The sequence below is a fragment of the Rhinolophus sinicus genome, chromosome 6, assembly GCF_057876585.1.
Source record: "Rhinolophus sinicus isolate RSI-liver-muscle chromosome 6, RSI-T2T, whole genome shotgun sequence".
Taxonomy (NCBI): Eukaryota; Metazoa; Chordata; class Mammalia; order Chiroptera; family Rhinolophidae; genus Rhinolophus; species Rhinolophus sinicus.
In genome coordinates this window covers 15045795-15189973 of record NC_142506.1, presented here as the reverse complement: position 1 = coordinate 15189973, position 144179 = coordinate 15045795, and the positions used below count along the sequence as shown (strand labels likewise).

General features: G+C 40.0%; 1 protein-coding gene across 15 annotated transcripts; it reads right to left on the bottom strand.

Moving 5' to 3' along the window:
• Positions 1 to 43183: 43183 nt before the first annotated feature.
• ENPP2 (ectonucleotide pyrophosphatase/phosphodiesterase 2) lies at positions 43184 to 142389 on the bottom strand. Of its 15 annotated transcripts, none has more exons than XM_088798967.1 (27): positions 142270 to 142389; positions 115929 to 116031; positions 106075 to 106230; positions 101948 to 102073; positions 99503 to 99563; positions 97508 to 97605; positions 97206 to 97285; positions 96310 to 96429; positions 89060 to 89115; positions 84139 to 84204; positions 83367 to 83439; positions 78568 to 78723; positions 76451 to 76559; positions 73433 to 73558; positions 69975 to 70006; positions 69158 to 69285; positions 67092 to 67179; positions 66846 to 66933; positions 65568 to 65740; positions 62975 to 63026; positions 56438 to 56512; positions 54981 to 55117; positions 53853 to 53988; positions 52905 to 52982; positions 49597 to 49729; positions 48300 to 48456; positions 43371 to 43784 (listed from the first exon to the last, which is right to left on the bottom strand). In XM_088798967.1, exons 1-27 carry the CDS (start codon positions 142333 to 142335, stop codon positions 43614 to 43616), a joined length of 2844 nt encoding a protein of 947 aa, XP_088655093.1. In that variant the 5' UTR covers positions 142336 to 142389; the 3' UTR covers positions 43371 to 43613. The 15 variants fall into 15 exon arrangements, with proteins under 15 accessions (XP_088655096.1, XP_088655097.1, XP_019570915.1 ...); XM_088798966.1 differs by having other exon boundaries at positions 65556 to 65740; positions 142270 to 142388; XM_088798969.1 differs by lacking the exon at positions 142270 to 142389 and adding an exon at positions 140721 to 140875 and having other exon boundaries at positions 65556 to 65740.
• Positions 142390 to 144179: the final 1790 nt, after the last annotated feature.

The window sequence follows — 144179 nt, the reverse complement described above, 5'->3', positions numbered from 1 at the left end:
GAAACATCTAGCTGAGAAAAAAAAAAAAAAATGGAGAGAAGATGTGGAAAAAGTTAACAGACACTTTTCTTGGGCCATTAGCATCAGAGGAGTAGAATCAGAATCATCTCTTTCTTAAGAGATGATTCTGACAAGGAGAAAGAAGCGTAAGTTTGAAATCTGAAAAAGGCATTGCTGGGAAACGTATTTAAACCACCTGGGATTTAGTTTCCTCATCTGAAAAACCGAGCGTATTTGTCATAAAGTGAACCTATGTTATATTAGTAACCCTTCCTGGAGGTCTGTGATGCTTCTAAGCAGAAGGCTAGGACTCTCATGCCTCCTAATCCAGTGGTTGGATTTAGTTAAGTTTGCATATCTATCTCAGATTGACAACTTCCTTTTTTCGTTTGCACTTATGGATCCCGTCATTTCTCAGAGCACCCCACCTTGCTTGCATCAAACTTTCCCAGGAATTTATTAAAATAGACAATGCTTAGAAATCCCCACAGTCTCCCTGAAGAATCAATGAGGGTGACACAGATAAATGTTCTTTTAAAAAATATATTGCTTTAACAACAATGAGATACCACTACCCATCCATTGGAATGGGCAAAATCCAGAACACTGAAAACACCAAATGCTGGCAAGCATGTGGCATAACCAGAATTCCCATTCATTGTGGGTAGGAATGCAAAATGGTACAATCACTTTGGAAGACAGTTTGGTGATTTCTTACAAAACTAAAAATGCCCTTACCATATCTTACCATACAATCCATCAATTGTGGTCATTGGTATTTACCCAAAGAGTTTACAACTTTTATCCACACAAAAATGTGCACATGGATGCTTATAGCAGCTTTGTTAATAATTGCCAAAACGTGGAAGCTACCAAGATGTCCTTCAGTGGGTGAATGGATAAAATGTGGTCCATCCAGACAATGGAACATTACTGGCATTTTATTCAGCACTAAAAATAAAATACTTAAATAAAATAAAATAAATAAAATAAAAAATAAAATTTAGTTAAGTAAATTGATTAAATGAGTTATCAAACCATGAAGAAACATGGAGGAAACTTAAATGCATATTACCAATTGAAAGAATCCAGTCTGAAAAGGTAAAAAGATCAGTGGTTGCCAGCAGTTGAAAGGGGGAGAGGGATGAATAGGCAGAGCAGAGAATGTTTAGGGCAGCGACGATACTCTCTGTAGGATACCATAATGATGGATATGTGTTATCATCCATTTACCCAAACCCATAGAATGTACAACACCAAGAGTGAACCATAATGTAGAGTATGGACCTTGGGTGATTGTAATGTGTCAATGTAAGTTCATCTATTATAACAAACATACCACTCTGGTGGGGAATACGGATAATAGAGGAAACTGTATATGTGGAGGAAGTGGGTAAACAGAAAAACTCTGGACCTTCCCCTCAATTTTACTGTGAACTTCAAACTGCTCCCAAAATTGCCTTAATAAATGTATATATATAGTTTTTATTTTGGAATAATTACGCACTTATAGAAAAGTAGCAAATACAGTACAAAGAACTGTTTTCATGAACTATTTAAGATTCCGTTGCAAGAATGGGGCTCCAACCTCCCAAGTGTGTATGTCTACAAACAGGAATATCTCCTGTAGAACCACAACACAACCATCAAACTCAGGAAGGTAACACAGACACATTCCACCATCAATCTTCAGGCCTCATTTAAGTTTCACCAGTTGTCCCACTAGTATCCTCTATCCTGAACGGAATCACATGTTGCATTTAGTTATCAAGTCTCTTGAGACTCCTTCTTAACAGTTTCTCTGCCTTTTTCTTGGCTTTTACAATCTGCATGCTTCTGAAGATTATGGGTAAGTTATTTTGTAGAATATCCCTCAGTCTGGGTCAGTCCAGTAATGCATCGTCCTAATTAGATTCCAGTTATCCACCTTGGGCAAAGATAACAAGAGATGCGCTGCTGAGATTTTTTGCATTGCATCTTCTCAAGTACTGGATGATTTTGATTTGTCCCATTACTCATCATATTCACTTTGTCACTTATTTGTGGTGGTGTCTTCCAGGCTTCTCCACTGTTAAGTAATTCTTTTTTCTTTGAAATTAATAAATATTTGGGCGGGAAGTAGTTTGAAATTATGTAAATATTGCATTCTTCTCCAAACTTCCAATTTATTCATGTATTTATTTATATCTAGTTTTTTTAAATTTTACTCACTTTTATACATTATCACCTATTTATACACATGTACACATTGCCACCTATTACTGGCATCCCCATTTCCCTGTAGGAAGTGCTTCTACCTGGCTCTTTGTCTCTTTGACAAGTCCCCACCCTTGTTTAAGCACTCCCTTGCGTCCTTGCAGACAATGTCTAGGTTCGTGTTCCATTTTTCCTGCTCCAGACTTGGAATAAGCCATTTCTTCGAGGAGATCTAGTTCTTTTTAGTGCAGAGCAATATTTAGAAGCCAAGTTTTGGGTACTAGGCATGCTTCCTACTACAGGGATGTCCCTGTTCCCAGGCCTTTTTAGCGGACAGAGATGGGGAAAGTCTATGTCTATACACATAAACATGTACAACCATTTTGCTTCTATACACATATATATATGGAAAACCATGAGTTCATAGTTGTACTTTCAATTCCAATTTAACATCATCAAGTTAATTTGAGTATTCTTCCTTTCCGTATTTGTAACTTCATTTTCTGACCATGAGAAATCTTGTTCCCATTATCTTTAATCTATTTACTGACATGATCAATCCCCGTTTATGTAACAAATCTCCCTTCTTCTCGGCCACCCTCTATCCCATTTAGATGCCCTCCTGCCAACTCAGACATAGACGTGACCCCAGGCTACATCCCCATTCAGACACCCTCCTCATTCCCTTTGGGTTCTGACTTCCAACACCAGGCTTCCCTCATCTAAGTGGATGCCCTCGTCACCTGGAGCCACCCTAGGTCAACCAACTTTGGGATGCCCTCCTTTCTGCTCCATTTGTAGGCACCTTCCTTGACCCACTCAGCCTCCAACATTCTACTTCTCTGCATGGATATCATTCTTCCATCTTGCTTGGCCCATGAAGACCACACTTTGATAAAAACTTCCTTAAGATTTCAGTATCTAGCCTCAGTTAGGCTAGGGGTGAGGTGGGGGTAAAAGTAAGAGGGGTTTTGGCATTTGCAGCAGTTGAAACTTTTTATCATGAAATCAGCCCAAACAAAGCTCCTGGGCTATGTGAATGCCAGCTGTAATAAGTCATGATGGAGGTTGATGAATCAGTTCTCAATCTCTGACCAAGTCCTGAGCTTCTCCACTTTCTCCTTCCTTTAGAGAACCCTGGTCACTTAGACAAATGGGATGTAAAATTGCATTTCAATTTGGAATTTAATTAAAATAATAATGGCAGGCAAGGGCACATTTACTGCTACGGTTGCCAGGTTGTCAGTGGCCTGGGACGAAGCTTCCCGCTGCACTTATTGATATTATGCCTTTAGGAAAAATAGAAAATTTGTAGTATTCTTGTATTAAAGCGTGTAAAAATCAACTTTGCATAGGTCCTGTTTGTTCCTGGTCCATAAGTAGTAACCCTATGTATGGAACGATAAGAGGAGTCTCTACCTGCCTCTGGTCCTTGTAAGCCACTCCTAGACAACACCACAAGCAGAGAAATTATCTAACAATACCAGCAAACAGGTCATAAGAATAAAAGAGAGCAAGAAGCAAGATCTGAGAGAAAAGCACAAGCAAGATGATCAAAGCACTAGGGGGACAATAGACTATAGATGAAACATGTAACGGCCATCTGGTCACCCATCTTGGGCTACTCACTGTACCAGTCATCCTCTATTTAGCAACTGAGACACCCCATTCATAATAGCCCTTCTGTGTCAATACACAGTATTTCTAAGCCTCTTCCAGTTCAAAAAATCCCCCTTTTTACCATTATAGCCGTTTTATTATCATCCTTTATCTCTCACCCACTTTACAGCCTAACTACTTTCAAAAGGGTATTCAATAGTCACTGTTTCCACTTTCTCACCTCCATTCACTTTTCTTAATGTTCAGCCAGCTTCTTCCCCCACCATTCCTAAAGTTGCCATTGCCAAGATCAACCACGACCATCCTGTTGCTAAATCCAATAGACAAATATTTATCAATCTCTACATATTAGCCTTTTCAACAGCATTTGGCTCTGTATACCACTGCCTTCTTTCTAAGTCTCTCTGCAATTGGTTAGCGAGCATCACTCCCTCCTGGCTTTCCTGCTACCTCTATAGCTGCTCCTTTTTAGTTGCCTCTGCTTTTACTTCCCATTCCCAGTTGGGTTCAACGTCACAAGGGTTCAGTCCTCTATCCTCTGGGTGACCACAAGCACTCACTCCCCTGTCTTTATTAACAAATGCATCCAAAGAACCCAAATCTACGTCACATTCCTGGAGACCAACATCTCACTCCTGAAACCTGATTCTCTAGATAAAACTGTTAGTGTTAGATAAAACCATCTCTACCATTCATCTCAAACTCATCATGTTCCAAACTAAACTCCTTAGCTTCGAACAAAACATACTCCTACTGCACACTTTCCCTTTTTGGGGGGTACCATCAACTCAGTCCCCCAGGTCAGAAATCTGGATTCATCACTCATCACTCTCCCTTACCCTTCTCATCAAGCCCAATTGAAGCTACCTCCTAAATATGACTTTAATGTCTCTTCTGTATTTCTGCTGCCACTAGTATAATTCAAATACTCATCATCTCTCACTCAAGTCACTGAAAGAGCCTCTAAACTAACACCAAACTTGCCCTGTTTTTGGCCGTTTCCTCAGCATGAGCTTTCTAAACCTCAAATCTGACTACGGGAATTCTCTTCTTACTAGAAAATATCTTAATGCCTGAAGAATGAAAAGCAATATCCTTAACGAGATGATCAAGGCCCTTTGTGATCTGGCATCAACTTAATTCTCAAGCTTTATTCCTCAAGACTCCCTAACTCATATGCAAGTGACTTTCCTGATACCCAGACCTCCCCTATCATAACATCCGTCAAAATGCTTTACGATCTCTGTTCTTATCGGTCTCCCCTAGAAGATCACAAAATGATTTTTCCAGAGACTGTAATCCAACTCTTACATGTCTTCTATTTTTACCAAAGCAATGCTTGAAAATGAGATTTTATACAAATTGGTACTTACAAAATTGTCAGGGGAATGTAAAGTATAGCATAAAGAAATATGGTCAATAATATTGTAATAACTGTGTATGGTGACAGATGGGTACTAGATTTATCGGGGTGATCACTTCATAAGTTATATAAATCACTATGTGGTACCCCTGACACTAATATAATATTGTGTGCCAACTCTGATTGAAAAATAAATAAATAAAACGACATTTCAAATTAGCTGTCAACATTTAAAATCTGGATATTTTCCTTAATAAAAAAGAGTTCTGGATATCTAATATCTCTTGAAACATCAGGCTGCACTGTTCCACCCTCCTGAATAGCAAGAATTTTTCTGGAGTTGAGTTGCAGGTGCCCCTTTACCTAGAGGAATTGCTCTCCAAAATACCACAGTTCTCACATGATCTGTACTGACCTTCCCTGCCTAGTCCCCATGTAGGCATCTAACTTTGTAATCTCCCCAACAAACTGTGTGCTCCCTAAGAACAGGGGGTGGTGTTTTATTCATTTTTCTATCTTTAGTCGAGCTTCATAATCTCACTTTGTTTTCTCCCGCTTGCCATGGTGAGCCCAGCAGAGAACTCTGCATTGGATGGGTCCTAACTAAACAAATGCTATTGATCCCTTCAACCATTCCGTGAAAGTGACCCAGGTGACTGGGCCTGGGCCCCTGCACAGGCTTGCCAAATGGGAACCAGGGTGGAGCTGGGGACATATTAGAGAACTATAAAGAAAGGTGACAAGTTAATGCATTCCTGCTACTGTGGCTCTGGGAGTCCTTAACATTGGGTATTTGGTGAATGAAAGGCTGGCCCACAATTTCTAAACACAATCTAGTGAAGTAAAATATGTATAACATTCCCCATTCCAAGGAGATGACTTTTTCTCTTTCTCTTTGGAGAACAGAGCAAGTTTGAAGATCAGTTTCCTCAAAGACCTGAAGGTTTTTATAACTGTTTCATACTGAATCTGGAACTGTGGTCTGCCTTATTCCATTGCCAAGTTAGTCTCTATTATTGAAAAATAATACTCAGTGTGTGGCTTTCCACATGGGGGGCGGGGGAGAGATCTCCTAAGAATAACAGAATAACAGTCAAAGAGGAACAAATGTTATATTTCAAAGGTGTTCCACATCACTGACCATACAACCCAGGTGAGTACATGTTTCTCTGGACCAACTCTGGCATTAACAAGCCAGCATCTCCCATATTTGTCTAAGGGGAGGTTCTTTAAACCTTGAGCTACAGCTGCAATGAAGCCTTGATTCAAAAATGAGTCTGAGGACTGTTTCTTGTCCATTTTTCTTTGGTCAAATGGTCCAGGCAGAACTTATTTTTATACTTGTTATTATTTACCACACCCGACACACACACAAAAACACACATTTTCTTTCTTTCCCTAGCTGGGGACATTGACAGTCTTAGATGTATGCCCTATCCTTACAGAGTTACCGTTCATTCTTTATTCTCCTATGGTTCAGAGATGGAGATTTTGGATAACTATAGTAGTTATTTCCGTTGCTAGGCAATATTGTATTAATGACATATGCTTTGAGGTCAAAGAGAATTGTGTTCATATCCTACTTCCAACATTTCCTGGGTGACTAAAGTCAAATTACTTACCTTCACATCCTACATGACTTGTGATACATCAGTTTGATAGAATATTAAGCATTAGACAGAATTACTATGAAATTATGAAATGGGAAAAAGTATGTGTAATGCTATATAAACATACAACTTCTTTATCAATAAAAGTAGCATTCACAGAATGGTTTTCAGTTTACCAAGTCCATTACACAGATATTATTTAAATAAGATAATAAATAATACCTCATAATGACCTTGCTAGGGTGATACTATCATGTCTTATTTTACAGATCATGAACCCCAGATTGCCAACATTTAGGTAACTTGCCGAGGGTCATACACTTGGTAAATAACAAAATTAAGACTTAACTTCTGGAACCCATGTGATAGCTTTCATTTAAAAAATAGTTTTAAATGTCAAAAAATAATATAACATCACTACAGAAAGTTTAGAAGATTCAGAGAAATTATCTCAAGCTCTGCGCTGTTAAAAATATAAGTATCTCATGAAATGGAAAACAATTCTTCTGCTATTCTCCCACCATTGGTAAATTCATGCCATCTTCCCAAATCATTCTCTTCCTTTTGGTCATCAATAGGACCTCAGGATTTTATCTTATTTTTACTAAGGAATAAATATTTACTTGAGTAAATGATGATCATATGATAAGAGGTAGATAAATGCTAAGTCTGGCTCCTGATTTCTTCATTATCCCTTAATTGAAGATATCACCTTCTACACATCTGCCGGCTTGACAATTGTTCAGTTTTTCTAACTTTAGTGAGCTGCTTGTTACTCATTGTAGTCACACAGTTCTCATTTGGAACTGTTCCATTTTTAGGTGGCAGAGAACTTGGAGCCTATAGAATTTAACAAACCTGAGTTCAACCCTTGAGTCCATCACTTATTGATATTGTGACATGGGCAAACAAATCAGTTCATAGTTGCAATCCTCAGTTTGCATATGCACATTGAAAGATTATAATTAATATTTGATCCTCAATGGATCAATTAGAAGTTATATTCAACAGTAGAACTTCTGTACCTTGAATAAATCTCAAAGTTTAACGTCCCAGTCTCAACTAAATGAGTTCAGTTATAAAAATCATTACTAAAATAATTCAATGTATTAATTTATTTTCATCTCTTAGAGAAAATTTAGTCAGTAATACAAGGCAAAACTTCTTAAAATCCCCTTTCTTTTTTTATACTATCCTATAGTTCTTCCAAAAGTTCACTCAATCTGCTTTTCTCTCTCTCTCTCTCTCTCTCTCTCTCTCTCTCTCTCTCTGCCATTTTGCTACATTTTTTTCTTCATGTGTGTCTCCCTCAGCTCTTTAATATATAGGTTGGTCTAACTTCACTGATATTTTCTTTTGAGTTTCATTTTCTGCCTAACCTATTCCTCAGAATCTCTACAACAAAGCAGAGAGCCTGAAGACTGATTCTTTTCCATTTCCTCACACCCATCCAGTCCTATCTCCCTCTCTTCTTATTTTCCTAATTATGCTTTAAAAAATAATACAGATTGACTAGGATGGAGTGTAATCCCTACAGGGCATAGGAGGGGTCAAAATTCATGAGGGAGTACAAAATTCTGTGTCTCTGGGGCAGAGGGAGAAAGAGTTTGAGAAGATACATATACCAAAATGGGGAACTTCTTCACCTTTAATTATCCATATTCACGGTAGCAAATTGTGAACTCACTCTCTCTGTTTCTAACTCCCCATCTTAGCTCCTCTCCCTGCTCTGTGTTTGGTGTTGCCCCCAGCCCTCAGCTTCTTCCATTGTTCCCATATTTAACCTTCTCCTAGCTTCACTGTTCTCCTGACCCAGCTTCTCCCTAGAATCCCTCATCCCTCAATTTCTTATTTCTCTTTCTTGTTAACTCCAAGGCCAAGATGCTCCTGGGTTTTTTTATTTTATTTGTTTCTTGTTTTCTTTTTCTATGGTTATGGAAACATGTAACATGAGATCTACCCTCTTAAGACAATTTTAATTGTACAGTGCAGTATTGTTATCCACACGCACAATTTTGGACAGCAGATCTCTAGCACTTACTCATCTTGCATAACTGAAACTCTATTCCCTGTTGAACAACAACTCCCCATTCCCCCCTACCCCTAACCCCTAGCAACCACATTCTCCTTTCTGCTTCTGAGTAGCAAAGGAGACTCTTTTTTGATACTGCCTGTAATTAGCAACAACCTAAATGTACATTGACAAATGAATGGGTAAAGATAACGTGTACATACATACAATGGATTATTATTTGGCCACAAAAAAAGAAGGGAGTCCTGCTAAATGCAACAACATGGTTGAACATCGAGGACATTATGCTAAGTGAAATAAACCTGGTTCCATTCTTACAGCTGACCTTTGTGTGTAGGAACCTCCCTGAATGGTTTTAGTCATCTTTGTGCACCCAATGCATACAAGGCAGTTAATATTGTTGAATGTATATGTGATAGAATGAATGCATTTGGCTCTACTAAAATTTCTGCCACCAGGTCTCTGCTAGATGCTGCCTACTGGTTAACAATCCCTGTATCTACCCACAGCCAATTCCTTATTAAATTTCCACAACAACTGTTTTCAAATCTTTGTACACCTCTCATGCCCTATGCCATCTTCCCACCATCATCACTCCTCTTTCAGTCAACCTGTTGGCTGCTCTGAAGCCAGAGAACCAACCCGTTGCACAACCTATGCACATAATCATTTAAAGTTATCCCTCACAATCCCCAACTGCTCCTTGGAGTTTTCTGCCAATAGGAACCTTTCCCGAACCCCACTGTTACAATGAAGTCCACACTTTTTCCTACTGGATATAAAACATATTTCAACCACATGGAACACTTTTTAAACCCAATGTTTTCTCACAGAAGTCTTTATTCCTCTTTCATGTTATCAGCCTCCAGAACTTCCTTTATGAGAACCACGTTCCCCCCCAAAAAAGAAAAATCTGTGCAAATTTATGAATCAATTTTAGTCTGAAAACACTTGCTGCTAGACGCCTATCAATTTCAAAGCCAGGCTATTCCACATCAAGAAATTTCATGCATTCTTTCCAGGCTCTAGATAATCTCCATTTTCCTAACAAATTGTAGAAAGGTAGAGGTAAGATGACATTCACAGAGGGGCACAGACGTCAGTCTTTTAAACCAATATGAGACTGACTTTTTGGGGGAGGTTCAAGGTGGTTTATAATCGAGCACATTTCCTGGGACCATGTCAAAATGGAGGAGTTTGGAGTTGACTCAAGACAGAAAAAAGCATTTAGCCGTTTTCTGTAGGAATTGTTGTCAAAAGACTTGGAGGAGAGTTATTTTAGCTTGGGCCCCTTTTTAAGTATCCGAGGTCTGGTTCTCTAGAAGCCAGAATTGGGGTGGCCAATAAATGTGATTTACTGAAGGAGCACTGACTGGTCAGGAAGAACCTGTAAGGAAGCAAGGGAAGAAGAAGAAAAGGGGCAAGAAAGAACACTGAAGTAAGGTCTAGTCTTGGCCTAACCCACAGGGCGCTGTGGAACATCAAAGTGGTTTCACGTTAAAGCCAAGGTCAGTCTTTTGTTCTCTCATATCTATCAGTCATCAGCTCCAGTGGTGTGTACCCTCCGGGGATAGGAGGCTTTCCTTCACGGAGAGGGGGGCAAGCAGCTGGGAGCTATTCACAGAGAAAACTCACAGCAACTGGGGATGGTAGATGCACAGGAGCACAGAACTTAGTGTATATCGACCGCCTTTTAACAACGACTACACTCGATGCATGTGGTCTTGTGTAATCTTCCTAAATCTTTTATATCCCCCTTCTATAAACAAATGAACTGGGCCTCAGAAGGGTTATGCAAATAGTCTAAGGTAATTTAAGTAGCAGAGATAGCTGAGCTAACCTTTTGGAGAATCAATCTCTTCTCTAGATTTTTAGCTCCCAACCCACTCATTGGCAACTTCCTGAGTAGGCAAACATAAAACAATCCCTTAGGAACCAATTTTATCCTGTCTCAGAGGTAACTGAAACTTCTTGCATTCAAGAGATGGGAGTTCCACAGTCCCCACAACAGGTGGGGACTCTCCTGAATGAGTATTTTGAGGTTGACACTGTTTGAACTAGAAGTTTATCAAATTAGCCTGACGCCCCCAAGATGAACACTGACTTAATGCCCATCAACCATAATTATATTGTTGCTATCAATTGGTATCTATAGGGCTGCTATAACACTGAGTGGCTTAAACACAACAGAAATGTTATTTCTCACAGTTCTGGAGGTTGGGAAGTCCAAGACGAAGACGTCAGCAGATTCAATGTCTGGTGAGAGCCACCGCCTGGTTCATAGACAGCTGTCTCTTCACTGTGTCCTTGTATGGGACAAGGCAAAAGAGCTCTCTGGTTTCTCTTCTATAGGGGCACTAATCTCATTCACAAAGGCTCCACCCTCATGACGCAATCACCTCCCTCAGGTTCCACCTCCAGATACCTCTATCACATTGGGAATTTGATTTCAACATACAAATTGGGGGTGGGGGGCACAAACATTCAGTGCATAGCGATTGGCAAATCTTTATTGAATGATTTCTATCAGCCAAGCACTGTGCTAAGTCCCCACATACAATGTTTCAGGAATTCTCACAGTCATCCTGTAAAGTAGGTGCTGACATTATCCCAACTTTACCAGTGAAGAAATTCAAGCCCAGAGAGTTTACCCGTGGTCCAAAGTCACGTAACAAAAATAATGGAAATGTCAATTAGCAACAGGAGAAACAAATCCATTGAAATTGCAACTACCTGAGAACTTCTTTGATTGTCTGCCTAGCTCAAGGTCTGAGCAGAAAGGTAGGCTTCATTTGCATTTTCTGTTAAGTATTTAGGAACTAGCACTTTTCTTTGCTACTCCAACTATATTCTTTGGGGCAAAGTCTGAATTTGACTTTTAGATTTCAAAATAGATAACTGAGGCCATCACTTTAAACAAAATTATGAGAGAAAAAAGGACAAAAAGACTGACCCTTTTCCAGGATGATTTGTTTTCTTGCCCATCTGGATATAAATGATGCTAATGAGAAAAAAATTCCTGAAGCAGATTAGTCGGCCCTGTGCTAGCCACCGCAACGCAGACACGACCCTGTACGGAAATGCGTGTCCTCTTTTTATTCATTCTTATTACAAATGTTGAGGGTAAGAGTAACAAGATAAGACAGTGGTGCAGGTGGTGGAAGTCAGTTTTGCCAACTGGTCTAGTCCCATGTGTCTAAAATCATACCTGAAGTACTACTCATATTTTTCACTCAGAATTCCTGAACTCTAAGAGGTGGAGATGTGTTAGAGCAATGTGCTAAGTATTCTCCACTGTCTTGTTTTTTCCGTCCTGTTCAGGGACCAAACAGAGTCCCCCTTCACTCCAGTTAGTTTTGGCCAATGGAAAGCAACAGCAGGAAATGAAAGGACAGGAGAAGATGGAGGTTGGGGCCTTTATCTTTCCAGAATCCCCTTGGCAGGCCATGGGTAGGTAGGGGCTGGGTTCCTCTATTGAAGTTACTTCACTGTTTGAGGCAAGTAGTCTTCTCCCCCAGGGACAGTTTCTTCTTGGATTCCAGTGTTGAATTCCATGCCTTCTACTTTAGGCCTGTGTCATGCAGGGTATTGTGCAGGGTCTCAGCTCCCGCTCCCCACGTAAGAACGCAGGACATCGTGAGGCCAAAAAGGAACACCCACGGAGCCATAGATAGGGGAGTCAGACCACTATAGTCTCACTGGCGGCTGGGTTGGACACAGGAATCAGGAGCCCCACGATCCGCAATCCGCTAGCCGCTTCTCTGCCAAACAACCAAACCCACTTGTTAACTGCAATCCACAATCCACAATCTGCTCTTGCAGGCTCAGCCACCATCTTCTTGCTAGCCCCCATTTTCTGCTAGTGTAGTCACAGCAGTTATATTAGTGGCCAGTGGCTCACTGGTTACAGCTGATGGCCATCCAATCACAGCTGATGGCCATTTACTACCCGAGCCAGCACCTTTCCACGTGAGGGCGAGAGCCTGGAAACTGCACTCCTGGCTCTGTCCCCACAGTCTGCGATAAGAGCAAGGCTCCTGCTAGTTCTGGGCAACTTCACTATTCCGTGTGGGTTTCCCTTAAATCAGCTCTTACCCTCTTAATTAGTCCGTTCATTAAATTCACCTCAATCACCTTGTTTGAGTCTATTTCCAGTCAGAACCTGACCACAAAGGTAATATTAAAAATTTGAAGATTTGGAAATGCCTTGGAAGGTACCCCTTGTGAATTACTCACCACTTTGGTTATTGTACTAAATTCATGTTACAAAGAGAAATTAATTCTCTTTGTAACTAAATAAACAAATATTTATTTAGTTGACACTATGTGCCAAGCATGGGAACAAGCTCTGAAGCTTCATTGATAAGATTACACACACACACACACACACACACATTTTATAACAACTTTATTGAAATATAGTCCACATACCAATTCACCCATTTAAAGTGTACAATTCAATGGCTAAAACAAAACAAAAAGAAGAAATACACCAGAGTGTAATCTAGTGAAAAAAAGGCTATTTTGCTGAGTTAAATAAAGAGAAAAGCATTGTTTTCTGTGGGGGAAAAAAAAAAAAGCAACTAACTTGAATGTCTATCAATAATAGAGTAGAATAATACAATAGTTGGAAAAATTTTGTAGTACATCCATAATTGGGATCTATTGAAAAATAAGTTATATCTACAGCTATTGATATGGAAGTATGTCAGTGAGGTTCTGTTAGGTACTCTATTTTGTAGAGTAACGTGCATGATATAATCTCATTATTTTAATAAAAAGACATAGCCAAAACAACTCTATACATGTGTTTGTACCTTTTGTCTATAAACATGAAAAAAAAAGTGTGGAAAACATATATTAAAGTGTTAACATTAATTATCTCTGGGGTCGTTGGGATGGAGAAGAAACGTATTGTTATTTACTTTCCATAACTTTGCATTTATGCAGTGAAAGTGGTATGAATATTTTTGTAGGTTTTTTTTTTTGTGTGTGTGTGTGTATGTGTAACTTTACAGAGAAATTTAGTAAGGAAAATTTGTAGGAAAAACAAGATCCATCCCCAAACCTAGAGCTGCTCCTGAAATCTTTTGACCAGAAATAGTGACTTTGGCAGCTTATATTATTACCTCAATACTGTATGGAACATGAACTACAAAGAAATTCCAATCTATTTTGGTATGTAGAGGCAGAATCAGAGTGCAGTAGGATTAGATTTATTTAAAATACTGTAAGTAATTTTCTCACGTATATACATTTTTCTCAGTGACCAAAATATCAAAGAGTGCTGACTAGATGGCTGTATTTTGGTCTTGCCTCTTGACGAGGACAGTGCGGCTGCAGGCCCAGCATCCACTGGTCCTGCCCCCATCCACCAAGAAACAACCACTATTGCCGAAGAATGCCATCTCCAGCTTGGATGAGACACCAGCTACAAGTCCAATCCTGAACCAATTACTCTAGGAAGGGAGGTGAATGTACAGTGACGGCTGTAAGCCACTCCGGACCCACTGGTGAGGTCTTTGTCTCCTAATTCATATGGCAACAATGGTTGATGCGTGGATGTGCTCATGTCTAAGCTGATCATAGTTTGGCAAAGGACTTCAGTGTGATCGTGGAGAGGAGACTCCATCTATCTCTCCCGGATGTAAACAAGATGTTTGGCCTGAATTGCTGCTAGCAGCCATGTTAACCCATGAATGGACTTTGTAGTATTGCTACTAAGCCCTTGGAATAAAAAGACATGGATGCTTTGGGCCCACCATTGAGCCGCAGGATCAAACCGAGATTGAACTGCACACGAACACTGAACTTTACAGCTCTGTAAATCAACGTTTTCTTGATTGATTACCCCCGTTGGAGCTTATTTTTCTGCTACATGCACAGCACAAACATCCTGTAAGCACCCCTCCCCCAACACTATCTGAATGGACTAGGTCTTTAAAAAAATGTCCATATTTCCCTGTAAATGTTTTGTTGCTGAGAAAACTCTGGCATTTTCTAAAATACATTCATGAAAGTGCCCCATTCAGGAGAAGCAAAAAAGATCCAAAACCTGGACTATGGAACGACCACAGGGGTTTTTCTTGGTGATGACACCCGCAGAGGGCATGAGACAAGCTGGGATGTGATCAAGACCAGATTTGATGTTTTATCACTCAAATCCTGTGGCCTGGCATTTGCTTTTCTCTGAAGTAGGAAAGGCCACAGACGCAGTTCTTTGTATGTTATAAAACTCTTCAGCAGAGCAGATCTTTGTCTCCACTGCTAATAAACATAGCAGCCTGTAGCCAGCAACACCATGCTGAGGGAGGGAACGTCTGTGTTTGCTAAACTCATCTTCTCGTCGGCTGCCCAGTTCACTAAAGTTCACCCCTCGTTGGATCTGAAAAGCACACAGACACCGAGCGAGCTCTCCTGAAAGGCATGGGGGCCATGGCTGGAGGGCTGCAACCTAGAGACAGTTTGGTAAGTTATCTTCGGCAAGTAAGCCCCTTCAGCAGCATCTAGGTGGAGGCAGTTTGGTTTCCTGGTGATCAGTGAAATCTCTGGAGTTGGACACTCCTGGGTGAGAATCCAGCCTTTGCTCCCTACTTGTTCTGGGACACTGGGCAAGCTTCTTAACCCACAATACTTCAGCATCCTTCTGTAAAATGGAGGTCATAATTAACACACACCTCTTAGGGCTGTAAAGCTTTGGCAAAGAGACCTCCATAAATCACTTAACACAGAGGCAGGTAGTGAGCACTCAGGAGATATAACCCATAAAGATGTAGGGGAAATGGAAGCCATAATAACAACCTGGGCAGCTCCACTGAGGTTAAAAATTTGGGTAAGGGCAATTTTCATATGATAAACGAGGAAATAGGGAACACAGGTATTTTAGAAGTAGTATCCAGACTGCCTCATAAGGAGTCAATACTGACTATTGCTTTCTCTTGCCTAATACGTTGCCAGTTTTTCCACATTATCAATAATGAGTTTGCCTATCACATCTGTGAGCAATCAGACCAAGGCAAAACCTTTCAGGCATTTTCCTCCCCCATCAATAAGTTAAAATTGCTTTTCCAGTCCCTAAATACCCACCCCCCACACACATGCATTCAGCAACTTATTCAGGTGTATTTTGTGCAGGACAGTGGGCAAAACAAAACAAAGAAACTATTGCTTAAGATCAAACATTGTTTTCAAGTCTAGGTTAGCATTCCTGGGAAATCCATCCACAATATTTTTCAGGCAGGTTAAGATCTCTGAGCTGTGATCCAACACTGTGCCCAGAACATGGTTAGACAGAGAGGCTTGGAAAACTGGAAAGGAAGATTTATTTCCAAATGGAAAGGAGAGCGTAGTCACAGCTGGCATTCCAGTCTGAGAGCTCTCTGGTAAAGACCACGCTCTGGAGAGAAATAAATTGGTTTTGACCATGGGGCTAGATCACTATCGGGGTGTGACTTGGTTTTTCTCTCTAGAAGGACTCATTCTTCACTCCTTCCTCCATTTTAAAGAAACAGCTTCCTGATGACACTTTTGCACCCAGACAGGTTGGATAAAATTTTCAAATTTGAATCAGTAAATGTCGCATATCTATGTCCTGTGTTAACTGGTTTTCTATCTTAGTTGGTACTTTGACTGCTATGACAAAAGTCCCTAAAGCCTATGGATTGTATGTACCCTCCATGTGAAGATCAGTTTCTATTTCATCCAACCAAGAGTCCTTTTGGAAGCGGCTAGACAGCTAGACAGTGGAACTGGGGAGCCTTTCTCTTCCAAGAGCCATCACAGAAAAGAACTAGGTTTCAGATTTGGTAAATAGGGCAGGTCTTACTGCATGGCATAAGCTAGAATCTGACCAATCCCCTCCAACCTGGCAAGCCAATGATGCCTAAATTCCAGGTTTTAGCTTTCATAACATGATATTTTAAAATAGAGTATGCAATTTAGAATTAAGCAGACAAGAATTTGATTCCTGATCTTCCACTGACTAGCTGTGTAATTTGGGGTGAGGTTACATTCTCTGAGTTTCAGTTTCATCAACTATAAAATAGAAATAGTCAGTATGGCCTCATAGCATTGTAAAGATCAAATGAGAGGGTATAAGTAGCTTGCTTTTGCAGAGCCAAACAAAACAAGCATGGTTAATATTAAAATAGTTATGATTATTTATCACACCTCTAATTTGCATTACTGGTATGTGTTACAACAGTTTTTCCCTTGGAGAATCGTTTTTTAGCTACACCAATGTTTTTTGCACTTTCATGTGAATGAAGAATAAAAGTAAGGCAGGAAGAGATGACTGAGGAAGGGCTCTAAGAAGCAAAAACGTTAGGCTGTATGAAGAAAGCAAAACACAGATCACTTAGGAGGTTTAACATAAACTTTCTCCTCTCAGAACTTCTCCCATGCTGCAACTAGCTTAGCTTTCTTTTCCCCAACAGAGAGACGCAGAGGATATGGACTTTCAGCCAATAAATTATTTATTGAATGACTACTAAGTGCCAAACACTGGGATCGGTGTTGGTAATATAACAAAAAAACGGACTTGTCAACGGCCCTTTGGAGCCAACAATCCACGTTGATGGCTGACACCACCTAAAGAAGAAGATCTGAAACCAAGCCTTGAAATTCTCTTCTATTCAAGAACTGAGGATATGTAAGAAACTTGAGGAAGAGCGTGGAGAGAAGTCTGCAGAGAAGCAAGAGGAGGTGAGAAGAGGTAGGACCCAGTGCAGAAGTGAAGATCAGTCTTAGGCAAGAGAAGGGTGACGTTTCAATCTATAAAAGGAATCACTCAGTTACTCAGCAAATACATATTTCTACTTACTCTTTTTGGAAACTTTTCTAGTTCCTGACAATTCAGTTATGAAAAAGACTGTGATAGATTGTTTCCCAGGAAGCTGACCGAGACAGAGATCAGCATACAGGAAGTTTTTAACAAAGTTTATTAAGATCAACAGCTAAGAGAATAGAGAGTCCAGAAGTAAACCCACACCTATATGGTCATTGAATCTCTGACAAAGGAGACAAGAATATATAGTAGGGTAAAGACAGTCTATTTAATAAACGGTACTGGGAAAACTGGACAGATACATACAGATTTAAAAAAAAAAGAAAGAAACTGGACCAGCTTCTTACACCATATACAAGAATAAAGGAATAAAGACTTAAATGTGAGACCTGAAACCTTAAAACTAGAAGTAAACATAGGAAATAAATTCTCTGACATTGCTCTTAGTAATATTTTTTCTGATCTATATCTTTGGGCAAGGGAAACAAAAAGAAAAATAAACAAATGGGAGTACATTAAACTGAAAACTTTTTGCACAGCAAAGGAAACCACCAACAAAACAAAAATACAACCTACTGAATGGGAGAAGATATTCACCAATGATACGTCTGATAAGGGGTTAATATCCAAAATTTATTTTAAAAACTCATACAATTCAATACCAAAAAAACAAACAATTTGATTGAAAAAGGGGCAGAGGACCTGAATAGACATTTCTGCAAAGAGGACGTACAGATGGCCAACAGACATACGAAAAGATGCTCAATATCATTCATCATCAGAGAAATGCAAATAAAATTACTTCACACCTGTCAGAATGGCTATCATCAGTACTTCAACAAGCAACTGCTGGTGAGGAAGTGGAGAAAAGGGAACCTTTGTGCACTGTTGGTGGGATCGCAAACTGGTGCAGGCACTATGGAAAATGATTTGGAGGTTCCTCAAAAAATTAAAAATAGAACTACCTTATGACCCAGCAATTTTACTTCTGGGTATTTAGCCAATGAAATCCAAAACACTAATTTGAAAAGACAGATGTACCCCTATGTTCATTGCAGCTTAATTACAATAGCCAAGATATGGAAGCAACCTAAGTGCCCATCAATGGATGACTGGATAAAGAAATTGTGGTACATTTATACGATGGAATATTATTCAGCCATAAAAAAATAATGAAATCTTACCATTTGTGACAACATGGATGGACCTAGAGGGTATTGTGCTAAGTGAAATAAATCAGACTGAGAAAAACAAATACCATATAATCTCACTTACATGTGGACTCTAAAGAACAAAAATAAATGAACAAACAAAACAGAAACAGACTGATACAGAGAAAACACTGGTTGTTGCCACATGTGAGAGGGGTTGGGAGATTGGGTGAAAAAGATGAAGGATTAGGAAATACAAATTGGTAATTACAAAATAGTCATTGTGATGTAAATTATACCTCAGAGAATATAGTCAATAATGTTGCAACAACGATGCATAGTTCCAGGTGGGTACTAGACTAATTGGGGGAATCACTAAATAAATTATCGAAATGTCTAACCACTATACTGTACACCTGAAACTAATATAAAATAATATTGAATGTCAACTGTAACTGGATAAAAAAAAAGGATCAACACCTGAGGAAGGGAGAAGACGGATGCAGGGTTGGGCATAGGGAGGGCACAGGATTGGGCAATGCAAGTCCAGGGGCAGCCTCAGTAACCCTCACAGGGAGCGCTGGAGCTAGAATGGCCCTTGACAGTTGTCCCCTGTTGGACTGAGATGGCCACATATACCAGTCATTGATCTGAACCACGCTGACATGTGGCCTTGGGTAAAGTGGCACTCTGCTAATGAGGCGATTCCTGAAGGTCCTGGTAGCTGCAGGTCATCTCCCAATGACACTCCCAGCATCTGGAGAAACAAGTCCTTCATTGACGAGAGATTTAGGGGAAACATACAGTGCTCACCCCAAAGAACAACAGCGTTTCTTCTGCTCCCTGAAGGTCATGGTCTCACGCGAGGTACAGACATGAAACAACTAGTCCAGCAGGTGGCAGCATTACAATTCAGGTTGGTTGGCCTGGATTAAAGTTGTTGAGTCAGGGTTCTTAGACAGGAACACAACGGAAAACAAACTCCAGTTACCTAAAGCATACAATAATTCATGGAAGGGCATGAATTAGCTCAGGAAAATCATGGAAAGGCCCACAAAACAAGTTCCAAAATGGGCAGGAAGAGCAGAGAGAGGGAATCTGAACCTCCATAGGAGCAGCCTGGATTGGGTGCCTCTTCTGATGCCAGTGTACAATGGGTGTCACCACCTCTGCCTCTGGCATGAATTCTGACATGTGCCCTGCTACTCGGAATCACTGGTTCCAAATTCAGAGACCCAGGCAGCAGCATCTGTTTGGCCAAGTGTAGGCAGGGGCCCAGATTCTAGCTATGAGGGCAGACGGCCAGGAAGCTTCTGGTCTTTCAGGCATACTTAGCAGGAGGATCTGCTCCCACCTCAACTCATGAAAAGAAGTGTCCTCAAACATCAGAAGGGGTTCAGACACTGAACTGATCTTTGAAAATACACACACACACAAATATATAAAGAGCAAAAAAAGACCTGAGCATCAACTTGGCTCTGCACTCATGAGAAGGGATAAGTGAGAATTACAGAAGCATCAAGACATATGAACGGGGGGCAGACAGTGGACTGAGAAAACAAAACAGACCAATAAACACGGAAGACCAGACCATCACTTGGGCTCAGCAGAGGTGAGAAGCGGTTAATGAGAGTTGTGCACATGCTGGGTCCAGCTGGGTAGATGTGCTGTTGACAGAAGACTCCAGTCTCAGCAAAGCAACAGAGATGCACTCAGGAAACCAAGGCCTAGTCCCAGTCAGAAGATGAAGATGGGAGAGAACTGAAGCTCAGAGAGTGGGCAGATACCCTTGGCCCACTCCCAGCACAACATTGGCAACAAGACTAGTTCCAGGTTCTTTCCAAGGGTTAGGGGAGGACCCTTAAAATACAGCCATGTTTGGCCAGGACTGGCTCAGGCATCAAGTAGGGGCAGAGTCTGACTTGCAAGTTTTCCATTCCAGCAAATGAGTGGGACTGGAGAGAGGAACGTTAGGAAGATAAATGACCCAGATAGAGCCTTGAAAAGCTTTCTTCTCTTTATCTCCTCCCTCAGAGCCCTCACCAAAATAAAGGAAAGGCAAGTAATGTTTGTTTCCCGCCAACTATACTAAACCAGTGCTAAGTGTTTTCACAAAAACTCTCTCTTTAAAACCTCACAAAGAAGTTTCTTAACCTCATTTTTCCCAATGCAGAAGCTGAATGTCCTAGACGTTCAATAATTTGCCCTGACTCTCACACATTCAGGATTCAAACTCTAGTCCATCCGGAAACAAGGCACAACCATTTTCTCTTACTTACACTCTCTCTCTCATCTCTGACCCTAGTCTAGAGTCTTCATTCTCACCTTACTCCAATAGACACTTTACTTCTTAGAGTCATGCTTCTCAGACTGGCATTTAGATTGTCATTATAATATGTCTGGAGGCATTTGAGGTCACAGACTTAGCACAAAGCACATTCCTACAATGACAATTTTACTGGAGGATTTTGTAGGGCTGGCCTTGCAGGGTGGGGGAGGTTGGAGGGTTGAATATTTTAATTGGTTACTGTTTAATACATTTTCTCATTGAAACAAACAGATGTTTGTTTGTTTTTTTTTTTAGATATGAATACTTAAGACAAAATAGATGATATCAATGAAATTTCAAGTCACTTTGAGCTACCTGCAGGTTCCTCTGAGATTTGTATGTGTTCATTCTTCTCTGCCATTAAGGATATATGAATAGCAACTTTTAGAAATACTAGTTATGAGGAGAAGACCTGGGGAAAACTCAGTTAAGCTCATCACCACCACCCAAGCCCACGCTGTGTGCCAGTCTCTGGGTTTCGTCCTGGAGGTCCCCCATCTTGGAAGAAGGTGAAGCACTGATGAGAATTCAGAGACGCTAAGGCACTGGGGAAACTCCTCGAGACTGCCAGCCTTTGAAAAGAGTAAAAACTTCTAGAGACAAAAACTCCAAGTATATAAAGGAGGAATAATGAGATAAAATGGAGCAAAGGAAAACTTTGGCTTCAGTTTGGGAAAATCTCCAAACAGAAAGAACTGTTCAGGGGCCGACTCATGAGGAGTCTTCCAAAGCTTAGCTCATCAAACCCGAGAGGACTAAGGCAGCCTGGTCTACCGGGAACCCTCTGCAGTGACTTCAAAAGGGCAAGATGGCCAAGCAGGTCATTTTCATCTCCTATTTCTGTTACTCTATGGAACAGGAGTGATTCAAACCGTATGTCTTTAAAACCACTCTTTCTTTCAGTGGTTTGTTTGGGTTCTTTTAAAGTACCACGTGACAAAGGCCCTTATGACAAAACAAAGCGCTCTCACAAACAAAGTTTGTTTCAAACCTCACCCCCTTATCTTCTCTTCCCCATGCATGTAAAGTAATGTGCTTTCTTTTAGAACTCATTCCAGGGTAAACTGGATTGATGTTGTGCTTTCTGTAAACCGTGAGGCCAAAGAACAGAGGAATATGAAAGATCCCACACTGGGTAGGATCAAATTTCAGGGCAGCCTGGGGTTCTGAATCTGCTAGTGGTACCCAAGGACATGTGGGGGGAAAAAAGAACACTGGTTGTTGTTAATCTCAAAAGGATAGACATGAGCCCCGAGCAGACAAATATGCCTATCTTATGGGCAGATGTTTTATGGATGTTTTGCTCCATCTCTAGTAAAAACAGCCTGCGCTTCAGAATCAGACAAAATTGGGGCTGACTTATTCTGTTACACAGAACAAGAGACTTTGACGAGTGACTTTACCTTTTCTGAGCCTCACCTGTAAAATGGACACAATAAAACCTACCACAGAGCATGGGTGAGAGAATGAAATGAGAGAATACCTGTGCAGCACTGAGCACAGTGGAGGGCATGTAGCAGGTGCTCAGGAAATTTGAACAAGTAATATGAGGGAGGGTCTGCCTAAAACTCTCTTAACACGTTGCGTATGGTGGGGTTTAAATCCCTCATACCCCTCTGTTCCGGCAGGTTTTTAAAAGAAACTACTTTAAAATGCACTCTTCTCTTTAAAGCGTAAATGCTTCTATGTCATTTATTATTTTTCTATGGAATTTTTTAGGATTTACTCACCTATGATGTTAGTAATCCCTCCTGGTGTGATACTGCAGAAAGCAGCTTCCTTTGTTATTAACGAAACACAAATAATTCAATAAAATGTGCAAAGTAAAAAGAGTCAGCTGTAAAAACGAGAATTCTCGTTATCCGTCCTTAAAGCATGGCTCAGAAAAAAAACGAAGATTCTTATGATCCGTACTCAACGTGTTAAGACTACGTGTTTTCTCAATTCCTGATGCAGTGGTACTATAGTTCAGTTGTAGATGAGATCCAAGCCATTATTATAATTTCATGCTTCTAATGAATGATTTCCCACCTCACCAGGAGATACCTGCTACATTCTTAGGGGAAGCTGTCTTACTCTTAGTCTGCTCAGCCTACTATCACACTAGGTGGCTTAATCAATAAGCATTTATTTCTTACAGCTCCAGAGGTTGGGAAATCCAAGATCAAGGTGCCGGCCAATTTGATTACTGGTGACAGCCACTTTCCCTGGTTTGCAGATGACCATCTTCTGGCTATGTCCTTACATAGTGGAGAGAGAATGAGCTCTCTCACGTATCTTCTTGAAAGGTCACTAATCTCATTCATGAGGGCTCCACCCTCATGACCTAATTACCTCCCAAGTGTCCCACTTCTGAGTACCATCACATTGGGCCTTAGGGCTTCAATATATAAATTTGGGGGTGGAATCGGGGGGCACAAACATTCAGTCCACAGCAAAAGGGAATTTGGGTATCTTGTTAACAGTGCCCCAAGTTCAGACTACAAGGGCAGCTCTGTTCTGTTCATTCTCAGTCCCTACTGTGGTCTTTGGAACTCAGACTCCCTTTCTCAACCCCTTCCAGGCTCCTAAGGGATTAACCTACTCCCTATCTTCCAGATGCTATAAGTTAACTTTCGCCTTTTATGCGTTTACCTAAACAAACATAACACTCTCTAGCACCTGCCATTGAAATAAAGGAGATTTATTACTTACTTGTTGCAATGAGAATGACATAAGAGTCAAGAAGAAATGTGTAGCAGCTTGTGGTTGCCTTGGCAGCCTGTAGGAGTTTGCCCAGCAACCTCTTTTTTCACCATCGCTACGGTACTCACAAATCTGGCATAGAGCTTTGAGAATGCACCTAAGTGAATGAATTAGGGACTGTTCTGATGGGGAGAAAGTCTACGGCTCTAAATTTCCCGACTAGAGGCTACAACACACGTCTTTGTTTCTTCCAGCTTTATAACTGCTGCAGAACTGGAAAGGGGGTTGTTCATGATGGCCCTGGGCCCCTTACTCAGTGATCACTACAAGTCTATGACACAGCTGTTTCTTGATTCCCTGGGAATCACTCAGAATTAAAATCGGGTTTCTGTTCATTTCTAGGCAGTGGGGGTATCGGGAGGTATGGAGGCATTCTTGCCAACACAAAATATCCTGGTGTCATAGATAAACATGGAAAACAGAATAAAGACTACGAGGAACAGATCAGGGCCACAGAAGAACAGTAGGTCCCTATTGTTTATATGTGTTGCTTATATTGTGACTCTGGTGCCACTACAGAGTCATTTCCCTCACTGCAAAGATCCAGACTTCTCACGGCAAAAAAACAGGGACGTTATTTCATCCAAGAGTTGCAGAGGTGGAGAGGTGCTCATTCTCCTCTATCTCCAGTCATCTTGCATTAAGGTGCTCTGAAGTTCAAGTGCCTGAACTTCTCAACCCCATTAGGTAACTGCACTCCTAGAATTAATGAGTGTTCTGGGGTATTTGTAATATTAGTTAGGGCTTGGGATGCAAATGACAGAGACAGATTCTGAGTAACGCAAACAGAAAAAGAATTGACTGCACAGGCTTTGGATACCTTACAGAATTGGCAAGAAGATGAGACAGCCAGGTGTGGCAGGAACCAAGGGAGACCTATCCCAGGTCCTGCGCAGAGATAGTGTGCCTAGGATGTCACCATTCTAGATGGACTGTTCCTTGAGCCACAAATCCATGTTATAATGACAATGGACTTATGAATCTGCCACAGTCTTTTAACTGACCATCCTACTTGTGTCATTTCCTCAACATTCAATGTTTGATACTGGAGAATCTCATTGGCTATACATGGGTCACCTGAAAATGTTCTAGTGACTAGGTGGCAGAGCTAAGGCGAGACTGGCCCACCTCTTTCAGTTCTGTGGAGAGAGTTACCTCCCACCTCTCTTAGGGCTTTCCCCAAAATACACAGGACATTTTAGATTCAGGGCAACCAAAATGACTAACGTCCATCATAGTCCTCCACTCTGGCTAACATCTTCCCAGATTCTTTTTCCCTCATTAACATTTCCCAAAAAAGTTGTTCCTGCCTAACACAATGAAACTAACTAGGACAACTAAACTCGCGCTATCCCATGACGGGAGGCAAAACTATACCTTATTTGGTACTGTAGCCAGCTCCAGGTCCCAGATCTGGAAATGATGTCCATTCTCCATCCTGCTATTCTGCCACTTTGAGTAAAGTAAAAGTCAGCCTTCAATAATATACTATATTTACATACATATAAAAATGGAATCGAGCAAGAGGAAAAGGAAGAAAAGTACACACACACACACACACACACACACACACACACACACACACACACCAAGGAAAGGAATATGGGTTGAGGTTATATGTCTCGGTTTTGTAACTAAGATCAGTCTATAACTGGTATTACTGGCTAGGTTCTTTAGAAAGTAGACTCTGAGATGGCATTTCATTTTCAGAATATTTATTTAGGAAAGCTCTTGGGATCAACACCTGTGGAAAAGTGGGGAAAGAAGCAGAGTAGACAAAGGGAAGAGTCAAGTTGCAATATGGGCCTTTCAGAAGAGCAGGGTTAGGCAATAAGTGGCTGAGTCATACATAATTAATCCCTTTAGACCTTCCTATCTCTAAAATTCTTTGGATTCCATCTCTACAATGAAACTGGCATCTTTTTCATGTAGGTCCAGAATTCAGTCAACCAAGTGAACAAACAATTAGAACCACACCCAGCTGTTCCATCTTGTACACTGAACCCAAAATAATCAGAAAATGGACCAATATCAATAAATTCTGCCTGAAATAAAACTAGCTTCTTCCATCCTTAATCTAACTCCCTCAAAATATATTGTTGCACGCACATCTTAGCTTTGTGTCCACAGAAACTAGTAAAAGCTTGTAATACATTGGAGTTATAAGATTTCTTCTCCAAGATTTACTTTATTTTAATGTCTCCATACCAGGTATTCTAGGAGTAAACATTATTTATAGACCAAGGGTCAGTGAGATTAGTGGAGAGAGGATAAACGTAGAATTGGCTTTCGCCTGCATGAGTTAGGGAGTTACACAGCCTTCCAGCTAGGTTAGAAAGAGAGCTGTTCCAAGTGGCCATGGAGGTTCACAGGGGTTATGAGTTTAGGCACTAAATCTCCCACGTATCCCCATTCTAATCCATGGGTCTCATTATCGTTCACTGTCCCAACTTTAGAAGAAGTCTGATGAGACTTCGAATTGAACTGATATTGTAATTTGTCAAAGCACAGAACAACTATTTATTTGGTTTTTGGCTATCCTAGGCCTGAGCCTCCTAGAGATAAGATATTCTTTTTCCATAATCATAGAAAAATACTTCTCTTTCAGGCTATTCCTTGAGCCAAGAATGTAGGAATTTAAATTGGTCAATCTCTTTAAAGTTATCTAGTGCCATTAGAAATAACCTCCCTATGATGGATAGTTTCCATTTGCCCAACCTGATCTATACTCCATTCTTTTCCACCTTGCTCTTTGTTCCAGAAGGGAGACCTCCGTTTACTACATCAATCAGGTGACCTTAACTTTCCATCTTTAGGTTGGATGCACCCAACTGGATGCATGAGAGGGAGAATCAAGTGGACAAAGGAGGAATCTATTTCCTGGCCCCAACCTGCTAGGACATGAGTTAGCAGTGACTGAATTCTATCACCAAAGTAGTTTCTATTGGAAAACCTTCTTCTAAAGCTACAGTTGCAACCACAGCTCTCTCTAGGTTCTTGTGATTGCTCCCTCTCCTCACTCTTTTAAGCATAGTGGGCAGTGAGGGATCTTGTAGTTCAAATCCTTAAGATATTTCACCACCCCTTATTGATTTCCCTCAGCCCTACCTACAATGTTGTAAATAAGTCCTTTGTTGAACACTTCAAATACCCTATTTGAGTATGCCATCTCTTTACTGATGAGACCCCACATAATATACACCTTAACACATAGTTTCAAATCCCTAGGGGTCTTAATTCAATTCTAGGACATTAACCTACTCAGTACACCAAAACCTTGCTTTTAATGTGCATGTCATTCCAGATTCCCCAGGGTGATAGCTCAACGATGTGCCATCAGCTTCCAGATCCTCACCTCTGATTTTGAGCTGAACTTCCATTGGTTTTACGTCTAATTGATTCAGATAGCCTCATGTTTCTCATATTTTCCTGAGTAGACCTGCATGTACTCCTGGTACCAACATGTGCACTAGTCAGGCTTCCTGTTTACAAAAGACAGAAAGTAACACTGAATAACTTAAGCAAAAAAAGTAATGTATTGGAAGAAAATTGGTGGCTCACAGAACTGACAGGCAAGCTGGAAATTGACAGCCAACCCCAGAAGGAATAAAAGAAGACAAAGCACAATCAGAACACCACCAGAGCTACCACTGATGTCATTGCCATAGAATACTCACTGCCATTATTGATGGCACCAACATCACCGGAGTTGAACCCCTCTGCCACAGGCTGCTCAACTCCACTGCAGTTCTCCAATAACCTCTAACGTCATGGCACTTTCTTCTCTAGTCCACTGAGCTCAACATTTTCACATCAGGCATAGATCAACCCTGAAATTAATGTCAACATACAGTTCAGGCTTCTTATTCTTCTTGGACGCAGAGCTCTGTTGCCCTTCTTATCACCTTGTTATTTATTGTCCATTGCTCCCTGTTTTAGGCATTCTAATATATATATATATATATATATATATATAACATATTGTATATATATATATAATTTTCTCAAATATATATATATATATATATATAATATGCTCTAATATATATTATGCTCTAATATATCTTATGAGTGAAATATAGCTTGAGTAAGAGTCTACAAGTCAGATATTCATAACTTCATCATTCCTATATAATTTTTTAGACTTCTTTCTTAGATCGTTCAGTATTCACATGTCAGAACAATGGTCTGTTCCCATGCAGAATAATTACCCAAATATTTGTGTCACACTAAGGCTTTCAAATTTTTCAGTAGTCTGGGACACTTACATCAAGTTACCTTGATAGGCAAACAGTAATTTGTTCCTGGTTTTGTTATGTAAAAGGTGTGGAGGACATACCTTCTTGACTTCTTGGTTCCAGGAGGAATCATTTAAAATGCGTCTCTCAGATATGTAAAGATAAGGCAAGTGACCATTAATTGCCATGATTTGGGGGTACCTACAAATCCCTCCCCATCCTGATACTCTTTGTTGTGCCAAAGGCTTTACTGTGATTCAAGGGGAAAGTTTGTGTCCAAGTTAAGGAGCTTTGGATACCGAGATGGTAGAGGTTTCAACAACTTCCATTGTGATGTTCAACATTAAATCCTTTTTGATAGAATGGGATGATCTCAACTTAAGTCCATCAAAGGCCTTCAAAAGGGGGACCCACAATGATGAAATATGGAGCCTGAACCTAAGATGTAGGTTCAAAGTCAAGGTCTACTGCCATTGAAAGAGGACTGATTCCTGCTAGGCATGCAGCTGATTTGAAGTTCTTCCTGATCCAACAGCCATTGTGAGCCCTTTGAGAATAATAGCTTTCTGCATGAGAATAAACCAAAGAGTTATAAAATGGCAAACCTTTGGCAGCAGATAACAATGGGGGCACCAGATTATTCTCCCCTGAAGAATCACTCTGGCAGGTACATTCTGCTAAATGTACATCCAGCTGGCAGGTGCATCTAGCACTGTCATTCTGCTAAAGGAATTTGAGATGCAATTAATTTGAATATCAAAAAAAGATAATGAAGGAGCCTCATTTGTACCATTAAGCTGGTGAAGCAGAACATCTCAGTTGGAACTTTTACCCATAAAATATTTCCATAATTGTCAGTCCCTATTCTTTACAGAGCCCTCTATATATATCTTGGGAGGGGATTCTTGGTATATGCCTTGATGAGGTGACACATATTTGGACTAATAGATCAGTAAGGCCACCATTGTGTTGACAGGAAGATGTACCTAAGTTCAAGCCTTATAGAGGAAAACCATTGTCTTTAGTACCGTTTCTATGCTCATTATGTCTTTCTGCCTAAAGCTGTGGTATGGACATTATCTGTTGCAAAGGCAGAATTGTCGTTCATTCAATGAATATATTTAAAATTTTTACCATGATTAAGACTTCATGATTAAGTATAATGAGCACTAGACTGGGAATCAGTAGACCAAGTTGATTCCAAGACCTCATAAACATTTAACTCTCTGTGCAAATATGAACAAATAAGTTACTCTCTTTAAACCTAGTTCTCGTCTGTAGAATCCGTAAAGTGGACAAAGCAAGGATATTCTTGACTACAACCCAGGGTTACTATGAAGACCAAAAGGGACAATGCATGTAACATTGCATCACAAATTGGGTTAAATAATTCACCTTCACATTCTAACTGGTAAACTTGGAATTGGCAAGTATTCATTTGAAATAACATTTCTCAGTGTTGTTCAGGGCTTTCGATCATCAGTTCCCCCAGGCTTTTAAAGAGAGTCACAAGGCTCAACCTCCACTGCCACATTCAGAGTATGAAAAGCCCATTTAGTTGTCATCCCCTGCTCTTGGCAGACTCTCAGGGAATGCCAGCAAATGTCTGAAATTGGAACAGCAACCCACCAAGTACATCCAAATCTTTCATCAAACGGTGCCTAGTTTAGAAGCAATATTATGTTAACATTACCCCACGGTGGGTTATTTCTAATGAAACCAATCTGCCAAGGTGAAATGAGAACATAATTGGATTGCCCTGAAAAGTAAGTTTACAAGTAAATATCCTTTCAATTAAAGATGAGCAAAAAGATTCCAGAAAATATCAAGACTCCTTTAAATCTGTGGCTTGTCCCTTGGACCAAAATATAATAAAATTTTTCAAAGTTTCTGAAAGTAATTAGAATCAAAATTTGTAATTCTGCTTATTGATGCTCCTGATGGCTAAACTCTCCTAATTGCAGGTTAGCAAACTTCAAAGGCAGGATCAGCTCCTTCAAGCTTGCAGGATCCCATTCAGGATGTGGAAGGTAGCCAAGCAGCCTGTAAGTTCAACCTCAACATTGTCACCATTTCCTTCCTGTCGTTCATTGCTTCATCATTTCCTATCCTTCTTTATTTCCACCTTCCCTTAGACCCTGACATTTTGTGGTCCTTCTGTTGTCTGGACACCATAATGGGCTCTAGAAATACTCAGAGATGAGTAAGACATGGGTTCTGGCACTCAATACTCTTGCAGCCCAATCATTTGTTCATTCTTTCAGTCTCAAATCAAATACCTCGCCTATGATGCTTACTCACCCAGAAAGACTTAAAGGTTCCTTCTTTGTGATTTAACTGTTTCTTGAACATAGGGCCATTCTAATACTTATGTGGTATTTATTATAATTATTCATTTATATAGTTCCTTGAAATCAGTGATCGAGTCTTTTCATCTTTGTACCCCAGTATTCTGCATAATATCTGGGTGTTTACACTATTTGTTGAATAAATGATGCCCCAATCCATTCATTCCCCAGCCAAACACTTCATTTCTATTCCCATAATTGTTCTCCACTCCAAGTCCCTTTTCTGTACTACTTTTACTGCCCATCCTTGGCCCTCCATCACCTTTTACTGTATCTGTTTCCAATAAATTTATACACTATTCTCACACATCTCAGACCCATTTCTGTTCCTACCAGAGTTATATAAAGTACATGTCCAAGCATCTTACTCCATTTGTCAAATATTTTCTTTTTTATTGTCTAATTAGGCAGAAAAAAAATCTGATCAAATTTACCTTCTTATGCCCGTTTCTGTCCCCCTCCACCCAGCTCCCAGTGCTCCTAAATCATTGTTGCACTTTTGACATATCTCTCTGTTGCCCAGCTCATGTGTTCCTTAAGCTTAGAGGGCCCTTTGACTCATGTCTGCCTATTGAAAAATCTATCTATCTTTAATGTGTTAGTTTAAAGATCTCACAAAAATCACAAAAGCACTGACTAATGAGAACCCAGAACGATGCTGCAAAGAGAAAGAAGCCTCCGCCAAAGATAGAGGAGGCAATCCAAGCAAGTGTGGCATCTTGGAGTGTTCATGAAGAAGGCAGGCATCAGAGGTGTCAAATACTGCTGAGAGGTCAAGAACATGTGAACTGAAAGGTAGCCATTGGCTCAAGTGGCATGAGGTCGTTTGTGATCTTAGCAAGTTGGAGGAGTGAGAGAGCAGGAGCCACGTGGCAGTAGAGAGGAAATGGAGGCCCCAAGGGTAGATAGCTTGAGAAGTTTGGCTTGTAAGTTGGAAAGGATTAGAAGAACATTGGAAGAAGAACAGTTAGAAGAAGCTAGAAGAGGAGAAAGGTATAATATAAAAGGATTTTTTTTTTAGATTAAAGAGAACTAAACGAGTTTAACTATTCATGGAGCGCTCCAGCTGAGGGCACTCACTGATAGTGCAGAGTCCCCATGAAGACAGAAGAATGTAGAGTCTAAAGCACAAGGGGGAGGGCTTGACCTTAGGAGCAGGAGCACCCCAATAATGAAACAGGAGGTAAAGATGGGTTTTGCTATAGAGACAAATAGAGACTTCCAAGTTTGAAGAAGTTCTGGTCTGATGGCTTCAACTTCCTCTGACAGTAAGAGAAGATGTCAGAAGCTCAGAGAAAAGGGGCATAAAACATGGTCAGATTGGGACAGAGTGATGGTGCTCATTGTGGAGGGTGGATGAGAGCTGATGAGCCACATGGAGGGCCCATAAGAGGGTGTGATCATGAATTTTTGTGATACCACTATGTCCCATTGTGTGGCTTTCTCCAACTATAGATCTAAGGTTAGAAGTTTTGCCCTATCGATGTGAGAAAAAGAAAGGCAAACAAACAGTAGCAATGAGAGAAGAGTGAATCTGAGGACAGCCATTAAAGTTCTCTCTTTATAGGTAGGTTTCACCAGCTACTGAGTGGCCCTTTTCCTGGCATACCACAATTACAAGGAAGGCCAACAGCCAAGGACCAAGTTGCCATGTACAAGTCACATTCTAAAGGGAGCTTCCAATGCTGCCAACTATTGAGGTCCCTGCCCCTCTCTTTTTTCACTACTTCTACCACCAGAACTTACTAAGAAGACATGAAACAGGACCATGACCATAGGACTTAATTCCAAACCCCCCCATTGCCCACCAAACACGCACAAGTGTCTACACACACCTCATTCTCATTTAAAAAAGAAACAACAACAACAAAAGACTGAACAGGAGAGGCATAATATTTCTAGAGAATGCAAAAGTGGTCAGAAAGTTATGGTCTTTGCTCAAGACCAAAAGGAAAGGAAAGGAAAACAGGGAAAGAATCATAGCATGTGTTTCTATCTCAGTGTGTTATCTCCACCTCAACACATCGATTTTATTAGCCACACATGTGACCTGTAACACGTAGGTAACATGAGTTTACATGAAGTAAGTGTTACATAAGGAACTGTGTTTTTTGCTAAAAAGCCCTGGCCATTGTTGTTTTTCTCTCACTTGTGCTCATGCCCTTCTCTCATGTTTCTGAATCAATAATTGTGCTTTCTCAATTCCCCAACTCAGCAAGTGGAGCAGAGATAAGGGCCTAGGGTAGAAAAGTCTGGCAAGATTCTCTCCTACAGCTGCTTTTCTTGTACAGCGCATGTTGGCCCAGAGCTCTGCCCACCTCACCTCTGCCAACACCAGGGAACAGAAGGCGAGCATTGTCCCCTCTCTGTCTTAAGAAAATTGAGGCTTCACTTCACAGTCACAGCTCCTTGGTCCTTGGAGACACAGGAAGTGTTACCATTGGAAGGCTCAGGCTAAATGTTTTCTGACTGCAAGTGCGTCACCCTACTCCTGGGATCTGGGGGATATGGCACCTCTCCCAGGCTCAGAAAAAAGCAAGGGATTCCTGCCAACATTTTAGTCCCACCGGTGCGATGAGATCTTACCTTCATGCACGTCCATCACTGCGCTCCAAAGCAGTGACTTCCTCTCCCTTTTCCAAAACCAACACTTGACTATTTGATGAGTCATTGGTTCCCTGACATTTGTAAAATACGCTTGAAACGCTCCCCGAGGTGGAAAATTATACTGTAATCAAACCACACATACTCTGTCTCCTTTGCCTCCTCCTTCTTCTCCAGCCTCTACAAGAAACCTACAAGCTTAACAGTGGGGGGCCTTTGGAGCTATGCCCTTTTCACATCTAATTCAGCTGAATGAGCTGGTTCATGGGTTTTCAAAAACGAAATGAACTGGATTTCCCCCCAGCCTCACACAGCACCAACATTTGAGTTTAACCTTGTAACTGAGAAAGCTCAGAGGAATGAGATAGGACCAGTGGCTAGGTTAGTATTGGTTATGTATTTGTTCATTACAGCACTTTAGGGTGCTGGTGGTCGGGTTAAAGTCAGCCAAGGATCCATGGGTATTACTAATGGAGTCAGGCACTGAAAGGAAACTAGTGAGGAGAGCACAGGGTCCAGGTGGGCAGGTAGATTTGTGGTCAGGTAGCAGATAGAGGAGATGAATTAGTGGAGGTGGTCATGTGGCCAAAGGTTAGAAGTTGAAGCAAGAGCTGTGAAAGAAGTGAGGAATTTGCCTTAACCCTTCCAAATTGTGCCTTTCTTTTCCTCTCTTCCACCATCCCCTTTGCGTGTACCTTCTGTTTCTGACCACTTCAAACCAATAACAGACATGAGCAATCTCCACCTCCTCCCCAGGGAGAAATCCCCAAAGAAGACAACAAGAAAAAGAAAACCATGCAGACCTGGAGATGACCATCTTTTTGAGGTCATCCATTTCAAGGTCGAAAATTGTTTATTTTGACATGTGGAACATGGCGACTACCACAGCTAAGGTATTAGAAAATGAAAACTGTCCTGAGTCTTCCTCATAATTCCTGACTACCAAGACCTTACTAGCCCAAACCATCAGCATCTAGTCGCCCCAAGTAGAAATCCAACTTGGGCGAGAGGGTAAGAAGTATTATTGCCCCATAATTTGTGGAAGCCAAGACCTTTAATAAACTAAACTGAATCAAGTCCAGAAGCTCAGCTTGTGGAAGGGAGGAGTAGTTAGAATAGGAACAAATGTTTTCCTGTCAGAACATTCTCTTAAAAGGTAGTGTATTAATGTGATAACATACTGATGATGTCCACCGGCAGAAGATAACTTCAGAAAATCCACCAAAAGAATGGTTTATTCTGGAAAAGAAAAAAGAAACAAAGCCACCAAGGAGTGGGTATATGCACACTCACCCACTGGTGTGCCAAGCGGCCACCTACGTGGAAAAAAAAGGGGTCAAGACCAACATGGCTTCCCCCTTTATTCACATCCCTTCCCCGGAAGTTACCACAAAGTTCAACAGGAAGTCAAGACTAGAGACTTAACAAGCAGCCCAGCTCCACCTATAGTCCTCCCAGCTCCATAGTTAAGCATCTTAAGATGCCAGTTCACTTTTATCAAAGTGAAAACAAGACTTGGAGATACATATATATAAAATATAATGGAAGGGGACATTTTTAATGGAAGAGTTCACTCAATACCAAAGCATATGCCACTGTCCCTCCCCTTGCCAGGCACCCTCAGGCTCCAGTCCCCAGATGGCTTTGCTTCTTGGGGCCTGGAAGGAAAGGCCAAAAAGATACCAGTTGTTTCCTGCTCCTCAGGGTACTGCAAGTGTTTGGAGTTCTCCCTGAAGTCACTCTTGTTTGGTCTGTCTTGGGTACAACACACAAACAAAAGGCACATTTTCATTAGGAAATCCCAAGTATTACCCACTGAACATCCCCATTCCTGGGCCTGTAAAAGCCACCTTTTAATATTATTATCGTTAATAAATATTGTTCAGGAACCAAATATGGTTGGATTCAGTTCAATTCATTTTGCCTTCAAATACTTGGACTTTCATCATATGAGGCTGGGTTATATGTACACGCATTGTCAAACTGACACTTTTATATTCGGATCTGATAAAACTGTGTACCTCTCCTTGGATAAAAGAAAGTGATGCTTTACCCAGATTCAGAGTAACAGAACTCTTTATTATGTCACCAGAGGTACAGTAAGTTCTCACTTAATGTCGTCGTTAAGTCCTGTGACTTTAAGCGAAACGATGTATCACGAAGCCAATTTTACCAAAGGCTCATTGATACGTACAATATAAACAAGAGACAAGAGTGAAGTTCCTATGGAATCTCGTTAACCTTATAAAGAAACAATGTCGAACAAAAGGACATTATCTGAGGAACTGCTGTGTGTGATGTGTGCTTGTACCAGCCGCAGAAAGCTGTTTACTACCATGCTTCCCTGAAAATAAGTCCTAGCTGGACAATCATCTCTAATGCGTCTTTTGGTGCAACAATTAATATAAGACCCCATTTTATTTTACTATAATATAAGACCGAGTCTTATCTAACATAATATAAGACCAGGTCTTATATTAATTGTTGCTCCAAAAGACGCATTGGAGCTGATTGTCCAGCTAGGTCTTATTTTCAGGGAAACATGGCAGGACCTTGACAGGACAGAGATTATCCTGAGCTTTTACTGAGCATAAAAAAGGAAAGAGATCAAGTCCACCTCCACTCTCACTCTTAACCACCTTCCCCACCCACCCCCCGTTAGAAATGCTTTCCCATTAGGAAAAAATATATATATATCTTCCTTCTGATGTGAAAGGATGGAATTTAAACCACCCTCTCTCTACTCCACCCCACCCCCCAAAAAACTCAAGCTACTGTGAAACTGCTCAACCAAGTTCCTACTGGGAATTGACAGCTCATCTCTCCCACATCCAGTATAGCTAGAGGAGAGGAGAAGGAATACTGGCTCAAGATCGAGAGCTCTGGATCTGACCTTGAACCCATGTGACCTGGGATTCCAGCTCTGCCACAGATACATGACGTTGGGCAAGACTTAACCTCTGTAAACTTTAGCTTCCTCATCTATAAAATGGGCACACTCACACATGTAACTTATGGGCTTTCAGGTGACCCAATTTGTCCCACAGGGACTGTCCCAGTGTTAGAACTGGAAGTCTTACATCCCAGGAATTTCCCTCATTCCCAGGACAGTGGGCCATGCTATATTTTGTGAGTATTTAATATGATAATGCCTATGGAGTGTTCATCATGTGAAACACAATAAGCTCTCAAAATATCGATATGATTAGTATATATCCCCATTGCCAGAGCCCTGGTTTTTGTTTTTTTGTTTTTGTTTTTGTTTTCCCATGGAGATAGCAAATATTCATTGAGCCAGTCACACAATACTAGTTGCTGTACATTCATTATCTCTAATTTTCACAAATACCCAACGAGGTGCATGTGGCCATCCCTATTTTACCAATGAGCTGGCCACAAGGTAAAAAACAGTTCCAAGAACTTGCCCCTGGCAGAGCCCAGACTTGAACCACATCTGATTTCAAAGCCCCAGGGTCTTTCCTCATGTTGCAGATTCAAGCTGTTTAAGTGAAAGGGGATAGTGCAGAGACTGAACTCATTTGACCAACTGGGCAACTGAGTTTTAGCAAAGTAAGGGAATGGGACAAAAAAACTTCAGGTCTCTGGCTGGGGTGTTTTCATGGCCCGGAATGGATGTCATCAGCACACAGAAGAAACACAGTTTTCATTTCACAGAGTCAGAAGTTGTAAGATGTGGGCCTCTGAATTAGCATTTTATCTTCATCTCAGCCTAGTGTTTTTCACCTATAATGACATTGACTATCTCATAGGGTGAAGCGAGAGTATAGTTCATCAGCCACTCACCTATCACATGATGATAATCAAATCTGTGCAAGGCACTACGCAAAGTTCTCTGAAAATAATGAAGAACAAGACCAGATCCCCCAGTTTTGAGATGGGGGAGGTAATACATTGAAGTATAACCCTGGCTTCAGTTATTACTCAGTTGGCAAACAAAGCCCTAAGAAAGGAAAGAAATGAAAGATTGTTAAAGATTATTAAATGAGGTAATTAAAATGGCAATGTTCTTTTGATGGCAAAGTACTAGTAGAAATGAATAACAATGCAGGCATAAGGTTATCAAGACTAACTGATCATGGTTTGCCCAAGATTTTCCCAGTTTTACCACTGCAAGTCTTTTTAGTCTCTAAGGCATCTGATCTTCCTACATGGAGACAAGTCAAATGCCTAAAGGCCAGCAAAGCAGATTATTGTAGTAGGTAGGGTCAGTGTGAGCAAAACAAAAGCACACACATGATAAAAAAAAAAAGGACAATTTGTCCTCCACCTGGAGTAGGAAGAACAATGGGACAGGTGGCAATCTACAGCAGCAGTCACAAATAAAGAGTCAAACCCAGCCAGACAGCTGTTTCAGTCTGGCCAACAGCTAAGAACACTTAAAAATTTTAATGGCTGGAAAATATATATATAAAGAACAATACTTCTAAAAGCTTGAAAATCATATGAAATTCACATTTCAGTGTCCACCAATAAAGTTTAGTTTGAACAAAGCAAAGCCCATTCATTTAAGGTAGTGTTTATGGTTGCATTTGCTCTACAAGGGCAGAATTGAGTAACGACTGTATGACAAAGCCTTTTACAGAAAACATGTTCTAGAGAATGCAGCCAAATAGGCTTCTACTAATTGTTGATAGGAACAATAGCCTACAAACAATGACAAAGTAAAAATTTGTTTTAACGTTTTTAAGAGAGGCCAAAAGTATGGATTTTTATGGGAAGTTTGTTGATTTTTAAATTTTGGCATCTAATTCTTTTTTTTCTTTTTTCTTTTTTAATATCATGTGGGCAAACAAAGCCATCTGTGGTCTGTATCCAGCCTGCAGGCCATGATTTTGCAAAGTGTGATACATATAATATGTTCTTGACTAAAGCTTATCCTAAGAGGTAATTTTATTAGTTCCTTAATTTGAAGGCAAATCTATTACAGCTGACTCTTTATTCATCAATTGCTTTCAATTTCAAATTTGTTTACAATTCAATTGCTTTAGCCATTAGTGCCTTTCCAGGATCCGCAATTCTTCTCAACAGCCTATAAAAGCTTTTCCCCATCCTAAGTAGAATAATATCCTCCCTTCCTTTACCACCCTGCTGCAGTTATTGTCTATTTCTCTTATTTCCTATTTCTTCATAGGGCAGTTTCCACTCACTGCCTCCAGTGTGGTCTCCCATCCTCTCCTCAATCCAGAACAGCTTGGCTGCTTTTCAGACCACTTCATTAAATATGCTTCCAGGAAGGTCAGAGATGACCACCTTATTGCAAAATTCAATGGATGCTCTCAAATTTTCATCTTAATCCCTGTGGCATTTGACATCACTGACCACTTCCTCCATTTTGAAAGTGTCTTTATCCTTGGGTTTCACAATACCCTCTCTTTCCAGGTTCACTCCTTACCTCTCGGGCTGCTCCTTCCATTATTTTTTTTTCTTTTTTCCCGGCTTGATTTCATTTCACTTATATTTCTTGAACACCTGGCATGTACCAAGCACGATGCTAAGCATTTTCCAAATGTAGCTAGTATACGTCTCACACCACAAGAAATAAAACTTTATTTCCTTACAACAAACGTCATTTTTAACCTAAGCTTCCAGCTTATATGGCCTACATGATGTTTTAATTCAGTCTTTATTGAGGCTCCCATCTTTCCCCCAGGGTCACACTAGATTCAGGTAAATGAAAAATGATGGGAGAAGTGCAACAGGTATGCGTGGCTTCAATATCCTCCCAGTCCCTACAGGTTTGCCAATCTCCTGTTTCCAAGCTGTGGCCAGGACCCCCAGGGCCTAAGGGTCTACTTCCTTAACAGGATTAGACATCTCATCCTGGAGTATAACCACCTGCTCTGATCCACAGGCTTCTCTCCGCTTTGGATCCCAGGAAAGGCCCCTTTCTCCCTTGGCACTCTAAAAGTTATTTATTTTCACCTCTCCAGTGGGTTTAGGTTTTCACAAAAGACAGGAAATCCTTTAATTTCAAATTGCTTCTGCTCTCCACATGTACTCTTAGAAAAGCCCCAAAGCCAAGAAAACACTTAACAAGGGTACCTTTCTTGGTGGGAATTGGAGATAAAAATGAAGGGAAAATGTTCCCAACTTATGTTTCAGTGAGGTGTCCTGCCATAATTCTTATGCCAACTGAGAAGTGGGTATCATTATCGTTATTTTACAGATGAGAAAATTTAGACTTAAGAGTTTAAGTTGCCCAAGGCTGTGTAACTGCAAATCTGCAGCTTTTAACCATTACCTTATAAGGCCTGTCTCATTGCCTCTGTCCTGAAATGCTCCTGGTCTTCCTCTTGCAGCATGTCGCTGGGGGGTCTCCAGTGTTCAGCTGAACACTAACCAGCACCTCGGGCTGTGTGTGAAGAAACTACCTAAAGAACTACCTGAAGAACAGTGCCCAGAGCCCATGCAGGGATTGAAGTTCTGCCTATTCCCAACAGCCAGAGTGCAAAATTTCCTAGGGCGGGGGCATCATATTCGCTTTGACATTCCAGACAAAACTGAACATCCCCGCCAAGAGGGGTCAAGGTCATCCACTGATAAAATTGTGATAGAGACTTTAAACTAGGCATAATCAATGGGAGGGTCTTTGGGAGAAGCTAGGTGTCACGCGGGGACTCAGGCGGGGTCTCAGCTCCCGCTCCCCACATAAGAACGCAGGACACGGTGAGGCCAAAAAGGAACACCCACGGAGCCATATGTAGGAGAGTCATACCACTATATTCTCGCTGGTGGCTGGGTTGGAGACACACGAAGCAGGAGCCACACTGTTCGCAACCCTCAATGCGCTGCTTGCAGGCTCAGCCACCATCTTCTTGCTAGCCCCCGTTTTCGCTGCTAGCATAGCCATGGCAGTTATATTAGTGGCCAATGGCTCACTGGTTACAGCTGACAGCCAACTAGCCACAGCTGATGGCCATCCAATCACAGTTGATGGCCATTTACTACTGAGCCAACACCTTTCCACGTGAGGCCGAGAGCCTGGAAACTGCACTCCTGGCTCTGTCCTCACACTAGGGCTTGTGGGAGAAGTTTCACGCTCTGTGTCCTAGAAGAGCCTTACAGGAACAACTCTATGTTCAAAATAGAGCTCTACGGTTGTAAAAGTCCCTCCCCTTCACTTCCTCTTCTTCTCTGTAAGTTCGTCCTCCATCTTTGTCCTGTGCAGTGTGTGTAGGTGATTCACCATATCAACACTCACTGGATTGCAGTCTTTTCTTTCTTTTTCTTAATAAATCCTTTTGGTGATGGAATACCTAGTTAAGTCTGCTTTATGGTCGACAGACCTACCCTGTTTCCCCCAAAATAAGACCTAGCCAGACAATCAGACCGAGTCTTATATTAATTTTTGCTCCAAAAGATGCATTAGATCTGTCTGTCAGCTAGGTCTTATTTTCGGGGAAACACGATACCTAGAAATGCAGCTCCCCCCATCTCAGAAAAGAAAAGAAATGCAGCCAAACAGGAAGTTTGGCTTCAGAACACTCAGTTGGGCCTTCAGCAGTTCTCTCCTTACCCCAGCCTGCAAACTCAAACATCAAACCTTGTTCCTCATTGTCTCTTCCAGTCCCTCTGCTCAAACCCATGGGAGAACTTCTAGTGCTGTTACCACTTCCCACCCACAAGAGAGTCCGGTCCTGACTCAGCAAAGAGGTAGTGAGAGACAGATGAAGTAAGAGGAATACAAACAGGAGGAATCATCTGGACTTCATTCACAGCCATCCTCTTCCCACCACCACAAGGAATAATGGGAACTGGAATTTGGGGTCTAAGGCTCTTGGGGAATTTTGCAAACCCAATGGGCACCAAGCATTACTTTTCTTCAGAGATTAAAAAAAAAAAAAGCCAACTCTCCTCAAAACCATTCAGAATGTTTTTGCCCTTGGGAAGCCATGTGGCTGCTTTCCTGGTTTACACTATTTACAGTGAGCTCATTTTAGAGTGGCAGTTTCTGACTCCATGCACTAGAACAGGACCACCATGCTAGCAAGCCATTGGCAACTTGCTCAATGAAAGCATGAATGGACCAAGGTCTCAATATAAAAAACAAGAAACAAATACCCCAACTTAAAATAGTCTTCCAGACCTCATTTTAATAGAGTCCCTGTCCATTCAGAGACTTTCATAAATAACCCCACAATTAATGACATGTGTTTATCTGCAAAGCCACTCACCTGAAATACACAGTGGTTGATGTTCTCTCTGGGTATGGAGTTTATTTATGAGAAAGACTTGACCTAAGGATAAAAATAGAGTAGCAGTACTCAACTAAATTTGCAACTGCTCTCCCCAAAAGCCTTGGGTGTAACCTATTTTGAAAAGAGTTCAATCTGAGGTGATATAGAAATATAGCTAAACAAGGAGCTTGCAACTATTAAGAAAAATGGAATTGACCCTTCTCCCTTGTAATTCTGCTGTGGGGAAACAGAACTACAGTACCTAGTAGGTGGACCCTCTCATATTGAATGAACTTTTACATAGAATTTATGTAGACCATACTATGTAATTATTGCATATTGAAATTACCGTACTGAAATCTTAGATCCTGTCACACCTCCATTGCATTCAGAGTAGAATTCAAATGCCTCAATGGCGCTTACAAGGATCTACCTACTTGGTACCTACCGGTCTTGCCACTGTATTCAAGCATAGCTGTTTTCTTTCAGATCCTCACACATCACAAGACCTTTCCTACCCCCAGTCCTTGTCTACGCTTTTCCTTCTTGTCCCTTTTCTTCTTGAGGACAGCTCTTCTTATCCTCCAAGTCTTGGCTGTAATGTCATCTACAAGGATCTTTTCTTTCCACCCCCTTGCCATTCTGTGTCCATTTAATTCTTCGAAAGCACATATTGCAACTAAACTGTGAGGACTTTTAAAGGGGGTCTCCTTCTGCCATTAAAGTACAAGCTATATGGCATCAGGAACCATGTTTACCTTATTCACTAGTTTATCCCCAAGGGCAAATATAGGTTCTGGCGTCTAGAGATGCTCAATAAAACATTGACCGTTAAATGAAGAACGAGTCATATTCCAATTTGTTTCTACCCTATTTCCACCCTACTCCAAACTACAAAGCCCAATTCAAGCATTTTTCTCCATTCCCATCTTTGTTCTTCCCCTTCCATGAAATCTTCCCTGAGCTTCTTACTTCTCACTGTTTAGAGACAAGGCATGTGAAGTGCCAGAAGTGTTCCTGGAACATAGTGGCTGCTTGACAGTATTACCAAATTCACTTCTCCCGATGTATTCCTGCAGCCTTTTCCAAACATCACTTGCTCTCTTTCCACCTTCATGATTTCTCCCATATCTCAGTACCATGTGTTCTACATTTGTTGTAGTTTTTATTTGACACAATGTCTTCCTTCTTAAATTTATTCTTAAAGAAAAATTTATAGAAATGTAAAGCTCATTTCACTGACCATAAAAGGGGCAACTGTGAAAACTAACACAATAAAAATGAAACAATTTAGCAGCTGTTATAGATATGATAACACTAAGGTGAGTCTTTTTCCATGACACAATCCAGGAGGACTGAGAATGCTTGAATGACTTCCTTATCCCCCTGTGATTCATTACTATTTAAAGCCATAATTGTGTCCATCTAAAATCATCCGACCTACCATTCGGACCTTTCTGTCATTTTGTATTATCACTAGACCATTCTCCAAATGGTCACCTTGGTACTTATTATTTACCTTGATTGATTGTTTATACTTTTACATCTATATCTCATCCCACTGTCTTAGTTCTCTTTATTATCCTCCATGTTTCTTAGGTTGATACTCTATACAGAATATATGCTCAACACATTCTCAGTTGAGTCTAATACTTAGAGCTTTGAACCAACTTGATCAAAAGAATCTATTCTGCCAAAGTTCAAAATACTTTTAAAAGAGATAGGATATTCAGGAGTTCTGGTCTCCATTTCCCTCTGTCCTTTTGATTTTCCAAGGATGTGTACCTAAAGTATCTCATCCAGGCCACAGAAGTAGTTGAATATGATGGATGCCCCTTTGAATGTGCACTATTTTCAACTAGGAAGAGGGCCCAATACAGGAAATCTATACCTTTCATGCATGAATATACCAAATGCAAACACTCTAATTCATAGGTGAAATAATGGCCAAATAGAACCAGAAAAAAACTGAATGTGTGATTTATTATATTTAAGATTGGTCTATAAGGCTTAAATATGTCTGTCATAATTAACAGTAAATGAATGCAACTTTACAAAATTAGTATTTCAATACAGTACAGGACTAAATGTGGCAACTGTGCATTGGAAAATTAACATTTCCTCAATGCAAATATCAAACGTGCAGCACACTTTAGAAGCTTCCACTAAAAACGCAAGCTGCAGTATTTATTACAAGCTCTACGCAGAACACAAGACTACCTAAATCAAGCATTAGAGAAAAACAGTAGAGTCATTTGGGCGTAATGTGTCAGATTTGGTACAGGATTAAAATACTAACATTTTTTTTAATGGCCTGGTTTCAAATTAATAAATACAAAAACAATATAAAAATATACACCAGTTGATAAGACTGCACTGCAGAGGATCAGAAAGTTAAATCTCGCTCTCATATGTATGCAGGTATGTCTTTAGTGTCAGAATTTCAGAATAGCTGCGGCTGGTCTTTCGGAAGAAATCCAGACTAGTGAGATGTTCAATGTCCCGCACCCGAGCTGTGTGCATCTTCATGAGATCTTCTACCCATTTTGACTCATCCTCTGAGTTCTGCAATGTAAACAGAATACAATAAGAGTCAGAATTTTCCAGAGTTCTCCAAACAGTCAACTTGCGCCAAGTCCACAAATGACCTCTGCACACTCCTGCACCCAGAGCCTATGAGTGTTATTTCTTCCTGGCCTCCCTGCCACTCAACCACATGCCTGTCAGTAACATGCCACACATACCTGCCCGTGGCTGTCAACATTTTCAACAGCAATTAGCTGTACCAAATAAACGAGACATGTGGTATGAAAGGGCACTTGACTCAATCGGTTCTCAGAACGTAAATCACATTTAGGAAAACCAAAGGTCATGGAGAATTCAGTAATGTGTTGCTCTTCCCCTGCTGTCAAATTGCAATGCGGAGCACAGAGCACAAATAAGTTGGAATGCTCTTCTGCCTCCCCAGGAAAGTGACAGCTTGTGCCCGAAGCCCAGCATCATGTGTGTGCATGCCTAATCTTCCAGAAGAACCTGCTACGTCAACAACATCATCTCTTAGATTGCAAGGGATTGACATTAGAATAATGAGTTTGACTTGAAACAGCTCAGTTGATATACCCAGCCGGCACTTTGGGGCCCAAGAGGCCTCGTTTGGAACTCTGGCTCTACCACGTCCCAGCTTTGAGACTTTGGTCAAGCTACTGGACCTTCCTATGCCTCAGTTTCTCCATTGATTCAAAAGGATAATAATGCTTCCTTCAACAGCTCCCTGGAGGGAGAAAGGAGAGGATGGAAGAAGGGGGGGAGGGAAGGTAAAGTAAGGAAACATCATGGAAAAAAGGAAAAAACAAATCTCCTTCTGTCTTAGCTCCTTGCCAAGAACTGCCTCATTGGCACACATTCCAGACAAAGGACATTCAGATGTCCCACACCAAACAATCTATTTCATGTCTGAGCTGAAACTAAAAAGCAATTCAGGCGAAGCAGTTCTTTACATTTTAAAAAGATCTTCTTTCACTTTTGAGGGAAGTTGAAAGAAAGAATGACATCTGTGAGGCCTGAGGTTCATGGGGAAATGCCTATCTTCATTAGTAGACATGAAGCAGAGGAGCCTCTGCAAATAATTTCACTCTCAAATGCCCCTCAAAGTGCAACAGCTCCCAGAAGGCTTTCTCTAAGTTGAAGGGTTGTTGCACGTCCCAGGGCTGAGAATGTTCAAACATGCCCTCACCCAACTCTTTTCCTGCTGGTGGTCTCAATGAGTGACCCACCAAAGCCCAAGAACCTGCAATGGGTTTTGTCGGAGAGCTCCAACCCACACAGACCTGGACAGGGAGCTACAGCAGCTTGTGCCAGTGCTAAATATGTACCACGAGGGTGTTGGTTCAGGAAAGTGATGCCTGGCCATCCCAGGCAAAAGGAAGAAACAGGAAGAAATTTCTTTGCAGGCTGGGGAAGTAAGGATTTTAACCCTCCATGCCCCACCCTCCTAACCCAAGCTAACCAAGATCTCCACGATTCACAGGAAAGGAAAGACCTAAATATAACTCTACCCACAACGGTACTGACCAATCCTCGGTGTGACCATATAATTAACGAAGTAGGAGGTCTCCAAAGCCCTTAGGACCCCCTCAGAGTTAGCAGAGTAAGCATGAAGCTATATTTTGGGAGAATTTTCATATTCAACTCATTTATTTAATTTTCAATGGTCAGTAAGTCATTTGAATGTGTGGGCAAGGGGTGACAAGGTTTTTTTCTAGCTTAAATAATGGCCAGCTGGGATTATAAGAATTCAGGGGAAAATCTGTGTTTTGCTATTTCTTCCCTTGGGAAGTGATTTGCTAAATTCATTGGAGGGACATCCTTTGCTGGTTCTCATGTGCTAAAATTGAGCATCCCATTAGTCACTAGAAAATACTGCCAATGCTTCACATGAAAACAATGTCTTCTGCCTGATGTTGGCTGGCAATCGACAGAAGTATATGCGGAAGAAGACCCTGGTGTGAAATGCAAAACTGATAAAATTCAAATAAAAGTCCATGTGCACCAAGGGAGGAAGGAAAGGAGAAACTTCAAGAATATACAACTCAGAATATTGACGCAAACCAAGGCACAACCCAGGAATTTGCCTATTGTCTTTCTTCCTCTGAAAATTTACTGTTCTCCTGACTTTCTTCCAGTTGAGTTTGGGAATTCAAGCCCCGGCAGTTTTAAGGTGAACTTCCAAGCAAGGTGGTTCTTCAATAAGAAGCATACTGGCCCTGGACTGTCTAAGAACTATACCTCTGAGCTGTACTCAGACTCAGGAACCAGGAAGGAGAGGAAAACACATTAGTGGATTTAATGTGTCTTCTGTTTGCCAAGTGAAAATTTTGCGGTAACTAAAGAACGGTTCTGACCTGAACTTGGACCGTTTTCAAACCCTCCCCTCACCAAGTTCCCCTAACAACAGAGACATTTGACTATGTATTTCCTAAGGATCTAGGTATACCTTCAACGGCCTATTATGAATCAAATGTTCTTTGCAGTCTCTGCTTTACCTCAAAAAATGCATGGCAATTTTGAATTTCACTCCATAACATGTGTTTATTTATTTTTTTGCCAAAATTTCACCTTCCCACAAAAAAATTTTAGGAAAACTGAAGTTCAAAGAAAGTATATTATGTAGCAATACAGAGGCATTATATCCCCCTGTACACCATTAACGACTCTTAATGGTTTACGAACAATCAAAATGGAGAAGGTCAAGCCAATATGTTGATGACAACTCATCTCTCTTACAATTCCCTTGCTTCTCCACCTCTCATTCAATTCTTTATAAGATCTTACTGATCCCTCTGGTAAAATATTGCTGCTTTCCACCCTTCTTCTTAAATTTCCAAGATCACAACCCCAGTTCAAGTTGTTACTTCAATCCTGTGAACCTTACCAAAGTTCCCTTTGAGCACCATGTTTGATCCCCTCCAATTCAAATTTATTTCCCTAAAGTACAACCTAAAATGTTGCTCTTAAGCTCAAACATTTTCCATGGCTTTCTAATGCCTGTACAATAAGAAAAATTCCTCAGGTCCCAAGGTTCCACTATGGAAACCTGGTAAATGTGAAAGAGGATGGGTTTTTGGAGTCGGAAACCTTGAATCTAAAGTTCTGCAATCCTACTAACTAACCAGGTAACCATGTAACATACTTCCCCTTTATTCGCTATAGGTTTCTCCATCATTAACATGTATCCTCTGCCTCATAGAGTAATTACATGATCAGAAATAATATATGCAGAGGACCTGGATAGTACTTGGATGACAGCATGTACTCAATCAATAGTCACAACTACTACTATTGCTATTGTGAATATTATTACTACTTCTTGTATTTTAAATTTGATTTCAAAAAACGTCTAAAATCATGTCTCCCACTGTTACCCTCACTTCCAGTATTCTGGCCAAACTTAAATAGCTTTTTTGGGCCATGTTTCAAATTTGTTTTCTTTTTTTTCTGTATTCCTTATTTTCTTTGGATAGTCACAGCCTCGATCTTCACCTACAATTGAAACCATAGCCCCAAAGCTACCTTGCCCAAGAAGCTGATAATTTCTGTGGAAACTATTCTTACAGCACTTTGCCTCTTAGTGTAGCAATTCCTGCACCTGTTTCATTTGCTCTCCCCCACTGAAGGCTGACTAGAGTAGTGACTATATTTCACATGCTATTGTTTCTCCCAGTACCTTACACAATGTGGGAGTCTGAGTACTGCTTGTTGACTAAAAATCCTCTCCTGTAGATTTTATCCCTGCTCCTTCTATTAAATGAAACAAAAGCATAAGACTATTACTTCTAAAATCAGCTTTGGAGCACAGATTTTTCCATCACATTAAAGAGACCTGGAGTAATTATGTGATTTATACCTGAGAGAAGAATTACTTCAGGGCCAGGAGCACACAGAATGACTCCTGTTTACCTGTCTGGGGTGTTTTCATCATGCCATCCTGTCTCCACATAGGGATGAGTGAATCAGGAGTCATCTTGATATTTGAGAATGGGGTGACCTGTTCTATCTGCCCTCATAACTAGTAGCAAAGGAAAATCTGATTTGTGAACTATCTCTGTGTGTGTGTGTGTGTGTGTGTGTGTCTTTTTAAATGTTTTTGTTACAGACATTTTCAAACATCCACAAAAGTAGAGAGATTAATATAATGAGCCCCCATGAACTCTTATCTAGTTTCAACAATTATTAAAATTTTGCTACTTTTCTCTTTCTGTTTATAAAATCTATATGTCTTTTGCAAAACTGAAAACATTTGGGCACTTTCATCATTTGTCAAAATCTAAGACATAAATAGAACTACATTAAATGCTCATTCACACCCCCACACAGACTCTTACATCGAAAAATAAAAAGCCATGAGAACACACAATCCCTAAGTGTTGAGTAAAGTTTTGTTTGAGTCCTCTCTTCTTTCCACTCGGCTGTATAATCCAAATGTTTCATAATAACTGTGTTCTAGTTCAACCGTGGGAATACAAATTGAGAAATAAAGATGAATTATGTAAGCAAATCCTAAAGGACTCTCTTTGAACTCACATTGCAGCTCTCCTCGTTGTCAGGTCTGTGAGGAAGGATGAATGAGGAGACGGAGAGGGGGCCGTCACACTTGTCCGCAGGCTGAGTGAAATCCAGGCAGCTGGTGATGATGCTATAGTAGTGGGTCGGAACGGGAATGGAACTGCCTTCCACGTACCTGAAACAGGAAGGTAAAATAAACTTACAGCTGGTATAGGAGCTTTCATTTTCAGGTGGTGACCAATGACTATTGCCTAGGTCACTACAATTCCCACTCAATAGAATCAGTTTTCTCTTCTAAGCACTAGCCCACTTCTCTATCTTTGAACATGTTTTTGCTGCCTGAAATCACCCTCACTCTCAACCTGGCAGAGCAAAAAAGATATTCTAGGCAAAGAAAACAGTTTGAATCAAGACTTGGACGCTGGACATGAAGAATAGATCAATGTAGCGGAACTGTAAGGCTGGAAGAGTCAATAAAAGCCAAATTATGGAGGGTTCTAAGTGCCGAGCTGTGGCGTTTGGTCATTATTATTTAGATAGTAACGCTCCACTGAAGATTTCTGTGTAAGGAAATGTCACTCTGAGAGCCATGTTTCAGGGAAATAACTTTCATAAAGTTGTATAAAATGGACCAGAGACAGGAAACACTGAAGCTAAGGGAATAACAGCCCTTTTAAGCCACAATGAGATTCTGAACTGCGTACAAAGAACTCACTTACTAAAGGAAATACTAAGAACTGAGTGTTAGTGATGAGCCTGGGGGGATAGAACATTAAATGATGGCATTATGAATTTGTCATACTTTTATTTTCCTGCCTTCTCCACTATACTGTAAGTTCGTGGAAACAGAATATTCTTATTCTATTATCTTCCCAATAGCACCACAGAGAGGGATAGAAACTAGATTTGACCAAAGTCTATATGCAATTTCCTATTGATATGTACTAACTCTGAAAATCTAAAGGATTCTAAAAGTCTCCCCCCACCTCAATAATGAAGATAAGTGAAAATCATCATCTTCCCACAGAACAGTTGTTGAAGAATAAATGACAAAAATTGTTTTAAAAACTTTTGATACATTTTCTTTTCTGGGACGCAAAAGTGCATTTATTTTCCACAAAACCCAATTCCATTCCAACCACCAATGCCACGCTTAATCAAAGATCCAAAAGAACTGAAAAAATCATAAAGAGATTCAAAGAGCTAAAGATTGAAGGGGTATCAGTTTTTCTCCAGTACGTGAATATTTGAAGAAATAGTCTTGAGTGAGATCTTGGAATTTAAAATGCACAATAAGTGGAAATTAAAAGCTTACTGTTTGATTTTGTCCTGTGTGTCATGTAAGCCATCGAAGTCATAGTCAAAAATTGGTCCACTTATCACATTAACACCATTCCTTTCTGAAGCATATTTCTTCACCAATACCCTTTGGAAATAATTCCAGACTCCTGTGCAAAGATAAAATCAATTGTTCATGAACAAAACTCCTTGCTTTGGCCAAATTCTCTCTAGGATGCATTCTACAAGCCAAATCTCTCAACCCAAGAGTCAAGCGTGCTATTGTGATTCTTGAGTAGAATGCATCCTAAAGCAGTAGCTGTGTGTGTGTGTGTGTGTGTGTGTGTGTGTGTGTGTGTGTGTGTGTGATTTATGGATCAACAAAGAGAATGACATGGGGACATTGGTAAGAGAGTTTACCCTAGCCCAATAAGTCAGGGAAGGATTTTGCAGATGAAGTGGTTACTGAGCTGAGATCTGAAGGATAAGTGGGTGTTTCGTAAGCAAAGAAGTGGAGATAGGACATTCTGGGCAGAGAGAACAGGAAGTATGGTATTTGTGAGAAATAAGAAAAAGGCTTTAATCTACTTTTTCTTTCTTCATGATCTTATAGATATGCTAGTTCCCCAGTTGATGTCTCTAGCCCTGACGGAGCTCCAGGCATGCCATCCAACCATACATCTCACAATCCACTTGAATATCTAATCATGTAGAGCAAAAAATTATACAAACAGAATTCTTGATTTTCCTTCCCAATCTTGCTCCAACTCTTGGCTTTCCCATCATAGTTAGTGGCACTTGCACTTAACCAGATGTTCAGGTCAAAATCCTCAGTCATCCCTGACTTCTCTCCTTACTTCATACACATGTGACTAAGTCCTGTCAGTGGCACCTCCAAAATACATCCCCGCCATCCAATCTGACCACTTCTCACCATTTTCACTGCGTCCACCCTGGTCTAAGTTACCATCTTTTCTGCAATGAACTACTGCAAAAGACTACTTGCTAGGCTCCCTGTAAGAAACTCTTGCTTCCCTGTACCTGTTTTCTATACAGTAGCAAGATGGATCCTTTACACCACAAATCAGACTGTATCACACTTCCCTCAACACCCATTTCTAAGACTCCAGATGATTTCTCATTGTACGTAATTAGAATAAAATCCCAACTTTGCACCTTGCCCCTGCCTACCTCCATGGCTTTACTTCCTACCCATTTCCCCTCAGGTACGTGGCTTTCTTCCTGTCCCCAACCTTGCCAACTTGTTTCCAAGCAAGCTTTTACATTTGCTCTTTCTTTTTGCCTGGAAAACTCATTCCCTGATCTGTGCATGGCAGGTTTCTCCTCCAGTATTCTTTGCTCAGTTTCAAGGTCACCCCCTGGAGAGGACTCAATTGTCCACTCTAGCTCCAGTTTACATTAGTACCAACCAATCAGAGGGGCAGGCGAGGAGCAGAATGGAAAAGAGAAAGGCAAAGGAAGGAAATAGCAAGAGAACAGGAAAGGCAAACGATGAGTTGGTTCTGAAATGTATTAAGATTCAACTTACTATGTTCCATTCTACACGGGGGTTATAAAGTTCAGGCTGTTATTACTTCTTACCTCCTCCTATTTAAAAGTACTTGGCCAGTTTTCTCATAGTATTTCAACTGCTTATACCTTCTGATACTCGAAGTGAGAAAGAACAGGCCACCAAAGCCAAAATACTGTAGATAATTATTTGCAACAAAGAAAGGAGGACAGTGGAAGAGAAGTTCAAATGTTATGCATAAAAACTAGGGAGGCAAAGAGGGAAAAAAATAACAATAAGAACAGTCTAAAGGCCAAACCCACATGTGGCATGTGAAAAAACCATTCCCTGGTGAAGAACAGTGAGCCCTCTGTGAAAGGACTTCTGCCATGCCAGCCTCAGGGTGGTACCGAGTGTTTCCTTTATTACTGCTTGGTCAAAAGGCATCAGTAAAGAATAGAGAAATCCAGGAAACCCTGATGTGTGGAAATTAAAGGAAGCTGTATTTCATGTAATATTGTGAGAAATGTGTCTCTGTAGGTTTCTGAGACATTTCTCAATTGTGCCTGAGAACAAACCAGGAAACCTTCTTTTAAGAGTATACTTTACTTTTTCACTCATAAGCAATGGATTCTTATTTTGAATAGACTTTCATTTATTAAACTAGGACATCAAATAAACTTTTTATTTCTCTAAACCATGTTGGACATTTCACCAATGTCAAAAGTTGGGGAGGCTTGCCACTCTAGATGATACTCTACAATCATTCATTCCGATGAGTCCGATTTTGAAACTTTATTTTGACCCTGAAAGTCCTGTAACATAAACTAATGTTCTTTACCAGGTAGGCAGAGGTGTCTCCCTTTCCTACCTTTCCTATAAGCATATTAGGTCTGCTCATTGTAAATGAACTAAAGGGAAGTAAAAGCTACTCCATAATGCTTTCTCTATGTATGACTACACGGATGGATGGATGGATGGATGGATGGATGGATGGATGGATGGATGGATGGATGGGCAAATGAATGAATTCTTTGTTATGAGAAATAGAAAACATTGTTTTGGCCATTGGACAATTAAGTCATAGATCTGCATAAAAACCAGTGAGGTCATGCAATCAAACCTCTCAATTTTACAAAGGAGAGGTTACGTGACATTTCTATGATCGCGTCGCGAGAGGTCACTCTCCTGAGACTAAAACTCAGTTTTTGGCCCAGGGCTCATTGTCCCTATATTATTCATAGCATCATTATCATCCACAAATATTTATGTCACGTACAAAAACCTTAGAAGTGTTTAGCGAAACTAAGATACTTTTCACGGCTCTAAAACCAATGTAACATTCTAATGATTCAGAAGACAATTACGTCCTTGCTAAATTTCAGGATCAATCAGAATACATCATCACCATCACCCTACAGGAGACAGGGGCTAGTAGCTTTTACTGTAACATCCAGTAAATAAATATAGATGTTGTTAAATGTCAAGTGGCCTCCAGAATACAGAGAAGATCCTTTTTAAAGAGCTTTGTAGTGAACATTGAAATAGAAAGAACACCAGATTAGAAGGAAAACACAAGCTTGGTTTCATTCAGCTTATACTATTCATAATCTGGGTCACTTCCTATGATTTGATTTCTTAATTATAAACCATGAATAAAGAATCTGCCAATCTCCCTCACAGATTTATATGTTGGATTAACAATAGAGAATTTATATGAAAGTTCTTCAAAAATCGTAAAGACGAGACACAAAAAGTAGTACAGAGGTAGAAAAGGTAAGTAAAAAAATACTTTTTTCATAAATCATAGTTTACTAGGTAAATATTGGACTTACGTTTGAAAGCAGGATACATTGGAACCATATTTGTTACAAGGAATGCATCATATTTAGCTTCTGGTGAAGAGCTCAGATCTAAACATTAGGAAAACAAACTGTCATTTTTTTACCAAAACCTTTATCAATTTAAAAAAAATCAATCTTCTAAAATGGTCCAAACAGCATAAAGTAGATGGATCTACTCTCTTATTCCCACGCAATCCTTCATTTATAGAGAATTTCCTACGTCCCCTCCCATTCAATCTTTCTTTTACTCAATAGTGGTCCCTCAAAATATTTTTACAATGCTTCTTCTTCCTAACTCGTCTTTGGTCTATGAAATAGTATGTAAAGAAGTCCTTGATGTCACTAGTGTAATTTGGACTTTAAAAAAATGTCATCAAGGTAATGAGAGATAATTAAAGGGTTTCACATATTCTCAAGAGATCACCATGATGGTATTATTTAAATAATTAATACCTCTTTTCTTTTTAAAGGATGAACTTTTTTTTAAATAAATTTTATTGGGGAGCAGTGTGTTTCTCCAGGGCCCATCAGCTCCAAGTAGTTGTCCTTTAATCTAGTTGTGGAGGGTGCAGCTCACTGGCCCATGTGGGAATCGAACTGGCAACCTGTTGTTCAGAGCTCACCCTCTAACCAACCGAACCATCCAGCCGCCCCAATTAATGTCTTAATGGTTTACTACTTCACTTTCAGATTCTCATTTCACGATGGAAAGGGCACATAGAATATTCCCTTGCACTTTAAAATTCCTCTGGAGAATACGACGTGTGCAAGCTGGTCTCTTTCCTGGCCAATTTTAGAAGGATCCCTCTTCAATCTCTGCAACACCAGCTTGAAGAAATGCTGCAAACCACTGAAGTCCTACATACCAAGTTGCACACTCCAGACTCCACAAAATTACATCCCTCTAGAATGGTCTGATCCTGATACTCTACAACTTACAAGGGGGGAAGAGGAATCCGTAGGACATCTGTTTATCATTTTTGTAGGCCAAACAGCTCTGACTGAAACTCGGAGAAACACGGACATCAGGTCGGACGCAATTGGTTAAGTGCTCGGGGATGCCAGAGACCTCCGCCTGCGTGGTGAGTCAGAGGTATTCAGTAATGTCATTGCAAAGACAACATCAAACCAACAGTGCAAGACTGAAACCAGATTGCTGTGCTATAGACAGCCAGAATCAAAACCCCGCTAGCTTTTACTGTGGCTCCTATTTTCATAATCTGACTCCTTAAAATATAAACAAAAAACCTCAGTTTGAAATTTTCAAACTTTTTTTAGCGGAAGTCTCTTGATAAAGCTTAAGGAAAACAATGTATAACACAGAATATAAAGCAGAAATCCCCCTGTTGAAATAATGAATAGGATTCTACAGAAGACACTTAATAAATAACGCTCTGAGCAATTATATAGACATATCTCCTATAAAGAGAAAGACTGCATATATATTGCATGCGCCAGAGCATACACTCATGCACCCAACAGACATTAACAAGAAGCTACATTTGGGGTAATGGAAGTACTCATTTGTATTCAATAATTAAAAAACATATTTTCAACTGCCAAATAATATTTTCTAATTCCCGCTATAAATTTACCTATCTCTTCTTCATCAAAACTGAAACACCAACATAAAACTTTTATTAGAATACAAACAGGATGCTGATGGTGGGGGAAGCTGTATGTGCGTGGGGCGCATATGGGATCTGTGCCCTTCCCACTCCATTTTTCTATGAAGCTAAACTGCTCTACAAATAAAGTCTATTCAAACCAACACACTAACCTAGGTGGCTTCTGTAACTATTGGACTATAACAAGCAGAGCAAAAGACACTAAAAGAGTGACTATATACTCCCTTCAATATGTAACACATTACCATGAAGTTATTAGAACACTGAATAAAGTCTAGTTCAAAATATCTTGCAATAGATCCACCCTTGGATGTATTTTTCATCAGGAGAAATTTAAATTTTTTTCTAAGACAACATTCTGTTGAGCCAGCAATTATTCGATCAATGCAAAGAAAGTAATCACATGAAGAATTTTATCCAACCCAATTTTCTCAATGACCTGTTTGGAAACAGTGTATGATGTCCAGAGTGACATTAGGAATATTTCACTATAACCACTTTCAAAGTCAGTATGATATAAGATATTATATCTGGTCCGATAGAGCACTGCGGGCCGTCCATAGAGAAGGTGTCTCTCTAGGGAAGAAAAAAATAAACTGTGTTAAAACATAAATTAAACTTTACATCAAATGTTAAATATTGGAAGAGAGTCCAGTTGTCCAAAATTTGCTCGCTTACTTATTAATAACATAGAGTTCCTTCTCCTTAATTTAATCAAGTTAGTTTTCCTAACACTTTCTGTGGTTTATCTGATCCCCTAAGTAAGGGTCAAGGCTTACAGTTATCAAAACTATAACGTACATGCCTTACTTATGTGAATGCTTTTTTTCAGTAGTAAAAATTTGAGTCTGTATAGGAAGGAAACATGATTAGTAAATTTTGAAAGGATTCAGCAGAATGAGAAGTCCACATGATTGATTTTTGCAGAATCAATTCCTTTGACCCCCTGAAAAGGCTCATCAAATTAACCGATGATTTAATTAAGAGGAAGGCACCCTTCGATCATTAGTTGCAAACGGCAACTCAAATATGCATTACTTCAGCATAAACAGTGAGCAGTAATGAGCATTTAACGTAAGCAGCTTTGCCACGAGGAGGAAAACTCTTTAGGTAAGAACTTAAAGGAACATGTATAGATAAAATAAGTCATTATTCAAGAGCACTGTTTAAATACAGAAGAGAGGAGATCATCGGTTACCAAAGAACTCAGTTAAGACCCCAGAATGTAGATTCAGACCTCCAAGAGAAAGCTCTCCTCTTAGGAAAAATAAAAGGTCTGAAACCTTACTCTTTTAGGAAGAAGAGATGGGAGTTTAGTGTGCAAACTTTCATTCCACACCCGCAAGAAATGGCTGGAGCTTGATCTGCCCATTTTGGATAAGTTAAAGTCAGAACTTCCATAGATTCTTGGAAATTCGGGGTCCTATAGATGAAAATATTTAGAGATTGAGGTATTGAGTTTTAAGCAATGCACAATTCCCTAAGTGATAATCAAAAAAATATTTATGATTATTTTTATTAGAGAAAATCAGTTCTGGCAATCACTTATTAAATTATTTATACATGTTGCTTTAATTAAAGTATTACCATTCTATGCAAGTAACAGAGGAAACTCTTCGTAGACCCTCCCCAAGTAGAACTGCTGATTTGAGGCAAAGCAGTACACACTGTTACAGCACGAGCCTGTTCTGGGTAGTTTGGCTTCAGCACTGCAGTATATATAGAAGCCTTGGTCTAGCTGCCAAATTTGGGGGCCCACCCCTAAGAATTAGAATATAATGTGATAACATTATACAAATGAAATATACTGAACAAATAAAAAGCCAGCAAATCATAACAGTAGTACTTGGGGGCAGTAAACCAAGTCAGGCTTTCCCTTCAAAACTCAAACCAAACCTTTTCTAGGTTCAAAATTTCCATTAACGTTTTCCTTGTTTTCATTTTTGTTGCCTCTGAATTTCCTGGTTTCAGCTGGAAGCAGAAGTATCAAAATCCTTTGAGAAGCTATTCTCTTTTTATCATTCAAGTTTTAATGCTTACCAAACACATTCTTCCAAAATCAAATGCAAACCTAGCATCCAATCTATTCCATGAAGGGACAACAAACCAGCAGCCCGGTTTAACCATGCAACAACACCCCTCCTTAGAGCAGCCAGCAAACAATAATCTTGGATAATCTATAGATTCCACCACCTCTTGCTCCCCGTCCAGTCCTCCTCATTTATTGGCATTTCTCAACATAACACCCTGTTCCACGAAGGCTGATTTAGTTGCAACACTGCTCATGACCATTAGCAACTCTATGTTTCTAGACACGTGACTCCCTTTCTCTCTACCGGGAATAACTTTTCTACCAGTCATGTCACTGATTCCCTTCAACTTTTTCATTAATGTGTTCCTCCTCATCAAACATTTACTGAGCACTTTCTCTGTGACAGGGCTTAGGCTATAGAATAGAGATACTGGGCAAAGATCATTAAGATACAGCTGTTACCCTCAAAAAGCTCACAGCTCAAGGAGAGAGACCAACATGGCACAAACAACTGAAATGCAATATGGAGTGCACTATATCTGAGATACCTACGGAGTGGAAAGGGAACAGAGCACGATGAATGCTGCAAATGGGGGTGAGGTGGCACCAGTACAGTCCCCACAGAACATACGAAGCTAAGCCAGGTTGACCCCACACCTGGTTTATGTCTGTAGCCTTGGCATAATTGTTAACAGTGCCTCTTTTCATACTCAAAAATGATGACAAATAATATGATCACAGTTCAGCCCTCATGGAAGAGACATGAGGAGGAGGAGGAGAGAGAGAGCAAAAGGGGAAGAGAAATCTTAAGCTTCACTTTCTCCTGAAAGATTTCCCCAGTTAAGCTTCTCCACTTCTATTCATTCTTCCGCTTTGCATGTATAGACTCAGTTTTATTCAGACATGTGCACTTCATTACTTCCAACTGCGATTTTTGGCACATGGCTGCAACACAAATATATCATCATGTGACTAACTTTCTCTTACTTGTTAACTGGGCAAATACAGCATGAAGAAAAACCTATGCAATAGATTCGACAGTGTCCTGAAATTCATCAACCAAGCTCCTCAACCCAAAGAATCTACTTGGGTCTTCCTGAAGCATAATAGTGTCATCTAAGAAAGAGGTGAAATAATCTTTGCAGTAAGAAACACAAACTTCAAAATCCAGAATAAAAATTTAGACTTTCCTTTCTCATTTTATCAGAGTATCAAAGAACCACAGATACTCAAAGAGTCACAGCCTGACTCTGCTACACTTTATGACATCTGGGGCAAGCCACACATTGCATTTACATTTCATAAGTGTCCCTAGTTGAACCGTAAGAGTGTACCTGAATCTCAGTCTTTGAACCCATAAGCTCTTCATTTCCAGACAAGACTGGGAGCCTCTGCTTTGAAAATATGTTTGTCCTGACTTCCTGATATGGAACCAGCACAGTCCATGTCTTCCCAGATTAGGTTCCTACTCCATGGAATTCCAGACAGAGCCTGCATCCTACACCCCAGGTCCCTGTTTACAATAGTCGCTGGCATTTTGGGTACATGCCAAGGTTCTCCTCCAGATACCACATTTGGCAAAACACTGTGAGGCAAATCTTTTTAAGTGGTGTGGACTTCCACAGGACTCATTCTTTTCGTCTTCCAAAATTTGGTCATCCAGACTTGAGTTTGTGTTTCTTTTCCCTCCTCAGCTTCCTGATTCATACTCCCACAGATTAGCTGGCTGACTTGAGAGCCACATGAAAATCTCCCCTCTTTGTTTTGTTAAAAATGTTCATTCCCACAATAAAATGCCCCTACATTTTACCACAAAATCTCTACCCAAGGTCTTTCTTTTGCCTACATCCTTTCTTCTCCTTTGCCTACTGTCATTTACTGCCATGGCAACCTCCTCTGGGATTCTATTAGTGTTCTGTGCTTTCTCACCTCAACCCTTAAAACACTATGTGGGAATTCATCAACTGGCTAAATCTCACAATAAAATAATAAGAACAGGGATTTTACTTGTTTTGTTCACCACCGTATCTCTAGCTGCAACAATGCCACGCACATATCTACTTGGTAAATACTTGTTGAATGCTTGTTTTTATTTTTCTAAAATACCATGTTTTATGACTCTAAAGAATTTGCTTTTTAATGTGATGTGCCTTATATAACCCCAAGAGATAGACTAAGCAAATCAATATCATCTCCACTTTACTAAGAAGGAATTGGAGGTTTGTGATTTGTATACGATAATTCAGCTACATAGCAACACCGAGAATCTAGGCCTCCATTCTCCTGGTCCATTAATCTTCTCCTAGTGTTTTGAAAGCAGTCTGACTGCTGGGTTATTCCAATGGAGGGTGAATCGTAATGACGGACCAGCCACTCCTGGGCATGAGCTCTGCCTGCGTCATGCCTGTTGAGAAGCAAATGAGGACTGAAATTTGCATTAAAGCATTTAGAACTTCAGAAACAACTTCCAAACCCTGGAATGTACCAAGATTCTCTCCTGACATATTCTCTTTTTTCCAACCCTTAGAATAAGAAACACTTCCACAGGAAAGCACAGGAACTTTAGTGTCATATAGAACCAGAGTCAAATCTCATCTCAGCTCGTTATAGCTCTGTGATTCTGTACCTAAATCCCAAAGCCTCCTATTTCACTGGGATGTTGCACTGTTTAGAGGCGAAATATGTAAAGCCAGTCTTGACCCAAAGTAGTTGTAGTTATAGCTGCAGTGGTTTAGTAAAGGGTTTACGCTCTACTTCAATGTCAGCAAGGAATATTGGTCGGTAAAGTTATTAAAATTCAGTATCTCATCCATCCAATTCATTGCGAATCTTACTATAAATCATAAACAATTATACCATGCATTGATTCCTTCCCGAAAACACATACAAAGATGCACATACACAGAAACCCTATAGAACAACTAACATCTTCAGCACAACATCTTCAGAAATAACAAAAATGCGAAACATTTCAGAATTGAAAAAAACTACAGAGGCGATTCCCTCTCTAGCAATAATCAAGACTCTGCCTTAAAGTTCACAAGAATTCCTAGTGTTAATTTAAGTCATTTTTCTTATCCAAACAAAATTTCTATTGTGTGTGACAAAGAGCCAAACATATATAGGTGTTAAAATGATTTTTTAATTCCTTTTTTCACATAGATAATAGTGTATGTCAACCTAAGAAAATATGAAACATTTTTATAGCAACATAAATAGAGAAAGACTAAGGTGAAAATGAATAGTGCAGTTATTCTTACAGTGAAAATTATACCCGACTGTAGTGCCAGAATTGCTTGCTATGAGAGACTTAAAACTTCCATTTTGTTCATTCATTCGTCCACTGATTCAGTGTCTCAAAGAAATGAGTTTTCATTGCACAGTAAATTTGCCAAGACATTAAGCACACATCATTCAGAAACAATGGTCATATAATGAAGATGCAGAATTCACCACACAGCTAGAAATATGATGTCTTTAGCAAGCAGTCTAGACCACTATTTTTGAAGAGTATATACTTTTTCCTCTTCATTTTAGTGAGGGACTTGATTCTATAACAGTTGAGATAGCTATAGAAAAATATTGCCTGAGATTAATTGAATATACCTCTCTTTTGTTACCTCCCACATTCCCCTGGGTTGTTTCCCTACTGTTATGCCCAGTTTTTCCAAATGTGTTTTGTATAGATGCATGAGTACTTTTATGGCATACGACATTAAAATAGCCACATATGAATGTCACAAACAGAATGTACATAGCACGTGGTTTATTCTAAAAAATAATAATAATAATCAGCTACCTACAGGTGTGTTTAAAAAAATTCAGAATAAAAATAATACAACTTACATTTGTGTAGCACTTTAGGGAAGCAATTACTCTTAGCATAATACACATGTGCACTCACACCCACGTGACTCAACTCAAGAGGTTCTACTCTGGTGGAGCAGACGTTGGGTATTTCAGGTGGGAGGCTCGATTTATGACCCAGGAAACACCATAAAGGCCTGAACGAGCTCTGACCAAGAAAATGTCACTTTGTAGCTAAAGAAATGACTGAGATAGGATCCTTAGACAGACAAAGACCAAAGCGGCCAAGAGACAGAAAGAGACAAATGAGAGAATGCTGAGGCTTATACATATTCCAGAATCCAAATAAGGAAATGCTTTACACAAATAAGACAATGATATATAATTGTTTTTATTTCATGTAATAGTTTTAAAGTCTCCCTTGGATCATTAAAGGCTATCCCAATAGGCCTTGAACAGACCAAGGAGATGTGCTGCGATGATTCTCCCCTAATATTTTATGTTACCAATGTGAAGTCGTATCTAGGAAACTATCAGTGACACAGCTGACAGAACCAGATGTTTCAGGGAAATCTGGATGTTTCTGGGAAAGCTCCCAGTCCAGGGTAGATGCTCAACAAATGCCCATGAGAGTCCATTTCCATGAAAGTATGTCAGCTTTAAGTTTTGGTGATGTAAAATCATCTTGAAATAAGACACTTATGTTCACTTTCTAAGCAGAGCAATGGATGGATGGCGTTACTAACTATGGCTCCTTCCAGCTCTAAAAGGCAGTGACTCACCTAGAAGATGCCTCTTATTTTCATGTTCAGAAGTTTGAGGCTACTGTTTACGCTGAGTTCTGGGACTGGTTTTGTCAGATGAACACACTGCCATCAGCAAACTAAATGTAGAATTTTTTTTCCCCAGACAGAAATGTTTTAGTACCAGGAAGGGCCAGAGCTTGAATCGTGAAAACAAGCTGGGAGTCAATATTAAATTATCATAATTACCTATTTCATTAGAAGAGAAACATCTCAGTATTATTTCTCTGCCTTGGTGATTGCATATATGAAAAACTCATATCATGAGACTCCGTAGCCCCTGTCCCTGGCAACATTCCAATTTTTCTCATTATGATGACATTGTAGTCCACTAGAGGTCAGATGTCAAACATTTCAAATGACTCCTAGAGTTTGTGAAGGACTTGTGTACCTTCCATCAACTAAATCCTATCTTCAAAGCTGTGTTCATCCAATTACATGCCAGAGAGTCTGTGTGTTCTCTGATCAAAGAGAGAAAAGGAGTGGTGGTAATGCAGAAAGGAAAAAAGAAAGATGAAGATCTTTATAAAGAGGGAAAATAAGTAAATAAAATCTACTGGTTTCCTCAACCTTTATTTAATCAGATTGGAAACGGCACATATGATAAACAGAACCATATGCAAGCTAATAACTCAAGTATTGCTCTCAGGAGAATTTGACTATGTGCATCTCTAGTGCAGGACTGGGGCTGCTGTGCTTTCAGTTCTATTTACTTTTTAATATACTTTCAGTCATTCCTTTGCTGTTATAAGATGCTATCCCATCTACTGCAGTGACCTGCATAGGAGCCTTTCCTGTCTCTTCTAATTTCTTCTAATTCTCTAGAATTTCAAAACCAGGAAAAAGAGCTTGTGGGATAGATTGTATTGTTGTTCTTATAATTATTGGCAGCCCTTTTGTGAAGGATTATATACTTCCACCCATTGCCATGCGACTTACAGGAGCGTCCCTGTTGAAAGACTATGCTTCTCTACTCCATTGTTTTCATGTACCCTGCTTTTGCCAGTGAACTGTGAAGGGAAGTGACAAATGCCTCATAAAAGCAGAAGTGTTGCGACCCATGGCATGGTTCTGCCATTCGTCTTTTCTCTCTGCCGTGAAGAGGGCATGTCCCAGGTAGGGGCTGCTCTTTCTGCCTGGATTCCAGAATAATGAGCATTCATGGGGCAGTGCCATGCTTAGCCTACTCGGCATATTGAAAGATGAGCAAGAAATGCAGCTTTCTTGGTACAAATCACTGAGAACTCTTTTTCATCGCAAGCTTGCAAAAGTTGACTAACCATGCATGTAGTCATTGTACGTAAAATGAGAGATTGAGTTAGGACTCAAGATGATCCTTAGGTAAATAGGGAGTTCTGATTTGGTTCCTTCTGTGTTTCTCTCCCCACTACAACATATATACACTGACTCTCCATGTAGGTGAGCTACGGTATACCAGCTGCTACTATTTATCATTGTGACTTCTAATCCCTTCATAGAAGCTCCCATCAGCACCTTAGCTTATGACCCATCTGATAGAAAATGGTATGTTTGTTTTTCAAAGGGCTTAAAAGCTATTGGGAAAAAAAAAAAAAAAGGTAATGGAATATTTCTGAGTATTACACAGCTGACATCTGTGTACATAGCATAAACCCATGCCCTTTGCCAGATGGATATTAACATCACTTTGCAATCCAAACTTTAATTTTAAAAAATATTGTGCTTATGCTATGAAGTAAATAAGCAGACTCTTCAGTTTTTGAAAACTCAAGAACAAAACTTATCTGATTGCTTTTTCCATCAACTCCTTACCTTCCGTGGACCCTTTGATATGAAGACGTTTGTTGAGTTCATCCAGTTTGTTCTTCATGTGTGAAAACCAGAAAAGAGAGAAAAGAAAGCAAATCAGAAATGTTCTTTTCTGTACATTTGTCTCTACTTAGTAGCCTGCTAAATTCAAAACAAGATCCTAAACGCTATCAATATTACAAGCTCTGTGGTGGAAGTACAAATTCATCTCAAATTGACATTCTAGGTTCCACTTCCTAGTAGCTCAATGGTCACCTTCTTTAATCTCTCCATGACTTTGTTTCCTTTTCTTCAAACTGCGGATTCATGGTTCCAACCTCCCATGCTGGTAATGATGATTATGTGGGCACATATATGCAATTTAATCAGAATAGCACCTCAATATTTCAGATTAATCTCTAGTGACATTAAAATGATTCCCAAACTAATTTATGAAATTGCTTTTTCCAAAGCTGAAAAGTGATGGCTCAGCAACTCTACCCTTCTCAATCTGAGAGCCATATCTGGCATATATGTACAAGGAGACTCTTGCAATAATGTCTATTGCAGCACTGTTGGGAGAAGCTAACAATTAGAAATTACTAGTAAATATTTTCATATAGGAAAATGAATAAAATCACTATGGTATATTTTTTCAATGAAATATTAACTGTTAACAGTAAAAATGAGTGAGCTAAAACTTCATGCTTTATTGTGCATATACCTCAAAAACATGATGAACAAAATAATTACAGGACATACCTAGCCTAATAACATTGACATAAAAATTATATTATGTATAACTATACTATAGGTTATTTTAGGGAACTATACTAAAAATTAATTAATATGTCATTTAAGAGTTACATGTATAGGGAGTAGAAGTATAGAGACCTGTATGACAATTATACATACCATATCCAGGATACTAGTTCCCTTTGGGGTAGGAAGGAAATTGGATTGGGAAGAGAGAGGGTACACATGAAACTTCCACTGAATCTGTAATGTTTTCTTTCTTGTGATGTGCGTATTGAGGTCATCATTTTATTAGTCTCTATACCTTTTTAGTGTATCTGTATTTTTTTTTTTAAGAATAGGAAAGTAGTCTTTTGGAGAAACCCACAGACAAAATAAAGATAATCCATAATTCCTCCAATATGGCTGAAGATACCATATCTAAAATAGTTCTTGTTGTCTGAAAGAAAGGTAATTCCAAAAACAAGATACAACTAATGGACTCCTCTAATGTTATAGTTGGAATCCACTTCAAAGACCACTTCCTGTTGACTTTGGCAATGCAACATCTTGAGCTGAGGTCTGAGGATTACCTGTGTTAGAATAATTACCCTCATTTTTTTTTTTTTTTTTTTTTTTTTTTTTTTTTTTTTTTTGTCAGGAGCAAAACTAGAAAGGAGAAAAACTAGAGGTGGGGAAAGAAGAGCAAACTGGATTCTTCCAGTGATAAGCTTCCAAAACGGTGACTTCCAATTTCCTTAGGAATTCTGGAAGGTAGCAAACGGTAGGGGATGGGGACGGGGCACTAGGAGAACTAGTTTCCATTTCTCTGAGGTCTAATAGAAAGAGCACAGATGTACCCATTATAAAACCACACATGTAAAAATAACTGATTTCTTTGCTTTGGGTTGGAATCACATCAACTCAGTTTGGTAACACTGATCATTTCTTGCTCTCAGAAGCACTGATTGGCAGCTATAAAGGTCTTTGATCGATATAGAACTCAATAAACAAATTATTGCTTAACACTTGTAGTTTGTTTGGTATTCAAAAATTGTCCAAACACAATGTGCTGGTTAGTCTCTATTTGCACCACCACCCCTACCCATGTTGCACCCTTCCCTACGCTGCGCTGTGTCCTGAGAGACTGACTTCCTGTTGGGCTCCATCCGTGGGAGGCTCCCGCAGGAGATTGAGGAGACAAAGACAACAGGGGTGTTGATTCCCCCAGCTTCCTCCCTATTAGGTTGTGGTATATTAGCACCCATCTACCAAATTCCATCGTTCCTTCCTACATGGCTCTCTCTCCATGTTCTGGCCACTGCTCCCCCCTTTATTGTTCAGGCCTAGGATTGGTACCCTGCTAGTGCCAGGGCACTTCACCATCTCTCAGTGACATCCCTCTACTCTACTCAGCCTTTGTTAATAGTCCTCTCCTGAAACACATTTGAAACGACCCCTGTAAGCGCTCTTTAAAAACCTCCTCTGTGTGGGCCACCTGTTTCCTATTGGGACCATGACTGATGGACACCTGATCCAGATTAAAAAGAGAAAAAGAAAAAAAGTCTTCGGTGGGGAATTCTGACTCCACAAAATAGCATGATGAATTCTCCTTTTTGCCCTTCGTTTTCTATAACCTGTGCTGTCCAATATGTAGCCACAAGCCACATAGGGTTCTTTGAAAATAAAGTAATTAAATGAAACAAAATTAAAAATTTAGTTCCCAGTGTTCAAAAGCCGTATCTGGCCAGGAGCTAGCATTTTGGACAGCACAGATATAGTCCATTCACATAGCACAGAGAGTTCTATTGGCAAGTTCTGCTCTACACCCAGCCATCTCCTCCATGATAAACATAAAGGTTATTTCTACCTTTGGCTCTACCTTATCATCACAGGTGCAGCCCAGGTCAAAATCAGACTGAAGGTACATAATCCCTGGATAATTGGGTCTGGTGACTTCCTCTGGTATGGAGGGCCTGAAGGTGTTGGTACGCAGAAGATGATTCAAACTTCCATGGGTCCCATTATTGGGAGCGGGCTTCAATCCCAGGAGATCTAATGAGAAGAACAAAAAGAAGCCAGGTGCTTTGTAAATATCTTTGGATGAGATATGGCGAGAGTCAAAACCCTTCACCTTCCAAGGGTCTGAAAACTCTGAACTCAAATCAGATTTGGATAAAACCAAATTTAGATAGTAGGCACTCCCTTCTTACTCCCTGAACCATTCTAGCCTGACCATGGCTGGCCGCAGCTTTCTGAAACAGCATGTGCACTGCTTGAACACAGAGACACGTTCCCCCCCAAAAAAGAGTGAAGGACTAGGGCCTTACCTAATTATTGCCAATATCTATGATAGTCACAACCCAAAGACTATCAGTGTCTTGCTTGCCTGCCTCTCCATGAAACTTGTTATCCCAAATTTTGAAATGAGACTTATAATCAATAAACAACCACTAGCCTGCCCTCTAATGCACTCCACAGAAGTCCGGGGACAAGTGGAGGCTTTGGCTCTGTGCCTTGAAGTGCCACTGTGAAATGAACAGGCTGATTTCATAGCAAGTGAATGGTTGCCAAGCAGGCACACAGTGACTTGCCTAAGCTGAGAGGCAGGACAGAGGAGAGCTCGCAGCCAAGATGGGAAAAGAACCCAGGAGACCCGACTTTCAGACTCCCCCTCTAACCACCAGACTGGCACTCCCTTACTAAATAGGAAAAGTTGTCCTCATTCAGCAACTAGAAGTTCAAGGAAGAAAAATAATTAGGAGCACATAAATAGCTGGCCAGGATGCAAGCTGGCAAAATTTTAACTGAGCTGCAATGCGAGAGATGGAGGTGGGAGAAAGCTCTGTACGCAACTCTTGCTTCACCAGGTCTCTCTGACCAGTGGTGTCAGACTGTAATGCTATGTTAGATCAGCCAAAGGCTGCCAACAGCAACACTATGAAAACTCCTCATTAGTCAACGGGTGAAGGAAGACAAAGAAGCCATAGAAGGGAATGATGTGCTGTCCTTCAAACCAATGGGCACATTACAACAGAATTTCTGCAAGGAGATGAGGTGGTCCCAGAAAAAAGACACCTCATTTCTTTCTCTGACATTGAGGAAGTTCGTATGGTAACTCAAGAGTGTTTCAGGGGTTGTTATTAAATATGTGACTTACCACACATAACATTGTAAAGTTCAATGTTTTCAAAGGGAGGCACTTTCGTCTTGTACTTAAATGTTGGGCCATAACCTACAAAAACAGTCTTCCAAAAGATAAGCAAACAGAAACAATTAGACATTGCTAAGGTCCGGTAGGAACCCTTCCAGTTTAGGAGTACTGTGTGTCTTCACTCATACCACCGCCCCCAGCCCTCCTGAGATCACTAAGATGCAATTTCAATCCCCAGTCCTGTGATCAGACCTGCATACTGTTGACTTTGTTATCAAATCCATGGTCTCCCTGGAAAAAACATTTTCCTGATGGCTTCTTATAAACATCCAAAGGTTTCCTACATCAAAACAATAGTATAATCAGTCAGGATTTCCAGGAAATCACTGATAAAAAGCTCATTTCAGTGCACAAAATATCACTAAGAAGTGGGTTTTACACGCATATTTATCTCTATTTTAATTGCATTATTCCTGTGGTGATGCAAAGATGACGCTGTTCATTTCTCCCAAGTGTCTTTGCTTTGACAATCAGCCCAGGACCAATGTGGAGCTCTGAACAGAAGTCACTGTGCCTTCTTTGTCCCTTGCACTTGCACGGATGAAGGACGTATCACAGGTAATGTTGTCTGCCTCTGTGCTTCAGCTCCACGATTATAAGATTCTCCACAGTAGGACCATGGTTTGTCCATTCACTTCTATATGCCCCTCTCTAGGCTCCATGTCAAACACATAGTAGGTACTTTTAAAATATGTCATGTTTAATCGATGAATGGAGATCTGTATTCTACAAAAATGTTTGCATACAAATTTACCTATGGTATAATACAACTAGAGAGTATAACGGAGTGGTAAACTTAGTAATTGTGACATATCGAACAAAAGCCTAAATAATATCTCAATACAAAAATAGGAAAAGAAAACACAGCTCTCTATATATCAAAACTATTTGAACTTCCTTGTGACAAGAAGATGCCTTTTGCTTAAGTGTCATGGAGCACTTTTCCAAAGATCTTTCATGTTTATTAATACAAATATTCCCTAAGTACCTACAGGGTATGCCGCACTGCAGTGAAGTGCTTGGAGGACAATAATTAAACATTTGGGTCCCCACCCCTAGGAAAAGTACTTTCAGCTTGGGATAATAAGAAAAACACATATAATAACCCAACCATACAAGAGTTGAAGAGAGTTACTGCTAATTAAAATGTCTTGCTTTGATCTACGCTAATTTGCTCAACTGTCATCATCCTTCATTTAACTTCTACTCAACAACCAGGTTTACTTCATACAAACTTATCAACTGCACCAAATTTGTTCTCTTCTAAGCTGCCCCATATATAAATGTTCCTGCAGAGGACAGTCAGCCAAGACATTGGGTCATATCTTTGTAACTTTTCCACGAAGACTCCCCATGCCTGTTCTAAATGATTTCAATAATTTCTGGGCTTCATTCATCTCTCTTCATAATCCTACATATTTAACTCTATGTATCCCCCCCACCCCCGAGAATTACAGCAGGATATTTAGGTATTTGTCATGTATCTCTCCAGGTGTCCCATGTTGATATAAGTTCCGAGACAATGAACATTTTCTCATTGTCGTCTCTCCCTTGTAAACTCATTGAAGTCCCCAGCTAGAGTGTATATAGGAGTTGTTCAGTTACTACTACAGACTAATTCTCAACACTTTTTTAAAGGAGAAAGTCAGAACAAGAGTAAGGGGGAAAGGGCTGCTGCCGAGTTTGTGTGGAAATGGATAAACTTTTAATGATTAACTCTTTGGAAGTGGTTAGTGCTTCCAGAGGACACATTCTACAAAAGACTCTTCAATATTAGAATATTTTGTAGTTTAAAAGAAAGCAAACACCTGAAATATTTAAGTCCAAATAAAACATGTCCACAGTAACAGAGGTTTTAAGATTAACATTTTCTGAACTCCTCTATAAATGTTCCTACAAGCTAAGTCCTGTCAACTGAGACCAACTCAGTTCAGTGCTATAAAGCAGTGTCCCAGGGACACTTTTGATTTCCTCAGGAATCAGAATAGAGGCTAGAATGTAAATTCAAAAAACTGAAAGAGAGAGAAACACACGGAGACGTACTGAGAGGCCACAGAAAGCCTCGGAGATGCTGAAACCCAGAAACTAGAGACGTATTGTCTCAGCACTAGTTGTTTTGCCAGTATACAGAATCGTTGGAAGCAGTGAGATTTCCAACAGAGATTTCTCTTTACGATGGCTGAGGACTTCCTAGCACTCCAGTTGCCAAAGAGGTGGTTATGAAGATGAGAAACAGGGACAGCCAACTCCCAAGCTACCTTGCGACATGCCATCTGCGGTCCACCAATAAATGGATGTCCTCAATTCTTCTGTTGTTGGCATAGTGCAAACGTTTGGGGAGGTGTTGCTTCATGTATGGCTTAAAGTGCTGATCTGGTTTTTTACACTGAAATATAAATGGAAGTTGATCTTTAGATGGATTGTCTTCTATAGAAAGGTTTAGGTTGTCTCCCTCTAGAAAATGGAAGGAGGTTTTAAGCCACACAAAAGGTCGGTTAGTGAATCAGTGGAATTTGTTACACCCTATCAAAGAATATAAACTGAAAACAAATAGGTTAAAGAGGATTAGATAATGCTGGAGACGCAAGGTTATCAGAGAGGAGTGAGATCCATTCCTGACTCACGAGAGTATCGCTAAGAACAACTCAGGCTCCAGGGCCTTTCCCAACAGTTTCAAGTCACGGGATAGGAGCTAGGAGGGGAAGGGAGAAGGCAGCACAGCCAGGCCTATGTGATTACATCCTCGTGGGCTTTTAGAAAAGGTCTTTATCCTGGATGGGGGAGTGATGGGTGGGTGGTGGGCCGACCTGCTTCAGAGAGAGTAAGGATTTGTTTAATCATGAGTGAATGCTTTTCACTACTAATGGAAAGATCAAATATTGTCAGTTTGTATCGCTGCCAAGACCATTAGGGAGCCTGCAGCTGTCCACAGGCCAGGAGTTTTGAAAGCTCTGAGGGGAACAGATATACAGGTCGGCAGGGCAATGAGGGAAATGTTCCTCCTGCCCCGCCCCACGGGGGAGCGAACCCAGGAGATTCGCACGTGAAGCTGCTCCCAGGGAGGGCTGTACTTACCGTGAGATTAGCGATAATGGCTTTAGGGTCATCTGTTCAAAGAGAGAAGGAGAACAATTTCAAAAGAGATGACAGTGATCACTGAGAGAAATCATTTTTGCGGCCAGATGCTCAATTTTCTTCCCCCCCTCCCCTAAAAGGGCTATCACTTTAATGTTTTGTTTAAAATATAGTTAAATTGTGTGGGGGTGTTTAATATTTCAGTCAGTGAAAAGCAGTTCAATAAGTGGAACAATTCCTATAGTAAATTTCCCTGCTGGGTCTGCGTATCTTCTTCCGGAAGGGAATTCCTCCTTCCAAGAGCACCAGGATACGGCTAGGTCAGTTGCTTCTTTAAAATCCCCCAAATGGTCCAAAACAGTGTCTCTGGAGCCTGGATTCAGTTTATTTGCATTGAACATCAGGAACTAAACTGGGCATTTGGGGCTTTTAGTGTAACTTCCTATTTATCTGCAGATCTCTGAAACAAGTTATCATCCACTTTAAGATGAATCTCTAATCCACCTAGTTCTGTCTTCTAAAGGGAGTCTTGTTACCTCAGTAAGATCATAGGTCTTAATTACGTAGGTAGCTGCCCCTTCCAGCCGCAGACACACACATGTATGCACCTCCTTTATTTTCACTACCAGCAAACAAAGGATATTTTAGTCAATACCCTGACCTAGCTAAAAGCAAAACTATGTAAATAATGGTTGTGTATAAACTGTGGATGGGATTATGTTATCTGAAGGTCCCCTTTCGGGGGGTGTGGGGAGAAAGAGGAGATTGTAGGTTGGTTGGATTTTGTTTTGTTTTTCCAAAAATTTGCTTTAGTATGTTATTATAGAATCAGCAGAAAAGGAAAGCAGAGTTCAGAAGAGATACCAACTGTGGAGATGCAGCCCTCCCTGGAATATAAACATCGGTGAAGCCGGTCATGTCTGTGTCCTTTCCTGCCATATCCCCAGGGCCTGTGCATAGTAGGCACTCAATAAACGTTTGTTGATAAATATAAATTTGTTGAAAATGCACGAATAAGTTTGCCTTCCAGTATAAATGTGCACAATTTGAAGACGATTTTCAGGCTCTTAGTTCTAAAGCTATGCCACCCAATGCTAAAACGTGGGTTTCATTCTACTTAAGTTGGGGTTAAATGTCAATTGCATATTTTCATGGAAAGAAAATAAGTACAACTGGGCCGCGTAATGATGTTTCAGCCAATGACGGGCCGCCTATATGACGGAGGTAGACCATACAGCCCAGCTATGTACTAGGCTACACCCTCTAGGCTTATGTAAGTGCACCCTGTGATGGTCACACAAGGACAAAATCGCCTAATGACACATTTCTAAGAACCTATCCCCATCATTAAGCAGTGTGTGACTGTAATAATGGTAGCAATAATGGTTAACCCAAATTGTGTCCACACACGTGTATGGTCTATCGGTAAGAGCTTTCCAGGCACTTTCTCTCTGGTCATTCACAACAACTCTGGGAAGTAGGTGCTAGAATCTTCCCCAAGCCTATGGGCATTTAAAAGTCCGGAGTGCTGACACCCCAGGACCCCAGCACTCTGAGCAAGCCATGCTTTGAACTTCTATACTCTGTGGCCTCACACACCACAGTCTCCAAAAGGACCAAAGAGAGTAATGTCATGGTCTTCAATAATGAATAGTAATAAAGAGCATGGGGCAATCTCGTGCTCAGACCAATCCCAGAGAACTACTAGGAAGTAACCAAGGCCTGGGTCCATGTGTGGGACACCCCTCCATCAGTTCTGAAGTGCTTGGTCCTCTCATGCTAATAGCTCCCATAACGCATGAGAGTAAGAGGTCCCCAGCACAAGCGTAGTGGTTAAGAATCAGAGAATCTGGGCTTAAATCTTAGCTCTGCCACTTACTTACTAGTTGTCATACTCTGAGCTAGTTCCTTCACCTCTCTCTTTAGCCTTGATCTCTTCTGTTTCTAAGAGGGGATAATAACACGTATCACACAGGGCTTTTGGGAGGATTAAATAGGATGGTGTATATACCTAGCTGAAATAGCGATGGAACCAAGACATCATCACCATAAGTAAGTTTATCTAGCTTTGACTATGTGTAAACATGAATCAAAGTGGTATGCAATGCCCCATTTACTCTTCCCCACTATCCTTACTTTCTGGATGAGGAAACTGAGGCCCAGAGTGTTGAACAGCTCCCCCAAAGTCCCAGCGAGCACCTGGCTGAGCCGGGGTTTGAACCCGGACATCCTGCACCACTGTCTGTGCTCTTCACCACCCGATCTAAGGTCTTTCACAAAATGAAATCACATACACAAAGTGTTTTATAAAGTACGAAATATTTCATTATTTGGTAGTTATTATTTCATTGGCCCAAGGGAAGTGTTTCTTCCCCCCAAAATAAACTCCCCATTACATTTCCTGATGTCTGACATACCTTTCAAAATAGACAAACGCTTTCTCGCAGAAGCCCTAAAATGCAAAAGTAAATCAAGACGTGCCATAGGGACTAGCAGTCTGTCTCTGGCAAGGGAGGTGTCCATCTCGAGTGGGCAGAGAAGGAAGGGCATGGAGGACAGAAGGGACATCAAACAGACAAGGCAGAAACACTGATGTTTTGTTTACTTTGCAGCGTTGCCTGGAGCTGACCTTGGAACATTTCCCATTTGTGTTGACTCAGGAACGAAGTTGGGGAAAAACTTAATTTTCCAAAGCTTTACGCTTGGTGCCAATGGTTTCTTATTCCCAAGGCTAAAAACTCTAAAGCATTTCCCCCCCAAAATGCAGCACGTCTCCAATAGTTTTATATGGACCTCTCTCAAAAGCTAGGTGGGCAGCCCCTGAAGCATAAATTCAAGTTCTTGTCAGCGGGATCTTGTAACCTGAGTGTGTAAAACGTAAGTGATAAAATTATTCCTGTTTATTTCTACTCGTTCAAAACACTGCCATTTCACAAGGGCTTAATAGTTTCTCCTCCTGGGTTCTGTCAATCACTTTTATAAAGGTAAAGCGTCCCCTTCAACTGGACACCTAAAAACATTCAGGGTCTGAGTGTGGCTCTGCCAGCCCTGTCATGGACTCCCTAGCTTCAGCTAAAGAGCTAGCCGGAACATCTTGTTGAAAAGTTCTTCTCATATAAACAAGAGTTTATGGTTATACACATGTCTCAAATTAAGTGTGTTTTCTACATGATAAAAACAACAGCAAATATTTATACAGTGCTACCATGTGCCAGGAATCACTCTACGTGGTATAAATTCATGTTCACAACCCTACGGGATAGCTGCTCTTATCATTCCCATTTTTCAGATGCAAAACTGAGACTTAGAGTTTAAATGACTTCTTCAAGGTCACTTAGCTAAGAAGTTGCAGAGCTAGGATTTTTACCCAGGTATTCAGGGAAGCTTCAGAGAACAAGACCTTACCTATTCCAGTGTATTACCACTCTAACCACTTAGTATTTTAAGAATCGACTTACATTTAGCATTATTGCTAAATTTGGATCGAATTCTTCCTAGAGTTCCAGGCACTAAAGTAATGTCATCCACATTAGTCAGATAATTGCTTAAGAACTCAGTTCTATCACATGTGACATCTTCCATTCCTATGAGGAAGGGGAAAAAAAGAAAAAAGGATTTTCAGGCAATCTTAGAATTAAACTCTTAACACAGACACTAAAGATAATATCCAGGCATCTCTTTAATTCGTTTTTAACAGCTTCATGCAAGGAGCTCTCTAAGTTTTTAACTTGATTTTCAACGTTTAAATGCTTCTTTATATCATCTTTTCACCAGACTTTGATTTAGTCATATTATCTTGCAGCACTAGAAGGTTGAAAATGCATCATTGCAATTATCAGCTTAAGTCATTCAGCAAGAACAGCAAGACAAAGGAAGTAACCATAATCTTAAAAAAAAAAAAAAAAATCTATTTACACAGTCATTATGAAAAAGATCTATTCTTTGGAAAAAAAAAAAATCCTAGATTGCTTCAAACCCTTCCCAGCTGGGGGTGGTGTAAATAACTGGAATATATAGTTCCATGTCTCTTTTACAAAATGTCATTTTCCAACTCTCTCTCTCTAATATATCTCCTGACTTGAGTACATAATCACCAGTCCTCACTCTGTCTCCACTGGTGGCCTTGGATGTTACTGACAAAACAGTACTGGCAACAAGAGATGAGAAAGAAAAATGTCAGCGCCAATGACCACCCAAACCGAAAAACAAAATAAAGCTGAAAACAAGTTGTAAACAATGTAATCAGTCAAAACTGAATGCTAGCAACTAGAACACAAAAAGGGTCTAGCTAGGTAGGGAATTTTTTTAACCAATAAATATCCCTCCCCCACCCAAGATTTGTTTCCTGCCCCCATCAAGGAAAATTTCTTGATCAATGTTTAAAATAAATACATAAAAACAAAAATTCAAGTGTTAGAATCCCAGACTATGGAGGCTGATAGTGACCTTTACTGTCATTTCAGAATTTATGAGATGACTTGGGAACTACGAAATTTTAATATATTGCATTGCACAATCCAGTATGTGAAAATTCAAGAGAGGGAAAATAAGTGATTCTGTAAAGGATGTCCTAAGATTTTGGAATAAAGAATTATAACCCAGAGTGGCCTGAATCCAGTAAAATTCAAATTATCACCTTCTGGGAGCCCAGATTCAGAGCCCCACCTTTCTTTTTTCTTTCTTTTTTTTTTTTTTTTTAATATAAATTGGAATGAAGAGAGAGAAAAAAACATATCCAAACATAGCACAAGGGTTATATACCTTGCATTTTAACATTTACACTCTCAGAAAGAAAAATAAAAACAATAAACAGCTACTATATTCTAGCAGAATATTAACCCAGGAAGGGGAAGACTCCAAATACATATTAATGGAAGATGGGAAAAATCTTCCTTTTGTTACATTTCAAGGAAGTCACTTATGCCACCCCAACGGTGAACTATCTCTCTTGCTTTCCAAGACCATCTGTGATGTGCTTCTGACACATCATTCCCCTTCCCCCTGCAGATTGTGTAGATGGCGCTAGTGTTCTCATCCTACAGATTGAGGGGGCTGAGACGTGGAGATGTCACATAACGTATACCATGTCAAATGGCTCTTAAGTGGAGCAGTGCAATTTGAATTCTACTGTAACTCCTTCTTACTCCAAAGCCCAGGCTCTGAAACACTAGACCATACTACTTTTTAGTTAAGAGATGCGGTGGCTTACCAAAACCAAAGCAATCTACACATCTCAGAAGCCTACATACTAGCAAGACAAGCTTTTAATCTACCTATGCAAGACTTTTACAATGCTCCAGCATGTGACTCATTGGGACCCATCTACTTCTTAGACATCTGGCTTCAACCTGTGACCAACTGCTCTTGACCCCTCTGGGCAACTTCAATTGAATCAGCTGTGCCACATGCTCCAAATTTTTGTCCTATCTGCAGCTCTCCACCAAGTCAGACTCATGGAGCATGATTTTCCAGCAAGTCAAATTTAGTCCTTGCAAAAGAGCAAGGTAGTCCCACAGCTTTAAAAAAAAATAAAAAAGAAAGAAAAGGAAAGATAAACAAAACCAAAAAAAATCTTCTCATAGATATTCTGGAACACTTCAAGTCCAGAGCAGAGCTTTCACTAGAGAAATTTGCCTGTTGTTCTTAACAGAACTACCAGAGTCAATCAATTTCCCTCTTCCAGATTCTCTCCTAGAAGGGAGCAGCCCCATTTTCCAGAGTTACTATTTCAGTTTGATAATTCTGGAATGCAGGAGGCACTCTCTGAAACTCCGTCTGAGTACTTGTGAAACAGGAATGCTCTCTGAGGGCCCCGTTCGAGCTCTATAATCATATAATGCTATGACTCTCTTGATCACCTCAAAAAAGGGGTCATGAATTTTTCTACTTTATACAATGACTTAGAAAAACTGCTTCCTACACTGCTTCTTCCTCTCTTTAACAGTCTTTTCTACTGAAGCAGGATCCTCTGGTTTTCATCTTGAATTCTCTTTGTGAATGCAGGAAAGTAATTTTGCTTATATGCCAGGGAGAACAATCCTCTGTCTCCACCTCCTTATCATATTTAGATTTATTGTTAGCCACATAAACTCTGTGGGTGCCTTTTGGGGATGTGGCTATCAGGGATGGGGTATTATTACCTGGTACATGGTGTTTGCAGAGGAAGTTATGCATATCACAAGCAAATAGTCTGTAAAACTTTAATAAGAGACAGATTTTGTGTAGAAAGGCTTTTCCCCGCTAAGAATAGGAAGATACAGGAAGTCCCTGGTTTTGTTCAAAATGAACTCAGCGTCACTTCTGGTGATCTCACAGTTTTGAGTCATGGATTGATTCCTTTCTCTATCCAGAAGTCAAGGGGCAGGAGGGGAAGAACACAACCTGGGATTCTGAGGGGAAAGGGCTCCTTTCCTCAACATCATCAGAAACATTACCTATGAATCTATCCTATTAACAAAGAAGAAACAAAGCGTTACCATGGTCTCCAACAAAGATGACATTTACACAGCGATGCAGCTTTAGTTGTTTCAATCCATCCATTAATTGCCCCACTGTTTTGTCAATTTCCCTCAGAGGATTTGTCATCTGGAAAAAGGAGCAAATTAGTTCCCGCAGATTTTTTTTTTTTTTCCGTTCACTTTCCCACAGATCTTCTACTCCTAGAACATTCTGGAAAGAAAACTTCAGGCCCAGAGGCAGAGCTTTGTCTAGGGAGATTTCCCTGCCATTCTTAATGGAAATATGGTCTAAGCATTTTTATTTGTATTCTTTTAGGAGCATAAAACCACTCCTCATCCAATCCCCTTCAAGATACTTTGATATAAAAATTATCAGAAATATTAAGAGCAATTTTTTTAAAAAAAATTTTTTAGAGATAAAATGACCTTTCTAATGTAACCATGGTCTTTAAATCCAAGAATTTTGTGACTGAGCAGAAAGTCAAATGGATCACTTAAGTCTTTTGTTCCCTAGGTGAAGTCACATTAAGCTTTGAACTATGGCAAGAAGATGGAGGCTAAGTGAATCAAAAGCAGACCGGAGGTTAAAAGGTAGCCTTCACTGGATGTTAAATTAGGACATCATTAACACAATGCAATGCAGCTAATGTTCCAAATAACTTAACTGTCAATTCTGAGAACAATAGATTCTTAATAGAAGAACCTCTTCTGAGAAACAAGCTACTGTTTCTCAATTCAGTCCCCTTCAAGCTGATTTTGAATAAAATAAGAATCTATAAGAGTCCTAACAAACAGAAGTGAACCACTGAACTTGTTCTAGAAGATTTCTTATTTAGCCTAATGAAAAACAAAAACTCGGTTCTCTGAAGAACATTTCCAAAGTCTAAGAAACATAATCCAGCTCTCATTTTTTTGCTTCAAATGCAAGTTTCTAACAGCAAGAATTCTCCCATTACTAGGGACCTCCCCTTTCACTCTCATCTCTGTCCATTGGAAAGATTTTCAGGAAACATCAGATAAAGACTTAAGAGTACTTCAGATGAATTTTACAATTTAGCTACAATTACACACACACACCCAAGATGACTGAGATAAGAACAGAAGGGATCTGCATATCATTTTTCATTCAGACACATATTATCTCTCATTAGCATCTTCTCAGATGACTCAAAACCTTTCCTCATATCATGTCATCAGTAAAGGCAGTTGTAAACTTATTTTTCTTCATGACAGAGGTCAGTATTTCAAATTCTATCCCAAAGAGGAAATCACAAGTGAAAGTTTCAGAATGATCGATGCAGCATAATCTGAAGAGACTAACAGATGAAGGAGTAAGTGGTATTTGCTTCTGAGAAAACACTGCTCTCCTCTAAGACCTTTGCCTAGACAAAGAAATACCAAATACACAACATACATCAACCCTTGACAATGACTTATTTTCCTTTACTAAACAAGATAACTCAGGTAAAATCCTTAACCTTCTTCTTAGTGATTAGTTCAGACAATCATAAATAAGATCGTGCCTTAGAGGTATCTGAAGGTTTTGAGAAAATTAACAACCTAGAGGCTGGTCTGAATATACTGGAAAAACTAGACATTACTCATTATCTCTATTTGAAACCACACACAACTCCATCTACCAATTATTTCCTCTTTCTTCTGTCTCAGCTATCCCCTTGTCTATAATATAAGACCTTTTTTGAATTCGGAAGGTACTGACCACAATTTTAAGCCAATTTTCTATTGAGTTCTAATCTACATTATTGTTGAGGATTCCCCCAGCTACCTTGCTCAGTTGTTCTACAAACCATTGTAACAAATTCTGTGGACACATGCAAGCAAAGCCCATGGCCTCCTTTACAGTCGGTCACTCAAGCCTAACTATGAATCCTAGTTGTAGGGTAATTGACTCTAAAGAAAGTAGAAGCCTCTTTTGTCCTATCTCGCTGAAAGTTCAGGAGGTCTTCACATCAGTGTTACCCTCTGAAGTATCCAATTCTTCTGGACTTCAAAGCCAAGGATAAGGCGCCAGAGTTTTCCTGAAACTTATTCAGCTGATTTTCGAAACAAGGCACTGAAGGGAACCTTCAACACACCTGCCCGCCACAAAGCTTTGGAACAATAGGTAAACTTACTTTGTCCTGACGAGTTTCCACGGCATAATGATCCATCCTATGTAATTTTCTTCTTCTTTTCTTTGGAGGAGCAACTGGTCTTTCCTGTCTCCTCTTAGGGGTAACCTTCCTCTTAGGTCTCTTAGCCGGAGGAAGAGGTAAGCCATAACTACTCTCCTGTACTGGCGGAGAGAGATGTCGGGACTCAGAAGTCGTCTGTCCCTCTGGGTCACAGAACAAAGCTCACACTTTGCCATCTGGGGTCAGCAGAGTCTTAGTTGGAAAAACTAAGGCTCCTTAAGTGAGGAAAAAGTGGGTATGAGATATTATTCAGGGGTCTCTATAGAGAGAAGCCCCCTAAATTGATCATGATGCTGCTGTCAGCGTCTTCACTGAGAACAAGAATATAACTTAAGAGGATATAGTCAAGTGGGTTTCTTTGGGCTGAGGAAACCATGCTACACGTGGATACACCTGAAGGTGACATAGAGTTCTGTATTCCATAACTTTTGCATTAGGGAGAGACTGGTCCTTGGTTATGAAAAGCTAGCCATTTATACAGTACTAGCTGAAAACTAAATAGAATATTAGCCACGTGGTCATTTCAAGGTGACAGTGGGGTCCATGTGGGTGGTTCCAATTTAGAATCTGACAGGTATCTGTTCACACCACCAACGATATCAAAGCAACTGTCACCTTCCTTGGCAAGGATCAGGAAAAATTTTACAACCAAGGACAGACTAAAACATAAATAATAAGCCATCCTCCTTGGTCATCAATGGACTTCCACGAATCAGGACTTTCAGCAGGAGAGAAAATGTGTCACTGATAATTTAGGTTTCCAGTACAGGGCAGCTCTAAGCCATGAAATAACCATAAATAGAACTTTGAAAAAATTCTCCTGTAACATGAGGTAACAAAGTCATTGAGGTCGCTTCCTTTTAGTACACATATCAAGAAAAGAGACTACTTGCATTTTTGCTGTCAAAAACCCCATTTTGGGGGGAAGGGGGGAGTAGCAGTACTATGCATCTTTTTATTTATTTTTTAATCTAGAGAGCGATACAGGCTGATACCACCTGAGTAAGGAAAACAACCTTTTGGGACTTCCCAAACGCTAGAGGTAACCAAGCCCCTGATTTGCTGATGGTGCAAAGGTGAATTAAAGCAGCAAGCTCTGCTGTCTACCTAGCTGATTTCTCTCGGTGGGACCGTCCAGAGAATCATTCGGATGCAGGAAGGGGCAGAAGGAGGGACAATGTTAGTGTATCCACAAAGGAGGCCACCTGCCATGCGGTTTCACTGTTTCCAGAGCAAGCGACTGCAAAGCCACCTCCATTTCTGTCTCATCCTCTCTCTCTCCGGCACAGCGATGGAAAGATACAGCCCCACAGACTCTGGTTGGGTTCTGTTTTTTAAAAAAAATGCTACTAGTTTTAAGCAATTCTCCATAAGAAGACAAGCAAAAGGAAAAAGGGGGTTTCCCAATTCATGGTCGCCGAATACATTCAGGTAGCGCTCAAGTCCGCCCATCAGACACCCGGCCATTTGCAACAGACCTCAACATTCCCAAGACTCAGAAGGCAGGCCCTTCCGATTGCAGCAGGTTAGAGGCGCAGCGGGAGACATAGGATTTAGTCAAAACGAGTTTTCATCCAGTGATTATATTGCATGTATTTCCTTCTTCGAATGTTAGAAGTAGACGAAAGCTAAGTTTTCACTGACCAGCCATACTTTAGTCTGACTTTAGAAGATTTAGCCTGAGGTTAAAAGGATGGGAGATAGAGGGGCAAATTTCCCTGCTTTTCAGAAGGATATTTTGCCATCTGAAGGTAGTAACTAGACAGCCAAAGCTCTGCCTCTAGGCCCAGAAGAGCAGCCGAATGAGGGGTCACAGAGAAAGCATAGAAGGTCAAAGAGAAAAAGATTGCGCCAAAAATCACAAGCAAGCATATTTCTCAACATTCACCATTACACTATGAAACCAGGAGCAATACACCATTTCTTGAAACTATTAGCCCAATGCTTGATCATCTAATTGAATAGCCTTTGAAAATTGTCCTGGAAAAAAAAAGTACACTCAAATATTAAGCTAAGAAAGTAGAACTTCAACTGTGTTCCACAGCACACAACACTTTGCTAGATTGAATCATTGCAATTAAACTTCAAATACAAGATATTTTCTCGTGAGATGGAAAGGGTAACATGGTACTGATTTTAAAAACAATATTTCAGCGAGTATAATCTTTACATGCACAATAAATGTAATGATGGATATATAGGTTTATAAACCAGTAATTCTATAACAGAAGAGAGGTTTTGCTGGCTTACTTTGGTTTCGTGTTTTAAAAGTATAAACTATTTTGTTTTTATTTCAGTAAAAATAAGGTTCCTAGAACAAAATATGAAACGGTCAAAATCTGAAAATATCCCTTGTATTACGAGAAGAAAGTGACCAGGTTATCAGCTTACCATAACTGGAGATACATTCCAAGATATCTAACCAAAAATGTTTTACCCAGTAGGTATGTGACAATATCCCAGTTACAAGAAATATTAATACTAAAAAGAATACAGAATGAATACTTCCAACTCTTAGTTCATAAATACTATAGGACAAAATCAGTTCATATATTTATGAGCAGACCTGAGTATAGAACTATCATTACAGCAAATTAAAGCATCCTATATTATACTTCATTTATCATTCCTTAGCACTTTAGAAAAAGTTTTAGTTTATTTTTATGTGTTAACAGTTTTTAAATTTTTCAATTACAGTTGACATTCAATATTATATAAATGTCTAACCACTATGCTGTAGAGCTGAAACTAATATAATATTGAATATCAACTGTAATCGTTTATTTCTTGATTAAAACACACAAACACTTTCAACTAATTATAACTGAACTACACCTGTTAGAAATACAGACATGCTCATCGATAAAGAACATTTAATGCCGAGCCATATAACTTTTAAGGAAATGAGGATTGTAAGAACTGTACCTCATCTGTATTGTAAAAAGCCAACTTTGACATAAAGAAAATGCTCTGTATGATGTGAATAGTTATTAACTGACGACTCTGCTTATCTCCTGGATGGAAGATGGTTTAAATGGTTCCCTGGGAAGAACTCTGGGCTGGGAGTCAGAAGTTCGGAGGTCCTATCTGTAAGTTCATTAACCAGAGAAGCAATTCGAACAGCCCCTACCTCTTTAGTTATCAGCCTCCTGCTTTTTTTAAAAAAATGGTTATACTACGTTGTCCCAAAAATCCTTATTTTGTCTATGCCATGGGGCTTATTAGGGGGATATTAATACCCATGCAAAGTTGAACCTTTGAGTAGAGCACATGGAACTGCTTAGAGATTTTTTTTTTCCTTTTTCTTTTTTTTTTAACATTTTAATAATGTGGTTCCTTTCGTTCACTTTAATCTCAAAGAAAGTCATCCTAAAGATAAAACAGCCACGCTTGCTCTGGCAAGAATAAGATTTGTGTTTCATGCATGCAGATGTTTATCTCATTTTATCATTTGTGTTCCATAATCATGCAACACTGGTTAAACATCAAAGGGAGAGGAAAAAGAGCATCAGACTTATATGACTTCAATGATTTAAGGCAAACTAAGAACGGTTTTAAATAGCCATTAGTTTCCAGTGCTTACAAAAATCACCACTGGATTAATGTTAAAGCATTCAGACAAAAATCCTTATGGCTCCTTGGTGTTTACTGCCTTTGTTTAAGCATGCTGCATTGCACTCAAAAATACTTCAACCAAGTATTATCTGTATAATACTTATCTGTATTTCCTACTCCTCCTGATGCGGAATACAATGACTAAATTATAGCCAACAGTGTTGTCATGGCCTGTTAGAGAATTGGAGGCAATTTCCATCAACAAAGAGTTTTTCAAATTATTTCTAATCCAGAATCAAGTTTTATTATGTTGCTGTAGATCTCCCCACCCTAATAAGAGTGGTGGAAAATATGTAAAATATTAAGAGGTTTAGATTTACAAATTCCATAGTATTTTAAAATCACACCGAAATGCTGGGAAGATTTCTATCTCTAAATGAAAGAGGGACGTAATAAAACATTACCATCCCTTTCCTGTCCTGAATTTGAAGTTTCACTGGATACTACCTTACAAACAGATTGTCTTCTACAAGATTGCTTAGTGTTTGATAAAGGGTGCCACTCTGCTCTGCTAAACAGATCATTCAACACTGTATTTCTCTCAGTTCAGAATTCATTTCACTTTTGGGGGGTGAGGGCTATGTTCATACTCTTGATTGTGGTGATGGTTGCACAGGTATGTACCTATGTCAAAATTTATCAAATAAAAAAGTGTTCATTGCTATAACATGCCCCATTAACTGTATCTGCTGAGGCTGTTAGCGCTACTTAGCTGACCTACACTGTCATAATCATCTTAAGGGAGCGGAAAGTCAGTTCAATGTTTTGTATTGCAGGTTTCATCTCCAGATTCCTTTCCATTCCTATCCCAGGGATGGCAAATGCCAACGCTGCCAGATCTTTCACTTTTTGACTGCTGCCTGCAGGGCTAGACTGTACCCTCCCATGGACACCAACTTTAGGGTAAGTATGAGTATCAAATCAGTTGGAAATGAAATTCCTGTAAGAGAAACAAGTATGTTGAAGATTTATAAAAACATTTTTAGTCTTGCAATTCTTTTACTCTGTATAAACCTTGCAGATACGTACACCCCAAGAGATTTTGTACACTTCATGAAATAAGGTCAGTAGATCAGGTAGCCCAGGGGCACACGTTCTCCTCAGGTGGAGGATAAGCTACTAACCTCAGGGCCAAAAGGGCCATATTTGTGTCCAGAGAAATCAGGTTGCTCGGAATAGAATGCATAGACCGAAGGCCTACAAGAAAATTGGCAGGTTCAGAATCTCCCCCAAACCACACATAACAAATACCAGTATCCCTGCACATTAAAAAAAAAAAAAAAAAAAATTTCTCAAATCAAGGTAATTAATCTACCAACCACTATAGTCTTACCACGAAAAAATCTTCTTGTTTTTGTTTTGGTTGTTTCTTTCTATTGCATCCAACCCCCCCCCAACTCCTACACACAGACCGCCCCCACTGTGGCAACTGCCTGGTACCATCTTCAGGCATCAAAAGTCACAAAGAAAAATCTGAACACATTCAGTCAGGTCTTTGACCCTCAAAATAATAGAGCACAGTGACCATTCACCCGGGCTATGCAATCTGCTGCCTGAGAGACAAACTCCATTAAAGTGAAAAATCAGTCTTAATGTTTCCCCATCCTTGGGATGCTGTTGGTTCATTTATCACAGCCAGGAACTCCCTTAAACTCTGCTGTTGTGGCCAGAATTAACAGCTGTAGTAATCCACGGAATTAAATGGTCCTCAATCACATATGTCCATTATATCCTTCTTAGGGAAGTAATGCTTACGGCTGAGAACCACAAAACTTAATAATACTGAACCTTGGTTATACTTCTATTTCACGGTGTATCTAGTTTTTCACCCAATTCTAAGCTAAGATGAAAATATACCGAAAAAAGAAAGAAAGTCAGGGAGAGGGAAACAAATACCTTTCATTGTCTGGCAGGGTCAGCCACTGCAGTATTGTCAATATTCTCCGCTCGTGAGGGATGACCCTGGAGGGTAATAACAAGCAAAGCATGATGGGAGGTTGCCTTTCCACAAACTCCAGTCTCATGAGCACTTGCTCTTACACCAGGCCAAATGCTCTCTATTTACCACCATCTGTTTTCACTTCATATAAGGGCCTCTTGAATCAGTGTTTAAACTTCCATTTCCATTTGCAACATATTATATTGCTCAACCTCTGCCACAGAGGATAAGACTGGAAACTCTGATTCACAGTCAAATGAGGAAAAGACCCCAGGCTCACAGTCATTGCCATTTACTGGGTAAAGCTGTTAGCTATGGCCACAGAGGGACCAGGATTTACAACCCCAATCTGCCTCTTGCAGGTGTTGTGACCTCTCTTGACCTTTAAGCCTCTTTCACCTCTCTCAGCCTCAGTTTACTCGTCAGTAAAAGAAGGCTAACACTGCACACTGAACTTCTTGGTTGCAGGGATGAAATGAGACAAAACAGGCAAAGGGGATGTATAGTGCTAGCACACGGTAAACGCTAAAAAAATAAAACATCGTATTTTTATTAATGATCAGAATTAGTTGTCATGCTGTCTCTAGCTAAATGTCTTTAGAAACATGATTTAATCCGAAACTTACATTCCTCCTTTATAAATAAGGGGTTTAGAAAGGTATTCTTGAAATTCTCTTCCAGCTCTATAAAAATCTATCAGGAATGGGTACATATAATTATGCGACTGACAAAAAGGGTATAATCTTCATCCACAATGACTTTTGTGTTTAAGTCTCATTCTTCCATTGAAAATATAATTACCCTAAATCTGGTATGCACTTTAAGAGCGCTCGGCTAACCCGATAGCACTGTATCCTGGGCTGAGCTACGTTAAGATGCTCCAAAGCTGAGTGATGTCTTTATTTATAGAGCAATTTGCTTAATTCTTTCCTAACAAGGAGCACAACAGGCTTTTCTGCTCCCCCACCCAAGACTAGGCATTACAGCATGTTTATGATGAATTCCATCTAAAGCCCAAGTTTACTTGTGGTTAGTAAAAATTATTGTGGCCAAGAGTGAACCCTAGTAAAAACTATGGCATCTGCGCAATAATAATGTGTCCGTGTAGGCTCATCAACTGTAACAAATGTCCCACTCTGGTAGGATATTGATCATGGGGGAGGCGGTGCATGTGTGGGGGCTGAGGTATATGGGAAATCTGTAACTACCGCTCAGTTTTGCTGTGAACCTAAAACTGCTCTAAAAAATAACCTCTACTAAAAATGTATCATGGGCTATTGGGTGAGCCGTTTAAAGAGCCACTCTTGGTGGACATGAGCAAGCGGGAACAAAGAGAAAGACAAATTTTCAGAGCCAAGGTAGAAGGCTAGAGGTGGCAAGAGCTCTAATGAAGCGGCCTCCTCTCATCCCCACCCCCACCCACACCAGCCTTTAGACAGATCGTGTATTCGTTATTCTTCTGGCTCGCTCTCTGGATAAAACTATCCTACCAGCCCAGAAAATCACATTTACCACAAAATGAGTCCTAATTTAAATAAATTCCAATGCTATTGAATACATGTGACCCCATTTATTATATCCTATAATTGAATAAGAAATAGGCATAGCAAAGACAGGTTAATCACTTAAGGTATTTAATTCTTCAGCCTCAGAAATCTCCTGTATCTGAACAAAATAATTACATATTTTGAATTCTTTCCTAATTTAAAAAAAAAAAGTGAATACTGTGGCCTTTTCATTTTCTGTCACTTCACTACCTACCTACCATCTGCTTTATTTTATGTAATTGGTGTTAAGTCACAAAAATGGACTCCAATGAACTCACTTGATACTAATGGAAAAATGCAAGCTATTACACCCCTGAATGCTCACTCTTTAAATGTCTTCATTGGATGCGGTGCTTGACCAGTGTGGGGGGATGGGGCAGGGCAGGGAATAACAGCTCTGAGGCCAGAGTGTCTGGGTTTGAATCTTGACTGCAAATGTGTTGATGATGAGACTTCGGCAAGTTACCTAACCTTTCTGTGCCTCTGCAAAATGATGATGATAATAGTACCTATCCCATAAGGTTGTTGTAAGGATTAAAAAAGATAATACATGCAAAGCACTTAGAATAGTGCCTGGCCCAGAGAAAGAGTTCAGAAAAATGTTAGCTTTTATCACTAGATACTGGATTCACAGGTCCAACGAGATGGTGCAATCACTCATGAAGTATTTGTTAAAAGCCTATTATGTTCAAGGCATTTGTGTGAATCTAAATAAAGAGACAAGATACTCCTACCAAAACGACTTTCATGGATGAGTCCACACCATTCTGTGTGTGGAACGATGAACAGGGGATTATCATTTTCTGGACAGGGGTCTGAGAGAGAGAGAGAGAGAGAGAGAGAGAGAGAGTGTGTGTGTGTGTGTGTGTGTGTGTGTGTGTGTGAAGACTTCAAGATGTGAATTCATCCTAAGTGTCCCCTTGGGCACAACATTTTACTTACCTCTCTAAGGCTTGGTGTTCCGATCTCAAAAATGAGGTGTTGGACGAAGAGGTCCCTACACTTCCTAGGAGTTCTAGATTATCTTTATAAAACAACCTCAGACCAAAAAGACATGGATGGCCCTTACCCATCAGTGTCTGAAATACAATTTCAAGTCAGCAGAAACAAATCTGACAAAGGAAGAACGTATGTTCAAACAGATGGGAAATGGGGTTCACACTGCTGCCTTTACCATCACTGATCGATACAGAATTTGTCACGAGACCTAGTACATTAGACGTGGTCAGAAAAAAAAAGGAAAAAAAGGAGGAATGGAAAAAGAAGAAATAGATGAGGTATTTAGTGATAAAGGAGAACAAATAAGCTTAGGACATACATAGACATCGTCTCCTCAATGTTGAAAGAGATAGTGTGACTAAGAAAACAAATACCATTTATTGGTTGTTCTCGATATACTAAGTATCACGTTAAGCACTTCAAAATAAGTTCACTCATTCTATCTTAACAACACCCTATGATGAAGATATTACCATTTCCATTCACAGACAAGGCCATCAATTTATTGAGAGATTAAATCATTTGTCCAAGGTCAGCAATCCATTAAGTGGCAGAATTGTGATTAAAATCAATCTAAACACTCATATATAAAGGGAATTACTGCCCTTGGACATGAACTGACATAAAAGAATGTAATGGAGCATCAGCTAAGGATGATTTTGGAAGGAAATGCTATCACTTAAAAAGCAAGAATAATTCTTGGTTGCAGAATTATCAACATAGTACAGAACTATGGTAACAAGATAGCCTTCTAAGTCTATGGTTTGAATTTGGTTTTAAATTTAAAATTTTTCAGAATGTACTATGTGTAGATTTCCTTCATATATATTCCATTAGATAACCAGAAGTCTGACCTTTTCTTTCTTTTCTTTTTTTTTAAGTTATAAAAAGCTATTTTTAAAAGTAAGGAAAAATAAAATGAACCCAAGTCACTTCCAAGATATAGAGATACAAGAATAATAGTCTGAGAAGCAAAGCAAACTATAGATCTCTTTGGAGCACACAAAAGCCACCTTCTTATAAGTGGTTTGAAATGAGTGGAGAAAATTGCCATTCAGAACCAGAACACTGGGCCTTTTCAATGAAACTTTGCAGCAGTTTCGGGGGGTAAGGGTGGGGACTAAGTATTAATTATGTTGTTGGCGCCTCTCCATTTTGCAAGGAGGCAGGTTGTGGAGCAGAAGAAATCACTTCTATAAGCATCTATGAGGGTCAAGGGTTAAAAAAATGTAACGCATAAGATTAAATTGGTAAATCGACACGCCATTTACGTGAAACCATGTCGTGTCTAACATACCCAAACTTAGTTCTCAATTCAGAAAATCTCTTGAAAAAAAGGGGGGCATGGGGGGGATGGAAGACTTTTAAAGGGATACTCTGTCTTAACTTTAAATCACCAAACCCAATTTCAACTTAGCCCTTCAAATCTGAAAAAGCTACTTTCATTCCTGAATGTGGAGAATATAGACAGAACCATTCTGGATTAATTTAAACCTGTGATTGCTGTCAGCACACTACTATTACAGAATTGTCAGATTTTTGTTACAGAATACGAAGAAAACATGGAAACAGCTTTAGGTGGTTTAAAAAAAAAAAAAATGGAAAGAACATCTCAGTGGGAACAAAATCCCCATGAAAGTTGAAACAGATTCCTTTTCTTACTAAAGAGCCTTAAAAATAATGAACATGTTGACACTTTCATTAGGTAAGTCTCTTCTGTTTTATGAACACTAACTACTACATCACCTCTGTGGGGAATTGGTCCCATGTTTCTAACGAGGAAAATCCTGGAATTCAGTGGAAGAAAATAGGATAAAAACAGAGGCTTCTCCTTGTCTCTTGTCTGGAATATCCAGTCTCTAGACTGCTATATCAGCCGCCTGAGACCACACTAGACTTTTAAAGTTGTAAACCCAAATAAATATAGCATGTTATCATATCTTTATAGAAAATGATAATGCAAACCACACAATAAATAGTCTAAGAGAAATATATATTCCCTGGGTGGTGAGTTACCCAAAACTTATAAACAGGCACAGAAAAACCTAAAGAATGAAAAGGAGAAGAAGAGAAAAATCTTCCTTACATTCTGTTAAGAAAAGATGGGGGAAAAGAGAGATAGAAGAGGAAGAAGGAGTAGGAAGAGGAGGAGGGAGGAAGGACGGAGAGAGGACCTCGAAAAAAATAACTGGAGGATTATTTTGAATCATAAAATATTCAGAAGTTCGAGTACTTTTACATACAACTGAAATTAAACAAAATTGAATTAGTGTTTCATAAATTGAATCATAACTGTAATTTTACAAACTTTGACAAAAGAAAAGGAACTTACACAGACCAGAAGAATGTCCCAGCTTTCACCCCTTGCTTTGTGGCCGTAATCCATAGCTAATGAGGAAAATATAAGAGGCTTATAACATGTTCTGGGTTTGGGTCAAAGAAGAAAAAGGTTTTAAAATATATTACATCAGATATCTTTTGCTTTAACCACAACACACCATAAATTTCCCATTATTTGCAACCACTTCTTTTTTTTTTTTTCACATCTGGAAATCAGAATCATTATTTCCATAAATGTTATTTGATACGGTCTCTGCAAAGGCGTTCAAAGGCTCTGCTATGATTCTAGTGGCATTTTTCAAACTTTTATTTCATCCCAAAAGTCTCTTCTGTACCTATGTTGTCTGATGATTGTTTTGAACATCACACTCATACGACAGCATTCGGTTCATCAAAGGACACAGGAGTTCGCCATATGTTTCCTTTAGTATTGAAAACCCATAGAGGAGAACCCCAATTTGGCACACAGATGCCAGGATATGGGAACCCAGCTTTGTCTTGCTTTGTTTTAAACTAGGTGAATGAAAAGGGGAAAAAAGGGCTATTTTTCATTCTGGATTTTTCCCTGGTAACATTTCCTTAGCCTTGAGTAAATGGAATTTTAGGAAGACATTCCTGGAATAAGTTAAGGGAACCAAGTATTTCATTCAGACTTTTTAAAGATTCTTTCCAACTCATGCTATTGGGAGATAGAAGATACGGTGGTTAAGAACCTGAACTCAGCACCCAGGTCGCTGGATGTTTAAGCCTTGCTTCTGTCATTTACCGGCCACGTGGTCCTCCAGCAAGTTACTTAAGCTCTCTGTGCTGCAGTTTCCTTAAAAGTATAGATAATATTACCTAGCACATAGGATTATTCTAAGCTTTAGGGAGTTAATACATTTAAAGTCCTTAAAGCAGTGTCTTAGCATTTGGTAAACACTTGATCAAGTTTAATCTTAATTATTATGCAATAATGGAAATAAATGCTGGGGGTGCCAAAAAAAAAAATCTATACACATGACTTGTATTCATCTTTTGCTATCGGTATATTTGAGTATTACCATTTTAATACAGCTTTTTCTTTTCTTAAAATGTGTAGACATTTTTTTGGCATCCTCTGTATAATCTAGTTATCCTAGGAACATTAAAAACAGCTTAGCATGGCCAGTGTCCCGTGGAACAGAAGCCTGTGAGAAGAAACCCACTCACTTTAGGAGGAAAACAGAAAGGAGAAGTGTGGCTTGTTTGTTATAAAAACCCAAGCAAGAATGGCCTAGGATTGCAGGCACTCCCTTTTCTGGTTTCACTGCATCCAGACTTTTGAGAGTATCTTACAGACTCCAATGAAAGCCTGTATTATTTTTTTATTATTATTAAAGGGGGACTGAGGAGGTGTGGGGGCATTGAAGAGCTTGGCCATGGTTTCAGAAAGACCTGAGACACCTGGCCTGGTAGAGCTCTGCAAATATTCCCAGCTCCTTGTGGAGGCTGGGGTGGGGTGGGGGGCTGAAAATTCCCAGTCCCCAAAATCACAGCTGCTGCAGCTGGCACGTAAGGGATGGGGCAGGAGAACATACGCTCTTTCGCACCCTCTCAGATCTGTGGAGTCTGAGCTACTAGTGGGTATCATCAGCATGGGAGGGGTGGGGTCCTCATCCCTTTCGGATGGATCGGAGATCTAAGGATCTCAGATTGTTCCAAGTACCCTGCCAGGGTTTGGTCCAGAGTATCTTTCCACTTTCTGTACAAACACCGGCATGCCCAGGTGACCCCACCCCAACCAGGATTCAAATGTGTCTTGGGGTTTCATGCATTCTTATTCCCGCACCTCCACTAGCAAGAAGATTCATTCAGACTAAGAGCAGGACAGCCCACAGGTGCCTCAAAACCACACCAGATCCTGGAGTAACCAGTTTCTTATGTTCAGTAATCTAGCTCCATATTTATTTTAATTTCAGGGAAACAAGCTTAGTGTATTCATATCCAAAACAACTTCCTAAAAAAAAATTGAGTTCCTTGATATTTCCAAGAAAGTTGTCCTACACAATATTTGGCAGATATGAAATGTAAGATCAACCTGGGGTTTTCTAATGGAAATTTATTTTTTATTTTTTATTGCAACTTTGTCAGATGATGACCCTGCACTTTCAAAAGTTGTGCTGGGGAAGACATGCTGATGTTGGCATTATCTGGGCAACAGGAAGCCCTATAAATAACTTTTAGCTCAGTAACACTCAAGGAAAAGGGTCACCAGAAGCGGTCTTTGCAGGGGTGTCAGGGGAGAGCATGAGAGAAGATGACAGAAGTGGGTGTGCTAAAACTATCACGATGACATCAGGATCATTTGTTCTTTGTATTTTTCTGTTCTTCACAAAAACTTTAGGGACAATTCACATTTTTGTCATCAGGGGAAAAAAAATCACCCAATTGTATAAAGCAATGGGAACTACAAAGACAATTTAAAGGTTCAAAATTTTTATTTCTTCCCCAAAAAATAATTCTTCTTTTATTTCTTCTCACAAAAAAAAAAAAAAAAAAAAAAAGAAAAGAAAAAAAGGAAAGAAAAATTCTCTCTGTTTGTTGGTAAAAATCATGTTGACCATATTATCAAAAAGAAAATTGGGAGCCAGGTCAGAAAAGTGAACCAATAAGAGAGAAATTTAAAAACACATTGAAAAATCTCAAATGAAAGACCCTAACGTTAAGGAAGTTGATCTGTCAAGTTTAGCAAATGGTATCAGATTAAAGCATAAAGTTCTTAAGTTAAATCAGATCATAAGCAGCTGTAAAAGTCCCTTTACACAGGTCATATGTATATATTTCAGAACTCAGAAGTTAAATCTAGTAATTACACAGAAAGGAAAAAAAAAAGACATTAAATCATTGGTCCAAAAGAAGAAAAATGAAAAGGAGCTTCTGGGGCTATAAAAAGAGAGAGAAAAACTAATTCCCAGTTCCTTGTTAATTCAGAGAAATGGAATTATGATTTCTCTGATTTTGAATGTAATATAAATTTCCTTAGAGATTGGTAAAACAACACAGCTGAAAAAAACAAAACAACAACAACAAAACCACTGAGCTGAGAAGACACTCGGGTTAGCCTTTCTGCCTTTATTCCCAAAATTTCTTCCATTTCCCCAATTTATCTAGACGCAGATTTCAACATTTGTGTCCTAGATGCTACATTTTAAGAAGGGCACAAATGGGAATATTATTGTACCTTCCTGATATGTTATCAGGAATAATAATAATAATAATAATAATAATAATAAGTTTTCCCACTGGAACTAGAAGGATCTAAATGTGACATACAACACTTTCGCCAATTAAGTATGCAGCTGTGGGAGAAGGGAAGGTTTGAAAAATAAGCAAAACACATTTTTCAAAAACATGAGTTATTAGTGTAGTCCTGCTAGCAGTTCTTTGTGGGGAGATTATTCCTTTGCATTCAAAGGCACAGAGCTAGGATAAATTGAACTCTGGGAGACCAGAGGGATGGGTGGGGCCCTAGTATCAGCAGGAGTAAATCATTGAGATTCAGGAGCCAAAACAAAGGATGTGAGGCTGGCAGATGCAGCAGAAGAGACTGGGGACCAGTGTGGCTCTTTCCAGGTGGTCTGGGCCAAAGAAGGTAAGTGAGGAAGTACAGGAAGGAAGACAGGCAAACAGGCAGAAGAGATCAACCGCAAACACCGTAGTGGGATGTCTAAAGGTGTCAGGCTGTGGGTTAGGTCCTGAGAATAAGGAGATGAATAAACCCAGTCTTTACCCCCGTGGGGACCACAGTCTAAAGCAGACATGCATGTAATTTCAAAAGGATATGGTCAAATTTATGACAGAAATAATATGAAAACCCAAAGGAGGGTCCCTGAGCTTAGGCCGGGCTGGGGGAGCTTAGTGAAGGCTACCTGGGGACAGATATTTCAACTGAAAGCTGAAAGAAAAATAAAAGTCTAGCAGCAAAGGGGCCAGCTGAGCACAGTCCATCCTAAGTCTGTTCAGATATAGTCAAAAGAGAAAAAACAATAGATGCATAGCAGGATATGGAAAAGAAACAACAGAATAAGGAACTGGTCAAACTCCTGAAAAGCACGCAAAGCCTCTCACTAGCAGGATAACAAACTAGGCAAAAAGAGGTAAGGGAATGACTTGCACTTTTCACCAAGCCTATCCCGTTGGCCTGGAAGCTCCCTGCTATTCTAATGTCCTTCTTCTCTTTGCTGTGTCTTCCCTGAACACGCCCCCTTTCTTGCATTTTTGTAATTCAGTAGATGACCCCAGGACACATCGCATCACAATCCTGGCAGAAAATGACAGTAGGCCTCGCAACTGACAAGTGATGAGAAGGCATCAGGCCCTCTTAGAAATGCCTTACTCCAGAAATTATGGTTTTAGAGGATTTGCATCGTGGTGACGCGTGGTCCTGTCCCTCAAATCTCCACGGGTAATGGGTCCCCTGGAGTCGCATGCATCCACCGTGCTGAGTCCAGATTTAAACTGAGCAGGGAATTTCCCTACTGAGATATCTTAGACTGAAGAGATTGCAGGGTTATAGCAGAGAGATTTTCTAAAGAAACACACCCACTTATAAAACCCTATTACAAGTATGGAACCTATCTCTGTAATAAGAAAAAAGTAAATAAGACTTTAAAACAACAACAACAAAGGGATCTCATTAAAAGACATATGAGAAATGTAGGGTCATACAGTGAATGATAACTTTTAATAAGCACACTCTGAAGATCAACAAATTAAAAGCAGACTGGACTTCACTGAAGTGGCTACATCAGGGTTTAAAAAAAAAAAGATGAAATTAAATTATACAAATTATTTTTGGAAGCCTGAGGGTGAGATTCAAATTTTTAGATGCACACTGTACAAATGCCTCATCCCACCTATTAGGTTTTAAACTAGGATAAGAGTGGTTCTTATTCACCATTTAATCTGATTCTGACATTAGTTAGCCAAATGTCTTTCATGGTTTAATCACTCAGTAAAAATAAATTGAGTTTAATTTAACTACCTAAGATGTTAATTTTTATACATATTTTTATATTTTTATTGTCCATTTTTTTTATAAATATTTTTCTGCTCCAATTGTGTGTTTTTTCCCACTGATGATTTTGTGAAATGAACAAGCTTCTGAAAGGATATATAAGTGCTTGCAGAATATTTAGTAAGGCTCAATTTTTTTATATTTATCGTTGTTGTTTTTTCACTCATACTGTAGTTTCTTTTTTTATCTTTATGAAATTTATTGGGGTGACATTGGTTAGTAAAATTATATAAGTTTCACCTTTTTATAATACATCATCTATATAGTGCACGTAGTTTCTTATACTTTCTGTCCATGTGTTCTTCCTCTATGCCAAATTTCAATAAACTATGTTTTTAAGTTATGGCTGCTATGTTCTTTGGGATTCTTATGGTGGCCTCTTGTTCAAGCAGATAGACAGAAACACAAATCAGTGTCACCACAAATCTTGGTCAGCACTAGGAAAGTACTAAACTTGGTCAAATGTGTCAATTTTGAGAGTTAGGGAGGAAACAGGCAAACAGTCAGAACAGAGACTCCACTTCATTGGGCAGGTTAGTAGCCGTCCCTCGGCTCTGTTTCTGCAGAAGTTAATGAATATGTGGACTCATCTTCTGAGTCATGCCAACCCACAGGAAGCCTAATGTCAACACTGGGTGTAAGGTGATCCAATTTGATAAAATTACTATTTATCTCTATAGCCTTTGTGGTTCCAGGCAAGTTTGCTTCCATGAAAAAATTAATATAAACTACCAACTAGCAGTCGCTTGACAGAGCTCTAATTTCAATCATTTTATTTACACATAAACTGTTCCTCTATCATAAACTTTGTTTGTGAAATCCGCCCTGTAAACAAATTTCACTATGTTGACAACCTAGGTCATCAGAGACCTCTGGGAGTCCAGCCTGAATAAAGACAGCAGAATCAGAACCTCTGCTGTAAAGAAGCACTTCTACAGACATACAACAAGTCTTCCAATGTTTATTTTTTTTTTTAAAAAGTCCATATTTAAACTTGCATACTGATTGGTTATGCAATATGAATATTTTTATCACAAATGACCTTTTCTCATAGAGCAATACCATCTGTTTTTCTGACTTTATATTCTCTCTTTTGCCCATAGACTGTAGTAAACATTTCCAGATATGAGATCATTTAGGGATGGTAGCTACAGGGACATGTGCAGACACTGCCCACTGTTCTTACCAGGAGAGATTGCACAAAGAACTCCCAGATCTCCTTCCTAATCAGTGCTCCAGGGAGCCACAGCCCCCAATCAGAGTTGACATGAGATGGAACCATTTGCCGTCCCTCTGCCTGTTTCTGATGGACTGTGTTTTTGTGGGGTACTGATCCTTCTACCCAGGGTCGTGGGCCCTTAGTTCAGCTCTGCACATTCAACAGCCATGGCGTTAGGTTGCTGCTTTGCTCGTGTCTGACGAAAGCAAGTTGCCTAACCGTACACACAGTCACAGGAAAAATATTACGTAGGAAGCCACCTACACTACTTTTTACTTTTTGCTCAGCCATTGGATCTGAAGTAAAGAGGAGAATTTCTTGCAAAGTATTAATTTGCTGGGACAGAATCAATGTAGGACTCCACACTCGATATGGAACTTCCAAAAGTTTGAAAAATGGATTGCACAAAATAATTCATGAATTTACTGTCAGTTTCATTGAGTTCACTTTTTTGGCAAGTTTCCCTGTTTCTGTTCATATGTCACATATACCAAAATTTGGGGGTAATCATAGTTATTGACTTCTGTTGTTCACTGCACCCCCAAATCTAGGAAATCATGAAGACCTGACTATTCCTTCTTCAAAATGTTCCTGAAATTCACCCCTATGTCACTATCATCCATTACTATCACCCTAATGAAGACACTTATCACCTTACAGTTTTATAATCATAACCTCACATACACATACACACATATATATCACACATATATATACACCCAGACATATATATACACACATTATATATGCACATGTGTATATCCACACACATATAAATGTTATATACACATATATGTTATGTACACACATATATATTATGTATACACATATATACATACACACATATATATATATACACACAATATCAAAAAACAGAAACATTGCCACATATGAGAAAATCACAAGCACTTTTTTCACAGGTGAAAAATGTGGGGATGAAATGTTTCAATGCACAGACACACACACACAAAATCACAAAACTTACCGGTTGACCTCCCCACCATCTGTGATTAAATTTCTCTCGCCCTCGAAGATGGAAAGTGGCATCAAATACAGGATCATACATTGAATTGCCAACAATTCCGTGTGATTCTGGATATAGCCCCTTTGAGTAAAAGAAAATTTATCGTTAAAATAACTATAATAATCTACATATATTAGTTCTACCATAAATTTTCTTAGCATAGGAAGTTTTTTTATAGCAATATTTACTTTCCAAATTTATGTAAGATATATATAACCTTTATATGTTTCTATCTGAACAAGAATATTATCTATGGACTAATTATGTCATTTGAGAATCTTGACATGATTATAAGAAATTTAATATTTTTTAACAGTTGTAACTTAATAAGATGAAAATTTTTGTTACCATAAACTAACCCTTAGACTGAAATTTACTTATATGCCTCCAAAGAAAGTTCTATTTCTAAACACACTTTTCCTTTTTCCTAAGTTCTACTTCTACCCCAAACAGCCCCCTAAAATAATAATAATAAAATAAATTAATTAAGTTTTTTAAGAAGAAAGCAAAGCAGAATTGGAAGTGTCAGAAAATTAAAGCATAGCAGCCCTGAATTCAACATTTTTATTTGAAAATTCAGAAAATACACAATGGATCCTGTGGTTTATGAGAGAGGTTTAATGTTTGTGTTCAGACGGAACTGTAGTTGAAAAAAGGTTTCAGTTTTAAAGTTGCAATGAAGTTTGGTCACCCACAAAGTTTAAAGGGCATTTACTGTGACCAACTGATGCAGATAAGATGGAAAACAGAAAGAGTTTCTTTGAACACTACGGAACCTCCCTTTTAAAAACCTCCCTTTGAGTCATTTCAGAATGAAACCAGCCCTTTGGATCCACATCATTTGAGAAAATACTTACAGTGGCCAAAGTGTATAAGTTGGGAAAAGTTTTTGTTGGATACACGGGCCTCATGTAGGGTGAGTGTGTGCCACAAGACCCTGGAAACAGAAATTCAGATATTAGAACAAGAGAACCACCAGAAGTCACTTCATGTATGGAAACTCAGTTTATCTACCAAAGGCACATGTTCCCTTCACTTTTGTACTTCAAATAATAACATACATTTCAAGCCACATGTGCATGGATCTCAAAGTCCATAGCTGAGCGGTGACTGTGCAGTTCATGGATTACAGATGAGAACACCGTAGGAAAGGACTTACTTAGTTTTTCAATGTTAGGCATGACCTTGCTGCCTTTCTTCATGTATGATGCTCGGAAACCATCCACAGAGAAGATGATTAATGGAGGGCGAACAAACCTTAAACAGAAACACATTAAACTTCAGAAAAACGTATTGCCACAGAGTTTCCATTATGCTGAATCATTCTCAATAATTGGCACCAAGAATTTCCATGACGAAACTGCAAGTGAGGATATCTGTACAAGCCTGGGCTTCCAGCCACGTAACATTGGTGGCAACTGAAGTCCAGAGTGAAGTGACCAAAGTCATAACATAGCCAGGGAAGGGACTGGACTCCAGATTTCCCCTACCATATTTCCTCTCCTGCTGCCTCTCACGTTGCAAACAAGGTTTGTCACAATGTAAAAAGCTGTTGTATTTGCCTGGAATATGTGTTCTCCCATTTGCTACCTGGAAAACTATTCATGCTTTAAAACCCAGCTCAAGGTTTCCTCTTCTAAAATGTGAGCTGCTCACACTCCTGAGTTCCTTTCAGATATTATTTCATACCTCTTTTATCATTGACATATATTACATTATAGTATAATGATCTGTTAACATGTTTATTTTCACTAGTTTCAAAGCACAGTTGGTATCTTATTTATCTCTCTATTTTGTAGACACATAGTAGGGATTCCATAAATATTTATCACATACATGAATGAATGAATGAATGAATGAATGAATGAATATCAAATTAATAGCAGTAGCACTGCTGTCACTAGAACTAAACACTAATAAAGGTTATTTTAGGTTTAATTACAAAATAATTTCAAAAACAATTAAAATTATTGACGATCTCTAAAAAAGTTAATAAAGAACTAAACTATCCCTCTGACTAGAGCACGGTCTCATGAAATAGGCCCTTTGTTATATTCTAAATACATAGTTGCTTAATCAGACTTGAGAATACTAAACTATGTACAAAATTGTTTCTAACAGTTAAATAATAATTCAGCAAGTTTAGGCTTGAATTTATGTGAAGCCAAATAATAAATGAAGCATATTTAAAATGAGACACATATCAAGCACTTAGAAAACACTATATAAGAGTCCATTCTTATAATTTCCATTATCATTGAACAGGGTTTCTACCACTTACACTGTCTTTCCCTCAAAAATAACTGAACACATTTAAAGTCAGAAACTGTTGTCATCCCATTCTAAAAGTCCAAAGAAGTTCACATGGCCCGTTAAAATTAAAAAAAGGAGACACAAATCAAGACAATATCTAAATACTTGGATTTTGTGTCCCAGGCTATACTGCCGAAAACAAAAATACACACAGACAAATACATTAATGAAAACACATTTGTTGACAATTTATTTTCTGCCAGGCATTTTAAGGGTCCATGAATTTTCAACAGTTTCCTGGAAGGCATAATAAATGCCTTATGCTGGTCAACCTGAACTGTGGGGTGTCACTCAGTTTTGGCTGTACCCCAGCAAAGCAGTGCTTCGGTGCTTTGTCAAGTTTCTTCAGCATCTGGTAGGAGTTACCATCTTGGATTATATTTTTAAGACGCTCTACAGCCCTCCTGCCCCCCCACCCACGCCCTCACCCCTCCACTCTCCCGCACCACCACCACCACCACCCCACCCGTCGCCAAAAAAAAGGCAAAAGCAGCACTTCAGGAAAAACACTGAAAAAACAAGGCCCTGCCAGAAATGTTTCTTTCCTTCTTCAGTGACATTGAGATACACTTTGTAAAATCTGCAGCTAAGGTGGAATATAGGGGATATTCAGTCTCTGACATGTGCAGAGGTCATAGGAGAAAAATAAATTTTTTGTAATTATACGGCTTCAAGATGTACATTTTAGCTTTGGACTGGTCGATGATTCATAAGCACTCAGACATTTATCTGAGGAAGGGGATTTCAGTTTTACATCATTTTTAACCATTTACTTACTCCTCCATATTCTTTGATATTTTACCCACTAATACTTAAAATTTCATACGATTCATACACTTACCCTGCAGGACATTCTGGCGTCTTTATTTCCTCACAGTCATCATCTACCCAATGTGACTCTCCTACAAGGAAAATGGGTACATTTATTGGTGAATCTCATTTACAATGCTATCCAGATCCTTGAAGAGTACAACTACAGAACCTGTGTCCTGGTTGATACTGGTGGTTGATGGGACACCAACTAAAAAGAACTTCTGAAATCAAATCTACTGTCTGGTTTGGTTTCCTAAAATACCCCCATACATGATGGGATAGCTAAGGTTTAATAACCCCAAGTGGTTATATGTTTAGCCTTCAGATAAAACACGAGTACTGTCAGTGAACAAAATTTCATGTTTGTTTCCCTCCAGAAATAAACTATTTGGTCATTAGATGGAACATTCTTTTCTCAGCCACTAAACATCGCAAAGCCGTAAAAAAGCATGGCATGACTTCCCCGTATTTGGGGGGAAAGCCTTAGCATACTCAGGGATGATAGATGGAAAACTGTAACGGATTATTTGTCAACGGATCTGTGTACAGCCCTCAAATTTAGGAATAAAAACCAATGTTATCTTTCACTTTTATCTTCCACCAAGATCTGAGGGCACAAACCTATGTCTTTCTTGAGTTCCTTTATCAAGAATAGAGAACAGAAAAGAACTCAGATTAAAAAATGAGGTTTTCTTTCAAGAAAAAGGAAATTATCAAAGAGTATTTGCCTTGAAATGTTCTAAAACAAACAACAATTATGAGTCTTCAACATGGATGTAAGTAAAATTTGCGACCCAGACTTTGGAGATATTACTCCCGTGTAAAGAGCATTGGAAATCTCCTAGTCAGCAAGGATCTAACTATTGACAACTGTGCAAGTAAGTACCATGCTTCTTAAAATGGGGAAGTTTTTCCCCACATGTAATAACCCAGGGCACACACGTGAGCCTCACAAAAGTACTGCAATTAGAGTTTTAAACCAGCAAAAGCCACTGTTTAATGATTCAATGACCAATGATACCAAGGGCTTTTTCTTTATTTTCTCCTCTGACAGTCTTTGTGGCTTATTGGTACATTTATTACATAGGGAAATAAAAGGGAAGAGGAAATAAATTCTCAATCAAATTTATGCTTTATCAACAGTTACAATAATTGTCTGCGTAGAGGAAATTTTCCAAACTCAGGATTACTGTAATATCCTCTTGCCGCAACTGGACACTATACATGTTTCAGAATTGATTTGTTTTTTCCCTGAAATCTTTTTTTAACTTTTCTTTCAATTACAGTTGACATACACTATTATATTAGTGTCAGGTGTACAATATGATGAGTAGACATTTATGTAACTTAGAAAAGTGATCACCCAGATAAGATCAGTACCCATCTGACACCATACACAGTTATAACAATATGATTGACTATGTTCTCTATGCTTAACAGAAACTTTTCTTGAATGTTTCACATTACAGCTAGAAAGAAGGAATTAATTTAGACACTAAAAAGTGACTTGCAGGGGCAGCCAGTTTGCTCAGTTGGTTAGAGCGCAGTGCTCATAACACCCAGGTTGCCAGTTCGATTCCCACATGGGCCAGTGAGCTGCGCCCTCCACAATTAGATTGAAAACAATGACTTACTTGGAGCTGATGGGTCCTGGAAAAACACACTGTTCCCCAATATTTACCAATAAAAATTTTTTTAAAAAGTGACTTGCAAGCTTTACATAAAGATTCTGGGATCTTTCTATTAACGTCTATAAATGGGTGCCATGGCAACTTAAACTCCTTAAAGACGGAAATTGCATCTTTTATATTTTTGGTAGCCCATTGACTGGTATTTATGATTGGAATAAAACCATCACATTCTACAATCGACCATCTGAAGTCAGCATACCTGCATGGATTGCTTTGGGGTAGAACATGAGCTACTTGTGCCCTGATCCTCTTTACCAGAGGGCACTCCCCTCTCAGGCTGCAGCTAGTGCCTCAGTTTGCAGCTGACATCCAGTGGGTACGAAGGCCAGGCCTCCTTGTCGCAGGGTAAGAACTCTAGGATTCACTTTCCAGAGCCCACAGTAGAGCAGGCGAAGGAGCGATTTCCCCCAAACCACGTCCTTGCTTGCCTCCCCTTACTCCCACTTCTTCTGTTCCCTTACACGGTTTTTCTGCAGAGCCTCCCGTGTCCGGAAGTCCTATCTGAGGCCCTGCTTCTAGGAAATCAGACCTAAGGCCAAGACAGGAACTTTAGAAATCTCTTCATTACTATGGTTCTATGTCAGTATGGACTTTGGGGTTATTTCACATTATTCAAATGCAGGAAGCCAGGCGAAGGAAGAAGTAGGAGATATTACAAGCACACCACACTCCCTCCTTCCAAGCCCATATCCATGGCATTATACCCCCAACATCCGGGACCGCCTGGAGCACCTCCAGTGTGTATGCTTTTGAAGCTCAAGCCAATCCAAGGAAACATGTACCTTTGCAAACCACTTGGTAATTAGTACAACAGTCTCCCCTGGCCAAGCAGTCCTCGGAGCAGTGACAAGCATTGTCTTCATTTCTTACTTCTCCGCATCTGTCCTTCGTACATTCCCAGCCACCAGCTGCAATAGGCACAAGAAAACACTTTCACTGCTTCTCGCAAACCAGATGAAAGAGGCCACAATCCCTTACAAGGGTTGCCAACAAAAAGAGCTAGAATCCCACATCATTTAATCTGCTTGTGAAATTAGAGTTGGCTTCAGGCCCAGGTGATATTTGGAGGACTTACACATAGAACGAATGCCTAATTTTTCAAATCAGAGGGCGAAGCCAAATGCAATCGGGCTTCTCTGGAAAAAAAAAAAGGGAACCCTTACTGTTTGCGAACGGGTCTGACAGACCCAATAAAATGTATGGTTTGTAATAGGGGGTATATACCAGTGTAGGCATACTCACTGTTGCTCAGCTCTTTTATTTTCTGAAGTAGCTTTACTTAAATTTAATCAGCTCGATGTAAACACAAATGATAATGCCACTAAATGGCCTCTCCCTGCAATAAGATGCACTTGGAGGTTGAAGTCCTAAACAGATATGAAGAGTATATGGGGATATTAATAACACTCACAGTTCCAATCATTGACCAAAATAGGGCCCTGTCTACAATGACAGGTCAGAGTCCCCACTTTCAAGGAGGCCAGTGGATGGGTTACAGAGTTCTGTATGAACATGCTTGACGGAGAGGCCATGACTCATCCCTACCAAGAGGATACATTCAGAAAAGTAATATTTTCATTTTAAAGAGAGTGCTGTATTTTTTTTTGTTGGACTTTTTCATTCACTAGACGGTAAGCTCCAAGGCAGGAAAACACACATCTCCCCTTCCACTATTATATCTCCAGGGCCCAAGAATGCACCTGGCATATAGTAGGTAGGCCATGAACACTTATTAAGTCTCATTGAAAATTACCATGAAAATAAAATAGGACTCTTTTTAAATTCAGGATTGCTGTATTGTGAAACTTCATAGTTCATTCATGTATTCAACAAATATTTCTATTATATTTTCCATGTTCTGGGTGCTACAGGAGTCATGAAGAACGAGAAAGACATGGTTCTGTCTTCATGGAGCTTCCATTGCAATTAGGACAGACAGATCATAAGCAAGTAAACAAGACCATTTCAGCTTGTGCTAAGTACTGTGAAGGAAATAACAGGATGGGATTGATAGAAAGTGACAGTGTGGGGTGGGGTGGGGCGGTAGGAGCTGCTCCTTGAGGCAGAATGATCAGGAAAGACTTCTCTGGGCAAGAGGACACTCCAAGTCTTCCTCTCTTCAAATATGTCATAAGTGAAAGGTGATTATTTTAGAAAGCAATGCTGCTCCCTAGCAATGGCGTACGAAGAGATAATATTGTCATTGAGTAAACACATAAAAGGGGTATTCATCGCCATGCTAGAAAATCATGCAACGACTGTTTAACGTCCAGTCTTTTAGAATTACCTTTGCATCCTCGTTCCATTCTCTGATTTTTTTATATCCCTGATTTCCACTGCCTCACTTCCCAAGCAGATTAAATACTTGGAATTCCTTTATCCAGGACCCAACGGTTAGCAATTTTCCAAGGCTGCTTTGGCTAATAGAGATCATGGTTTGTTTTTTGTTTTTCCCGATTCAAGGATAAGTCTATCTGCCAACATACTTTTTTTTTCCTCCCCTAATTCCCTAAGAAAATCCCTTTGCTTACAAAAGAGCATCACTATTCACAAGCTAAATTTAGTGAAGAACTACTGACTTCATATAAGAATGAAACTTTAAAAATTCAGGGTTCGGAGTGAACTACAAGCAAGGTGTGAATCAGTCAGGTGGATAATTTTCAAGGCAAACATGACAATAAACAAAACATATTTAACTTTATTGTATAATAAGAAAGTTACATATAAGATCAGAAAAAAAACTTTAAAATATGAGAATATCAATTTTAAAAATGAGAATTACTGAAAAGGAAGTGGTGAAAGTCTCTTGTGCCCTCTGAGAGAAACACAAATTTTGAGAAGTGTCATTTTGTAATATCTATTTAAATTTTGAAAATGCATATATACTTCGATCCTCAAATCCCACTCCTAGGAATTTATCTTACGGAAAATAGAGAAAAACATGAATATGCTTGACTAATGTTCATTGATACATTGTTAATAATAGCAAAAGTGGGGGGAAATATAAATGCCCATCAATTACTCAATGAAGTAGGTTGGGTTTGTTCAACGGAATACTATGTAGGCATTCAAAAGGATGATGTGTGTAAAGATACATAAAAGCAGATATAGCCTCAAATGCATATAAATAGACACTTGTATAACTATGCATACACACGTGCATTCTAAACACACACATACTCAGAGTAGGCAGGGTTTACGCTGAAACACTAATGTGCTAATCTGTAGACAGTGCTTGTGTCAGCGTAGGAGACGCTCAAAGACTTTGATTTTCTCCTTCAACCTTTTTTATTACATTTGATTCTTCCACACAGGGCACAGGTTATCTTTATACAGAGGGAAATAAACTACTTTAAACCTGTTGCTGTAGTCCATATTTATTAAACCTGGGAAGAAAGGCATGCGCTATATTCAGAGAGAGCTAAGCTACAGTCGGGAGACCCATGGCACTTGGCAAGGAGCTCTGAGCTCAGGAATCCAGAGGGCTGGGATGACATGTCAGGGACACAATACTCAAGAAAGAGAGGAAACATCAAATGGTAGTTAGTTCCTCAGTGCCAAGCAAACACAGGCTGCTGGTTTGAAATCATGTTTTAGAGCCAAAGGACTCTGTTGGGACATCTGTTCCTTCCATACATCCAGTTTACAAGGTTCATTTAACTTTTCAGACCCACACTAAGGAAACCGGAGGAGTTCCAAAGGAAAGTAACCACCCCACTCACTCACATGGCCAAGTGCTTGGAAAAGTGTATTATGCAAAAAAACAACCTACTAACACTTTTCTTATTTGGGGGGCGGGGCTGGCAAACAAATCAGAACGAGTAAGGGATCTGATGTCAGTTTTCATATAAATGAAGGGTTACTTCCTCAATAAAGGTGAATAATGTCTCTGTTCTAATATCACGAGAAAGAGCAGACTAATGTCAGTGATAATGAGTTGGATTTTTGAATGAATCCTCTAACCATAAAAGTCCAAGAATGAGGAGCAATTTGTCAAGGGAGCGGTGGCAGCTCCCATCTAGGGGCTGAAGCACCGGGTTGATTCCCATGTTTCTCAGATCTGAGTGTGATGTTGCCCAGTGACAGGGTGCGACTTTCAAAGTCTCATCTGCAGTGTTGGGCTTTGGAAACAGAAGAGGTGGAATGGCAAAAGTCTCCGAAGGGGCTTTTGCTCAACTTGTGTGCATTCATTCAGAAGCCTGTATATTCTATTGATGGTTCCAGTAGAGAAGAAATATAAAGACAGTCCGGACGATTTTAGGGCTACCCGGAGCTTACAACCTTGAGTAGAATTCCATAGCAATTTTCTACTTGCACAAAGAATGGGGAGTAATGTCAGAGTAAACCCATAGTCACTATAAGATCAGATGAAATAAAACAAATCCTAGAAACTGTACAGACAAGTACAGATAGATTAGCTAGATAGATACATAGATAGATAAATAGATAGACGGCAGATAGATAGGTAGTTATAGATAGATAGATAGATGATAGATAGATAGATAGATAGATAGATAGATAGATAGATAGATAGATAGATAGATAAAAGGGAAAAAAACCCGACTCTTTAAGAATGTGCACAATTTCAGCCCATGTGCTCTAGAATTGAATGCAGGAATTGACAGCAAGAGACAGAAATAATGAATATGGGGAAAAAAAATACCTGACCACAAATATTTCCAAATCCAGCAAACAACAATTGCAGGTGCAAACAACCTTCTTTGGATGGGCCTTGTGTGTAAACAACGGTCACACGGGGTGTGTCTGTCATACAACTGCAATCATTCAAGAAATAAAACTACAACGCTCAGTTTGGTTTGGCAAAAGCAGGGTGGCAATGCCAGGGTGTACCATGGCGGGGGGTGTTTAAGCCACCTCTTCGAGGCTAAAGGACTCAAAAGTTGCATACCTGTCTTCAAACAAAGCTCATCAAAGTCATGACAGCAACTGGTATAGCTTTTACACAGGTTGTCACATCGACATTCTGGGGGTCCAACCTCTTGAAGCTCAAAGCATCTGCCCTTACAAGATCCGGAGGTGTTTGTCCAGGGGGAGTCCGATAACACTGCAAGATATAAGAAACAAAGGCAGTGAGGCTGGTGAGGGGGTCATATCACCTTGGAGGGGTGGCACTTGGGAAGTAGCACAGCGTGGTGATGCAGTCAGACTCTGGCTGTGCAACCTGGCTCCATCAGCTGCTGCTAGCTACGGTCCCTCAGCAAGTTGTTGAACTTTCTCGTGCCAGTTTCCTCATCTGTAAAGTGCCCGGATGAATAAAAGTAACTGGAGGTTATAATGAGCATTAAATGTAAACATCCATGTACAACACTTAGCAGGTGGTCAGACATATAGAAAGTGTAACAAGTTTTGACGATCAGTCTTATTACTTTTTACAATTATTATGATTACTGATCTTGGAGGGTTAGTGTCTTTGTGGATACCAAAGTTGCCAAGACAGAACAGAAATTTGATCTATACGCTTAGTAACAATAGCTCATTTCCCTATTTTAAAATCTATAGTTTCTTGGTTTTTTGTAAGGAAAATTGAACCTAAATGTTCTGAGTAGAGTCTGAACATACGGGATTGGAATAGAGGCTTTCAAAATCTCTTCCAGCCATAAAATCGACACCTGTAACTAGAGTTACACAAACACAAATGCCACAGTCTCGGCTTGTGAAAAATAAATCGTCTTTCATTATTTCCATATGATATGATCGTAATCTAGAAATCTCAAGAATCATGAAAACGTGAAAAGAAAAAAAGAATTAAGTGAGATAATTCCACAAATTTGTAACATACAGGCTATTAAATTCAAAAATTAAATGGAAGTTCCATTCATTGTAGTATTAAAAGAGAAAGTATCTAGGTATAAATTTAACAGGACATATAGAACCTATATGAAGAACACATTAAAACACTACACAAAGATATTCTAAAGGTTTTAATTAAATGGAAAGATATACCATTCTGGAGGTAAAAATATCAATATTATAAAAATATAAGTTCTTCCTAAAGATTCAATACAATCACAATAAAAATATGAAGAGGGTTTCTTGAAACTTGAGAGAATATTAAAAGTTTATCAAAAAAATAGATATGTGAAAATAGAAAAAAACGAAAAGGAGAAGTAATTTGGTAATGACTAGATAGTAAAATATATTCTGAAGTTAAATAATTAAAACAATTTGCCTGACCACTGCACTGTACACCTGAAGCTGAATAATACTGAATGTCAACTATAATCATATATATATACTGGTGCCAAAAAATTGTATACACATGACTTGTATTCATTTTTTGTAATCAGTATATATTGAGTATTATAATTTTAATACAGTTTTTTCCTTTCTTAAAGTGTGCATACTTTTTTTGGCACCCTCTGTATATATAGTCACAGGATGTGGAGTACAGCCTAGGAAATAGAGTCAATGGAATTGTAACAGCTGTATACGATGTCAGAGGGGTAGTAGATTGGGGGAGGGGGTTATCACTTTGTGAGGGGTGTAAATGTCTATTACATTGTTTTGTACACTTGAAACTAATAATGATTTAAAAAAGAGATTCCCACTTAAAAAAAAAAGTTTATTACTAGAAAATAAGTAGATCAGTGTTGGGAGGTAAGAAATAGAGCCAAATATATGAGAACTTATTTTATAATGAAAGTAAGATTTAAATCAGAAGAAGGAAAACTTAATCCATAAGTGAAAGAAGGATCAGTCAATAAGTAGGGTTGGAACCGGCTGACTAGAAAAAATAAATAAATAAACTGGAACCTTATCCCAGCTCATCAAATAATTAATTTCTGATGAACGGAAAGTACAAGCAGAGCCATGCCTGTTGCTAAAAGTAAAAATACTTGTAAAATAGAACACAATTTGGAAATATCAACTTTTTTAAATGCCTATAAATCTTTCACCCAGAAATGCCATTACTAGGAATTTATCTCTCATATATTTGCAAAAATTTGCCAAAATATATGTATAAGAAAGAATCACTATATCCACATTGCCCAGCCCTTAAGAAAAGAATGAGCAGTTCTGTATAGGCTAATATGGAATGATCTATAAAATATACACACACGTTTCTTAAAGATCAAAGTACAGAACAGTTTTATAATATTAGATTGTCTCTGTAACCGAGATAAAAAGAGCAATAAAGATAAAAATAAACACAGAGCTAGAGATGAGAAAGAGAAGGTGGGGGCAGAGGCATTGAGAAAAAGTGTAGCTGTGCATAACTTCTTAAAGATGCAGGTGTGAATAACCTTTTCTTTTTCCTGTAAGAAACGCTTTACAGGAATTACATTTGGGGAAGAATGACTGAAAAAGAGAGGCAAAGAGACTTTTTACTTTGCTGTAGTTTGAAATTTTTAAGATGTTTTACAAGTGTCTTTTTGTTTATTTATTTACTTCTCTCTCACACATATATATGTATATATACATGTGTATGTGTGTATATAAAATACATATTATGTAATATGTATTATGTGCAAATAATCTAACAAATGTTATTTATGACATACTATTTGCAACTTTATTTCCTTATTTACATGTTTATGAAATTTTCACTTTTTTTTATAATTAGTATGCATGACTTTAAAAATCAGAAAAAGACAAAAGCGGGGGAGGACAGATGCTCAATGATATTTCCAGGTTCACCGAAGCCGTTTATCTGAACACCCTGTTCATCCCTTACTCCTCGGGCCCCTTTGAAGTCAGAATCACCCCATTGTCGTCTTTATGGCATCAGATCAGTTCAACTAAAGCAAACAGATTCACTAGACCGTGAGATGTGAAACACTTTTGCATGGCTGATTCTGGGATGTTGAAATACATACAAACCACAGCAGTTCAGTTTAGGAAATAATGTCAGGTGTCCAATGCAGGGTATTACCTCTGGTTCATAAACCTCAATTTTCTATTGACTTTGGCCGACCTATCAACAGTGCACGCTGGACCCTAAGAAACTGTGGGGGGAAGGAGGGATTGAGAAATGAAAAAAGGAGAAATAGAGAAAGTCCTATAGTAGAAACAAAGATATGGTAACTGCTTATAATTATTCCTTTTTAAGGGTATTATTTAGACAGAATCACTCCAACAGCCATCTCATAAATTCTTTGTAGCATTCATTCTCATAAGCTGCATACGTACGAATGCTTAGCTATGCTTATAACTGAGACAATGAGATCTCACAACACATTGTTTGCGGTTGTTTACTTGTCCTGTGTCCTCTTCTTTATGCTGTTCATTTGAAATTTTCCTTCACTCATGCCCTTTGCTTTTCCTTCATCATAGTCTCTTCACTATCTCTTTCTTTACTTTCAAAATAGTTATGAATTTTTGGCCCATTTTTACCTTTCTTCGTCCACTCTATTAATGAGATTTCACTCTTTTCTTATTCACTCTCAGAGTGGGTCCCTCACTCTGTTTTTGAAAATAATTGAAGCTCACTCAATAGCTGGCTCCTATCAGTTAGAATACTCCTTGCCAATCCTTAAACTGAAGACAGCTTTGTTAATTAAGAAAGAGTTGCCACTACACTCATAATGCAAAGCTATTATCTCATAAAAAGTATTGCACTCACAATTAGGTGACCAATGGCTTTCAAATAAGAGTAAATTCCTGTGCCTGTGTGGATTGTGGATACATGTGCCAAAGTTCATTCTTGGCTAACTGGACTCCGCTGACAACGGTAGGAAGAGAAGTGGGAAGACGAAGGGAGCCATGTACTAGCTTGAATCCAATCATCCCAAGAATTGGAACGGCTGCACCTTTCTAAATAAAATAAAATGCTAGAGTAGAACAATACTCACTTTGCCTTTCTAGAGCCTGTTCCAATCCCGCCATCTTTGAGAACAAGCTCCAGCCCCTACTCCTTTTGTCGTTCTGTAATGCATATGGCATGCGGTGGCTTTTTCATTCCATGCCCAGGTCTCATGCCCTTCTTCCCATATCAGGCGAAGGGCAGATTTTAGGATTTCCCTTTTTATTATACCTGAAGGAGTCTCTGAAATCGGTAAAACCTTGTTTTATCTGACCTAAATCCAGAGAATATTGACGTGAGCACTCTGGCTCTATAATTTATTGAAAGGTGTGATGAAAACTGAAGGATCCGTGAACTTGTGGTTCCCCATAATTTCCACCTCAGATCAGTACTGAGGCTTCCGTAAAAGCTCAATACTAACAGGGAAGTAAAACACAAACAAAAACAAATCAAAACAACAACAATAAAAATTAAAACCTTAAAAGGATCAAGTCAGAAATGTGTGATAACAGGTCTGGAACTTTGTACAAGGCCCTTGCCAAGACTTTCATGAGATTCCAATTTTACGACTGCCTTTTTAATTACATATTTACATGACATTATTTTATTTCAAAGATACAAGTCAGTTCCAGAGTCTTGAAATGTAAAGGTTACAGGTCTATACTGACACATGTTTTTCTAAAACAGGGACTTCAAATTTTAAAACTTACATATGTACATATATGATACGCATTAAAACAATGCTATGCATTCCTTATTTTCACACAAGCATGATTTCACGATTTAAAAAACACCGATGTGAACCTGATTTCTTTCCTTCAAAGTCATAATTCTGATAGAAACAAGTGAAATTATTTGTATTTAATTAAGACCTTATTTCTAAAACATTCCATCTTACCATATATAGATACAGAGGTAGTATTGTAGACGTCTGGTGCCATTTAGATAGGGGGGGAAAACTGTTGATATTTTAATTAGACTATTGGAAAGAACCTAATTCAGGACAAGAGTTGTGACCTAAACATTACTTCATCCTGGACTCCCAGTCATATTTCCCTCCAAATCCCTCTGCAAAATGGAAAAGTTCAGATTTGAATGACAGCCAATGAGGGAGGCAGTATTTCAGTTTGAAAAGAGTTAGCTCAGCCTAACTGAAGCTGCAAGAGTCTTTCTTCTAAGTTACCTCTGGTCCTGAGGTCAGAGTTTGAGATATGGTACCCTATCTCGTCCTCCCGTTCTCTGTGGTTCTCAGCTCCAGTGTTACCTGACAGTGAGACTAAAGCCTGGAAATGGGTTCCAGACCCATTTTGCCGCCTCCTTTTCAAGAGCATTGAAACAGAACTGGTTCCATTCCCCTGTGTCTGAAGGGTAAACTGCAGGGAAAAGAGGCCTATAACGTGGATGACATTCCAGATGCCAACACACTCTAGAATTTAATGCTGCCTTAAGCCTTTTGTGGATTATATTCCTAGTCCTACTTTTTGTATCGAAGTTGCCATTTTGTCTTGATACTTTTGGGCTCATACCTTAGTAAGCAGCACTCACACACAGGATTGCATGTCAGTATCTCCGCTTCCTAAATACATCACTTTCTATAAATACTCATTACAACCAGCATCACTGTTCTCTTCTCGTCACAGCTGCTGGGCCAGTTTTCATTGATAATTTTGTTTTTAAATAAACAGGTCCACCTGGGAAGTTTTCAAACACTTGTACTTCAATGTGTTTATGAGTGCAACATCCTCATGCAGAAAGACCTCGTAAACTACAACAAAACCGATTCCTATGACTTCAATTTTAAAAATTAAAAACTGTAATTCAACTTCTAAACCACTCAAAGAGCATTTATGACGGTAGTCAGGAGTGTAAATCTGAATGATTTGCTAATCTGCTGCAAAACAATGAAACATTGTCATTTTAAATCACAGGTATTGACAATGCTATAAGGTAAAATTTTAAACACTGGCTTTCAAAACATAATTGAAGATAAATTAAACCTATTATCATATACTTGACGTGTTACATTCTCATCAGCATGAATATGGCATTTTGGTTAATAAAAACCTTTTTCAGATAGAAAGGCAACATCACGCCCATTTTTCTGGTTGGAAAATCAGATTTCTAGGTCTAGTTTGAGCGAGTAAAAGGCCTGGCTAAAATTTTCGGTCATCTGAATATAACTACAAAACTGTTTTCATTAACAAAGGATTTTTCAAATTTTGTACCAAGGCTCTGAATTGTTTCAGATGTTCTTTTTAGGACATGATTTTGGAAGATTTGGTGATTTTTTTGTTGATTCCAGAATCCATGTTGAGTCTATTGAAGACTGATTTCTGTTTATGCAAACAAGATAGAGGATTCTGTATAGTTTGAAGATAAATGAAAAACCACTACCCTTTTAACAAAGGACTGAAAAATCTGTGCCCTCCTTAGATTCGAATTCGGATCATTTCAATCTGCTGGTATTGACTTAACCCCTCCCCTGTTGGTTTCTACATTCAATTTAACATAAAATCCCATGACATGATATTCCTCAAGAGACAGCTTTCCTTACACAGCAAGGACTGTTCTATCTGCCAGCCTTGCAGTTTCCTACATGCTACTCTCCCATCATTTAAATAGCTTTGCCATCTCAATGTAAAATGAGATTCCTAAAGTTATCAAATGAAAGTGAACCTTCTCATTCCTATTATTATTGTCTTGTCTCTACGAGTCACAAAGAAAAGCTTTGTGCATCAAGCTGTTAGAGATACTTGTCATTTCACACTGACCCATGAATTTCATTCACAATCACATACTTTTAAACTTTCAAGCCACCAAAAATGATGATGAATGAAACTGAGCTCTCAAGTCTCTTAGCCAGCTATTCGTGAGCTCACACATCCCCCTTTGTCTTTAAAGTATTAGGTTGCTTATTATTTCAGAGGATACCCCATTTTCACATGGAGGCTGAAAGAGTATCTATCACAAACTTCAGTAAAATAGACGCCACCGTAACACCACAAACACACACATATGCACGTACATGAACGCACACACACCTGTATTCACGTCAATTCTCTCGCAATCTGAAAGGTGAATTGAGCTAGCTACATTGGATGTATGGGACAAAGCTGTCCAACTAGAGTGCACTTATTATTTACATTTTCTTTGAAAATTTCTGTGAGCCGTCTCATTTACCCGATTGCCCATTGTATTTACCCAACGGAAGTATAATTAGCTCTGCTCATCTGATATCTTCTAAAAAATCTATAGATCGTTTATGATCTGCTAGAAGAAATCTTATGCCTCCATTACTTCCAGTAGATCACTAGGTCCTGACAATAAATCCAGCTAACAAGTGTGCTAGTTAATTAATTATAACCATTTGTTTGCACTGCCACAGCCTTGAAACTAACACCCCAGTCCATAGTACAGCATTGAGGGGCTGCATGTGTGTAGAATGTTCTCAGCACTTGTTGAGAACTCTGAGAAATGACGTTTATTTCACAAGAAAGTGCATGTGTTTAAAAGGGAGATCTTGCTCTGGTCAGTCTGATGCTGGCCCTATGTTAACACCCTTTGTGTTCCCTCTATTTGGTGAAAACCTAGAAGCACTGAGCTTCCCAGGATTTCTTTGAACATAAAAGTGTTGCATAGAGGCATGGCTGCCCTTCTTCCTAGTATCTTGTTCTAATACATATAGAACAGTCTGCCCGGGGTTTTCTGATGTGAAGTCTTTGCTGACAGAATAACCAACCATATGTCTTATTTGAGAAAGGCCCGTTCTAGGCACATGTTACATTTGATAAGATAAAAATGCTTCAACTCTCTGCACGAAGCTGTTACCCAGTTTCCAAAGTACATGTCTGGTCTTTATTCAGGAGACATCAACCACGGCGCCCAATACCAGACAAGCTACGTCAATAGAAAAATTAAAAAATAAAAAGAGTGCCAGCATACCAAAATCCTAAAACTCAGACTTAAATGGCATTGTATTCCAAGACTCAGCTTCATATAAATAGCATTTTCACTAATAAACTATTTTAGATGAAAGCATAAAGGCCTAAAAATAATTTATGATGTAAATAAATAATGCAAAAAAGCAAACATTTTGTAGTATACATACTTCAGATCGTTTCACTTTATAGAGTATAACATAGATTATATTATTTGCTCAGAAGCAGCATTAATTCATTAGTTCCTATAGCTGTTTCTTAAAATGTATATAAACAATTTATAATATACAAATAGATTCAAGGATTAATAAATCTCTTCTATGTTGTCAAGTAGAAAGCACATAAATTCAGAGGCACTGAAACAGAACAGATAGTATCATGGGCTTTTTAATTTTTTAATTTTTAATCCAGAAGAAAAATTAGAAATCATCCAGGCCTGCTCCTCATTGTACAGCTAACACAACGGACTTGGCAAGTGACTTGCCCAAGATCACACAGCAAATTATATGGATCCCGGGTGCCAATCCAGGACTTGCATGACTGTTTTCCCAAAAAAAAAAAAAAAAAAAAAAAAAGTCGACTTTGAAAATGAGTGACTTGATTTTACACATTCATTAAAGAAGCGGGTTTTAATATCAGTTTTAGCCATATGACCTAGTAACATGAAACAGAAAAAAAAAAGTTCCTTTGAGGCTGCATTGGAAACAACCAGCAATGAATGGGCTCTCAAGCTGCTAGCTTGCCCCCGTGACATCCTAAGGACTCAATCCCCCTTTCCATTCATAAGCAGTGACAATGTTAATGGGAGTTATACTTGTCTGGAACGAGAAAAAGAGGTCTTTGAAGGGAGCATTTGTTACCAATAAAAACAGGAGTCTCTGGCCCAGTGATCCACTCCCCTCTCTCTCCCCAACATAAGACAAGTCATTTTGTCCATTTGGCTCCATTGGGGGTGCAATTTTTATGATTTGTTTTCTCACTTTTCACCCCAACCACACCCCACTTTGACTCACGAAACTACTTCCAATATAAAATTACTTTCCACCTCCTGGCATGACGCAAAAGTGACTTACTTGAAGACTTAGAATTCCACCGACATATGCATCATAGCTTGGTTAATAAAAGCTCGTGCTGGCTGAACAGAGACAGGTGAACGCCTTTTATACTGGGCAGGTCAAGAACTACAGAGCAATACAAAAGTCACAGGAAGGCAGACCAACGTGCTTAGACGTCAGCGAAAGTCAAGAAAATATTGCCCCCTAGAGTACCCTTACTTAATATGTAATTTTTACTTATAAAACCATCAGCAGCTCCAATTTCCAGGAAATTAACCAACTCATTACTTAATACCTGGTCAGTGAAGCCCCCTCCATCTGCACAAGGAGCTCCTTTATAAGAATTCCCACCCTGCTTATGGCACAGTGTATTGTGAAAGGAAAGTCTTTCACCTCGGTTCTGTTAGTTAGTCAAGGTACACCATTAAAACTTACCTTTCTTTGCGCCAAACGAAAACACAACGAGTGCAGGTCGACTTTATAAGCTCTTTTAAGCACCTCCTCTCTTTTATGTTTTTCCTATTTTAGGTAAATCTTAATCTGATAGTCCTAAATTTCTGAAGTTTCATAAAGACAGTTCACTGTCTTTTTTACTTCCATACCTTTTCTCCCTGATGTCAGAACTTTCTGGAGATACACACTACTTCCTATATCACATGACAAGTCAGATTCATGTAGCGCCAATATTAAACCAGCACCTGTTCTCAGCTCTTCTATTTCAGCCTTGTCTACTAACAAGAGTTTTAATTGTATCTTAACACATATGGATGTCAGAGTGCAAAGAATTAAATAGGCAGTTATCATGAAGGAATCATAAATGTTCTCTGTGTAAAACCATGTTCTCTCACCTGAATGATACACAGAGCTGGCTTTCTTCCAGAGAAATCCAGGACTAATTTAGTTAGACTGACTGCAAGATTACCTTGAAGAGGACTTTCTTAGTGAGCTCATAGCGATCACCTAGTAAGTTCAAAGGATGGAAAATGCAAAGAGTGGCTCCACTTACCTGTAGGAGGGCCTTCATCCCACCCTTCGGCCCTCTTAACTCGATTTGCTGTGAATCCTAAGCAGATATTGGCTCCAATAGCAAAAGTGAACAGGGATATTACCTAAGGGGATAAAGAGGTCGAGTTGTCAAACACAGCTAGTAGACAAGACTAAATCGAATAATCTGCAGGTCATTCAAATGACTGCAGCATCGTCCCCCCCAAGCCCGCAACTTGCAAAATGCACCATTCAGTGCTGTCTTAATTGCGAAAACAAACAGAAGCCTTCAAAATCAGGAACTGATTCAAAAGCTCATTCCATGCTTCTCCTACCTGACACGACTGGAGTGGGCTGCTCCCTGCCATGGCAGAGGGTTCTTGGAAAGCCTTTTGCAGTGTGTCCTCTCTGCCTACCCTGAGGACACTGCTTTTTGGGGCTCTGAGCTCACTCTATTAACTACAAGTAATCCCACCTGGGAGGTTGACAGGCTCCTCTGATTTGTCCAAAGCTTGATTTCATCACAGGCTGTTCACAAATCACAGCTCTGAGCATAAGAGGCTTGAAACATCAGCCTCCTACTCCCCACCCCCTTATGGGTCCCTCCCCTAACACACAGACACTTTCATGTGGTTTCCTCTGGTAACATGAGGGTTTCTTGTGTTGCTCTAGCCAATAACAGCTCATGTTCATTTTCCTTCCCTCACAAAAACACGGTGTTTAAAAAAGAAACCAAATGTATTTTATCCTATCCGACAAAAATGAAACAGAACCATAAAAGGGTTTTGACCAGCTTTGAAAGCTTTTAAGGTTTACAATGTAGTTATTCAATGTCCACGACCTCACAACTTTACTTTTTTTAAACAAGGAAAGTTTTACAATTTATAAACCTAATAACTTTCCCTGTCTTTCTCATTTATTTATTTTTCTGGCAGTTTAAACGGCCCTGTCCCTCTTGCCACGGTCTCAGCTACTCCTGATTTCTCACGTATTTCTCACCATCAAATCTCCCAAGACTGTAACTAACAAAAGAGATAACATTATTTTTTCCCCATGTTGTTAGAGTTTAGAGAAGTAACTTTTATCAAAACACTGGGAATGCCAGCTAAGCAGCATAAAGTCCTCTGCCCTATAAGGAGGGACAAAATAATTTCAGTTTCTTCCTCCTCTTCCCCAAAAAACTGTCAGCTTTTTTTTGGGGGGGGGGGTGAGGGGGGTGGTGGAGGAGTGGACAGGGAAGCTTTATTAATGATTGAATTTAGGAAGGAAATCTCAATGGTAGCAAGAATTTAACTTTAAAGAATTGTTTCCCTGGTTAGTTGCCAGTTAAGTGATCATCCAGCCACCAAAAAACGGTGTCCTTTGAGACTCTTGTGAGTGTTAAAGTTTCTTTACTAAGCTATTTGGCAACCAAGAGAGACTTCGAAAAGAAATCAAGGCCTCTAAATCTGAAAGTTATTTAAATATTGTACGCTTTTAGGATTGAAATGAGGGAAGAAGGCTTGTCCTAGGCTTTTCTCCCCAGGCCCAGGGACCACCATTCTTGCACAGAGCATATGTGTGTACATACACAAATACACCACTTACCATGCAACAAATTACTAACGGAGCAGTGGCTGTGCTCAAATAAAACACGATAGTGCACACGCAAGAACTTGTTTACAGTGGGTTGCACAGTAAGCCTGGGTTTCATTATATATTCTAGAGTTTAGTAACAGCTCATTGAGAAAAAGAAAACACACGGCCAACCTTTAAGTTGCCTTTCTCAAATGCTTTTAGTTTTGCACTCTCTTGCAGAGATGGCACACTCATGCATTTTTCTGTAGACGTCTCTCGCTTCAGTCTGTGGGACATACTGAAATGATTTGGCGTCGGGCATTAGGCAAGGCTTATGAAAGATGTTAACCCCATGGAAGAGGTTTCTACTATTGATGTTCAATTTCGAGATGCAGGCCTGCTTTTACAGACACACACTACAAACCCCAAAGGGAACCCTCAAGACAGCCCTGAGATGGCATTCGATGCCACGGCATTGCAAATATTCTCAAAAAAACCCTGCCTCCTCTTCTGCCCAACTTCCTCAGCTCTTGCTCGTGTCCAACAACTTTAGATTCTGTCTATTGGATTGTAGAAACTTAGCTTGAGGACAATAAAGGCTCCCCTTGGGAAAAAAAAAATTAGACCGAGAAGCTGAACATCATTCATTCATCTTTTGACATGAAGAGTAGCAATGTGGCGGGGGCTTAAGTGTAATAGCCAAGTTGACCCATAATTGGCTTCTGTACAGCACTTGTTACCAATTATCTAAGATTGAGCTCAGTCACTATTTCTGTTCACCGTTCCGCCAAAGAACTTTATCTTCAATCAGGTCATTATGAAGATGGAACTCATTAACAGACACATACACACAAGCGCACATGTGCCCACGTGCACACACACGCCATCTCACCACAGCTAACCAGAATTTTACTACAAGTCATCATTATACATTAATTGTCAGGATTACCAACATCCCTACCTCGGGCATCAATTAACTACAAAATACAATGACTTCTCATTGTCTAAAACTGAGAAAACCAAAAGGTCTGACAATGCACACGAAAGGTCTAGAAGATCAACTGAAATGGCTAAAAGGTAGTCCAAACCCTTCTATAACAAAACCAAAATAAGAAAGTCCACCTGCTCTCCTGTTGAAGATTGCAGTATAACGTTATCCACGGTTGGGTCAATGAACAAGAAAGTGTATGAGAAAAACTAAAATTAACTTTCAGCATGACTAACTAACCCAGCTGTATTTCAGAAAACACTGCCCCCTGGTAGAAGAAAACCTACAATTATAAACAAATCTTTGACAGTTTCAGGCTCTAGAAATCACTCTTGCGGTTAATCAGGCTTTATTGGGCATAAGAATCACCCTGCGAGCTTGTTTAAAATGTTGATGCATCTGGCCTAGTCCCCAAGAGTCTGATTCATTAGATCTAGAAGGTGGGGAGAAGGAAGGGGGATTTTAGGGGGCCAGACAAAAACTGGCACAATAGTTTATTCTGATGCAAGTAATGAATGTAAGGACCACATTTAGAGACATGGAGCATTAGAATAAATTACTCTGAGTTAATGTGTTTATGCTCTGAATGATGAATTGCTTGGTCTAATTCATAATGTAATTTTAATATATTGTTAATAGTATTTACTATTAATTGGACATTAAGGTTTAAATCTCTTCATGACAAACCATGGCTGCTCCTCCACGGACATCATCTCCAAAATGTAAGCAGCAGAACAGTCTTTTATTTACTTTGCTGGTGGCACAAAGCAGCAGTGTGTGTATTGCTTAATTGCAATACAGTAGTTGCATTTATACAAATGCACAGTCTACCTTTTCATGAAATGGTTCTGTGAATCCTTGTTCCCAAGCTCTGATTAAGGTAAGAGGGCTTGAGGTTAACAGCGAGATCTGAAAGATATGTAATTGAGGGTTGTCATTCTTGTCTCCTGTGGTTAATCACGAAATTTTCAGGAACGGATTCAAATTTTATCTACATCCAGTTTCTCATGAGGCAAAATTAACATGCCTTAGGTGGACTTTCGTGCTGTCCCCAGAATAGTTCTAAGACGCCACTGCTAGACAATGACTAACCACCTGAATTTTCAGCAGTATCCTATAGCAATAACTACAGCAGATGCCCTGTGAACGTAAGGAAAACACCCACATGCATTCTTCCTATTTTATTTTAAAATCGTTTGACTTCAGCCGTGTTTTTCAGTTCTGCTTGGGTTGAGGGCTATTAGAACATTCAGAATAAAAACTGGACAACAGTGTTTTGCCAATCTAAACGGAGCGGAAAATTATGACAGCTAATAGAGAAACAAGCTGGCTCAATTGCTCCCGTAATCCAGGACTGCAAATGTGTATAAAGCAGACACCACTTAAGATGCTAAACCACAGATGCAAAGTTCTGTGAGCAATTTACGTTCCCAGGGGGTTCTCCACTGGAGACATAGCATACGCCTACTCAAAGGCAAACAGGATTTGTACTATTTATTAGTTATTACACAATTGAGAGCTGAAATCAACACTGTCACATCTGTCAGTGACTTCAGTTCCTATCGTAAACTTCGATGCGTTACATTTACCCCCAATGGAATCCAAGCATAAGCTCCTATACCAGACAATCCCCGCTCTCTAAGGATAATAATCCATTGCACAAATATTCATTAGCTCCTACTGTGTATCAAGCTCTGCTCTGGGCACTGGTAATACAGAGGGAGCTGAACCAAGCATAGTCCCCTGCCCTCCATATTCATCAAACAGACACAGAAATAAATGGAAAAGTCACCCCATTTGAAACTTATGAATTGTTTCTTTCTGGAATTTTCCACGTCATATTTTCAGATGGAGATTGACTGCGTGTAACGGAACCTGTGGAAAGCAAAACCGCAGAGAAGGGGGAACTACTGTAATTCAGGGCTGATCTAGTCAGGAGGGCCATAGAAAAAGACTTCATGGAGAACCAACTGAGCCGTGATATGAAGGGAAATGAGCGTAACTAGATAAGAGGAGGAAAAGGTTCTAGGCAAAGGGAACGGATATGCAAAGGTTCTGTGTAGGGTGGCGGCATAGCACATGCATGAGATGAAAAGGCAGCCAGCGTGACTAGTGCAGGGAGAGCAAAAGTTCACACGGAGTGAAATGGAACTGGAGAGGTTAGCAGAGGCCAGTTCACGGGGGCCTCAATGGTCACATTAGGTGGTATTGCTGTTATCGTAACAGCAATGGAAAGGCTTCAAAGGGCTGAAGCAGGTGGAAGTTTAATCACATTTTGAAGCATTAATCTCTGTACCGTATGGATATGAAGTGGAGGGAGTCAAGAATGGATGCAATCGATCAGTTTGAAAACAATATCAGTGGTCCAGACAAAAGAGAGTGATACTTAGCACCAAAATGTTCATGGTGGTGGTGGACAGGGAGAAAACTGGGAGTGTTAGGACAAAGACTTGTTAATGAATTGGGTACGGGAGTGGAGGGGCAGGGGCGTGTTCAGTGTGACTCCTGAGTCAATGACTACTTAACAATTAACAATGACCAAATACATACTTGGTCAAGTCGCTTCTAAAGTTGTAATTGGCTTATAAGAAAGACGTAGATATATGTATCCATTTGCTAACACTCTAGAATTAAATAATTAAAAGAAGAGCTATGGCTAGGAGCTTGAAAACATTTGTCAGTAGTTTTAAAACTCTGATTGAAAGTAAAGTTATATTGGACTTTGAAACACTGAAAAGACTTTTACCCGTAATTGAGGTTTAAAAGGAATTACCGCCAGGAAAGAACTCAGCTTTGTTCCTAAATCTAGATTATAATAACATATTTTAAAACTCAATTTAAGTCTGCTTCTTTTCAGCTACTGTGAAACTTGCACGCTAAATATCCAGGCGAATGGAAGAAGGTTGTAACTTTGGCGAGATGGCTCACCAGCATGTGTGTGGGTCTCCGGAAAGTTCACATCCTTACGTCCACTTTTTAATGTGGACTGTGGAATACACGAGCATGAATGGGAGGGTGTCTGATGAGAGAAAATTGTTGTACCAAAAGTTCCCCCACAGGGCCAAAGACTTTGATTTTGTACCCGTCTTATACAGGCAGGCTGAGAAGCTATTATCAACTCCGCTTGCAGATGAAGAAATAAATGGAGGTTCAACGAGTATGTGCCAGCTCCAAAGTGGTAGGACAAGCGATCGAGCCACGTCCAGAAACCAGGTCCCCAAAGGCAACTCACTCCTCTTTCCACTACAGCATGAACGTCATTCTCTTATACCACACAAGGGCCTCAACTCGACACATCCGAGATGCAGCTCCCTAAACGACCCGTTCACCCTCCCAGCTTCCTTTCTTTTCAGGGAAACCTTAACATCATTTTTTCTTCCACTGCAACCCTTTCATCTCGTTTCTAATCAGACACCATAGGTTCTAGTTATTAATCACAATGATTGCCATCACTTAACAGAGCTCTCTGAGTACTTTAGTACCTACATTATCTTCTTCTGTGATTACTTTTAGGCTCATCCCTTCAGCTTCAAGCTTCTGGACACGCACTAGAAAGTCATCTCATAACTGCTCTTCCTTTGCCCTCTCTACCTCTTCCGAACACCATTTCATTGAGTCTTCTCTTATCCAACCTGTCATTCACTCCCATTCATTGCCCAGAGAGCCCTGCACAAAATGCAAATCTGATGATTTTTCCTTCCAAACTGGAAACCTCCCAATGGCTGCCAATCACAGGAGTTCTCAAAGTGTGATTCTTGGCTTGGTAGGGTTAGAATCACCTGAACACGTGTGAGAAATGCAAATCCTTTGCAGACCTACTCAATCAGAATTTTGGGGCAGGGGACGGGGGGAAGGTGCGTAGAGCCCCAAAGTCCACGTTTTAACAAGCCCCCCAGGTGATTCTGATGCAAGTTGGAGAACCACTGACCCAGAGGATAAAATCCAAACTGCTTAGCAAGGCACCCAGGACACTAAATCTGAAATTAAGCTCCCTGGATTCAGATCTCAGCTCTACCACTGTTTAACTATGAAACCTTACATGACCCTTTTCTGTCCCAAGGCTCACTTTTCTCATTGGTCTCCAGTTCATAGGATTCTTAAGAGTATTACATGAAATAATCCATGTAAATTGCCTAGCACAATGCTTGGCACAGAAGAATGATTAATAAATGGTAAGTTTTCTTAATTAGAGAAATATGTGGTATTCCTTGATTAAGTTGTGCTCTCTCACACCTTCAGTCCTTATTATATATTGTTGCTCTGGCCTAGAATGCCCTTCTCTACCTAATCTCCCTGGCAACTCCAACATACTCATGGAGATTCAGGTGAGGTAACACCACTCCTCTGTGAAGCCCCCCACCCCCGATTTTGCCCTTCCCATGCAATAGGCTCCCCTGCCCTGCTCCCAAATCATCTGTAATCTCTATTTCGGCATCTCTAGCCCTCTGGGTATCTTCAAATGCAGGGACCAGTCTTCACTGCACTCAACAGAGCTTTGCATCTTTGCTGGGAGATAATAGCCAGACAATAAATGTTTGTTGAATGAAGTTACTTGGCATCAAAAAACTTGAATTGGAACTTGAATTCTTGCTCTCTTACTAACTAGCTGTCACTTCAAACCCACGTTTCTTCATCTGTAAAGCAGGGTTATTTGGCTAACTGAGTGGTTTATAACCCCTTTTTGAGCATGAAAACCTTATTTTCAAATGAAATCTCAAAATGAATACCAACATTGAAATTTGGAGTGGCTCCACTTTCAGTGGGATAGAGAGTCTGGTTCTCAACTAACCAGCCACCTCCCTTCTCCCTACAGCACCTTCTCAGAAATCTGGAAATTCAAGGAGGACAATTTGTGAAAACGAACAAATGAAAACAATCAATAACTAAGTTAATTCCACTATTTAAATACTCTTCTAAATCCAGCCCTTTGTTGTAGTATTCAGATACCTACACATACCCTAAAATCTGGCGCAAATTGCCCCCCGGGCCAGGTCTTTCATTGATGAGGGACAGAAACTCCTAACCTATTCAAGCTCTTCCCCCCATGAGTCCAAGCCCATTTCTCCATCCACACTTCTCCTCCCGCAGTGTCTCAGCCCTGAAGTCTCCTCTTTCCACTGTGCTCCTCCAAACTATCATCAATCCACAGCCTTCCCCAAAGCTCAGGATCTTCACAACAATCCCCCCTCAACTGTCACACTCACTACACCATCCTCAATTCAAGAAACTGTGGATTCTACCCAAGACGTTTGTCCCTTGTCTCTCTAAGCGTCCTTGTTTTATTTGAGTACTTCTCTCAGCAACAAGAGCATAAATTCCCCGAGAAAAGGAGAAAGAAACGACATGATATAAGGACTAAGAATCTGGGTTCTGGAATCCAAACAACCTGGGTCTGCCACATTCAGTCATGAGACCTTACTTAAGTTCTCTAAAACTCGGAATTCTTTTAACAAAAGTAATAATAGTTCTTGTCACCCAGGGTTGATATGAAGATCAACTGATACAATGCATGTAAAGTAAGTAGCTCAGTGCCTGAAATACAGAAAACACACAAATAGTGGCCATTATCACAGCTAGGGAGATAAAGACTACATCATCTGCTATCATGCTCTCAGCATTCAGCAGACTGCTGGGCACATAAGAAGTGCTTTGTCATGACATGGGTTCTAGGAAAAGTCATTTTACTTATGGTGAGATTATAGGTAAATTAAAGTTAGAAATGTTATGAACCACTCTTTCCTCATTCTCTCTAACCTCAAGAGAAAATGACCAGCACTTTGAAGACAGCTTTAAAGGCACAGGTTTCAACTAAAATAATAAAGACCTTTTATTTGGATTGGAAAGCCCCAAGAATTTGAGCTTCAACTCAAGAACTATGTTTCAACTCACACTAAAAAGGAAGTTTATGCTTTCTACTGGAATGGCATCATCACATGCTTTATAGTACAATGGTACCCTCTCAGGGAGGAAGCAAAACTGCCATTTCTGTGGTTTCCCTTGCAATCAAACAATAGCTAGAGAATTCTACTAACTAGGAACTTCCTCCTCCTGATAAACGACTTCTACAAAAACCTCACAGCTAACATCATACTTCATGGCGAGAGACTGAATGCTTTCCCCCTAAGATCAGGAACAAGACTTCTCAGGAACTTCTCAGGAACTGTCTTCTCTCACCACTTCTATTCAACACTGTACATCTAGCCAGGGCAATTAGGCAAGAAAAACAAACAAACAAACAAAACATTCAAATTGGAAAAGAATAAAACTATCTCTATTCACAGATGACATGATCTTGTATATAGCAAATCCTAATGAATCTATTTAAAAAACTATTAGAACTAATAAATGAATTCAAGAAGGTTGCATGTCACAAAATAAACATAAAAATCTGTTTTTAATATATGTTTAGCAATGGACAATTTATCTAAAATAAAACTAAGAAAATGATTACATTTACCACAGTATCAAAAAAACTCAAAAATACTTAGGGATAAATTTAACCAAAGAAGTGTGAGACTTATATATGGAAAATAAGATAGCACCATTGAAATATATTATAGAAGACCTAAATAGGTGAGAATATATCCATGTTCATGGATTGGAAGACATTATTGTTAAAACGGTAAGAAAGTGAAATGATGGCTCACAGAATGGGAGAAAATATTTATGAATCATATATCTGATAAAGGTCTAGTACCCAGCATAAACAAAGAACTCTTACATCTCAGCAATAAAAGATACAAAACCCAATTTTTTAAATGGTCAAAGGATTGGAGTAGACATTTCCAAAGAAATGTCTCAAAAGAAGACATATAAATAGACAATAAGTACATGGAAAGATGCTCAAAATCATTATCGATTAGGGAAATGTAAATCAAAACTACAATGAGATACGACTTCATACCCACTAGGATGGCTAAAATTAAAAAGATAATAATGAGTGTTGGGGAGGATAAGGAAAAACAGTAATCTTCATATATTATTGGTAGGATTATAAAATAGTACAGTCACTTTGGAAAACAGTTTGGCAATTTCTCAGAATGTGTAAAAAAAAAAAAAAGATATCATATGACCCAGCAGTTCTACTCCTATATAAATACCCAGGAGAACTAAGAACGTATGTTGACACAAAACCTTGTACATAAATATTCATAGCAGAATTATCAACTGATGGATGGATAAACAAAATGGGACATATTCATACAATGAAATATTATTCAGCAATAAAAAGCAATGAAGTCCTGATACTTACTACAACATGGATGAACCTTGAAAACATCATGCTAAATTTTTAAAAAGCCAGATATCAAGGCCACATATTGTACGATTCCATGTACATGAAACAGCTGGAATAGGCAAATCCAAGAGAAAGACAGTGTGTTAGTGGTTGTCAGGTGATGTGGGAGTGACGCTTTTGTGCATGAAGCTTTGCTTGGGGTGATGAGAACATTCTAACATTACACAGTGGTGGCATTTGAACATCTCTGTGGATGTATTAAAAACCATTGAAATATACAGTTTAAAAGGCTGGATTTTATGGTTTATGAATTATAAAAAAGAGCTTCTGAAACAGAGAGAGAGAGAGAGAGAGAGAGAGAGAGAGAGAGAGAGAGAGAGAGAGAGAGCGCGAGCCAGTGAGATTATCCCTGCAGGGAAGCAAATTCCAAAGCATCTGAACTCACAAAAAAGGAACATTAACCTTGACCTTCAGCTTTCAGGTCAGTGGCTTCAAAGCTGTCTCCTGAGTCACCTCAGTTGCCCTCCAAACCTGACAATTAACAGGAGGACTAAAGAGTGAGTCGTAGTGTGGACCTATTTTAACCAGCCCCTGTATTTGATGAAACCCTCTACATTCCTAAAAATAGGAGGATTTCCTGGGACTTTCTCAATGCATTTCAGGCCCTCTGCCATACCACTTGCATCAGGTTTCCTGTTTCATTTTACTTTCAAATAAAATAGCCTAAGAAGAGAACCCAGTTCTCGCCTATAAATCTCAATGGGTTTGAATCTTAATGGCAACAAACTCTAGGAATTTAAGAACTTGTGGGAATTTAAGAACAACATCTTGGAACAACATCGATGGAGCTTGATGCCATTATGTTAAGTGAAATAAGTCAGACAGAGAAAGACAAATACTACATGATCTCACTTATACGTGGAATCTAAAAACAACAATAACAACAAAACCGAGCTCATAGATATAGAGAACAGATTAGCAGTTGCCAGAGGTAGGGGGTGGGTGTGGGTGAAAATGGATGAAGTAAGTGGGTCAAAAGGTACAAACTGCCCGTTACAAAATAAATTTCCTGGGGACGTAATGTGCAGCAAGATGATTATAGTTAATAATCCTGAATTGTATATTTGAAAGTTGCTAAGAGTAGATCTTAAAAGTTCTCATCAGCAGAAAAAAACATTTTGTTAACTAGGGTGTGACCGATGTTAACTAGACTTATTGTGGCAATCATTTTGCAATATCGACAAATATCAAATCATTATGCTGTACAGCTGAAACTCATGTTATATGTCAATTATACCTCAATGTTTTAAAAAATAATAATATCTTGCATTTGAAGAACACTTCTCAAAAAGAAAACACACACAGTCTTGTATGTCAGAAGAATCAAGGCTCACTAACTCTTCCCACTTTACAATCAATAAAACCGTAAGGTTGCTCATAGGCAAGATCGCAGAGCTAAAGTACCTCTGACTGGTAGAACAGGACAGTTCATATGACAAACGGGATGGAGAAAAAGGGAAAAGAAAGTATTATGAGTTAGTTATCCCATATCTGGCACGGAGCAGACACTCCATAAGGGATAGCTAGTATCTAGTAACTGTCTGCTTTTTGCAGGGCAACATACTAGAGATATTTACATATAGTACCTTATTTAATCTTCATAAAACCCATTATGGTATTATCATTGTCAATATGTGAGAGAGAACACAAGTTCAAATATATCAGGCAACTTGCCCACGTTCAAGCACCTATTAATTGGGGGAGCCATCTTTTCTCTCTGATACCCCAATGAGGATTACAAAACTGGCAAGCTCTAAAAGCAATGGGAATTTCAACTATTTGCGAGAAGAAACCTAGCAAAAGTTTATTAAATGCAGAGAATCTGATAAATTTTTGAAAAGTCTTTGATACTCGATCACATTTCCTAATTCAGAACATATCAGAAGCCACAGATACACTTCTGTCCTTAACGCTGACCTGGTTCTGACCCAAAATGGAAGAACCGGTTGGGCAGGAGGAAGTGACCAGAACTGTGGGCGTCACAGCCATGTCATTTCAAAGCTCCTAATAGATCAAAGAGAATGCTGGTCATTGTGAGACAATGCCCTCAACTTTGGAAAACCAGAGTTTTACAAATTCATATAATATTGGTTCGATGCAGATTTAGTAGGCGTACGCCCTAACTACATTAGTTAATGCTTATTGGAAGCTTCCTCTGGGCAAAGTACTACTTGATATCAGGGATATTGATTTTTTAAAAGCATGTGTTAATTGGGAAATTGCATAGTCAACAGTTTGTTAAAACATGCTATCGTGAGATCTGTCATGGAGGTATGTGACGGGTATGTGCAGAGGACACTGGGAACTTGCTCGCTCAATCTCTGCTCCACCCCACTCCCAGGGGGCCTTCCTGTCTTACAGATTTTTTTTTTTTTTTTTTTTTAGAATGCACTATACATACAGTTTGTAGACCCTGATAGTTATGTTCCTGAGATGGTCATTGTTCACAAGAAATTTGGACAGCATAATTGAGACAGGATCCATCTTCCTACCCCTTTTAATGGTTACTCTACTGGGCAAACAAGACTTTGGAAATGGAAGGTTTTCCGCAATGTTATTTATTTCAGTGTCCATTTTTCAGCTTCCTATGCATCAGGAGACATTTGTGGGGTTGACAGAGACGGTAGCTTCCTAATTCCTAAGTCAAGTATATGGGGGTATGTTCTTGAACTCAATATTCCAGTGTCAGCTAGCTGCCAGGTAGTATGTACCATGGACTGAACCAAAACTCAAAACTATCTTGACAGTTTGAAGTAAAGAGTTGGAAAAAGTAAAGAGAGAGAGAGAGAGAGAGAGAGAGAGAGAGAGAGAGAGCCAAATCAATCTCCCTGGGATAACATTCTTGAAGGAGAATACAAAATTCAGTTATACAACTTCACAGAATTTAAGAGAGTCCGGAATTGATGACAATTCTTATAAAAGAAACCTGGGAGTTTTCATTATCTGCAAGCTCAACAGGGCTTGACCACAAGTCAACATGACCTCATTTTATCTTACTTTCCTTTAATGAACAATTACTACCCAGATCCAGGAGAGAAAAGTCCAGCTGAGTCTAGGCCTGCCTGGACGCCATCTGGATTGTTCATTTTGGATGGCTCATTTTAGGACATCACCACTAGACAGCTTTGAGAGACAGCATGACTAAAATCATGAGGAATCCATACCATCCAATCCATTCCTTAATTCATTCGTTTGTTTATTTACGCATTGAGCACCTCGTATGTTTCAGGCGCTGGGGATACAAAGTGAACAGAATAAAGGCTCTGCCCCATGGGTTCCACACTCTAGTGAGAGAAGGAATATAATGCCAGGTAATTAAGTGATAACAGAAATAAACCAGAGCATGAGTACAGAGAGTTACGGAAAGAGCCCTTCTCAGTTGGGTGGCACTGAAGGTCTCTGAAGACAAGACGTCTGAACACGGTACTGGATGGGGAAAGGGAAGAACTAGGTGTCTTCAGAAGGACTCGGCACGTGGAAGGCTCTGAGGTCAGAGTAGCCTTGTGGATGTTCAGGAAGGCCAGTATGACTGGAGTAGAGTGAGAGATGGGGGAGCCATGGCAGAGGAGGTCAAAGAGGCCATCGGGCTTCATGCAGGACCTTACAGGCCATAGTGGAACCTTTGTGTTTCATTTTGGGCGTGATGAGAAGCCACTAGAGGGACTGGAGCCCGGCAGTGACATAAAAGGCTAACCCTCACTGGTATTTAGAGACTGGATATTTAATAAGCTCCCTTTGTGGCCAATGCTTGAGGAACATGTGACTATGTGGGGTGGGGGGCGGGGGCCCTGTCTGAACGATGGGAGAAGGTGGGTGTGGTTGTCTTTCTTAAATATTCAAAGGGTAATTAATGCAAGACATATGAGTTTGATTTTGTGTACTTCCTTGGACAAAACTAGAATTTACAGAGAAGTAGGTTTCATCTCATACTATGAGGAACTTTGTAGCAATCAGCTGCCAGAGTTCTCTTACAAAACAAGAATTCACAGTTAGTACTCACAGACTAGGCAATGTCAGTCAGGAATTCTTATAAAGTATCTAAACTCAGAGGAAGACGGGCTATACAACATGCAAAGTCCTTTTCAGCTCTAACCATCTAATGTTTTCGTCCCTTCTTAAAACTCTCTGAAGAGGGCGTTGTCTTCTCCCTCTGTAATGATCAGCAAAGAGCTACTCAAATGAAATGCCATAACCAGAATTCAGTTTTATTTTTCCTGGATAAATCAAAAGGAACGGTACACACCTTGTTCTTACTTTTTCATCTCCTGAAGGAAATACACAGACGATACTGATAGGTATGGATAGAGATATAGCTGGTGTGTGCAATTTAATTTATGCCACTTAAAGCGAACACTGGTCAGGGCGAGGCTAAGGAAAGGAGAAAGCAATACCTTTCACAAAATCATGTGATGGACCCCCAACAAGAGATGAAGTAATATATTTCTGGGTAGTATACGAGAAGACCGGAGGAAGGTAAGCTGACCTTATTTCACCTCTCCCAGCCTTATAGGTCTCTCATAATCCTTTGTAAACAGAGCCACTGCAAAGTTGAAATCCAATAACCACAGCATGCCACTAGAGTATTACGCAAGAGGATGCCGAAGTCCTGGCCCTTACGTTGTCCCGCTAAGCTTCTGTTGCTCTTATTAGAGATGTTATACAACTTGTTAATTACTAAAATCCTGAGCTGTCAGGCTTGGTTGGAGTCATGGCTCAGAAGCTCACTAGCTGTGTGGCCTTGACTGACTTAGGAAACCACTCTAGATCTTTGTTTCCTCAGATGTAAAATGGGAATAATCCCAGTCCTTTCCTCTTAGGGTTGCTGTGGGGATTAAATAAAATAATCCACGTATTGTTCACAACAACAGCTACCGTCCATTGAGGACCTAGCATGTACCACACATCGTGCAGAAATGATCTCACTGAATTCTCTCAACGCTCTTGTAAAGCACATAGTGCTTTCTCTTTTTTGACAGAGGCTTGGAAGTTTCAGTAATCTGCCCAAGTTCACACAAGTTCATTCAAACTCACGTCTGCCTAACCAGAGTCCAGCGTCTAAGCATTTCTTGCTGTAGTCCACACTGTTATGGTACATTTATTTTTATTACTTTGAAAAGAAAGTCTTCCAGTCTTCCATTTGGAGAGCAGTGGGGTTTTTCTGGAGTGCCTTTACCAGTTCAACAACAGAACAGATTCTGAACCGTTTCTCACTTTGGCACCAACTAGAGGTTGGAGCCATTATATACCAGCGTATTCTTTCTGTGTCATCTGATCGTTGCAGCTGGTTTTGCATGCCTTCAGGTTTGGGGCTGGGTAAATCTCGGTCACAGCCATGGAGCCTATGGCCTCATGTGACAAAATATTTTTCCAAAGATGCTGTGTTCTCCTTTTCGCAGTCTTGCCTCCCTTTCTGCAGCTGTTTCCACTTCTTCCTGAGAATTGATAAAAATTCTGAAACTCTTATTTTTGCAGTCAGTCTCATGTGACCTTACCCTGACAATGCCCTGGTTGTTTCACCCCAACGACAAAAGAGCTCATGAGACGCCAGTGCTAAGAGCAAAGATTGCGGCCTGACGGAGCTGGGAGCGATCTTTATGTATCGGTGTCTCTGGCAACACGTATCATATTCTAATGATCATGGTGACACTATGCTCAGAACCAGCTGTGGTGAGACAGGAGCCTCCACTTGCTAAACATTTAACATAGGATTTAGCATTCATTCACTGGCTCATTCATCCATTAATGCAGCAAACAGTTCATTGAGAACCTACTATGGTCCAGGAGGCACAGTTTTAGGCCCAAAAAGACATCAGCAACTAACCAAAGAACCCAAATACCTGTGCGTGGTGCTTCCACTTTATGGGCGGGAATAACATAAAATATAAAAATATCTCCATTCGTGATAAGAGCTATGAAAAAGAATAAATAGAGAGGTAAGAGTGATCTGAGAATGAAGTGAGCTCTTGAGCTACACACATAAGGCCGTGAGGGCAACCCTGTTTTACAGATGAAGAATTTGGATAATTTGCCCAAAGTCAGCCAGTCAGTGTTAGAACAGGACTCTGCCATATTCTGATAATAACAATAATAAATCTAGCAACAATGATTATAATAGTGACTACCTATTCAGGCAGTTTTATAATCGCACGAAGTAGTTATAGAAATCCCATTTTATGAGTGAAGAAACCAAGACTCAGAAAGGTGAAATAATTTGCTCAGGGCTGCACAGCAAATGGCGGAGAAATGATTTAAACCCAGTCTGAGTGGGTCAGAGACCCTGATTGTTCCACCACTCCTTGCCTCTTCTGAAGAGTTGGAAATTCTTCTTACTAAACTGGAAGTTCCTCAAAGACAGAGATTAACTCCCCATCATCTCCTGAAAGTTCAACAGCTTTCTAATGTAGAAAGCTGTTGAACTTTCTATATAGGCACGAGCTGCATCTCTCAGACAGACAGAAATCGAAATGCCTAAGGAAGATGGCTGGCAATTCTAAGTTTCAGGAGTGCTTGACCTCCCTTGGCAGTGGGTTGCAGTATCCCTTGAACCTCAGAGTGCCAAATGACATTCAGAGGACAGGATGCAATGGCAACCTGGTAGGATCAGCCTAACCTCCCCAAAACACCCACCTTCCCACGCGGACTTGTGGCCTGGACAGACTTGTTTCCCTCTTTATTAGACTTGTGTTTGTCTAGGAATGAGAGGAATAAACAAGCGGGTTGCACATGCCCTGCATTTTAATCAAAGTCATACCCTATGGAGTAAAAGGGGCATTTGTGGTGAATTTGAACCCCTTGTGATGAATTTGGACCATTACTGCATCGCAACTCCAGTCCCACATGCTTTTCTCAATGCCCCTCAGCAGGGGTGCTCACAGCTGTACTTTGCGCTTACGTCCCCATACATCATGGCTTAACCCACGGTACGTGATCAGAATCGCTGAATGAATGATTTTCCTCATTGTTGCTCAAGTTGCTTTATGGGAGGACCACACAGCTAAATGGAAACTTTTGAAGAACAGGTATAATTTTTTTCTTTTCTTTCTTTTTTTTTTTTTTTTTTTTTTGAGGTTCAGTGAAAAGTAGTTCTCAGAATCGGGCAAACCTAGGTTCAAACTTCAGTGCCGCCACTTACTAGCTGGTTGAGTTTGGAAACCGATTTGTCAGACTTCTCTGCTCTCCGGGAGCCTTCAGTTCTCAGCTCAGAGAGAGGCCTTCCCTGACCATGTCGCCTCCCCACCCCATGATTCTCCTTCTCACCCCACCTTTGTGCCTCAACACTTAACCTAACCCCTGGCACACGTGCCTCTCCCCCTGGACTGTAAACTCCACAGGGTTAAAGACCAGGTCTACATCCCCTTCCCATGTATCCCCAGAGCCTAGCACAGAGCCTGGAACATTCCATTAACAGCAGCTTAGTAACTTAAGAAAGGAAAAGAATGGTGAAGAAAGAGGAAGGGAAATGTAATCAGAGTGTGGAGGGCTGTGGCAGAGGAGAAAAGGGATCAGGCAACTGCCCTGTAGCTTTACTCTCTGTGAAATGGCAGCTGGGTGGCTGGGGACTTCTCCCATAATCCCATGCAGCAAAAACTGCAAAACCACACCGATGGTGTCCATGCACAGTCATGCCACTTCACTTTAGCAAAGCCTCCAGCTGTCATGGCCGCCAGAGTGACTAGCCTTTGAATTGTTTGTTCGTAGTATTGAACATTTTTCCAGTCTTTTCAAGCCTTACGTACTACATACAGATTTTATTGCGAGTGATTCCATATACAAAATATGCTTTGGAGGTGGAGGAATACTGGTAAAAACTGATTTTTCCCCCTTGTTTTTGTCTAAGGATCAAATTATAGATTGAGGTGTTCCTGAGGATACTTGCTTGTCTTATGTTATTTAGGAAGGTCATGCTCTGGTAGCCCGACTACATTTTTAGTCAATTGGGAGCCACTGAGAGTGGCTATTAGGACTATAAATATCAAGTAACAGTAATAAGAGGTTTAGAGTCCAGCAAACACTGGATGAACATCCTGTAACACCTCACAACACGCCTTCCCAAAGCAAACGTGGCCAGTCAGGGACTAAAAGGCACGTTCAGGCCAAAGACATCTATTATAAAGAAGCTGGAAGAGCATCTTTCCTCGCTGTTACCTGGCAAGCAGGGGACACTGTGCTCTGTGAGCTTCCTGGCTGAAGTGTTCGTCACCCAGCCATGCTAGAGGCTCCCAACCTTTACAGACTCTTGATGTTGCCCCTACTTTGGAATAATACTTATTCGAAGTAAAAGTAACAAACATTTTGTAGACCATTTGTCAGGTACTCTTCTAATTACTTTTTAGACATCATGTCATTTAACTCCAGCAATAATCACGCCAATAGGTACTATTATCATCTATAATTCACATGGGTAGAAACCGAGGTACAGAGAAATTGAGTGGTGTAGCTGAGATTTAAACGGTGTGGCTCCAGAGCCTCAGCTTAACCACGACACCACCCCCATCTGCCTTGTCTTGGAGATGGATGTTTTTAATAAGAAATCACAAATCGGTTTCCCCATTGTTAAACCCATTGAAGACAAATGTGATTGACAACCAGCCTTTGGATCAGCTGTAGTAAGAGTAGAGGTTTTGAAATTCAACAGACCTTGGTCTGAATTCTAAGAACTGGTGAGACTTTGCCCAGTTAAATCTCTTCAGGCTTTCATTTTTTTCATTCTAAAAATAGGAATAACAGTAACTCTTTCAGAGGGTGGTTTTCAGCCGGTATAGGCAAACTTTTTCTGTAAAGGGCCAGATAATAAATATTTTAGGTCTGGAGGGCCATACAACAACGATCTCTATCACCACTACTCAACTTGCTCTTGTAGCGTGAAAGCAGCCACAAACTATATGGAAATAAATGGGGGTGGCTGTGTTCCAATAAAATTTAATTTAAAAAAACAGGTGGTGACCAGATTTGGCCTGCAGACTATCATTTGCCAACACCCAGTTTTGAGGATTACATGAGATAATGTATGAGCTTTGCATGATCCCTAGAATATAACTCATCAAACATGGTGGTATACTTACGGCTTCAGCATGAGATAGTCAGTAGTTTCAAGTTGGGTTAAAAAAAAAAAAAAACAAAAAACCCAGCTAAAAAATCAAGGAAATTTAACACTATCAGGAACCTCTGGAGCCTTCTCAAGTAAGGCTGTATAATTTGCCTAGACTTTTGAAAATGATCAATACTCAACCTTACAGGTAGGGTTGCTCTACCTCCAATACTAGCTTATAGGTAGGGTTGCCAGAGACAATACTTTTTTTAGGATTTTCAATGTTTGGGACATATTTACGCCAAAAAAAAGTATGCATCGTTTATTTAAAATTGAAATTTAACTGGAATATCCTGGGTTTTTGGTTGTTATTGTTGTCTGTTTTGTTTTGCTTTCAAAATCTGATAACCTTACCTATAGACCTCTAGGGTTCCACAATGTGGGAACCACTGGTTTTATTTATAACAAGAATAACCAAACACAAGCATCATTTTGTTCTTTCTGGGAGGAAAAGAATGGCATTCTTATGGAATTATCCCCAAGGTTCAAAACTAATAAGTCCCCTGGGTAGAAGCCACTGAAATACTATGAGACAACCAGTTCTCTGCCCTCACCGGTGCCAAGAACAAGCTTAGGTCACCCAAGGAAAAAGTGCGATAATCTTGCATTTGTTCCTGCCGATTAAACTCAAGCAGCTTCTTGGAAAATGTGAGGTGCCCCTCACACCACTATGTTGAATTAATATCTGAGCAGTATTAATGATGGAAAAACTCAATTATATCCAACACGTTCAAAGTTTTGCAGTTGGATTTGTCAGTAATTAAACTGTGTACTGAAAGCCCAGTTCGTCAGTAAACAAAGCATTCAAGTGGAGAAGAAGTAGTCTGTGCACGTAAACACAGGTGCCTAAATTCGCGATAAACATTTGATGATAAAGCTGAGGGTGGAGTAGGTGACTTCCGGCAGCAGATAGCCTCCAATAAGTAGGATTATAAAATCATTTGGGGGGGGGGAAGAGAAATCTGGCTTAGCATGCCAAACTCAGGTCTTTTCAAACTTTAAAGAAGGACGATGATATTTGTCACGTCCATGAAGGTGAAAGGCATCGTGTTTTAATTAATTAAAATAGTACAGTAGTTAGTATCAAAAAACCTATGTCTGAGTTTCAGTTCTACCACTTCCAAGCTGTGGAAACTTGGATAATTCACTTAGACTCTCTGAACCTCCATTTCCTATCCCTGAAACGGAGATACAAGAAGTCCCATCGCTTACGCTTCGGTCAGGATCAAGGAGATAATGGATATAAAAATGATTTGCTAACTGTCGTGTATCATCTCTATGAAGAACAGCAGAATCTCTGGTGACTGAAGAGCAAAATAATGCTGTGTGGCGTGTTCCCAGCAGAAACCATGCTAAAGGAATTATGTTGTCATGAAACCTGTATTAATTTCCTAGGGCTGCTCACAAACTGGGTGGCTTCAAACACATACATTTATTGCCTCACAGTGCTGGCGGCTAGAGGTCCAAAATCAAAATGTTGGCAGGGTTGATTCCCTCTGAGGGCTGTGAGGGAAGGATCCATTCCAGGCCTCTCTTCTTGGCTTGGAGATGGCCATCTTCTCCCTGTATCTCTTCACATCATCTTTCCTCCGTGTGTGTCTCTGGGCCAAATTTCCCCTTTCTCTAAGGTTGCTAGTCATATTGGATTAGGGCCCACCCTGATGACCTCACTCGACTTTGATTACCCTTGTAAAGACTTTGTGATGGTTAATTTTGTACCAAGATCATTGGGCGAAGGGATGCCCCAATAGCTGGCACAACATTTCTGGGTGTGTCTGTGAGGGTACTTCTGGAAGAGATTAACATTTGAATCAGTTGAGTAAAGAAGATGGCCCTCAGCAATGCATATGGGCATCATCCAGTTCATTGAGGCCTGAAGAGAACAGAAAGGGCAGAGGAAGGGTGAATTTGCTCTGTGTACTTAACAGGGACATCCATCTTCTTCTGCCCTTGTACATCAACACTTCTGGTTAGGCCTTGGATTCAGACTAGCACAAACACGATCAGCCCCCCCAATTCTTTGGACTCAAACTGAAACACACCACCCATTTTCCTGGCTTTCCAGCTTGCAGATAACACATCATGGGATTTCTCAGCCTCTGTAAGCCAATTTCTATTTCTCTCTCTCTCTCTCTCTCTCTCTCTCTCTCTCTCTCTCTCTCTCTCTCTCTCTCTCTCTCTGCCCCCGCTCACTCTTTTTCTTTCTTTCCCATACAAACACATACTAAATAATTTACAATTGACTTTTAGGACCCATGCACAATACACTTGATATCTATCTCTGCACACTTCTCCTGAAAATAAAAAGGCAAAATGGACTACAACTTATTGATAGCTTTTGGACTCCTAGTCCTTATGCCCTTTATCTGAGCAACTTTAATCAGTGTTATAATGTCTTCCTGGATGCTTAATGATATTTAATAAAACAGGAGTGAAGACAGAGCCCAGGAGCATACCAACGAAGACATCATCTATTAATCTATCTGTTAATCATCTCTCCTTTAATAAATATATTCAACCAGTCATTAATCCAGCCTACATGCATCCTTCTAATCCAGAAGAATATCGTAAGATCTGGACCCTTCCTGAAATCAAGGTTTTAAATTCATTAATGTGAGTTGAGTATAACTATATTCCAGGTGCTTTCACATATTTTTGTTAGTGAAAATTCCAAACACCTGTGATCCTTTTTAATAGATAATAAAACAATCACTCCTAGAGAAAGTAAATTTACTAGTAAATGTCAGAGCAGGGGCATGAGCCCAGGTTCTGTGACTCCAAGTTCATGGTTAATACCACACATTACCCTGGGATCCTCTCAAAAGAGAAAATATGCATAACTGGACTTATGCTGGCTCCTATAAATCACTACCTACTCTCCCAACTATCCATTGAATGAATTAGTCCTTTGATTAAAGATACTGAACCTGAGGTTTATAACAACTCAAGGGGGTCCAAGGGTAGACTTGTATGAACCCCATGAAAGTTTGTGAAAAATACTATGTATTGTATATTGTACATTTTTTTCTTAGGTTAATGTACATCCAAATCTCAAAAGAACCACAGCTTCAAACAAGAACTTGCAATTTAAATAACTCTCTATAGAACTTAATCATCATTCATCTTTCTCTCTAGAGTTTGGGGATGCACGTATTTCCCTCTTTAGAAAATCAAAATTGAGTTCTCTCATCTCTAGTGTCCCAAAGTCTCTCCCAAAGCCTCGTCATTCTTTAGAAGCCCTTAGAGATCTCACCTGCTGGACCCTTCTGAGTCCCCTGAATATCTTCTCTGGATATGCTGGATACATCAGCATCTACCTTTGATACCAGCTTATTAAGGCTCTCTTAGAAGCCCACCTCCCAGTGTCCTCTTCCCATGTCAGGTTCTAGGCTGAAATGGGTCCCTTTGCTTTCACAAAGCCAAAGCAAAATTGCAAAAGGTCTTTCATGCAGTTGTTCCCAGACTTGGGCATGGTTAGGACAGATGCAGGTAGCAATAGAAGAAACCCATCAGTGGAGATGTGGATTGCAGAGGGAGCTGGTAGACCCTGAGCCGTGGGCATTGTCTCAAATACCTAGAAAGTCTAAACCCTTCCTTGGTTAAATGAGTGGAAGACTGTGCCTCTTCCTGATAATCATGGTTGATTGTCATCCTTCTTTCTTCGCTGTATTGTTTACAGGTGATAATTTCCAAATGTGCTTTTGTATCACTGTCATGCTAGTCACTACTTGAGAATAGCAGACATTGACAAGAACTGCACAAGAATTCACAAGACGTCAATGAGCATCTCAGGGGGGTCCAGGCTCTAAGGACGCTAAGACAAAGAGCTGATTCCTGCTCTTGAGGAATTTACAGACCAGTGGGGGACAGACAAGTAAATAGATAGTTGCAATAAAGAATGGTAAATGTTCTCACAGAAGGAATAAAGGACACTGTGGGACAATGTAGGAGGGCCACCTAATCCATTCTGGAGGATAAAGAGCAGATGGTCTGGGTCATCTCCAAGAAAAAAAGGCTCTCAGCTGAGTCTTTATGGAAAAACAAAGTTAGACACAGACCTAAGAGTAGGAGGAAGAGGAAAGCCATGTCTAGCAAATAGCTTAATTGCCTAAACTTGCCCACAATGTGCTTAAAATGTGCATAGAATGTGGAGAGTGGATGGTAAAAGATGAGGTTGAAGAGGAAAGTACAAGGCACATCACAGAGAACCTGTAGACACCAACATTGTTCCTAAAAGGAGAAAAATAGGAATCCACTGAAGACTTTTCAAAAAGATCCACATGATCATCTTGCATTTTAGAGAGACCAAGTGACACAGTACAGGAACAAGACAGGAGATTCGGGAGTGGGCAACACAGCCCCCAAATAAGACTAATGGGTAGTTACGACCAGAATAGCACTTAGGGTGGTACTGACTTAACCTGAAAGAGGAGCAGCAGAGCTGGAAACACAGGTGTGTATGAAGCAGGCAGAGTAGAGGACTTGGGAACTGCGTAAGTGTCGTGAATGAAAGAGAGGCAGTGACCTAGGATGATTCTGTTGTGTCTGGCTTGGCGACTGGCGATGCCATGTGAGCGGTGGAAAATGGGAGAGGAGGAGCAGGCCTGGGAGGGAGGGAGAAGACAAAATCGGTTTTGAATGTGTTGACCTGAAGGTTCTCCATGGTACGTCACCGTGGAGATGTTCTCTATAAAAGGTTGGTCTCTAGGAGAAAAATAATGGGAGGCTGATAGGTATGCAGGTAGTGTTTGAAGTCTTGGGAATGATGCCAGTTAACTGGGTGCAATGGGGGGTAGAGAGGACATGGAAACAGCAACTGTCTCTCTTTCAAGAAATTTGGTGGGAAGGAAGAGAAAATGGAGATGGCAGCTGGAGGGGAAAAGCAGAAGCTCAAAAACTAATGAAAGGAAGCGGGAAAGACCTCTTATCCTCTGTGGAACTGGGTGTGTGATAAACACATAAGCAAACACCAGTGCAGGCTTCTCTCTTCTCCTGCTGAGCCCTAGAAGGGCTTTTGTTTTCATTGCCTTTATCAGTGAGAAATGGCTCTGGGCTTAACCTGTTAAAAAGAAACTAGAGTGTGGCAGGGCAGACGACCGGAATCCTTTGACCCACAGCTCGCACCTGAACACAAGAGGTGCCCTCTCCCTCCCCACCTGCTCTGTTTGCCCTGGGAGATTTCCAAGTCAGGATCAAAAGCCCTCCTACTCAGTTGAGACCCCAGGCTCCTTCAACTCTTATCCAAAATGTGCTGGGTCTATTTGAAAGGCTTGTTCAAATAGTGAAGTACAAAGGGCCAAGAGACTGGCTGCCCCAGCTCTGTGCACGCCAATCACCGTCTTTCCTTTGTGGCTCCCGAGAGGGGACGCTGCGGTGCGGAAGAGGCTCCCACCCTCTGGGAGATGATTCGATTTCCTTTGCATCCCAGAGAACAGGACCGAAACAGATGGCTTTAAAAATCCCCATCCTTCTTGCAAAGCCCTTGTCCAACAGGTAATAAACAAAACGCAGAGCCGCCTCGCGGCCCCACGGGGACAGAGCTCCCCGTCCCCCTGCGACCCACCGGTTGTGCTCAAGCGGGCTCCCACTTGGCACCGGTTCGAGGCCCCTCTCTGCACGTTCCACCGGCTCGTTTTTTGCAAAACGAGATACGGATTTACAAACCCAAACACTCCCCAGCAACGAAAACTCAGAGTGAGTTAAGCTCTGCATCTTGCGCGCCTGGAAACTGCTCCAGCCGAGAGTGCACGGGAACGCAGCCCAACAGGGACCGTTTTCTGGCAAATCTGGAGGCCCTTTGCAAGGCTTCTCGACTGACAGAACAGCGGCTTGGACCCGGGAGCCCAAGCAATGGAGGACCGGAAGAGAGAGGCGCCTACCGTACCCGATCGGCGTGGCGGGTCATGCTGTGGGCGTCTGGGTGCCTGGTCGTGGCGCGGCGCTGCGGACGCGGCCTCTGAGCTCTGCCCCGGGACAGCTGCCCCGAGCTGCTCTTGTTTGCACTGGGCCGTTTGCTTTTGGGATTTCTCCAATGCAGATGTAGTCAGGGGGCCGCTGTCCCGGGGGACAATGATTCCATTGGAAGCTGGCCTTTGACAAGACTCACACATGACCTTTGACTAAAATGGCTTTGGGGAAGGAAAGTGTCCGGAGGCTGAAGACGGGGCATCCAGGGCAGCGGTCCACATTCCCACCCCCAACAGTGCCAAGTTAATTTTTCATCTCGTAATCTTTCAAGGAGAGCCTCCGGGAGGTTTGAGTTGCCATTGCGCCTTCATTCTGCAGGATTCTTACCCTTTCCAAAAGGGTTTTGCTGCAGAAGTCCCCTGCTGTGTTGTTGATGAGTCCCCAGAATTCGCATTTCCAGGTTAAACGTGGGCAGGCCTACCGTGTAGAAATTCCTCTAACGCTCTCTCAGAAATAATACCACAATTTCCCCCCCTAGAGCATGCTACAGTGTACAAAGGGCTTTTCACAATCATGCTGTCATTTGGCCTCCCAGACAATGCAAGGGGCTGAGGGGGAGGCTCTGCTCTTACTGCCATTTTACACACACATAATAAACAGAAGCTCCAGAAAAATAAGGTATCAGCCCAATCCCCCAACCAGAGAGTGAAATCTGGGTCCTCTCCTTCCGCGTCCTGTCCACAGGCACAAAGGATCCACCTCCTGCCAGGTGACCCGCCACACTAACAATTATCACACGTAAACACATAGCATAATAATAAAATTATAACGTATGATATAAAACAACAGTAGCTAATAATTATTTTAGTTTTTTGAATTATAAAAGTGACTTAGAAAATGTCTTAATATAAGAGCTGTTTTGGTTATTGATCCCCACAGGTATCTTGAATTTATTAACCATATTTTTTTTTCTAAATTTTTCTCTTTATCAGCTGCTAAAAGGATGCCCTGGGAACCAGACTGGCCTCTCTGAGGTACGGGTACAAGCCAGGGGTTCCTGAGACTGCGACAGAGCCCCCAGAGCCCGTCCCTAGCCACCATCAGAGCCTTTCCCCTCCTTTGTCTGGGTCCTTCCAGATGGTGATACACTAAATAAAAGGGGATGGGGCTGTGAGGTTGTAAAGAGAATCCTGAACAAGGAGTCAGCATCCCAGAGTTTCAGTGTGATGCCCAGAGGTATGGTGGAGGTCTGCAGAGATGCCTTAGGGACGCGTGGTGCATCAGGTGGCGTCCTGTATCATATATGATATAATATGATATAATATGATATAATATGATATAATGTAATATAATATAGTATAATTAATATAAATAAAGCACATTAGCTTTAGCTTTATATACTATAATATATTATTATATTATATTATATTATATTATTATATTATATTATATTATATTATATAGTATATAACACCCGGTATGATATTTTTTCCAGCCTAGAGAAGGGGAAAGGGGGTGATACTCACACTCAGTTTGCAAGAACTGGAAGGAGTCTGCCAGGAGAAGGACATCACCAACACAGACAACACCATGTATCAAAACTGCCCGGTGCCTTGCGCGAACTGAAAATAGTTCCTGCAGGCTGGAGTCCTGGGTGTGGGAGGCTGCTTCTAGAAAGGAGGGTGTGGGCTGGACTCTGACCGGCCTCCTGTGTCACTCGAGGAAATGTGGAATTCATCCTGCAGTGCTGAAGGGATTAATATAACTGGCCCTGGGTTATCAACTCGGAAGAAAAGGATGCAGGAGTCCTAAGTTGCTCTACGACAAGAAAGACACACACACACACACACACACACACACACACACACACACACACATATATATATACCTATATGTATCAACCCAGTTTGGTGGTTACGCGTATTAGCGTTAGCTTTATCAGACAGATGCAGTTTATTCTTCTTCCCAGCTACAAAAGCGTCAGCAATATACTTAACCTCACCTAAACCTCAGTTTTCTCATCAGTAAAATGGCAACAATGGGATAAGCTAAGAGGATTGAATGCATTTAGTTAGGTAAAACCCTTTGCCTCCCTTCGGACATACAGTAGCGCTCAATCAAATGTATCTATTGTATTTCAAAGTAATTTCATGTGTGCAGAGCCTACTGTGGAGTAACAGGAACTCCCTTTTTTGTTTTTTCCAGATCTCTCACTCCCTTCTTCCTGCCACATATCTGGCTTTCGACTCGTTAGAGTTTGTCCTTTGTTTCTTCCACCTGTTATCTTTCAGGTCCTTCTCGACTCTACTTCCTATAGGTCCCAGTCTAGACTTTAATATCGGTTTCCATCCGTCTCTCCTTCCACCTGAGTGTGTTCACTTCCTTGTCCTACCACGGCCATACCCATCTGCAAAACCCCACCTGCTACAGCTACACATTGTCACACAATCATGCCCATCGGCACCACCATTTCTGTGTGCTCTGCAGTCCCAGCGGCGTGCCCCTCAGCACTGCATGCCCTACAAGTGTCCCTAGTCGGCCCACCTCTGCAAAGCCACTATTCCCAGCTCTTCAGAACCCTGAGCCCACTACAGCTGGCTCTCTTTCAGCAAACAACCTCCCCTTCTCCAGCAAAAAGCTCCACAGCTGTCAGGACGGACTCTGCTTCCTGCCCCGGCCCCAGAAAACCTTACTTCCAGTCTCAACTCCTTCCTTCCCACCTCAGAGGTGCCCTCCCTGTGTGCTATGGACTTCCTCCCTTCCATTTCCTTGGTCGCATTTTTTCATCAACCATGCACCTATCTTTCCATTTCTCCTCTCGTGATTTCATTAGTTCGTTTATTCAGTGAACATATATAAAACAACTACTATACGCAGTCAGCATCTTTGATTCCGGGTATAAAAGGATAAATAAAACACCACAACCTATAAACACATCCAAGTCTCTCCCATATAATGAACTATTTTTCTGCTGATGCATTCTGACTATGTGCCCCCCCCCCCCCACACACACACACACAGCATCTGTGTCCACTGCCTGGAACACATCTCCCATGGATTTTCCAAGTCCAGTTCCTTCCTACAGAACCTGGCTTCAAGTAACCTCAAAGAGACCTTCCCTGACCAGCCAGTTTGGGAACTAGCCTCCCATTTGTTCTTATCTGTCAACCTTCTCTATTTCCATCATATCGTTTACCCCATGTTGTAATGAGAGACCCCTCTGTAGGTTTACTTCCTATTTTCTATTCCTTCTACCAGTCTGAACCTTTACAAGGGCTGGGATTCTCGTCTTTTATTCACTGCAGTATCCCCAGTGCCCGGGGTGCAGCTAGGAGGCTCTCAGGAAACATTGGTTGATTATAAACTCCCAAGTGCTGTGAACCACTTTGCTTTAATCTTTGTTTTTCCCATTTCGATCATACAGCCTACTGGTTTT

Bases quoted from the DNA above. Each gene is read 5' to 3' on its own strand.
- ENPP2 (XM_088798966.1), bottom strand. From the start codon at position 142,335: ATGGTGTTGTCTGTGTTGGTGATGTCCTTCTCCTGGCAGACTCCTTCC. The intron at 89,116-96,309 runs GTAAGTTTTGTG...TTTCCTCATTAG, and splicing joins GATGGTGGGGAGGTCAACCG to CTATGGATTACGGCCACAAA. The intron at 84,205-89,059 runs GTAAGTTCCTTT...ATTACCCTCCAG, and splicing joins GGGACATTCTTCTGGTCTGT to GGTCATCCCTCACGAGCGGA.